Source organism: Diabrotica undecimpunctata, chromosome 7 (genome assembly GCF_040954645.1).
Source record: "Diabrotica undecimpunctata isolate CICGRU chromosome 7, icDiaUnde3, whole genome shotgun sequence".
NCBI classification, from domain to species: Eukaryota; Metazoa; Arthropoda; class Insecta; order Coleoptera; family Chrysomelidae; genus Diabrotica; species Diabrotica undecimpunctata.
In genome coordinates, this window is record NC_092809.1 from 33,966,235 (window position 1) to 34,110,079 (window position 143,845).

A 143,845-nucleotide genomic window follows, 5' to 3' on the forward strand; every position below is an offset into this window, starting at 1 on the left:
GCGTAAAGATTCACCCAAAGAAGAAGACTAAATACTTCTTCTAGGTCATCATTATCATCTGTCATTTTATTCAAGTATGCGCTTCTTTTCTGTTATTGCCATTGCCATCTTCTTTGTCTGCCGTGTTTGTTTTCAAGCGTTGGCTATCGTCGTATAAACAAGCGTATGACATGTTTCTCAATCGGCAGCTAGATGAAACAATTCCTCGACTGTTCGACCTGTCCATTGTCTAATGTTACGCAGGTAGGACAGTTGTTTTCTTCGGACCCACCAACATAGTTTTCTTTCATTCAGTTATAACTCCACTAGTTCTTTATTAAATTAATTTATATTGTTTTGTAGCTCCTTTTTTCGTTGACGTAACAATTAGAATATCATCGGCAAAGATACATTAATATACATAGCCCTTGTAAACGCCTATGCTTTACATATAGTTTTTAATCCCTTTGTTACACTTCTTTATTTTATCCAGAAATATTATGTATAATGTGGGATGTAGAGGTTTTTGCCGAAGTCTTTTTTCTTTAGCTTAGAAAACTTCTTATTTCAGTAGGTAAAAAACAAAGAAACGATTTCGGGCTCTACAATTTCAACATATCTTCGGATCCCCGCTAAAAGTTAATTAACCAATAACGATAAAAGAAGAAAGGTTTAAAGTGCACGCTATGTGCGTGATTCTGCTAGGACAGTGCTCGTGAAGGAATTAAATGACTGCACATAGACGCAATAGAGTATCTTTAGAAAATATATAAAAAACATTTGTATATTGTATGTGACTATTATTTATATTACTTATATCCAGATTTAGCCATACGGCTCACACTCCCTCTAAGGGGAAAATTCACTCATCCCAGATACCTACGGTATCAAAAGGATTGAGCTCTGGTGGGACTCTTTCCGTGTTATCGAGCCCTAGGTGACTTGGTTTGCTGAAGTATCTCCCAAAAATTTTCGTACACACCTGGACGTCTCGAGGATATTTATATATTATATAAGTTTTTTTATTTTTAAAACAATAAACACTCAAAACAGGAAGAAACAACACAAATCCTCCAAAGAGACCATAACACATACTCATCAACAAGGGGAAGTGGAATCGTAATTTTTCGGTGTCCAAATTATGCAACATTTTTATGCAAGATCATAAAAGGTATGAAGATGATCTGAAATTGTAAAGCCAGAAACAGGTCGTTTAGGCTATAATAAAACCATTTATAAGTATTTTGGTATTGAATATAAGTATATAAAATGACTCCAAAGTATTTTTTAGTTTTCTGTTGTTTTTTTTTTCTATAATTTAATTAATATGATTTGCCAAAAGTAATACAAAAATATTTTCATGTTTAATGAACATCACATGGTGAACAACTTTTAAATTTATCGTCGTAGAATCAACTTAATTAATAGAAAAAAAGGTTCAGCGCTTCTGAAAATATATAAGTGTTAAGTAAAAAAGGAAAAATCGTAAAATTCTTGTAAATATTCATAAGCATAAAATATTAAAAGAGCTTATAGCAAGTTGTAGACTTCAAACGAAGCTAAGTGGCTAAGGGAAGGTCTTTTCAAAAGCTTTTCAAATTAGATCCAGATAAAATTTGCACTTTGCGCAAATTAGCAACACCTCGCTTCACGGGACACCCAAACTACTTAAGCTCCAAGCTCCGCTCCATAGCCCTGGATGCTGTGCGACTGACTCGGCTCTCTTCCCTTCTCACTGCTTATGTATTTATTTTAAAGTTAGTAGTTAGGTATTTTAATATTCATGGTGTTGGTAAAGCGAGTTTTAGGTTGAATTTTTTAATGTAGCTGTTTTGTGGGACTGCGATGGTTTTGAAATGGATTCGAAAGGATAGACTTATAAAAGTCAAACTTTTGTGTTTTATGGCCTAAAATTTTTATTTGGTTAATTATAATTTTAATAAATTTATTTAACATATTTTCGCATAATTTTGATTATAATTTAATTTAGAAAAAAGATTACATTGATACAAAGATTACAAAGATACATTAGAGATTTTTGCGGAAGCAAATCAATTGGTAATAATGAACACCTGGTTTAAGCTACACCCAAGGAAACTGTACACCTGGAAATCTCCACAGGATTCTGTGGGAAGGATTGTAAGAAATTAGATTGATTACATGCTAGTAAATAAGAGATATAGGAACAGTTGTACATCTGTCAAAACATACCAGGGGGCAGACATAAATTCTGATCATGTACCAGTTGCAGGTAATTTTAAAGTCAGAATGAAGAAGGTTACAAGTAAGTTGATGAAGAAGTATAATGTTAGAAAACTGAAAGATATCAATGTTCGACTGAAGGTGAGTGAAAACCTCAATACAAAGGTGCTAAAATGCAAAAATGCAGGAACTATAGAGGAAAGTCTGACCACCATACAAAAAACAGTCAGAGAAATAAAAGAACAACACCTAAATAAAGCTACAGAGAAACGAAAATCGCGGATGACCGATGAAATACTTGAACTTATGAATCAGAGAAAAAAAAACAAAGAAAATCTCTAAGAATATAAGAGAATACATACCATCGTCAGAAGAAAAATAAGAGAACCAAAGAGAAACAAAAAACAGAACGATGTCAAGAAATAGAGGAGTATCAGAGTCGATATGATAACTTCAATGTTCATCGAAAGGTAAAGGAACGCAACACCGAAAAAATAACAGATGATGAAGGCAATCTTGCCATAACCAAAGAAGATAAAAAGAAAGTATGGAAAGAATACTTGGAGAAACTTTTTTCTGACCTTATAACAATACAAGACCTACCATTGAAGAAAATTCAGGTCCTGAAATTCTGACCAGAAGAAATAACGGCAGACAAATGTCAGGATGGAAGGGCACCGGGACTTGATGAAATTCCTGCAGAACTGCTGAAGCTATTAGATGTAGAACAAATAAAAATAATAACTGAAATATTTAATGAAATATACAAGGCAGGAAAAATACCAGTAGAGTGGCTCAAATCGGAGTTCGTACCATTGCCCAAAAAACCAGGAGCAAAATTTTGTGAAGACTATAGGACCATAAGCCTAATAAGCCATCTGCTGAAGCTGTTTTTAAAAGTCATCCATTGGATTTGTGAACTCCGTTGGTACGAGGGAAGCTTTATTTAGCGTACAGGTATTGTTTCAGAAATGTAGAGATGTCAGCTCTAATTTTTTTGCATGCCTGATTGACTACAAGAAGGCATTCGATGAAGTCAGGCATTAACAAATGATGGAAGTGCTAAACAGAACAGAGATTGACGGAAGAGACTTAAAAATAATAGCTAACCTGTATTGGAATCAATCAGCGGTACTCCGAATAGATGCAGAATATACAGATCAGGTCAAAATCTTAAGGGGAGTGAGACAGGGATGCACAATTTTACCACTTATATTCAATCTGTACTCAAAGCACATTTCTGAAGAGGCCCTAAAAGATTCTGATGAAGGCATTTCAATAAATGGAGTCAAGCTCAATAACCTGCGGTATGCAGATGATACAATAGCGTTTTCCAATACCATAGAAGGGCTGTGGACGCGTGCAAACATTTTAATGAAAGTGCTGAACTCAGATGATTTCGAGGAAGACTAAATCTGGGTATATAAAACTGGGTATGGGAACATAGAATATTAAGAAGAATTTATGGCGGGACGATAAGACATGAGGAGATGTTTTAGAAAGAAGAACAAACGATTAATAACACAAGTTTAGTCTGGCTAAATCTGAATAATTAGAAAGAATAAAATGATAAAAAAGTTTTGGACGAAAGAATATTACGCAATAGTAGAAGTAGAGGACCAAGAATTAACATTACATGAATTTCTCATGCAAATTTTGTGACATCTACGTTCTTTAAATATTTCTTTTATATCTACTACAATAAAATACACATTAGATTCAATGTAGTTGATAACTGGGTACTGTCTTGATAATTTTTGTCTTTATTCTGGCTAATTTAATTAAATCACGAACTTTAAATCCTCTCCCCAAAAGAAATCTTCCAAAAGCATCTACGACTATATTTCAAATGGCATTACTCAGTTTCTTAAAGTTTTAAATCAAATTCCTTAGATCTGCCTAAGGAATACGTTTCGTTTGTTAATAACCATTATCAGGAACTTCGATAACTCTCACCTTGATTGGTTTCGCTGAAACTTCATTAATTACCATTGAAGGTAACGCTGCTCGAGGCTTTAAATCAATTAAAATTAGAGGAACGCGTTTCGATTTCGGTCCTTTGAGCATAATCAGGTTTGTGCAGTAAGCCCTTTGAGACATGAATTAGGGACGTAAAGACAATTAATGAAAATAAAAGAGAAACTAATGTCTGCGAACGTGGATTGTAATTTACACCGAAATTAATAACAAATAAACTGCAGATGCTTTTTAGCATTTATTGTTTAAATTTTCCCACATTAACAATGTAACAAAATAACTACCTCCGAAAGTTGGGAGCCAGTGTAGAACAATTAAACTCACAACTGTAATTGGGAGCCAAGTGTTAGGTCTCGTTTAGCTCAGTCTCTTAGGTTTGAGAACTTCTTATCTTAGAAGTAAATCTGAAAAATGAGTTTGGCTGGGACAAATAAACCAAGATATTAACTAATCATATTTATTGTACTTTTTCTTCTTCTTCTAGTGCCGACTCCACTAATGAAGGTTGGCTATAACCATTGCAAATTCGTCTCTATTTTCTGCTTTTTGTAAACGCGTCTGTGTATTTAAACCGATCCAGTGGCAAATGTTTTTCAGCCAGGACATTTTTCGTCTACCAGGACCCCTTTTTCCTTCGGTTTTACCCTTTCTAATTAGCTGCAACAACTCGTACCTCTCATTTCTAAGTATGTATCCCAAATATGCTGTCTTTATTCTTTTAATGGTGGTTGTTTAAGGCTGGCCTAGATATTAACCTTGCGAAAACAGAGTGCCTATCTACAAGTAAAGAACACATTGAAGATCTACAGATTGACGACAAAGTAACAATCAAAGGAAAGGATAAATTCAAATACTTGGTGTTTATAATCACGAAAAAGGCAACAACAGAGGAAGAAATTAAGCAAAGATTGGGACAAACAAGAACAGCAATCCGACAACTTAACTCAGTATGGTGGAATAGACAACCAAATATAAAGTGCGAAGTATTATGACATATGGGGCTGAAAATTGAACTATAAACAAGAAATACAGCAGTAAGATAGTAGCAACAAAGAGCATGTAAGACGAACTAGCGACAGCAGATGGATCAAGAGAATAACCGAATGGAGCCCCATATGAAGAAGGAAAAGATGACGACCCCGAACATCCTGGAGGAACGAAGTAGACGACGCCATGAGTAAGAGAGGCCTAAACGATGGATAATGTGACAACATAGAAAGATGGAAACGGTTGAGCGAGGGAAGGCAGTGAATACTGTAGAATCCCTGAATATATATATAATATAAAGTTTTATTTTGGGGTTGCAGTCATTAATAGGGCAGGAAAGTGAAACTCTTTGTTCTTTATCAAGCTTTCGCAAAATTCATTTGCTTCTTCAGGATATGCTAAAATATGGTATCAGTAAATACAATGAAATTAGAATTAAATAGCATTGTATAAAACTAGTATAAAAACTTACAACGTGAGGTTAATCCATTAAATTTTCAAATTTACAAAACAATAATTTTAACATTAACCCCCAAACTAACTAAAGTCTTTGCTAACTATTCTGATATTAAAATTGCAACTAAAAATGTTAAAACATTGGCATCATTGTATACAAAAACTAAATCACCTATTAGCATTATGGAAAGCTCAAATGTAGTTTATATAATACCATGCGAAAATTGTGATAAGTCATACATCGGACACACATCTAGAAATCTAATAGGCAGACTAACATCACATAAAAGTGACCTTAGAAATAATAAAAATACGTGTGCATTAATAGATCATGCAATTAATAAAAATCATTCATTTAATTTCAATGAAACTAGTATATTAAGACGTGAAAACCAATTAAATAAAAGAGAATTCTTAGAAATGGTATGCATAAATAAATATCAATGCGTTAATAAAAAAACTGATATTGATAAACTAAGCAATATCTATAATTACATTCTGTCTTACGAAAATTAATACTATAATTTTCAAATTTTCAGACTATAAATACTATAATTTCAAAAAATTTAAATATTCATATTTGGCGCCACTTTGTACGTAACCATAATAACAATCAAGAGCTAGTTATCAACAACAAAAAATATAATAAACAGAAACGAGTGTCTTTCTGACATAAATCAAACATCAACATAATCAATGTCATAATGAATTTGTACAAAATTAAATAAAATTAAAATATTGTACTTAGATAACTATATAATTTTAATAAGTTAAGTTTTAATGTTTTGTAAATTTGAAAATTTAATGGATTTACCTCACGTTGTAAGTTTTTATACAATGCTATTTAATTCTAATTTCATTGTATTTACTGATACCATATTTTAGCATATCCTGAAGAAGCAAATAAATTTTGCGAAAGCTTGATAAAGAACAAAGAGTTTCACTTTCCTGTCCTATTAATGACTGCAACCCCAAAATAAAACTTTATTTTACATAACGTGTCAGTCAATAATACATAACTACTTTATATATATATATATATATATATATATATATATATATAAGCTTATATATATATATATATATATATATATATATATATATATATATATATATAAGCATCGAGAAAAGGAGTATGACCGTCAATCCAATATAAATTAAGGAACACTCGAAGAGTGGTGGGTTTTTCGGTCAAAGTGGAGAAATAAAAGACAAGGAAGGTGGCTACTTCATCTATTTATTGAAGACGTTTCGCTTTCTAATCAGAAAGCATCATTAGTTCATCTAAAAAGAACAATATGAGAAACCAAACATCCATGGAAAAGTTGTTATAAGTGTGTTACCTTAAAAAGATATGTAGCAGTCAAAGATATTAAATGTGTAAAGAAGCTTATGATAATGGACATTATAATATTGTGTTGTATAGACAATTAATTGGAACTGAATACAGTTTACAAATTAACTCAACTTAGCACAGCAACTTACCACATGTCTTTTGTTTGACCAACAATAATAACTCAACGCACAGCCTGAAAGGTTACACTGGATTTTGTAGTAACCGACCCAATCAGAACTATGTTAGTGGAGAAGTAGCTCTATATATAAAGTTAAATATACCTGGCCAAAATATAAACCTCATAACTATTATCGAAGCAGTCGCTGTAACAGTACTGGATCTATTAAAGTTCAATATTTGTAGCATTTATGCTTCACCAGACGAAACTCTAACTAAACCCAAATTACTTAATCTTCTCCAACAAATTCCTTCACCTCGAATAATTACGGGAGATTTTATTTACCATAATATTACGTGGAGATCAAATAAAAGACAGAGAGGAAATATGTTAGAAAACGTTTTTAACACTATAAACATATCCCTACTTAAAGACAAATCCCCAACAAGATTCAATATGGCTACGGGAACATCTTCTGCTATTGATCTCTCCATGTGCGAACAGGCATTGCTCACCCAACTCGATTGGACAGCGCTAAAAGATTTATATAGTAGTGACCACTTTCCAATCTTAATAAAACATACAGTTAATTTAAATACAAATACAATACCAACTCAAAAATGGAAACAAAAAAAGGCAATTTGATTGAATTTGAAAAAATTTTATCAGAGAGAATAAATCAGATTAAAATTTCAGAGTCGATTGACGACACACTCACGAGCTTTATTCAGCTTGTACTGGATGCTGCTAATATAGCCATAGGAAAATCTCAACTTTTAAAGAAACACAAACCAGTTCCGCTAATTCCGCTTAAGACCGCTATTCAATTAAATGAAACAATTTGAAACCGATACAAAAAGTACAAAAATATTGATCTATTAACGGAGTACAAAAAATGTAAAACTGAAGCAAGGAGAATAATAAAAAAAGCAAACAAGAATCCTGGCAGAAATACATATCTAGCATTAACAGCAATACAAATATATCATCGGTTTGGAAAAAAGTTTAAAAAATAACAGGACAGCATACTTACCAACAAATCGTAAGTCTAGAAAAAGAAGGGACGTTACTAACTGACCCACAGGATATAGTAAATGAACTAGCTGATACCTATCAAAAATTTTCTTTCTTAACTTACGAACAACAGGAAGAGGCAGTACATATTACAATTTCCGACAAATTTAACCCTATCAATACACCTCTTAGTTATGGGGAGTTTCAAGAAGCACTTAATAGCATGAAAGATACTTCACCAGGTCCAGACGACATGCCAATACAATTTATTAACTATTAAAACTTCCCATAGAATCAAAAGAGTTTTTACTCCAAATTTTTAATACTGTTTGGTCTCAAAAATCATTTCCAAAAATCTGGAAAAATGCCATTGTTATACATCCAGAATAATATCGTCCTATATCATTAACATGTTCTTCATGTAAACTTATGAAAAAAATAGTCAACAAAAGATTAATGTGGAACCTAGAACATAATGATCAACTTACCATCGAACAAGCTGGCTTTAGACCAGGCAGGTGTACAAAGGACAACACTATAGATCTAGAAAACGCTATTCACGAAGCTTTTAAAAATAACCAAAAATGTATGGCAATATACTTTGACATAACTAAAGCATTTGACACAGTATGGAAACACCGTATATTAAATATTCTAAAAAAAATGGGATATCAAGGAAATATGTTGGCCTACATAAACAATTTTTTAACTCAAAGAACATTTCAAGTCCGAGCGAATGGTGCTATATCCTATCTTAGAGAACAAGAAAGCGGAATTTCACAAGGATCGATTATCAGTCCTACTCTATTTTTATTAGCAATAAACGATATAATAAAAATCATTGCGAAACCGGTTTAGGCAAGACTATATTATGCTGAAGATCTAATTATTTACATCAAAGACAGGAACGTTAATCGTATGGCGTCAATATTACAAGAACACTTAAATAAACTAATAAATTGGTCAGGTAAGTACCGGTTTCAGGTTTTGCTGTAATAAAACAAAATGTATATTTTCAAAAGATATATCGAGGATAAACCGAACCTAATGCTTAAAAACCAAAATCTTTTCTATACAAACGAAATGAAATTTCTAGTGATATTTGATCAACAGTTAAATTGGAAAAGTCATATCCTGCACTTAATTCTTTTATGTCGAAATGACCTTAACTTATTAAAGTACCTAGCTCACAAAACTTGGTGTGTCGATGGTAAAACCCTAGTCATACAGATCCTTAATTCGTTCCAAAACTAATTACGAATGTGTGGCATATGTATCTGCCAGCACAACAACGTTAAAACCTTTGGACACGTTACATAACACCTCCCTAAGGATTATACTTGAAGCGTACAGAAAAACTCCGATAAATAGCATACAAACTGAAATAGGTAAACCCACGCTAGAGCTTCGTAGGCAGCTATTAACCCTTAATTACACTTCTAGCATAACTCTAAATAAAAGAATTCCAATAAATAATAACATTTTAGATATATCCTCGGCTAACGACTCTTCCAAGTTCAATCTCCCATATTTTCGGAGAATTTATCATGCAATGAACCTACTTAACTGGAAGTTATTTTAACTCTTATATCAATACCAAAACATATCTTCATCTTGGATTATAAAAATTCTAACAGTCAATTGCAGTCTATTACAATTCCAACAAAATAGCACCAACCCTAATCATATCATATAACTCTTCAGAGATCTAATTAACTCCCATTCCGATTACACACTATGCTATACAGACGCGTCTAAAACTGAAAATGGAGTCGGGGTGGCAATAATTAACAGCACAAAGATTCTCAAACATAGAATTCCAGATACTATAACTATATGAACAGAAAAACTCTATGCAATTTACCAAGCGATACTACACAACTACAGATACTACAAATGCAAATAAAATGAACAAAATATTAATCGTGAGAGATTCTTTGTTATCACTACAAATAATCAGGAAAATATACACGCAGCTTCCATTAGCTTAACTAATAAAAGAAGAACTAAATAAATTGCATACTAAAGATACAAGCATCAAGTTTCTTTGGGTCTTATCACATGTTGAAATATTAGGTAACGAAGCAGCAGACAAAAATGCCAAAGAAGCATCTGTTCGAGAACTGGAACAATAAATGGTCACGCCATCAAAGCTTCAGGAGATAAAAAATATGATTGGACCATGGCAATGACCGAGGTATCCAGACGAAAGCAAATAATGATTTCCCGTTTACGACTTGGACTTACCCAGTTTTCTCATGACCATTTGTTCAAGAAAGAAAAACGCCCAATTTGTGATGAGTGCAGTTAACCCCTTACGGCAAAATATGTGCTACTGGAAAAGTGTGAAAAGTTAAATCGTCACAGAATTAAATACCATTTACCAAACAATCTTAAAGACATTTTAAATTCAGAAAACACTATAGATAACTTACTTTTGTTTTTAAAAGACTTTAATTTAACAAGCAAAGTGTAATTAACTGTTACTGTTCCGTTAATAACTTTATTAGGTTGAAGCGGGATTTTTGTTTAAAGATTTCTGACAATTTCATCTATTATTTATTTGCCTATAATTTTCAAACTGATTTTAGTATCTTTTGTGTATTCGTATATAAATTTTATGTGACGAAATAGTTCTTTTGGCCTTATAATTTGCATATTACGTTAATCTCTTTTATTTTTGTACATATGTACTAAGATTGTGTTTCCAAAACAACAAGAAACATGAAACACAACCCTTAAAATAATGGAATTGAACAAAAAGTAAAATGAAATAATAAACAAAATAAGAAATTTTTAAAGAATTATTAGTTATATCCTGATATTAACTTATGCATAAGTATAATATATGAGCATTCAATAATTGATCAATTAAATTGCAACCGCAGCACTTAAAGTCTCAAATTACAACAAGCCGCTCTGGAGCTCGAATTCTGCTTGTAAATTATGCATCCCGTATTCAAAAGTGAAAGAGTCCTGGACAGAGATTATGTAGAGATAAGTGAGAGGGAGCCCCTAACACTCCCTTTTAGTTATCTGGTTCCCTGTGGATACAACACCTTCACCAAAGCGTTCCCGTGACGACATTAGCGACGCTCTAGCGCCTCGGATTCGCCGCACAATGTTTTATTCATTTTTTACTTTGTTTAAAGTTTGCTTTTCTCGAAAAAGGAAGAATTCTGCGGAATTTCAATCATTTTTCTTAAAAATAAGGTGATGTTATTTTAGATTAAGAGATTATAAAGGCCTATATATTAATCAATAAACAAATAGTTTTCTGGTTCATAGTTGAATTAGTGATCATATAATAACTTCATGGAATTACCTATACGTAAGTTGATTAACTGGCTAGTACTTTTTCTGAGCAATCCCATTTCGCTAGCTTGTATGCTAGGGTTATTTATTTATCTCTTTGCGTTATTTCTCAGCTTTCAGAACAACAGAGTAGGTGTGGCCATAGTCACATTAAGACATCGATGACGTTAAACATGATAAAGTAAAAAATAATGTCAAGTCTCTACTACTATCAGCGGACAGCCAGTAAAAGTGATGAGTGAAAATATTGAGGGAATTCAGATAAGGATGTATATTCTCACCTTTATTATTTAACTTTTACTGAGAAAATATTACGGGAAGCTATTGAATCTAAAACGAAAGTTAAAAAAGTAAATGGGTTTTTAATTAACAATATTAGGTGTGCTGATGATATCGTAATAATAGCTGATAATGTAGAAAATTTAGAAAAAATCAGATCATCCTCAGTGCCTTCTTTTGTAATTGAAGCTAACACTAAAATTGTAGCTGTGACAGCAATATATGATTTTACATTGTTCCAAATTTAAATACTTAAAGAGCAACATGTTTCTTTGCTCGACTTGAACACTTGGTTCTTGTCAGTTAAAACGACACAGACCAACTGGCTGAGGTTTGTAATAATACCTAATATCTTATTAATGAAAACCTTTAGTTAGAATTAAATTTATTTAAATGATAATATTTATTGTCTTAAATCTGCAAATCTCTATTATTGAAAAAACCAGTAAGTAATTAAATTAGTGGAAAAAATGTTTGACGTTGAATCTATGACATCATAAGTAGTATGAAAATTGATTAAGGTAGAAAATGAAAGGAAGTGATGTGGTACTGTAAACATAATAGTGTAAGAAATGGTATAGAAAGTAGTATATACTAAAAGATTAAGCTAAAATCCAATGAAATTGAAGTTAAAAAATTTTGATTGGGTAATGGTGGTTACCTAATGACGGTAAGAGACCTGGTGTGTAAATATCTGAAAGTTTAGAAAGTTAAATAGTAAAATGAATAAGCCTATTAAGAAAATGTATGTGATGATATGATAACAGAATATGATATTCTAACTATTATTATACTGTAGTTTTTTTAGTATGAATATTACCCCAGAGTGAAGTATTTTTAAAAGAATATAAATGAAGCTGAGAAAAATGGATGAAATTATTAATAAAAGAAAGAGGAAATGTAAAATGTTGGTTGAATAACATAAGACAGACAGAAGAAATTGAATACTATGTTGTTGTGAACGGCATGAACAAAGTTAGATAATTAAAATATGTAAATGGAAAACCAGACAAAATGATATGTATGTGAATATGTATTAGAGAAATAATGAAATAATAGAGACTATGTGTTGAGTTAACTGTGAGGAGATTAGATTGACTGCTTATCTGAGTTGGTTAAGTGAAATGTGTAGTATAGGTGGTAATGGAGTCAACAGACTGAAAGTATCGAATGAATGGGTGAAGATAAATGATCAAGTTTAATTTTAATGATGAAGTTTAAGTTTAAAGATTAATGTGAAGAATAATGGTGAAGAACAGTTCAAGCAAGACAAGTAAGGTGACCCAAGAAGTAAGAGACATGAGGAAAGAATATGTGATAAAGTGAATAAAAAGAATGGTTTGATGAATAAAAAGAAAGAAAATGAGGAGTATTGTATGTGTAATGGGTGATTAGTGAGGAAGTTATAAAATGTTAGATGCTAGTGGGGTGGTTGGGAAAGAAGGAAAACAGAAACAAAATGAAAAAGATGAAATTTAAAGGCAATTATTGAAATGTTGATTTGAATTAAGGGAATCAGTTGTCAGTGTATGGGAGTAAAAGGTCGATTTAGGTTAGTTTGGCGGTTAACACAATTGGGGCTAGTCCTCATGTCTCTGTAAATCTCAAGGTCCTCATACAAGTCCAACCGTAAAGTGTTTCTATCTTGGATGTTGTGAATTAATTTGACCCCATCGGGGATGTTAAAATGATGATTGTTAACTTTAAGGTGATGAGAAAAAGCTGATGTATTATCTCTTTTAGAGTGTTTTGCAGATCTAGTTGAAAGTGACCTATAAGTCCTGCCAATGTAGGAGGCATCGCAATCAGAACAAGTCAGTCTGTAAACTCCACTACGGTTCATATAGTGTATTGTATCCTTAGTTTTCTGAAGAATTAATTATAATACGATATTTGATATTTGATGTTTTCAGATAATTTGGGAGTGTGATATGGTAAAGACCTATAAATTGGGGTAGAAGAAGAAGATCGATTAAAAGCAGAATTTTGAAGTAGTTTAGATTCTCTTTTATGGATCTTTAATAGATAAACTCACTGGAATCCTGGAAAAAAATCGTTAACAGCATAACTTCACATACCCCTCCCGCCCACGTGTGGACAAAAATTAAACAAATGAGCAAAAATATCCGCAATAACAGATGGAGATAATGTCATTACAAATGATAACCAAATAACCGAAACGATAACCAAATACTTTCAAAACAAAACTAAGTCTGAACTCTCCACCTTGTACCCCACAAACTACTCATCAACTAACCCTATCCAAACCAATCCAACAAACCTAGCCTTTGCAGAAGTGGAGTTAAATTTGGCAATCTCATCAATGAAAAACTCATCTGCAGCTCTTGATGACATCCCGTCTATCTTTCTCAAACATCTACAGGCAGGAACCCTCTTGAAGCAACTTGTGCTCTACTATAAGATATGTTTCAGCCAAAGCTTTCCGAGTCTTTGGCGACAGTCGCTTATCATACCAATCAGGAAAAATGGCTTATCTTCTAAAGCTGCCAGTGCCTACATGAAAATCTTTGCACATGCACGATGTGCAAACTACTAGAAAAGATTATAAATAAACGTTTTCTTCGGTTTCTTGAAGAAAAAAATCTGATAAATGGAGCACAGGCGGGATTCAGACCCAATCGAAGTACGATGGACAACCTGGTACTTCTCCAAACAGAAATAACCCAAGCTATATCAAATAAGAATGACGTCATCACAGTTGCCTTAGACTTAGAAAGTGCCTTCGACACAATAAACAGAGCTGCTATTATTAGAAAACTTGAGCAATTGAATTTAACGGGTAATATTCTCACCTTTATAACCAATTTCCTACAAAAGAGATCATTTAAAGTAGTTGCAAACGGGAAAACATATCCATCACATATCTCCAAAATGGAGTCCCCCAAGGCTCAGTTCTCAGCCCCACGCTATTCCTTCTTAGCATTAACGATATAAACTCTCTTGTTCTCCCTCCAATAAAATACTCAATATACGCAGATAATCTTGTTCTTTATTGCCAAGGTAAAGTTACAAGGAGCACATGCTCTTTACTCCAAAACACTCTTAACAATCTTCATATCTACTCACAATAGGAAGGACCTATTTTAAATCATATAATTAGTTTTTTTTTTTAACTACGAAACACTTGATACTCACTTTCCAGATTACTTTTTAGTTAAGAAAAATGTATGTACCAAAACTACTCCCAAATTAAAATTCAGCTTAAGTATTATTAAAAATGTTGGAAAATTACCAACATATTAACAAATTGTTATAACAAAGTGCAAACGTAATAACTAAGTAGGTCCACGAGATGTTAAAAAAATCAGCTGCACTTATTGCAAAAGAAATTATGAACTCCCTGGAGACCGAAGGTTTCATGCGTCCAATTTTTGCAAATGAAACATGTCAGTCACTCAATTTTACTTGAGGCATAATCGCCTTCACAGACTGTGCAATTTTCTTGTTTATAGTTACAATTTGTTATTATTTTTCTTTTCTTTTCCTTCGTATTTATGTTTTTTATATATAGATAATAGAGCTTCATCGTCACTTGAATCGTGTAACGATATTCTGTCTTGGATTCTTCTGTTGAAGTCTCTTGTTTCGTAGCACTATTTATCCTTTTTTTTTTCCTTTTTTGTGCAAGGCTGCATTTTTTTCTTCTAGTAGTTGGTCCCTATCTGGTGTGTCAGTTATGATTTTTATTTTTTCTTTACAATATTGACGATCACTGATTTGTTTCGGAGAAGTAGATTCACACTGTGTCTTTATATAGGGCTCACAATATGGTTCGAAATTAATACCACTGTCAGCAATTTGTAAAACAGAATCATGCGGACGGTCCGTTACAGAGCAAGACATAAAGTCATTGGAAGCTAAAAGGATACTAAAAAAATACCAGCTCAAACAAAAACTCTATAGAGTAGTTGGTTCGAAAGTTGATTGTTCACATGTAGGTACATGAACTCTTAGTTATATAAGGGCCCGAAGAATAAAGAGACTTGATAGCCACCCAGTATGTGAAATCGTTTTCATTCTTAAATACTGTTTACTTGACATTGTGTTTTTAATCGTAGTATCAGCAAAAACGTTACGCACTCTGCGTATGAATGAGTATTTTCACCATAACACTGCTGATTGTTTCCTTTTTCTATTATGTGTTATTAAAAATGCTGTTAATAGTACCTTTAGTTGCTTTTATATAATTCCTTGAAGCAAATACAGGATAATTTGTGTTGAAAAAAAACGTGTTATTTAAAACAATAATAGAATGTTTGTTGGATGGTTGCTAATATGCGTTTTGCCGATAAAAAGCTGGTTATTAGAGGTTATTAAGTTTTTAATTGATCTCTCCGCTCGTTATTAGCGTTGATTTCCTGTAAAAAACGTTCATTTTTTATTGTCTTGTGCATCGCTGACATGTTATTAGGACAATTATTTTTTTAATATCACGTACGATTTGCATATATGCGACTTTTGTTTAATAAATGAATTGCTTGCTGCTTTGTCATTCAAGTAAAATCGGAAAATGAAACTAAATAATTATACCATATTCATTCATTGTTTGTTTTCTCGTTACAGTTTAATAAATGTTCAATGAGATATTATTAAAAGAAACGCAAATCAATTTTCAATGTTGTCTTTAAGCTTCAATATGAACTACCTACCTAGACTAAGTCTACTGCCCACTTAAAAACTATATTCCATACACTGATGAAACCGTTGCTGATATCTACCCATGCTAATTATATCGTGGCAAAAGTAGAGACCATGAATCAAAATTTAAATTGACTAACTTTTTAATAATAAAAAATAATAATATAAGAATTAAAACAAGTATTTAACACATGCCTATTTGATGGAAAAACATCGAAGAAATGGAAAATGGGCTACTTAAGCTCTAAAATAAAAATGGAAATAAAAAAGACCCCGATAATTATATGGGAATATGTGTAACACCTTCTGTGGGTAGGTTGTATGGGAAAATCATTAAAGAAAGGATGGAAAGTATGAAATTACACGTTGTATTCGTAAATCTCCTTTGAAAGGTCTATGATAGTATCCCAGTCAACAACCTGTGGAAAGAGATGGAAAATCACGGAGTAGATAACACTTACATAAATGCCGTAAAATATCTCTACAAAGACAATAAACATCGAATACAAGTCTGACTAAACTACTCAGAACTGTTTAAAGTCCATAAAGGACTTTGACAAGGATGCGGCTTGTCACTAACCTTATTTAAACTTTAATTGAAACCCTAAATAACTGAAAAAAAAAATGTGGAGAGATAGAAGTAAAAATTGACGACAACTATATACACGTTGTAATCAGACGTTGTATAATATCTGCTCATTTTGACTTCTTGCTTGATTCTCAGTAAAGAGCACTTGATTTTGTTGAACAAGTAATGCCTCATTTGATGTTGTCAAGTTGGGAAAACATATTGTCTTTTTCTATATTTCAGTACACCCATCTCAAGCTATGGTCCAAGAGTGCCTGGACTATTTAAAAATTTAACAGTTTAATTATTTATTTTTGAATATAAAACTTTTATACCTTTTCACAATAGGATTTTAGTTTTGCAAGTAAAAACTTTCAAATTACCATAATTATTGCTTAATTCATTTGCTATCGATACGATGTTTACTTTTATTCTTGGTAAAAAGAGTACCACCAGTTTAGGGATACCACCACTTTAGGGATTTACAATTTATATCCCATCATCAAGCAATATATCAAGATATATTGATATCTTATATTGTTTTTACTTCTGTAGTATATATCTACTTATCTAATTACATTAAGCAATTTCTTATTTAATCTTATTTTATATGTTTTATAAACAGCTGGTCTGAATGTAAATGATTGAAATATTTTGGAGATAAAATAGAGCTCTATATAGTCAATTTTTACGTTAGCGCAGCATTTCTCAACCTGTGAGGCCCCTCTCACAATAACCATCTGGTCTCACAATAAAAAAGCAGAATTGAATGTTCTGCACCCATATCATTTCAAAGGCATTAAAGATTTCCTGATTTTGGAGTTCTTATTTTTGTCAAACAAAAAATTAAATCGTCAAACAAGCTAGTGCTGTTGCTTTGAGTTCTATAGGTTAGCGGAAAAGTAGTTCTGTTATTGCCGATATCATCATGATCAATCAGCCAATCGCGTCCACTGCTGGACATAGACCTCCCTCAGTTCTTTCCAGTGTTCTCTACACTAGGCCGCTTGTAGCTGATATTGCCGATATACCATCACAAAATTAAACACAGGCAATTAAATGAGCGTCTTTATTGCTACTTGTTGCCTCGTCAAGCTCAATCGAAAAGAATTTGTGATGTAACTTGTCAAGAAGCTGATGTTCTATATCTTCGGCTACATCAACAGTTCGACGGGCAACAGTAGCATTTGAAAGGAGTATCGATTTCAATTGTTTGACAAAATTATCTCCAAAATAGTTTCTACAATCTTCAGAGACAGAGGACGGTCTTCACCAGTGATATAAGCCTTTTTACATATGACTATTTTACATATGGCTACTTTACATATTGCTATTTTATATGATTTTATATATTGATATGATTTTTACTTATGGCTTTTTATATGATACTTTGTAAGAAGCAAGTAAAGCTTTTTTGTTCACCAAGTTTTATTTTAAGAATGATGTTTGCAATCTATATGACTTTAATTTCGATTCAAAGAATTCTCGTGCTTTGTTAACGTTTTCATTATGAGGTATTTTCAAATGGCGTTTGAAATTTATAATCAAATGATACACGTCATTCTTCTTCATTTGTTGTCTTAGTTGAAAATCCAAAAATTAGATATTCTTACAAATATTTTACAGATACACACTTCTCTGGTTTTGAATGCATTTGTAAACCAAATTGTGTTTGTTCAAGATTTTATTTGTACTTCTGTCGGAATCTACTGTGAAGTATCCTTAAGAAAATCCATTGGGAGTTGCTCTATATTGTAAACAATCGATATTTTCAGCATTTTTTTACTTTGTGTTATTAAGGGAATGCGATAAATGTAGATATAAGCTGGTTTGGGTGAAACATCCCAATGTTGTATCTTCTTCTTTAGGTAGGACTTTTGTATTTTCTTCGCCTACCAGTTTTATGCATTTAGTCAGTGTTTCATTAGGGCCAACAGCTTTTCTGGTTTTCACATTTTTTAATTTTCTGTATACTCTGTATAATAACCGTACTTGTATATAAATATAACATTTGTTCAGTTTACTGAATGACGAGTACTCTATAACCCGAATTTCCGTTTGCTCTTCATCGCTCCCTTTTTTCGACGACTGACAATACTTTTAATTAAAGAGAACTGTCGAAAAAATCAACAATAAACGATGACTCGACGAAAGTTGGTGAATGCGAAAACATTTACAACACAAAGTCACTTTTTGAAGCACAATTAATTATTTTTCATGGTGTTTGGTGATTCTCAATGAATGGGGTACACTTCCTTTCCCATTTTTCTTGCTCACTTATAATTTCGGTTTATTATTTCGTATTAGTCCAGTAGTGGCTACGAGCCTAAGAGGGGTGTAAATATAATTGGTATCTTGACACACATTTCAGACAACACAACAAATTGTGCAACACATTGTTATATTTCGTCAAGTTTCTATCTTGGGTGATAAATACCAATATTAATCCCCTTGCCGACGTTTACTGCTTAGGCGTCTTTTCCCAGATCTACCTTGGTCATCATCTCATACTTCTTTCAATAACTTACAAATCAGCAAGTGTTCCTACTGGGCAATTGGCACCTAAGCGTTTAACATGCCCGACCCATCTTGATTTATGTTCTTTTATGTTTGACATTGTAACGATTTAATTTGCCTACCGCATTGGGTATCACTTATAGGGGGTTGAAAGTGGGGACTTAGCAATTACTGGAATTGTAGTGGAGATAGGGTAAGCGAATAAACCGAAACGATTGCGAACGGTCACTCTTGTTTTGGTTGGAGAGCTGGGTCGTAAGTAAGTGAATAAGAGAGGGACTGAATAGGGTAACTACAAAAAAGAAATCAAAAAAATACTTACAGAGATTTTCTGGGCAACACACGCAAGAAGGTTCCTAAACTATTTGAATTGGACGCCATTTAAAAGAATCCTCTTACTGTATAGAAAGAAAGGCTTTTCTTTTAAAAATCTTAAAAGGTAAAAATCTTTTTAAAGGAAACAATTTTAAAGTCCTCGTTTAAAGAGAAACATTACATATTTATTATTACTTCACATCAACAGTAGTGATGAGAAGGTCACGAACGATCCGTTCACAAAGATCTGATCTTTTCGAAGACCCGTGATTGATACAATCACATTCTGTGACCCTATCGTTCGAATGACCTTATGAATCATGCCTATGAATGACGCTGTCTAGTGTTTACGAAATGAACTGTGTGATCGCGACACGTTGCTCGGTCAAATTAATGCATGAACCGCGAACCGCAAAGTATCGTTCAAACGCTGATTTCAGTTTCCCAGAACGGCGAAACCCTTACGCTGCAAAACTGTAAAATTATATAAATTCGAACTGTCGAGTCAATAGTCCCGTAGTCTGTTCTGTTTATAAATTTGAAGGAAATAAAATCCATTTTAATTGTTTCATTATCATTCATTCATGAACATAACAATATGGAATTTATAATTTTATTTAACTTTTTCAAGTATTTTTTTTTATATTTTAATGATTTCTGAAGATGATTTGAGAAATACAAATCTTAATGTCAGCCTTAAACTATATTTCATTCTTCAATTTATAAAAAGAAAATCGAATTCTACACATAAACAACAATATAATTAAAGTCGTTCTAATGAACGAATCTCTATGAACGGGTATTAATTCATATACTCTTAGAAAGACTCATAAACATATCAATATTAAACTCTACACACTTGACCTTTACACAACAAATTTAATTAGTCGTTCATATGAACGGATCTTTATGAACGAATCATTTTAATGAATGACCTGGAAGACCCGGGTCACCGAAACGAACCAGGTCTTCTCATCACTAATCAACAGTTATTACAAATAATATTAACAAAATTTATCAACGAACCTTACAGTGGCAATATTTGTCCAATTTAAACAATTATTTTAAATCAAAATATCATAATTTTGATCAAGATTACTTACATTGAGGTTAACCTTTAAACAAAACAGAATTCCAAATTATGGATATGTACCAAATGTCAGAAAAAGATAATACTGACTGTCATATGTCGAAATGAAATATTAAACCTTTTTGAAATATTAATTAAATATTAAAGTTAACTTTATTTAAAAAAAGACTAATATAACAATTAGCTAATCTATAAAACTTATAATTTTATTTATTTATAATTTTTTAGTTTGTCATGAAAGCAAAATTTTTTTTATTAATGAAAAATGTCTATTTTTACTTAGAAAAACTTTAACAAAAAGTACCTTATATCACTCTGGCTGGTATTTCCTTTAAGAAAGTTTTTGGGATTGGAATTGAATCAAAAAACACTGTTCCATACAAACTGCAAATGGTCTGGGACGACCATGGAACACAACAAAATGGACAAGTCCTGGGGAGGTAGGACACTGATTCGGGCTTCGGATTATCCTGGATGACAACAAACTGCACTCTTCAAAACTCGGCCATTCAATTCTTGTTTAAAACCATGTGGAACTCTTAAATTGTTGGAAACACCGTTTTACACATTTCTGTCATAGGACACAGCACGAAAAATCGGTGATTAACTCAACAAAGACTGCCAAATAGCATCTTGAACTCAAATTCACCTCTCCACAAAAAAAATTGCCAGCTTTGAAGAACTACACGCCCTAAGCTATTTCTTCCGAATCCAAATCTTTACTCTAACTGCTATTACACTTCACTACCCTTCGATGACAAAAAAAAAACAAAAATGAAAAAAACTAAAATAACGAATTTAAATTAAATCCGGGCTAAACAATCAACCCTCCTATCGTGGTCCATAGTAGACTGATTTCATCATTCTCAAAAATTGTTCACCTCCCCGCATACTTTTCCCATCAACCTAAGTTAATATTTATTTGACGCGAAATATTAAGCGGAATCAAGATCAAAGAAATACCAATCTGTAATATATAAACAATGTAAAAATGTTTATATTATCAATCTCAGTGGCGCAAAAAGATTGAGAATATTTTTCGGTGTTTTAACATATACAAGGGAAAATCGAAATGCTACAAAATCAACTAACAACGATAAAAATATTTACAAAGGAAAAATAAACAAACCATTTGACAGCTAATATTGAGTCTCAATAAGAGACACGTAAATAAAATAAATTATCGTTAGAACATACAGAAAAACTTGATGAAGTCATAAAAATTAAGAAGATGCCAAAAACAAACGGAGAGTAAAAAACATAGATTTAGACCTAAGGAACATAGCTGTCAATAAGAAAAACAAAATTAAGAAAAAATCAAATGTTCGAAATAATCAATTCGTACAATGAAAGTCTTGGGATAAGGGGAGAGGAAGACCACAAATGTGGTCGACGCGAAATTAACAAATGTATAAAGAAACAAAGAAAAACAACAAGAAAGACCTCTAGCTATTTAAAATACGGACGCCGCTTCGAGGTGTCGAAGGAATTATTAGAAATGCAAAATATATCTTTTTAAATGAAACTCAATAAATAAATAAATCTAAATCTTTTAAATAAATAAAAAAAATAGTTTAGAGAAATAAATCAAACATTTATTGTTGTCTCACCACAAACAGTTACAAAAATAAATGGCACAAATTACTATATAGATAGTTACAGAGATAAATACCAAAATAACAAAAAAACACTTACTTTGTCCTATCTGTTTACAAACTCTGTTTACAAGTGAGAGGTGATACAAGACAAACAAATTGTTACAAATAAAGAAATATCTTTAAACGAAACTATTTATAAAGAGGTTAACCTTCTTTAAAAAACCAAAACAAATTATTATCAAAAATAGTAAAACGAGCTGTCATATGTTAACATTAAATTTAAAACAGAACAATTAAAATGACAGCTAACCACGCCCTAAGACATATAATTTTAATTATTACAAATTCTTAAATTTTAATGAAAGAAATTATTAATATTAAAAAACGTCTATTTTTACTTTGAAATTTAAACACAAAAAAAGTTACCTTGATTGCACTAAATTACACTTTAAAAGATTTCTGGGGTTACCTTCTCTGCCACACGGTCAAATCCATCTCCAAATTGTGGAAGATGCTCTGAGACGGCTTCTTAGGACAAATACAAACTTGAGGTTGAAAGTTTGGAACACAAACTTTGGACTGGGCTTCTTAAACAATAGCAACAGGTAGAATTAGACTGCAACTAGACATAGAACTTTACAATTAACTGCCACTACACACTAGATTTCCATGAAAAGGGGTGAAGAACGAGAAAAGAAATACAAATTCGACATAGAATTTGGACTAAACGCTGGAAGCAGTTCTGACAACGCCTCAGCGTATAATGAAAAAAATTTTTTTCCAAAACATATTTTATTTTGTTCTCCATTAGAAACCAATACTACCACAAGTTGCTTATGTGAAATTTTTTCCAAAGTACTTATAAATACCATATTGACTGAAGGAAATACATTGCGATATGCACTGAAAAAGTCAAAAGTTAAATTGCTAGAAGTAATGCCAAATGTTAAATGGTTAAACTGTTTTTTACATGAAAAAGCTCTCCTTAAACTCTTTAGTGTCATTAAAAACTCGCATAGTATTATTACAAACTTACATTTTCACAAAAAATGGTGAAAACATGGGCTCTTTATATGTAAATCATCTTTACCACACCGAAGTAAGATAGCTTTTAAGGGGTAACGTCGTGAAAAGAACTTTTCAGTTAATAACAAACTCTTGATGTATTTGAAAGATGATAATTTGGAATAATAAAAGATCTATTTTCAAATTCCCTTTGGATTTTCAGGCTAGCTTTCTTTGCCGATTTCTTCGAACACATAACAATTCTGAATAGTGACTTGCAAGCGTTATGTTATTGTAATCATCGTTACGGATCAAGTAAAAGGATTTAAAAAAACTTGAATTATAGCAGATTTCAATTAAAAATAAGAATTTTGATTTATTTTATTCATAATAGGATAAATTTGTTAGTAAGTTTTTACAGGTTTACTGGAATACTACTTTGGAAAATATAAAACAACAGCTCTGTGAATATTTTCCCAAAGAAATGCAAACCAGGTACAAATAGGTACTGATTCCTTTTTTTTTCAACAAGCTAATTTTTCAATAAAAATGAAAAAAACCTATTAAAATATCAAGCGATGGAATGTTAAAACTAGACTTTTTCCGAAAGAGTCCGGATCAGTTATCGACCAGATGCAAGGATGCTATAGGAATTGGATGATAACTGGTTCCGCTGGATATTATTATAGTTTTGATGTTTTGTAGTTTTGATATTTGTGGAAAAAGCCAAATAATACTAAAGTATTAAAGCAGTAATTGATCTTTTGAAATACATGCCCGAACCATCTAGAACTGAAATTTTTTTGATAATTATTTTACTACACATCAACTAATCATATATCTTAAACAAAAAAAACATAAAGGCGACAGGAACTGTAAGAGAAAACGTGAGCAAAAATGTCTTAGCTAATGAAGAAAATGGCGAGGGGTATATATGATTATAGATTCGACAAATCTAACATGATGACAATAGTGTTTGTTCTATTTTATCCAATTATGATACTATTTAACCACTAGGTCACATAAAACGTTGGTACCGAGCATCAAAATTAAAAGAAAATGTAGTACAGCCAAAATTGTGTACTTCCGACAATTCTGTCCGAATATATCATTATATCGAATAAGTTTAAAAGGTAAAATGGTGATTATTTACGTACTTTCTTGACATGAAAAAGGATGTTTTGAAAAATACCATACAAATACTAACGTTCTCATTTGAGGACACCCTTATCTTTCAAAATATTTAAAAAAAAATTTTTTTTTAGATAAATGTAATAAATGTAACCAAACATTACAAATTTGTATCGTTTACCATTTTTTCCAAGCTAGTGTCTTTTCAGGCGTTAATGGTTTAATAAAGAAATATTAAAAAGATAACTCAAATAAACCTAAAAAAACATTACCATAACATAATGATAAATGAAAAGGCTAAACTTCCTAAATTATCTGACTTTTTCGATAAGTAATTTGTTTTATACAGAAAACGTGTTCGTTGGCATACCTGCCAATGTGAAAACCGTGTCGTTTTCTTATAATTGCTTCTGAAATATTTTTATATCTATTGTTAATAAGTTTGAAGTGCATTCAATAATTTGACATTTTGTAACAGTAAAGTTACATATCGCTTTTGCCACGTTTGGGATATTTTAGATTCCAATTAACATTGTTTTATTAGATTCATTCAGCAACATTCTTAAAAATGTAACAAGAGACACAATGTAACAGATATGTTGAAGCGTTGGTTTGGTAGGTACTTATTCATAAAACTAGCTTTTAGCCACACTCTAACAATATACAACAAACTGATTGATAACAAAAATCAAGTCCAACTGAAAACCTTAATTTTTTTTTAAACCAACAAGTAGACACTCCCACTATATTTTTTATCACGGCGTGCTGATGGGGATATTATGAACCCTTCAAACTTATGAACTTTCAGTTGAAAATGACTCGGCACTATTAGAAACGGTAAACGCTTTTTGATGTCCGTATAGGCACTTCTGATTTATACGTTTTAGCTAGATGATCCAGCAAATATTCTAGTCAATATTTTAAAGTCCTTTGTACAGTATTGGAATATATGTTATATCTAGATATACGTATCTATAAACAAACTATTCTACTCACTGTTAGATAAATAATTTATGGATATATCATTTTAAAAAAGATACTTTTTACTTTCTGTTCGATGTTATTGGCTTATTTGTTATGTATTGTTGTTCATATCATTCACTCTTCTAGAATTATTTTTTCTTTCATACGAATTCTTATATCGTTTTGTCTAGTTTCTTATTTCTTTGGTATCTTCGTGTATTTGTTTACATCTCGTTTTTTCATTTTTTGAGTATAACTATATTTTTGTTAACTGTTCTGTTTTTGTATTTCTTTTCTTTTATGTGCGAAATTTTATCTTAGGGTTGTTTTTTTGTGTAGCAATTTTTGGTACCTTTCTTAGGCGTATTTCTTAAAAAAACATACTTTTGTAAACTCTGAAAAGAATATCTGAATAACTCGGAAGAACTAGTTAAAGAGAATCAAATAATTAAAAAAAAACAGATATTAATCCATGAAATTAAATTAATAAATAAAATATTAGAAAATAGAGATAAGACAAACAACATAGTACTACATGGGCTACCAATTAACACAGAGGAATGTAATACTCTGAAAGAAGAAATCCCTTTAAAGAAAGATAACTAGATGTACAGGTGAATGTAAGATCCCCCAAGAGATTAGGAAGTAAAACATGCCTGATAAAATTAAGTATTGAAACGGAAAAAGTAATGAAAAACAAAAGCATATTAAAAGGAAATAAAAGGAGAAAAATATACACCAATGATGATCCAAAAAAGAAAGAAATATACAGGAAAAATTAAGAAGAAAGACCCAGGGAAAAGGAGAAAATTTAACGAAAGTAAAAGTAGTGTCCCAGAAAATTTTAATAGACACTACGAAATAGAGATGGAACATAGAAGGGGACGAATTAACTCGTATCGGCGTACTTGCGAAGGGAGCGTTTGCGAACAAGACAAATTTGGCGTCACTTGCAGAGAAAATGAAATATTAGATTCTCGGGTAAATAAATTCTTATGAAGTGGAAGCATGTCCGTACAATGTTTTATTCTCTTTTATTGGCTTTGGATTGCTTGATACATTCAGCCATGGTATATAATAAATACTGTTTGCTACAATATTAAATATACGGATACTATATACATACATAGGTATGCGCACATATACACACTTATGCACGCACATACATATACAGTGTGGAAACCACTTATGGAATAAAATTGTTTTTTTTTCTTATTATAGAAAATAATACAAAACTCTGGGACACGTTAACTTTTAAATTTAAATGTGCATTTTTAAACATAAATTTAAATGTACAGGGTGATCCATGCAAGTCTGGCATAGTCCATAATCCTTATTTTTAAAGAAACACCCTGTATATTTTTATGTTTTTAAAAGATTGTTAACAACCTGATTTCAACGAACTATATCATGTAGAGTCTGTAATGAATAAAATAAGGTGAAATTTTGAAATTAATAATTTATCACGTGTTATGGTATTATTCTAAATTAGCTAAATACAGACAATACACTTCAACTCTAAGTGTCAGTATATTGGGGAAAATTTCTCTTTAGTAACTGTGTTAACATTTTTGTCATGAATAGGTAAAAACTGTCTAGATAGTTTGCTAATTAAACTAAATCGGTAAATAATGCGGATTGTTATCAATCAGTTGTTGGTGTGTTGACATTTTACATTAAAATAATAAATTCCTAATTAAAAGCTAATTTCTTGCAGAAATAAAAATGAAATATTTAACTGAGACCCACCGAATTGAGATTTTAATGATGATCGGTTACGGGGAGAATTGTAAAAGTCAAGTTGAAGTAGCAAACTTATTTAATCAGAGGTATCCTCAGTTGCCTAATATTGCACAAGGTACTGTGTCTAAAATTTATGCACAATTCAGAGAACTTGGACAATTCATCCAGTAACTTCTGTTGTTGTTAAAAAAAGTTTTTCGATTTATAAACATTTATACACAGGTAGAAGCCATAATCTTTTAATTGTAAATTGTGATAAACAAATTATTGTCAATTGCTTTGATAATGATAACACTAGTTTGTGCAGTTGCCTATCTACTATAGGTATGTACATTTACTGTATTTCTTAAAATGTTGTTATTTTCTATAAACTAACATAAACAAATATTTAAATTGTATTTTAATCTTACTGTCATTTTAATCTATATAAAAAATATAACACTTCAAATACTAGCAGGAAGGTACAGTGGGTGATCAAATTATTATGATCAATCACAAAAGTTTAGGTTTTTCAAATTTATTCAAAAATTTTATAATAAAATCATATGCTGCTATACGATTAAGGTATGCCAATATATTTTGTCACTAATAACCTTACTTTTTTGACGTTTACAGCTCTAGAACTGTCATTTGTGTCAAATTACGTGACAACATACACATTGTGGTGAATTTGCGCTTGGAGTTTACAACTGAATTTGTATGTTTTTGTATTGTTTTTGAAAGATTAGTATCGTTTTATCTTTGTAGTATATTTTATTAATATATTAGTGGTGATTGTGAGTGAAAAAAAAAACTATCAGTTTTAATTTTAAAGACATTCATTTTCAAAACATTTCGATTTTTGAGAAGAAAATCATAATGGGTAAGGCTAAAGACGTCCCTGTGTGTAAAATGGTGGAGATAAAGACACTTTTATTGAATAAAAAGCTTTCCCAACGTCAGACAGCTCAACAATGCCAAGTAGCGCAAGCAACAGTGAGCAATATCAAGAAAAAAAATGGATACCAACAAACCCCTGACTCACCAGCGTGCCCAAAAATGTGGTCGAAAGCGTGTCACTACACCTAAAGACGAAAGAAAAATGTGGGGTATCTTCGTAAACCATAGAAAGAAGCCAAGAAGAATCCTCACGAGACTTATTCGTGAAGCTGGGATGCCAGTTTCTAACATGACAGTCCGCAGAAGGCTTGCCGAGCAAGGTTTCAAATCATGTCCCCCTGCCAAAAAAAAAACAAAGTTGACCATCGCAATGATGAAAAAGAGACTGAAATGGGCCAAAGAACACCAAAATTGGACAATTGAGGATTGGAATAAGGTAAATTATGTCACTACTAAAGTTTAAATCCCTATAACCACTGTTTTTATCCTAAAAAAATATCTTATAGTTTTTTATATTCAAAGGTTTGTTTCTCCGATGAGTCTACAGTGGAGATACTCATGGATAACTCGGCCTTCGTCCGAAGGCGAGTGGGTGAAAAATATCACAAGGATTGCATAGTGGAGCGAGTAAAGCATCCTCTCAAGATCATGGTATGGTCTGTGATCAACAGTAAGGGTACAGGTAGGCTGTACATTGTGAATGGAATGATGAATCAACATCAGTATATTGAAGTTCTGGAAAGAAAGCTCATGCTACAAATCAAAGACTGGTTTGGCGAATCGGAGGATTTTACCTTTATGCACGATTCAGCACCGTGCCATAAGGCAAAAACAGTAACATCGTACCTGGAAAAAAAGAAAATTAAAGTACTGATGTGGCCAGGTAATTCCCCAGACCTCAATCCGATCGAAAATCTATGGGAGCTTATGAAGAGGGAGATTGCCCAGGAAACTGTCCGGTAAAATAAAAGAAAACTGCCTGAGAAACATTCAAACCAAGCCAAGGAGGATCAAAGCTGTCATCGAAGCTAAAGGAGGTCACACAAAATATTAAAAAAAATTGTTATTTAAGGTCAAAGAAAAAAATATTTTAAAATTTTGTAAAAGAACATGTTTATGATCTATTTTTATATTATATTCACATTATTAGACGCTTATATGCAGTTTTATTCTTTATTAAACAGCAAAATACAAAGTTTTTTGAAGTGATCATAATAATTTAATCACCCACTGTATATTAAATTATTAATATTATATGAATTGGTTTTTAAATGCAAAATTTATGAACAATACGATAATTAACTTGTGCATAATTGCATATATTCTTTAAAAATTGTTGCATAGTTGCGCCAATTTTGTGCATATATATGCGCATATTTGCTCTGTTTTTTTGTTGCATATATTCCTGTCTCTAATCATATCCCAACGCTACCCTTTGTATTCCCTTTACTTTTTAAATTTCTAATGGAATTATGTAACTAATATATGACAGTAACGATTACATCTCTAACTTCTCAATAGTTTTATTCCTCTACTATCGAACATGGGGCATTTTCTCCAAACGTCACTTTTTTTCATTAAATTTATGAATATCAGCCCGCTCAGATGATAAATCGTTTCCAACTTCTCGAAATTCAAATTCAGATGTAAAATATTTATCTAAAGAGCAACAACAATGGATTTAATGGTTTTCTAAAGTCGTTTTAAATAGCTCGGAAACATGTTATGACTGGCGAACTTTTTCTTTTGAAAGATTAATTTCGATCAAAGTAGATCACTTTTATGCTTTTCCGTTACGCATCAATAATTCGCCGTTCTTTGTTATGGAGTTATTTTAGAAATACTGTTTGACTTCTGACCCACAGTATAAGCTGAAATATAAAGGGGTTTTTCTATTTTAACTTTTAAATGTATCCTTTATAGGCGAAGATCCCACTCTTGAGTATTTGAGTGTTCACACACAAAACATTTTTGAAGTCACCAGTTGCCAACAACAAGGCTTTCTTTGTGTTTTCCATAACCTGAAAAGTGTCTTTTGTAGTAATCACTAATTCACTATTTTTGAAGCCAAGCTTCTATACTGGCGTTGTATTACTTTTTTCTCTGTAGTAAAATGCTGAGGCAAGCTTCACACCATTATTCACATAGATTTACTACTCTCAATCAATTCGTTTCTAGTATATATTTATATTTATTTATTTAAATATATATTTATTTTAATCAAGTTTAAATTAAAACCTGAATGAAAAATAACTAACAAAATACAGGCATTAAATGGTTCAAAATTAAAAGAATATCTGTCAATAAAAGATTCGATTCGTAACGATTGTCAAAATTTAAAAAAAGTCATAAATGTGATCCAATTACTAACAATATTAAATCTTTATTTTATTTTAATAACACTTCTTTTAATAACACCACTAATTTTCATAAGTAATAATTTTAAACACCTTATTTAATTTATTAATTATCTTAGAACGATATTGGCACGAAACGGCAACAATTGGAATAGAGCACACAACATCTGAAGATATACGAATCCGACGAGAAGTGCGACAAGGTAGCATCTTATCACCACTCTTATTTAATCTGTATTCGGAATCTATATTTAAAAAAGCGTTAGAAAAGGTTCAAGGTGGAATCAATATTAACAGAACCAGCACAGAGAACATCAGGTACGCTGATGATACCGTAGTACGAAATGCGGCAATGATCAGATGTTACGTTTTCTTTGTTTTGCTATATAGCTGTGAAAGTTGGGCAAAGGACTATCAAACAGAAAAAATAACAGATGCCTTTGAAATGTATATGTACACACGGATGCTGAGAATTCAATGTTTACAAAAATTACCAACAGTGAGGTACTTCGGAGCATAAGTAAACAAAAAGAATTAATCAGCATATTTAAGGAGAGAAAAATACAATACTTGGATCATGTGGTGAGAGATGAAAGATATGAATTACTCCAAATCATATTGGAAGGTAAAATGCAGGGCAAAAGATCAGTTGGAAGACGCCAGAACTCGTGGCTGAAAGACCTGAGGAGACGGTTTGTCCGCTCTTCCACAGAAATCTTTCAGGCAGCAGTTTCCAAAGCTATAACTGCTATTTGGATGGCAAACCTTCGAAAGGAGACGGCGCAATAAGAAGATTTAATTTTTATGATAATTTTTCGACTGTTCTAACAACCATTCAAATTTCGTCATTTTGTGTCATGTGGAACAATTTCACCCAATCATGTCAACATTAGACTGATAATTGCATTCAGTGCAATTTTCAATCCCTATGACAACACGTTCGAGTTTGACAACTTCATCCAAATAAATTTAGCGAATTAGCAAAAAGTGGTGTAGAAGAACAACAATTGCTAAAAATTACTGGTCATGGCAATCAGAATTCTATAAAACCATACTTGAATCTCGATCAAGAACACCACAACAAGATTATAAATATTATGCGTGGTAATAGATCTTCTATAGTAGAGACAGCAACGAATCTAATGTTAACTTAAATTTTAATAATTGTACTTTCACTAACTGTACTTTTAATAAATAAATGTTTCGTTATGTTGAGTTATGATTTTTTTTTTCGAAAAATTATCCGCCGAATATCCCTCGGACATTGATGAATGCCTCATAATTTCATGACAAATTTCTCAAGCTCGTTGCTTGGTAACAGCACTCAGCCTTCGGCTTCGTGCTGTTACCAAGGAACGAGCTTTCAATTGTCATGAAATTATCTCGTCTGTTATCAATGTCCTAGGGATATTACTACTGATAATTAAATTTACTATCAAATATTTATTTATATTTAACCAGAAAATTTTCCCGTCGCATGCGACGGGGAATCCAATCAATTGTCATCTACAGTCAATCATTAAATTTTTAAAATAATAAACTTTTTGCATATAATCCAAGTAAGTAAATATAAAGTATGATCTAGCACTTCTGAGCGGACATCATGGTTTTTTTACTAGGGTAAAGGGAGGAGAGATGGACCACCTTTTAGAAAACTGAAGCCTGTTTCTTTATTAAATAAACATCAGAATAGAAAAAAATTGTATGACATTGCTATTTGTTTTGGTATAAATAAAAACTAGAAATTATAATTCTTAAACCTAAAAAAAAAAATATAATGCACTGGCACGTCATCGGTCCATCTCTCCTGAACTGTGGAGGTGAGATGGGCCACTAGGAGTAGGAGAGATGGACCAAGCTAAACCTTTTTCTTTTTAATAGCAAGAGACTTTCCGCACTTGTTACAGAGATTAACGAAGCCAGTACAAGTTTCATGTAACCAGCGCTTACAAAAAATACATTGTAACCAGTCATCTTTTTTACATGTTTGGCGATAGTCCTCGTTGCACCCAACACACTCATTTTCAATATCACTCGTTATCATCGCCAATAGTGTCGTTTAGAGTAATATCTTCAGATAGTGACGATTCGCTTGGTTTTCTCTTACGTTTTTGTTTTTTTTTTTTTTATAGGTTTTGTGCTTTTTTTAATCAAGGCTTCCTTCATTTTAAAAAAGCCTTGAGCAATAATCTCTCCAGTTATTTTTTTACGAACTCTCTTTACTGTTGCTGCCAATACATGCACGGGCGTTACCTCATCAACAGCCTTTCCGGGAGTTATATCTTTATCAGTAATTGATGACTTGTTTGGGCTACCGTGCAAGGATATTTTACCACTGATACCAGAAGGACCTGATTGAGGAGATTCTGATCTAACTGGAAAATTCATTGTTTCTGTTTCTGATGGAATGTATGTCAAAAATGCATATTCTGGGATTATTAATGGATTAAACGGATAAATTCCCGTAGATTTAAATGCAGAAGCCGCATTTTGGACAGATGCTGAGTTTCCTCATGCTCGACCTAAGAGTTTACCAAACTAAAGGCGTTTTAGAACCCTGTTTGTGTTATTCTGTGCCATAAAACGGCATTCAGCATAAAAGTGACCTAAAAATAGCACGATCCAGAGGCTGTAGATAATGTGTTGTGTGGGATGGCAAAGAAAATAAAATTATTTCGTTTTGGTCTGCAAATTCTAGTAGATCCAGGTTGGTCGTATGAGATGTGTGGCCATCTAATATTAATAAGGTTTTACCTGGAGGTTTTCTAGGCAAAAAGTGTGTTTGTAACCATTCTAAGAAAATGTCACTGTTAACGTATGCTGATTTTTCCGACATCCTAATCTTGGAACCCGGTGGCATACCATATTGCCACTCGTCTTTTTTATTTTTCCCCTTAAAAATGCAATATGGAGGCAAAAAAATCCCTTTTGCACTACAGCAAGCTATTACACTGATCGTTTCACCTTTTTCCCCAGGGCTTACGCTAACATTTTGAACCTTTTTCTGCTAGAACTTGATCGGCTCTAGTATTCAGTTGCAATCCTGTTTCGTCAGTATTAAATATGTGTCCGGGTTTATCATAAAAATTATAATCGGTCATAATTCTCTCGAGATAAGAAAACTAGTTATCGACTGTTTCTTTGGACATTCCCAAAGCTCGTGCTTCTCGTGCTCCTCGTGCTAATAAACGAAACCAACGTCGAACAAGTGGACAAATATGCATACCTGGGAACAATTATTAACTGATTACAATCAGGAGATAAAAATAAGAATAGAAAAGGCTAGAGCAAATTTCAACAAAATGAGAAGAGTTCTATGTACCAGCGATTTAAAACTGGAACTAAGAGTTAGGTTGGCGAGGTGCTATGTTTTTTCGACTTTATTTTATGGAATGGAATCTTGGACCTTGAATGCGACATCAATGAAAAAACTGGAATCATTTGAGCTGTGGGTGTACAGAAGAATTCTGAAAATATTATGGACAGAACACGTCACAAACAAAGAGGTTCTGGGAAGGATGAACAAAGAAATGGAAATTTTAAATTCAATAAAAACAAGAAAATTAGAATATCTCGGACATATTACACGTGGAGAGAAATACACCTTCCTCCAACTGATTATGCAGGGAAAGATCCAAGGAAAGAGAAGCATAGGGAGGCGTAGAATGTCATGGTTGCGCAACCTGAGAGAGTGGTACGGATGTACATCAAATGAACTTTTCAGAGCAGCCGTCTCAAAAGTCCGAATAGCTATGATGATTGCCGACCTCCGCCGCGGAAATGGCACTTGAAGAAGAAGAAAGCTCGTGCAATTAAGGTGTTCTCAGCTTTTCTTATTGAAATTTCAGGTCTTCGTTTTAAAAAGAATTTTAACCATTTTTTACCAGCTTTACCTAAAATTAGACAATAAGTAACTCTTGTATCAGATTTATGAATTTAAAAATTTACCTTCTACATTAAATTTATTTGGAATTCCTAATCGCTGAGCTAAATTAAAGGCCATGATTCTTACTTCAGTTCTGGTTGGTGGAAAGCCTGAATTTTGTAGTTTTTTATATGGCTAACGATTTTAGCTTCAACAGCAGTTCCTTAAGAACAATCTGGACCCAATTGGTTCATCTTATCCATATTATTTGTTTTTATTCGACGTTTAAAAGTCGTTTTGGGTATTTCAAATGCTTTGACGGCTTCATTATTACCCATATCACCATTCTTTAGAGCATCTACGGCATCACTTAGCTCCCTAGATGTCAAGTTACCTCCCTTAGGTGTATTTTTTGCGAATATATTTATTGGACATAATCCTAAAACAAAACATACTGGTCCAACTCTCCTCGTAAGTGGTCCATCTATCCTCAAATAGGAGGACAGATGGACTAGCCCGTATTGTTGCTGAACTACTGTTATATAACACTGTTATATAACAGTAGTTCTTACTCTATAATACAGATTTTAAATATAGTTCAATAATAAACTAATAAATAATCGGTCAAACTCACCTGTTTTTACAAAAAATGAAATTTGAAAAACTCAAATAAAATTATCACACGTGGCAGTTTCAATTATCGTAAATAACACTCCTACAAGTACGCACTGATGCGTTACAACTGTCGTCTCTTAAGCAACTAACGTTAAACGACACAACAGAGTAAAATAGACCTGTTGCCAAGCTTGGTCAGATATACCTAGCGGACCCACTATCCTCCTAGTCCATCTCTCCTCCCTTTACCATATACCTTGTATATCTATTATTGATGGCACACGATATACAATATATGTACTCTACATCTCACGTCGTTTGATTTGATATGTCATATGCTAGTATTAGGGTAGTTGTTTATTTTGTAATCATTTAGAGGAGCTTTTCAGGCCAATAAAGCGAATTTACCTTTTATTTACCTTATGTTTTATATATATAAAGCAAATATATTTATTATCATCCATAGTGTCATGTGGTATGTCGTATGTCGCTATACGTTCAATAATAATGAAGATACTGTGTAGTGCCCTTTTGGTAGCCGCCTTGTTTGTTTTTTGTATCTGAATATATTCGTTATATCATCGTCCTTCATTTGCTATGTCGCATTCGATCAGTCGTTTATTTTGTATTCAGCCAGAGGCTTTCTTTAAGTCAATAAATCAAAATTTGTCTTATGATAAAACTATTTTTAGTACCCTATGATACCTCGTGGCTGTACCACTAACGAATTATTCAAAACAGCAGTAAATAAAATTAGAATCGCCCTAATGATATCCAATCTCCGATAGGAGAGGCAATCAATATTTCAAAATATTTCTCACTGTTTTTGCATTCAAATCAACTTCATCGGCAATTTGTTTACTTGAACACCGCGTCGCTTCAGCCACTGCACAAACTTGAATTTCTCTAATTTCTCGTTCTTGAGAAATTTTCTTTTTACGAGGTTGATCTGATGGGCAGCATTTTTTACATCTGCCATTAGTACAGCCAAATCTTTTCAAATTGATGAATAATGGCCAATACAGTTTTTTCTATAGGTATTGGCCCATTTTGAGAAGCCATAATAAATATATTAATAGTTTATTGTACTGAATTGCCCAAAGTATATACCATTATACCATTATACCATTTTATTATTTGTACCCGTTCTTCTGTTGTATAAACAGTCGGCATATCAAATTTTTATCTTCACACTAACGCGGTTACCCCCAAAAAGAAATACATAGCATAGCGTTCGGCCTGTCTCGTATGAAGTTTACCATTGAAGAAAACGGACGAATGGCGATGTTGCCAAAATTATCTTGTTTTATTGGAAATTAGGTTACAATTTCGTCAAATAAAAATGCGAATCTGTAAATTTCTCATGGATTTAAGAAATTTTGTACCAGTATTTGTGTCAATTAGTGTTTCATTTTTATTATCATTATCCAGTTTTGAAGGGCAATATAATCGCGCTACTTATCGCCAATTTTTTGAATCAACTCAATAATTTAATTCAAATATGTAATAAGGCAACCCTGCCGCTGTTTCTTACGTATAAGCTGGATCGGAAATAATAACTCAAGGAGGGGAAAATATACCCACAAACACAAGATATAATGGAATGGAACCAAAACACGTAGACAACATGCAAATTAAATAATAAAAATCAAAGAGAAAGGATTGGAGTTGAATCAATGATTCTCTAGTATCCATAATTTGGTATAAATAGAAAAATGAATCTTTGTATAGCAGAAAGACGAAGGAATGCAACAAATATGTACTATGAATTAAATAAAACGATATTAGAAAAGAAAAAATAGAGTTTTTAATACAATAGCCCTATTGCCTTTGCGAATGAAGTATGGACATTACAGACAAAAACATGAGCGGAAATCCCAACTATAAAAATGAAATATCTTAGAAGCATTAATGGAAATGGCAGATTAAATATGCGAAAATAATTGGCAAAAAAAGTGACCGAAGAAGACAAAGAGGAATTAATATTATGAAGAAAAAGAAGCTACTTAGAATTCTCTTGCGTTTTCTACTTCAGAAAAAAGTATATATAAATACTGATTTGACATAGCATTTTGATAGCCATTTAAAATTAAGTTTTAGCGGAAGGAAATTCTCGTCTTGCGGTAAAGGCCCAGCTTCGCATTATAAAGATAAATCGATTATCCCGGGTCCGAGTGTTACACTTGAATAGGATTGCGGGAATTAGTAGCACATTAGCTTTCCATTAAAGTGCCCTCGTGTCGGCGGGGAATGGCATCGAAGTAAAGGACGACGTGATCCCTTGACCCTAACGCCACTAAAAGTGATTGATATCCCTAAATCCGTCCTTTTACAGCCTTATTGTCAGCGGCTTTACCGACGCAAATTCATAAATCGGGAGAGTTTTCAAACGCGAACAGAAACATGAACGTATTTAATCTATTTATGTACTCTTCGGAAGTTTATCAGTGCTTTTATCGCGTTTAAATTGAAACTATCAGTCCCTTGAGCAGATTGTATATCAAAGGGGGAGAGGAATTTATAAATAACTAACTACTGTATTCAGTTTGATAAATCTAGGAAGAGGGTTATTACTCTATACATGTCAAAGCTTAAAATTTTGGCTAAAAAGTGCAAAATATCAAATGTTTTTTTTTCTAGTATTAAACCAAGATATTGGTTAATTGACGAATTCTGCACCAAACTTTTATATCTCGATGCAACGAGTTTGTTATTTATAGTTTATCCAAGTCTTATAGTACATCCTTGCCAGTAAGTGATCTGCTATTAACTGGCTAGTATTGGCATATTCTTATCGTTAACTTCTGCTTTCGTATTGGTAATCAGATCTTGCTACATTCTATTGATGTGTTCGCTACACATTTTTCTTGATTTCTCGTTTTTCTGTCCGTTTCTTTCATCAATATTGATGCATCTTTCAATTGGACTCTGTGCATATTCTGAGATCTGTCAAAGTCTCAAAAATTTTTATTAAAACAATTATTTATAAAAGGTATATGTACCTATTTAAAAAAAAAACATTACTTATACATTTACTACTCTCGGTTTATATAAAAAGAGATAAGACATTTTATACGATGATTAATGTCATCTTCAGTTATGTTTTCAAAACTATTTTCTTACCAGATAATTGTAGTATGGTAAAACTTATTTTAACACAACTTTGAATTTCTAATACGAATATGGAAATAAAGAGCATTCCAATGAGTTTCATTTTCTTTCTTTAGCATTGGATTTTTTATTTTCAATGCACTCATTGCTTTCATTTCCCTATCCTCTTTCCTCTAATTTTTTTATCCAATTTCGTTTATTATATCTATTCATTTTCATTTGGTCTGCCTTTTTTTCCTTTGATCTCTTTACTTTTATTATCCTCTTAGATAATTTTTTTTTCTTGTTTTTTCTTATTAGATCAGTCCAGCCCAACCATTTTCCCACAATTTTTTCTAGTATTGGTTCTTAATTTATGTGTTATTAATTTTCTTTATTGCTCTATCTATCCATTTTGGTCTTTCCAGTAATATTTTTTTGCAAATGAAAACAGAATTATCAACGAATGTCGGTACAACATACAAAACTTGATTTCAGAGGAAATAAGAGAGTCTTTGAAAACACCTCAAATATTGGCCAAAAATAAGTGGATAACAGGAAGTCCTGGACCTGATAGAAGTTTAACGAAAATATAGAAATATAAATATTAACAAATACCGCGAAATCAACAAACTCATAAAAAGAAAAATTAAGCAAGCCAAATAATCTTGGCTCGAGAATTTATGTACAGAAATAGATCTCAAAAAAAAAGCACGACAATTTCAACCTCAACAAGAAACTTGAATATACCTCCGTATTAGGAAACTGAAAAATGCTCACGTACTTAAAAACGCAGACGGAAAAATTTGTGATCACGAACAAGTGTGTAAAGAATGAGATAGGTACATCGATGATCTTTTTGACGATGCTTCTCGAAAAAATGATACACATACACATACTACCTGTGACAGCCAGTTAGACAGAGGTCTCAGCATACTGAAATCAGAAGTCAGAAAAGCATACAGCAAGCCAAAAATAATAAACCGCCTGGACCCGGTCAAATCCCTGCTAAGCTACTTAAACTTTGACGAATAAAGAAGATAAAAATGTTACTCTATAATTACAATACTGACTTTGGTTTCCCTTTTTATGTAAATGGGTGATCAGGCTGTTTTCTTTTAGGTCACTTATATATTTTCAGGTTTTTTAGTTATATCTTTTCAGGTCTTCTTTTTTAATTTTTTCTTCTGGTTCAATTTCGTCTGTTTCCATAAAATTTATTTGTCCAGTAATATATCCATTTTTTTAAGGTATTATTCGTTTTGTTTATAATTCATTGTTGATATCCATGAGTGCCTTCATTCCCGTTGTACATCGGGATTTATATTATACCGACTTATGTACATATAGAATTTTTCACACAAAAACAATGTTACTTTACTATTTATACAAACTGACGTCACTTGTATTTAAAATTTCAGTAATATGACACCATTACGGAGCTGCTCGATCGTTTATAGGTGTCAACATAATATTATGACAAGAGTAATGTAATCATAATTACATTGAAAATTTTAGAATTATATTGATTAAGTAACCAAAAACGTTTTTTATTATTATTAATATAAATTTTATGAAACAATTGTTTAAGTTTAGTACTCAAAAAAATAATAATTTTAAATAAACAGATTAGAAAATCGTACGTTGCTTATACAAGTATTGGGCTTATATACAAGTATATAAATACCTTATAAGGGCCTTGGGTTGGTACCACTGACGCCGGCCTGTCGACACTTTGCGTCTGTGTGCGGTTTCGATACGCTAACGATCTCTTACTCTCAAACATGCAGTGAAAAAGTGCATTTAAATTTCGCTATATTCGCGCGCCCCAAAAACACTATGTAAATATTCTGTATATTTTGTAAATATTCTCTAGTTATTAAATCTGTAGTATCGATTGATTACGCTTTATTTCTTGCTAAGTACAACCCGATCATACAAAACACATAAGGAATCATCGCCGTGAAGTCTGCTTACATAAATCGAAGGAATCTCTTTAACAGTCAATGGTACCCGCTGAGGAAAGGAATTCAATAACCTTTTATCAACAATTGGTGGAGATCAGACAAAGTTCGATCAAGTAAATTTCAAATGTCAATAACATTTTAGAAATTGGCATTAATGCTTACAGTAATGTCGATAATTTATAATCTTAAAGTTAAGAATTTTGTTTGTTTGTTGATTATTGTTATGTATTATGTGAAAAAAACTCACCAAGGCGTGGACTCATAGAACTTCCTGATATTGCAATAAAGAGAACTTTATTTTTAAGAAATTATATTGCAGAGAAGGAAGCATCTTTGTATAATTTTGTTTTCATTGAAGGAACATGGATCTTCCAAAAGGGATCAATAGGTCGTTCATGGCAAAATGAAGACAAGAGAAGTATCAGAACCAAAAACATAGGTTAGTCACATTAGTCAATTCGTTAATTATATATATTATTTTTATAAGTATTAAGTTTATAGAACTTTTTATTTGTTTTACAGATATGTTATAATCAATGTTGGTAGTGAGGATGGATTTATTGACGGTGCAAAAGCGATATATTCTTTAAAAACCAAACTATCTCATCATTATGGAGAAAAACAATAAAGATGACTTCTACACTGGTTTGAAGACTAGTTATTAAAGTACATTTGATAATTATTGTGGATAATACTTTCAAATTTGACAGTCAAGTTTCATAGGTGTAATTTTGTTAATCATTTATTTAGTAATATTTTATGTATAATTGTGTGGTACCCATCAATAAATAAATAATTGTACTTTTTTTATATTTGTATATTATGTCTGGATTTTTTATCTTATGGATGTATCTGGATAATGCGAATAGTGAAGAACATAAATACAAGATAATAATGAAAATGTAAATGTAAATTTTAAATTTAGAAAATTACTAAAATCATCAAGAATTTTTTATATTTAAAAGAACTTTAATGTGTGGTGTTCTTATAAAAAAATATTAAGAATTCAGTAATAAGTAGACATGAAATTTCATTAACCCACAAATAGTGGGTTACTATAACGCGAAATAAGAAGTATTCACTTCTGTCGTCACTGCCCAAGTACCACGAGCCGTTTTTTTGTATTGTTATATTTTTTACAAGTTATTGCTGCATTATTCGGTTTTTCCCTAGTGTTTGTTTATGTTTAAACAAACCACATTTTTTAGTGCGATTGCATTTGTTTTTCTTATATTTTCATCTCTCATTTTGTTTATTGCTTTATTATAATATTGTTACTAAAGCTCTGTTCTTCTAAATATATATTTCTATGGCCATTTCTGCTATTCTGCTCCTAGCTCCGCTTTTTTCTGAGTTTGTATGTATTTCTGGTTTTTGTATTCATATCTTGTGTATAGAAAATATAATCTATCATCATCATCATCATTGGTGCTACAGCCCTATAAGAGAGCCTCGACCTTCCCAAGTCTATTACGCCAGTCAGTTCTATCTATTGCCAACTGTTGCCAGTTTGCTGCGCCTATTTGTCTACCATCCTCATCTATACCATCCCTCCATCTGAGTTTTGGCCTACCCCTACTTCTACTTCTCACAGGTTGTGACATAAGGATTCTTCTATGAGGGTTGTTCTGCTGTGATCCTGCCAGATGTCCTACCCATCCTAGTCTTCCTATTTTTATAAAGTATACTACGTCTTTACCACCAAATATATGTTTATATCTGTGATATATCTCGTAGTTGTACCTCCTTCTCCAAACACCATTTTCACAGATGCCACCGAATATTCTTCTCAGGATCCTTCGTTCAAATATAAGCAGGAGATTTTCATCTGCCTTGGAAATGGTCCATGTCTCCGACCTATATGTCAACACTGGTTGTATAAGGGTTTTGTATATGGTTATTTTTATTTTTTTGGCTTAAGTTTCTGCTTCTCATATGTCTACTCAGTCCAAAATCTGTCATTCTTTCATATTTTTTTCTTCTACCACTTATGTATACATCTATATGTCTTCCAAAAAAGGTGTTTTTACCAGTAGGTCGTTGTTAATACAGCATTCTAGCATTTTTCTCCAAATTTTTTGACATTCCCTCCGAATTTCTGTTTCGGCTGCTGTTTGAACCTGTTTCTATTGTTTAATTTCAATCTGTTATTATTATCATTTACTTCATCTGAAGTTAATTGCAGTTCTTCATAAAATTCTGTGATGCTTCTTTCTTCTGTTCCCTCAATTGGTGCATAAATTTGTATTATATTGATGCTGTCTTCCAATTGTAATTCTAAGTTTATTATTCTTGATTTATGGGTTCAAATTTTATTACTTTGTTATTTAATTCTTCTGTTTACATTACTTCCATATTTATTTTCTTTTGCTCTATATAGTGCTTTTTACCAGAATAATATAGTAACATTCACATGAGCGTCTTTAGTAAATTAAATTTTTAACATATAGTGCTTAAAATGTTTCCAGCTTTATCAAGTTTTATTCCGTATCAATGTCGCATCCTTCCTGAAACTCACATCGGTTTTCCTTTCCTGTCGAACAGGAGCACCCCTCTCCTTCCCTGGATTCCCTCGTTGTCGACAACGTCGAATCTGAGAGGATGGAATCCACTAAAAGTTTCCAACAGTACGTATTTTCCATTTGGACTAAATCCAATTTTTAGCCGTCCATTATTCAAATACGTAGATTTATGCGCGCCAGCGTCGGGATATAAATCCACTGAAAATACGAGAAAATGGGTTCGACTCGATCCTAATTTATTGGCCGAAACGCTCGGGTGCCAACCAAATTGTTACAAAACTCAACGACGTCGAGTTTAGAATAGACTCGACTTCGAAACAGGGACGGGTCCTGTGCTAAATTAGAGAACACTTTGCTGGAGATCAACATGTAAACTAACTGAAAAGGAGTTTGGTAAATTCGATGAATATTCGATTTTTTTATTATCCCTCCATCTGTTTTACAATCGGACAGTTATAGACACCAATAAATTAAATTATGTTTTATAAATAGAATGAAATAATAATCATATTACAAATAAAAGCCACCCGATAAATATAAATATGATTTAAGTTTATGCTCCAACATCTATCGATATCGAAAATGACAGAGGAATTTTATTAAGGATTAAATTATTTGATAAAAATCTTAAAAAAAAAACATTAAGTCAACGTAATAATGGTCGATTTCAACGCCAAAACGGATGAAGGAAAAGTGAAAGATCTAGCAGGAGACTACGGTCTAGGAATAAGAAAGAAGAGAGGACATCTTAGTAAAATACTATCAAGAAAAGGAACTAATCGTTACAAACACCTTTTACCAATTACCATATAAAGTATATGACACGAATTTGCGACTAATTTGGATTAGAAATAAAAACTTTGGCTTAAATGATCCACTATGCTGAGAAAGTGAATAGCGAGTTCTCCAAATATTTGAAGCACTCTCAAAGAAAAGCAAAATACGGATTTAGAAAAATATACAATTCTTAGTGCAAAAATAGAAAAAAATTAAAAATTCTATTGTTTCTAAATTCTAGTGGTAAGTATCTATCAATATAAAACACACTGTTTGTCCGGTAGGGTAACTACGCCACCTAGACGTAGGCCCTCAATTATATTTTGTTCTTAAGACTATACGGTTGATTTATTGCTAACAATTTTAATTAATGACGTATAATATATATTATAGCTTATACGTCACTTGTTTGTAAATTTATGAATAAATATTTATTAAATAAATATATTTACTTAATAAAGAAATAATACTTCGTTGTTCGTTTTTTGTACAGGTATCAAATTGATTTGCTAATTTAGACACTTTCTTATTTATTTTGTAACATTTACATTTACCTACCACGTTAGGTGCCAGTTGTAACAATATATAATTGCTTATAGGGGGTTGAAAGAGGCAACTGAACAATTACTGGGCTGGAGATAGGGTAAGCATATAAATTGAATCGTTTGCGAACGGCTACTCGTGTTTTGGTTAGAGAGCTTTGAAGTCGTGGATAAGGGTTCCTTTATTTGAGGGACTGGAGAAACTAACTACAAAAAAAAAGAAATCAAAAAAATACTTACAGAGATTTCCTGGGTAACAATACACAAGAAGATTCCTAAGCTATTTAAAATGGACGCCATTTAAAAAGAATCCTCTTGCTGATTAGAAATAAAGGCTTTTCTTTCCTAAAAAATTTTAACGGTGAAAATCTTTAAAAAAAAATAATTTTAAACTCCTGGTTTAAAGAGAAACATTGCATATTTATTATTATTTCACACAAACAGTTATTACAAATAAAATTATCCAAATTTATCAACAAACCTTACATTGAGTTTAACCTTTTACAAAACAGAATTTAACATTTTGATTATGTACCAAATCACAGACAAAGCATAATACTGACTGTCATATGTCGAAATGAAATATCAGACATTTCTGAATTATTAATTAATTATCAAGGTCCCCTTTATTTAAAAAAAAAAACTAAAATATGACAATTAGCTGATCCATAAAATTTATATTTATTTATAACTTTTTAATTTATCATGAAATCAAATCTTAGTATATCAACGAAGAATGTTTATTTTAGTTAGAAAAATTTAACAAAATTTACTTTGCTCACTGGCTGTGTATTTCTCTTTAGTTATTCAATAAGTTTATTACCTTGGAATTGGATACAAAAATAACTCACTGTTCCACACAAACTTCATACGATCTGGATTCGACCCGTGGGAATACAAAATGGACAAATCCTCGGCAGGTCAAATATCGAATTGGGCTTCAGGTTATCTTGGATGATAACGAAATGTATTCTTCAAAACTCGGCTGCTTAATTTTCACTTGAAACCATCCCCCCGAAACGCTGTTTTCAAATCCCGTCACATGGAATACACCATCCAACACACCGCTGATTAACTAACTCACTAAACAAAGAATGTCAAATAGCATTTTAAGATTAGATTCACATCCTTTTAACTCATGGAATGAAACGAAAATTTTGCCGGTTTTTCTACTATCCCGGAAAAAGATCTTTCCTGTTCAGAACCCAATCCGCTCCTGCTACTACTACACGTTACAGACTTTACACTATTTAATTTCCGATGTTACCAAATTCTTTATGACTTCAACAATAAAACCAACTGCTATCTACACTAGTCCATCGAAGAGTGATATCATTGTATCATTCTCCCAAAATCATTTTCTTGTCAGCATACATTTTCCCACCAACCTAAGTGGAAATATTCATATTTATTTGACACGCAAATATCTAGGCGGAATCAAGATACAGAAACATGTTCTTTCTATTCTCGCATTTTATATATAAAATCTCGAATTTACAACTTACAACCCTCAGGAAAATCTTTGGCATTAAGATGTGGTCTAGGTTTATATTGTGCGACCTATAATTCACTATTTAAACTTTTTTTGTTTTTTAAAACTGACTTAGTTTTGTCTCAATAATACACAATGCATAACAGACACGTTTACGTACAGATTGAACGGGTCGAAAAAGGCCATCGTTTGCTTTTAGCTGCTTGCTGTTAAAATTTTGATTTACTTTAGTTTTGACTTTAACTTTTGTTTGTATTGTGTGTTCATTGTTTGTTTCATGTTCTTTTTAGCTTTTGGTTTTTATTAACCAAGACCTTTGTACTGTGGCCTAATGATGGGGCATATATTGTAATCCTCGAAATCGGTAGCCTACAATTTTATTACAATAAAAACTATCTAGAATTTTGAGAATTCCTATTCGCTCCGTGCGTGAATGACGCGACATCTACCGCCTTTATCTGACAGTTTAGGATCTCCCAATTTGAGGTTAAACATATGTTAAATAGATACGAAATTGACAACTATTAATAATTAGTTTTTTAATTAGGTATATTTTTTCAGTTTATGTACAAAATAAATTTAGTATTAAAAACTGGGTTTCTAAAAATTCATCAACTTTATCTTTTCAACCCCAAACGGAAAAGAAAGGGAAAAATCTAGTACTGGCAAATCAATTTTTTGCATGTAGAAGAGCATGTAATTATGTAAAAACAATAATAGTAAAAATTATGATATAAAAGCTAAAGTCATCTGGCAGACTGCAGTTAGCTTGAAGCCTTATGAAATATCATTTAAGGTACCTAAATTATTTAAATTTTTCCTATTTCAATTGCATAAAAATAAAATTATGTGATATTTACTTTTTTATATTAATAGCACGAATTCATCTTTTTCTTTTCTATAATTTATATGTAATCTTTGGAAACCTATAAAAGCTACACTCACTATTTTTGCTATTAATAGCACAATTAAATACGCAACCCAATTTATTTGCACCCATTTTTGGGTAGGTAAAAAGATCCAAAAGGTCCAATTTTGTCATATTTCGCCGCTACGCACGATGGCATCGTTTCAAGGTACACCTACCATGGTCACGCACGGAGCGAATACACCAAAATTTTGTACGTCAAGCAAATGTGAAAAGATATTTAAGATACACCAAAACATCCAATCGTTAGGCAAGTTCATTGATGAAGATGGCGAATTGTTAGAATAGCATAACAACTGTCAGTTTCTATGTCTCACTGAAACTAACAAACGCAAACAAAGGTGAACAAGTAATAGAGGTACCTATAGAAAGAGTATTCATTACATTGCAAGGGCAGAAATTACCTGAAAGTGTGCAAGAATATCAGAGAGAAAATATTTCATACTTTGAGAATAGAAGATGGTATCTTAAGGAGCATAAGCTAAGCATAAAATAGAAACAAAAGAACTGAATAGAAGACAACCGAAAGATTTCCCAAGGCGGGTCAAAGAGAACAATTACAACAACAAAATGGCAGTAGTCAGAGAAGGAGAGTAGTAAAAATCAAAACACAACATTTTGACACCACAGTAAAGAATGTGAAGAGAACAAAAAAGCAAAATACATCAAGGGAGCTAGCATAAGGGATAAGCATAATATCCCGCTTGGAAAATGCCAAAACTAATTCAGAACAGAACAAACTGTAACCAGAGTAGTAACTAAAAATAGAACTGATACATTAGCAGAGTACCTACCAAAAAGCAGATTCACACAAGAGCAATAACTTATATTACAAGAACTAAAACTAACAATAGCAAATATATCGCAAATAAAAACAGATTATCAATAAATTGACATCAGCAATGACGCAAAAAAAACAAATCATATAAGGAAAAACAAATATTAGACAAATACAATGCATAAGATAAAGGACAAAATAAAAAAAATGTTCAAAATATTACAATGGATTATAAGAACATATTACACAAACCTAGACAAATTGAGAATAATAATAAATGAACAATATCCCGATATTATATTGCTTATTCTCAGTAAAATAGTAAATTATATTAAGCGAAAAAACAACATAACGATACGAAATAGGAAAAAGAAATGCAAGGGGAGATAGATTAATCGAATTCTGTCCAAATGAAGATTTAGTTGTAACAAACACATTTTTAAGATCACCGAAACTAACATTATGTACCTGTTCATCTCCTGCTGATGGAGCTAATAATAAGAAAGTTAGAAGTCAAATACATTTCATTTCAAAAACGTACCCAGCAACTGATATATCGTCGGATCATATCGTCTGAGAATGCTGAGATGGATGAGTGGGATGAAAATTTATTTATATATTGTCATTGTCAAAGTTTAATCAGTTGACAGTTTGACTGGCAAGATGCGTTAATAACACTATATGGCGAAACCTTAGACAATGAAAGAGAGAGGACAGGTAAAGTTCATTTAATAAACCTTCGAAAAATGAAGCCAGTTTCGATGTGACCGCATGTTTTGGTGCCCTTACCTTCCCCATTACTACCTCTCGCAGGGTTACCAGGTCTACTGATTTTTCAGTAGATCTATTGATTTTAACTTAAATTTACTGATTTACTGAAACACTATATATTATCTACTAAAAAATATGTAATGATAAAATCATGTTCAAAAAGTGATCATTATGTCAGTGTTCAATTATGAATTAAAAAAAAAATCTATTGATACATATCCATTATTCTCAATCTACTGAAGAAATAAAGTATGACCTGGCAACTTTTCTGGTGCTAACGGCAGAGATAAGAGTACTGAGAAGAATTGCAGGAAATAAGCTAAGAGTTCGAAAGAGAAAATAACCACATAGGCAGAATAGGGGAGACCCGTATCGTCAAAACACCAATCGGCAGAAGAAGTATCGGACGACTGCACAAAAGATGGAGTAACAACCTTCCATAGAGGTATTTATCCTCCAATGAACAAGCAGAATTGCTTATAAAAAGGAAGAACAAGTAGAAGAAAGTTTTGTCAATTGGTTTCTTTTTTTTAATATTTCTTTAAACACGTAATTTAATATTTGCCACAAAAAGTCGGTGAAACAATCCAATATTTGCCTCCGAAAATAAGTCTCTACTCGCAAAATTCCTAAAACTTCTGCTTGGAAGTGTATTTTTTATTTGATTTCTTGAAAACTGTAGGTTTTTGCTATTATCAAATGGGGCCTTTCAAGAAGAAATATAAAAGCACTTTTAGGTCTTCTTTAGACAAATTTTATTAGTCCTAGTACATATATTACGATGTTTGAGTTTTTTTATCAGTGTAAAAGAATTATTTAGATTTTTTAATAATTCACTAGACTTCATTTGTTACAAATGCACCTTCTCAAGTATTACTCAATTTATGTATTTTAACTTCCTCCTCATAGTTTTGAATTCATATTTAAAATGTTTTAACAAATATTTAAGTCAATATAATTGTCAACGCTGTGTATTCGAAACCATTTCCATAACCATATAAAATTGGCAAATTGGGGGAGTTTAATACCAACATTATTTCCTTTTATACTAAAAAAACGTTACTTCACCCATGGCTAACATCATTTCTTAAATAACTGTTTGGACACGTGCGCCCACTCTAGCGGATCATGACCACGAAAATATGAAATTCTAATGGCCAATAGAAATCCGTGATAAATTTTTGGTAGTTCAGAACGAATGACCGTAATCGTGATATATTATCTGTCACATTGCGAATCCATATAGGCAGCTCTGGCTAATAGACGCGGGACTAAAAGGATTAGAAGTTGTGCGTAAATGGTCTAAAGTTTTGTACGTACTCAACTCGTTTGTAGTGGAAGAAAATTTAAAAGCTGGTATAACAAAAGATAAAATAATTAGAGGTTGCACAGAAACGCACTTTATACGTTATAGACTAGGCAATTTATGTTATCGTATTGTTCAGTTTGTACTTCTGTAGCTCACGATTAGTAGGATATTTTTTACAGACTTTTATTTCATGTTTTAAAAAATTTTTAAGTAATCATTATCCTCATCAAAACTCTACAATTGCCATTTGGATTATTACCCAAGACTAGGTATTTTAAAACCCTATTTTTGAGTGGATTTTCCCTTTTGTTCGTCATAGTTTGCAATGTGCTTTTCAGTCCTTTCCTTTCCTTTTTCTACGGTGTCTAAGATATTTTTTTAAGTTTTCCTCTGCATCCTGGACTAGCGGAGACCAATTCATTCTAGACGTAATAAATATATTTTTGGCAATATTTTCTCTGTTTCCTTCATTTTCAATTTCAGTGCTTCTTTTCATTGTTCTTTCCCTTTCATTTGTTTTATGTGAACACGATAATATTTCTCATAATCTTTCTCTCAAATTTAAGAAAGCTATTTTTGTCTTTCTTATTATTTTCCAGAAATATTACAATTTGATCAACAATTATTATATCAATGAGTAATATTGGTCTAATCTTTAGCATATTTCCGCGTGATGCTCTGCTTTACACTGACACTTACATTTCTGCAATTCAAAAGGATTTGTCATTTTGAGCCTTCTCACTACATCCATGTTCTCCATATAGCTCGATGAGCTTAATGTTGACATGTTAAAGTAGCCGTTGTTCTTGATTACTTGCAATTTTATATGTTGTTTGGTTAACAGTATTCATTTGAAGGTCCCGATGAATATTAATGTTTCTGCAATACTATGGCTTAACGATATTGTTCCTTAGTACCTTGTTTTTGAAGCACTGTATAATTTCTATGTTGGTCAACTCAAAAGTTCTTCTTCTTATTCCTCTTTATAAGCAATTCTGTTTGTTCATTGGCGTACCTCTATGGAAGGTTGTCACTCGATCTTTTGCGCGGTGTTCCGATACTTCTTCTGCCGATTGGTGACTTATCTCTTGCTATTTTAACGACACGGACCTCCTCCATTCTGCTTAAGTAGTTATTCCATTATTTTTTTCTATTTTGTGTCTATTCATATATACACTATACGTTACATTTTCTTCTAATGTCTTCACTTCTCTTTCGATCTTTTAGCGTATTTCCTGTAATTCTTCTCAGTACTCTCATCTCTGCCGTTTCCAGTAGCCTTTGCATTGTGGCTGTGTTGGGTATTGTTTCTGAGGCATATGTCATTATTGGTCTTACACTGGCTTTATAAATTCTTGATTTTATCTCAGTGTTAATGTGTCTGTTTCGCCTTATAGTGTTATTAAGGCATTCTGCCAGTCTATTTGCTTTTTATACTTGATCTCTCACTTCTTTATCCCGGTCTCCATAGCTAGACAGTGTAATTCCCAGGTATTTTATTTCCATTACTTGATCAATACTGATGACATCAATTTATATTTTACAATTGGTTGGTTCTTAACTGACTACTATTGTTTTAGTTTTCTGAGATGAGATTGTCATATTAAATTCTTTTGCTCTTATGTTAAATCTGTGGACCAGTTTTTACAGACTATCTTCATCTTGGGCTATCAATCATCTCCAGCTTCAACTCCAAAGGTGTATACCATAAAATACACATTTCTATGTTTAATTCGTTTAATCCGTAATAATTTTTTATGTTGCAACTTTTCAGCAGCTTCTTCATAATTATCTTCTACTGCCATAACCTTCGCTTCGTCAGTGAAGATAGTCATTGCATAAAGGACTAGAAATCCAAACTTTAATAAGAAAAGCACAGGATAGAGATGAATTTGCAGAAATAATCGCCAACATCCAATGGAACCGGCGACTGAAGAAGAATCTACATCTAATATCTTTTGGCATAAAATAAAATGATTAAGATATATATATATATATATATATATATATATATATATATATATATATATATATATATATATGTATATGTATATAATGTATTTCCAGAATATCATAAAAACCTTTATTTGACTTACTATGCCATTAAAATATAAAAATACCCAAATGTACCTCTTTATGTGAACGTATTCGCCATGCATTATGTTCAATGAATCAAAATCCGAAAGAAAATATGCGCCCAGTTTCTGGTATAAATCGTCAACATAAAAGTTTGAAAAGTTTGAATGTAAACATATTAAGTTCCCTTTTCCGTCTTGATATATTCAAATGGACTGCTTTTAAAGGTCCATAACATCAAATTCGCCGTTGGTTTTCTTGAAAGCTATAAAATCGAAGAGGATGAATATTCTATGTCTCATACTTATACAGCGGCGGGGAAATAAAGAAAAATGCACAATGCAAGAGACATAAATTTGACAGATTCGAATTGTTGTCGAAATACATGTTTTATTTATATTAGGTATCTCAGATGTGTTATTTCCCGTTTCATAATATCTATTCTTTACAAATTTCCAATCATTTTTTTTTCAACACATCGTTCCTCAGCACTTAAAGATTATTCTTTCTTAAAGCAACATATTCTTCATATTAAATTAGTTATTCTCCAAAGATAATATCTACCATACAGTGATCTTAAATCAAATCTGGACTCGTCTGAGAAGAGAATCTTCTTCCATTGACATTATTAAATTAAGTCACATCGTGCAAGTTCTATATATCATATTTTGTATGTAGGTCTACCCTTGTCTCATGTCACTTGCTGCTTATTACATCTCTCCTCATTTTGTCTTGTTCTTAAAGTATCCTACAACAAAAACTCAGTACAAGGAAGGAGAAATATTAGACCAAATACTTCTAATGACACACTCTCTAACGACAAAAACAATTAACATCAAATCGAAAATAAAACAGATAAAGAAAAACAAGGAGAATTCGCAAAAGAATTAAATAAATTAACAAAGAAAATAGAAGAGGTGCGCCAAACAGATAACGAAACACAACTAGGAGTCAGAAACCAATTAAATACATAGAGGAGCCCATAAAATAAACAAACCAGCAACTAATAAAAGAAAAAGAAGCCATACTTAGCCAGGAAATTCTTCGTCTTCCTGTCGATCTTTTACCCTTGATTTTATCTTGCATTATGAGCCTTAACATATTTCGCACCTCCGGTAATGTGGCCTAAATATTCCAGCTTTCTTGTTTTGATGTGCTTTATGACCTCGCAATCCTTTTGTAGCCTTCTTAACACTTCTGCATTTGTAACTCGTTGGTTCCATGGTATTTTCAAAATCCTTCTATAGCACCACATCTCTAATCATTCTCGAATGATAAATGAAACTTCTTTATATTATCCACTTTTAGTGTCCAGCTTTCCACTCCATACAACAAAGTCGAAAACATGTAGCATCTGAAGGCTCTTATCCTCAGCTCCAGAGGAAGGTCTCGATTAACACACATTGTTTTCATTTTTATAAATGCGTGTCTTGCAATTTCAATGCGTGTCCTTATTTCTCTACCTTGGTCATTGTTTTCATTTACCCAGGTTCCCAGATATTTGCAGTTATTCACTCTTTCTACTTATAAATATAGTATACTTCACGAATTTGCGACTGTTTTGGAATATCTCTAAACACTCGATTGTCAGAGGTATTGTACAGCACCAGAGGTACAAAAGTAAACTGCTCTAGTAAGGAAAATAGGAAAAAGTAATAAGTAAGTTTAATAGGAAAAAAATTAGGATTTTATAATCTTTTATAATTAAATTTAAAGTTTTAATTAGAAGTTATTTACAGTAAAGCCTTTCGATATAATTCATGTGCACTGCACATTTAACGAGGAAATGTTTGTTTGCCTAGCGGTTTTACTTTTTTTGCTCAACATTAAACACAGTTCCATGTTAACAAGGTTATGAAAAGATTTAGATTTTTGAAACATATTTTTATTTTATATTTACCTGCAAAATATTTCTTATAACGAGATTAGTTATTACCTAGAACTTACTGTAGTTCTAACCAGTAAGCTCTGAGAGATTATCATAAGCGTAGATATTTAAAATCCCTCATAGCCTGTACTTGGGTTGTACCTTACTTTAGCGATACTCCCAAACTGGTTACAAGTCATATATATATATATATATATATATATATATATATATATATCTATGTATATTTTAATTTGTTAATAATTTAGTTTGTATACACCACTGTCTCAGTGCTTTTGGCTCTTGTTGTTCTTAATATATTTGCTTAAGTTGTTGTTTGTTCTGAGAGCTGGCGTTAATCTTTTCTTTTTTATGTGTTTGGCTATTTTTGAAACACAGAACTTTCTGTTCGATTACATATACAGGCAAGATATCATCAAAAATAGCCAAACACCAAAAAAGAAAGAATTACGCCAGCTTTCAGAATAAACAACAACTTAAGCAAATATATTCAGCACAACATGAGCCAAAAGAAAAACCACTTACACAGTGGTAAGTACAAACATGTAAGTACAAACTTACATGTAACGACTGCCCAAAAACTTACATGGGTCAAGCTGGTAGAAACTTTAACAAACGGATAGCAGAACACAAAAGGGCTTTCAATATTGTAACTTGAGACAAACAGTTCTCCCCTCCACAACTTATTTATTTAAAAACTATAAAGTGTTAGAAGCATAAAAAATAGATTACTTGAGAAAGGCACTCTGCCGAAACAGCTGTAGTGATAGTAAAATATAATAAAATTTGTGGAAGCGTTGAAAGCAAAAGTTTTCAGTGTTTTATTGCAAGTAATTTGAATTTGCACGATTATTTTACTACTCAAAAATCCAGTGGAAACCCTCTTTGCGACCAGTTCAATCCGTACATAAAAGTGTTTTAGATGCATTGTGTATTAGTGATACAAAACTCAAGTTAACTTTTGGGAAAAAGAAAAAGTGTAAATACATAAAACACACCGATACTGAGGGAAAGAGACATATTATGTATATTGCATGCGGGTGGAAAACATGGTTTTATTGATGAAGCGGATATTGTGTTTTCGTCCAACTCAAAATCAGCTGATTATAACGATAATATGAATAAGGAGATGTTTGTGAAATGGTTGAAAGAAAAACTGCTTCCAAGTTGACACGAACCACCTGTTATAGTTTTGGATAATGCCCCATTGCATTAGGAAATCTTAAATAAGCAATCAACAAATTCCTGGACAGTACATAAAATAAAAGAATGGTTAATGAATGAAAATATTTCATTTCCTCAGGATTCTTTCTAACTGGAATTACTACAGTTGTCCAAAAGGAAACGAAAAGAGATTGTATACATAGTTTTATGTGTGATTATAATAGATTATAATAATAGAATTTGTAATTTTCTTCTATTTTTACACTAATAATTGTATATTTCTCTAAATGAATGTAAATCAATTATAACCGTATTTTTGCTTTTCTGAGACAGTGCTTCAAATATCGATAATGTACTATTATTAACTTGCTCAGCACAACGGGCTATTCGTGAATTTTCGAATTCGTTAAATACACTATAACATAAAAAAAGAGTAATGATAACATCTAGTTAGTTTTCTAAGCTCATTGTGACGTTCCTGCAAAAAATTTCTCTAAAGATGTTAGAAAAAAAAAGTCGATCAGACACAAAATAATCTTTTGTTTTACTACTAATTACTTGGCTAAAGGTTTATGATCAAAGCTAAAGCCAAAAAAGTTGTCCAGTCCTCTTTTGGAATATTGGAATTTTTAGATAGGTATTGTTAAAAATCTTGTTAATAAAGCAATTTTTAAACCTTAAATAAAATACAGAGCTACACCTTTCAAAATCTAAAAAAAAACTTTCGAAGCATCCCAACTCCTCACTTAAAAAAATCTCGCCGCCGAATCCAAGTTTTTTATTCTTGCCAATTAGATTACATTTTAACTCATCTGATGGCTTGACGACAAATTTAAAAACTCGTAACTAGTGTTTTAAAAGTTAGTAAAAGCCATTTGAACAAATTACACTTTTCGTTTCTTTTCATTTCTTTCGGAAAGGGGAGAGAGTGCCTCCGCTCTCTCACAGAAAATTTTAAAGCTTTTCCAAAACCTAATTTGATAAAGTGGATTAAGTGGCTGGCGATTCTTTTTTTGAAGGAGATTACCCGTTTCCCAGGAGATGGCTTTGTAAATCGAAAGGTTTTCTAGTTTTTATGCATTTAAAAATTACATTTACTGTTTCAGAAAGACCGTCATATCTCAAAAAAACCCAATGTTAACAAAGAAATGTTATGATGGCAGACCAATATAAAGATTCCCAATTTTGTTAAATTTCTTTATGATTTTTTTTCCAATTTGTGATATGATAGTCTTCTTCCAAGACTGTTAACCTACAAAAATATTTTCTAGTCAGAACTGCAGAATAGAAAATATTCTCAATTCTGATACTGAGTTGATGGAAAAGGCAAAAAAAGATCAAAAAAAGACAAAAGAAGCTTAAATAAATATTTGGGACAAGAGTATACGAAACCAGATATAAATTATGCAAGGAAGAATTTAAAAAATATATTAAAAAAAGCAGAAAATAAGAATAAAAAAAATCACGACAATGTAATCAACAAGTTAAAAACAAAATTATTGAAACGAAAAGATTTTATCACAACTCGACTTCGAAAATAATAGGGCAAAATAAAAAGAGCAGCTCGGAATAAAGCAAAAGTAATTCAAGGCCAATACAAAAAAGCGGTATAAAAATTATATTTAACGTATAAGAATTTAAATGTGCCAACAACAAGTTGGCAAAATCTATAAGTAACTCAGTCTATATGCGAAAAAATCATTGATTTCGCGTAAAAATTTTTACAGCTATTTGAAAGTTTTTTATGAGCGATAGGTGACAAATCCTTAAAGAAGTACAACTGATTTTGCTTTGTTTTTTTTAAGTATGATAAAAAGTTAAAAACCATTTGTTTACTATAAAACGTTTCTTACATGTTAGAAAATAAATGGTTCAGATAAAAGTCGTATATTTTAAAAAGTTCTTTGATTTACGAGTCCCTAAATTAAATACTTAAGCAATTGACCGAGATAATTGCCAAAAACACTTATTTTTGCAGTAATTTATAAATGTTATTAACTTTGGTTTTTGCATAATGGCACGCTCCTTAAAACACACGCCATTGACATTCCCCGCTCCATAGATTCACCTTAGTAATTTCGTCTACCCAAAAAAGCCAATGCAAAGGAGTGCAATGAACATCGCACCATAGCCTTAATGAGTCATGTCTTGAAATTGTTTTTAAAAGTAATTCACAATAGAATACACAAGAAATTAGATGAAGGCATAAGTAATACACCAATGGGATTTATTAAAGGACTGGGAACATGAGATGCACTGTTTGCAGTAAGTGTTGTTTCGCAGAGATGCTTAGATATAAATCAGGAAGTTTCATTGATTTTGAGAAGGCATTTGACAGAGTGCAGCATAATCGGCTTAAAGAAATTTTATTAAATAAAAACATAGACAGTAGAGACATTAGAATCGTATGTAACCTCTATTGGAAACAAACAGCAAAAGTGAAAGTTGAAAATGAACTGACCGAGGATATCCAGATTTACCGTGGGGTACGCCAAGGGTGTATTTTATCACCCTTGTTATTCAATTTATACAGTGAAGCCATCTCAGAATTAGCGCTTGCCGAGGTCAGTGAGGGCCTTATAATAAACGGTGAGCCACTTAATAACATAAGATATGCTGACGATACCGTCCTTCTGACAGGAACACTAGAAGAACTGCAACACCTTGCTGAACAACTAAATATATATTGCAACGATTATGGACTAAAAATAAATTTGAAGAAAACCAAGTTCATAGTATTTACAAAAGCACAAAACATCAAAGTTAAGCTAGTACTAGATAATACAGAAATTAAACAAATATCTTCGTACAAATACCTTGGAGCATGGATCACAGAAGATACTGATCAGACAAAAGAAATAAGATACCGCATTGAAATTGCACGGTCAACTTTTAATAGAATGAGAAAACTTTTTTGTAATCACGATATCAATATATCGCTCCGAATAAGAATGCTTCGATGTTATATTTTCTCTACCCTTTTGTATGGGGTTGGAATTGGAATTGGAATACTTAGGGCACTTCATGAGAGGTGAAAAATACGAACTACTAAGGAATATAATGCAGGAAAAATCAAAGGCAGAAGAAGCGTAGGAAGACGTAAAATCTCGTGGCTACGCAATCTCCGTGAATGGTTTGGATGCAGTTCAATTGAACTATTCAGGCGCGTAACCAACAAAATTATAACTGCCAGAATGATTTCCAATCTCCGATAGGAGCGAAACTTGAAGAAGAAGAATTTCCTTAAGAAACATCCTTCCAATGTGTTCATTACTTTTAGTTAAAGTTCAGGTCTCTAAACCATGTTAGGACTGGGCGTATTATTGTTTTGGAGTATTGCATCTTGTATTTCTCCATATAATTGAATATTTAAGAAGGAGATTGAGTCCAAAATAAAATCTGTTGGTCATGCAAATTCTGCCGTTTATCTCTACGGTGATATTATTTTCAGTGTTAACGAGTGCTCCCAGGTATATAAATTCGTTAACTGTTTCGACGACGTCGTTTTCTATAGCAAGTGGTCATATTATTTGTAGTTGCGTGAAAGGTTAATGAGCACTTCTATTTTAACCTAAATTATCATAGTTGTCATTTTAAGAGCTTTTTGCAGCTTTTTCATGGTCTTCTCCAATTGATCGGATAGCTTGATCGTCATCGAAAGTGCCTATCACATCTTCTTCAATTTCTGGAATATCAATAGTGTATAGTAAGTAGAAAAGAGGTTTTAGTATACTATCTTGCGGTACTTCCGCTTTAATTTCTTTTGGTCTAAAATAGGCCCCCTCCTGCTTGACTTGATTTAAAATGTAAGATTCTACATTCAAGATTCATGATTTTAGATTTAAGAGAGAGTTGCATCAAAACACTGGTGATATATTCCTTCTTCATTAAATAGTGTGGATCACGGATCCCGTGGACTTTTCTTTAACGATTTCTTAAATACTCTGGGTGTAAATACACTGCTAGGTGGGTGGGTCCGGAGTATCTTCACACTACTGAAGATAACTGGTAGTTCTCATTGCCCGATTCTATCGAACGTAACGTGGAATTGAAACGAAGAGTTGTTTTTTATCTTTTCCATCTAATGAATTTGTCGATAATCTCTGTAATCGATTTTCTTTCTTTTTTAAATTGAAACACATATTTTTATATGTTCTTATATTTGTTGGTAACCTAAAATCAGCCAATCGACGAACAGTTGAGAGGGTTTCTATTCAGGAGCAAAGTAATGCCACTAATCAACTAATTAGATTGGTGCAGAAAAGATATCTGAAGGAGGAGATAGAAAAGTTGAAGGTAATACTTTCAAATTTAAATATCTGAAAAATTAAACCCCTTGTTTGATTCACATTATCTCCTAAGAGTGGGCGGAAGACTTAGCCAGTCAGAATTAGCGTGCGACAAGCGCTGTTTTCTTCATTTACTGTCTTGACCCACGATTAGTTTACCGTGAGATATATTTGCTATAAAATATTATTTTATTAAATTAAAATAATATAAGACGACAATTTTCATACAACTATTTATTGCTTACTATAAATGTTTACACAACTGAGTTTCGTTCGATACTACTAAAAATAAATTACAAAATGCCTAACAGAAACCTCTAGTACTAAGGGGTGGGAGTTACTAAAAACTATATAATTTTACCTTGGGGAAAAACGTAAATTACAAAGTCATTCATATTGTCCTTATCAGAACCATCTATAGACGCAGCGGCTGCGATAACAATAGCAGACGGATTTGCCAGGTACATACTTTCTAAAGGTAGGGATTATAATGGACAATTTTTTCCCAGAAATATGTAAAACTAATAAATATTTGAATCTCTTAATAGATTTCTGGAAACTAAAATTTACCCAAAACTTTTACAACTGTGAATCTAAATAAAATAAAATCGTATTTATTTATAACAATAAGATGAACTAAATTATAATGAGACAGAACATTTACCTTCCAAAGGTAATTTTATCAAGTTGCTTACTTCGGAAGTTCATATTGTACATCTACATGCAGGCATTCAAGGTACACACTTCGCCTTGTCACAAAACTTTTGGATAATTTCATCCAAAGGTGTTATTCGTAGTGTTCTTTTAAAATGTCTTCTTCTCTTCTCGTTGTGTATAATAACACACCGTAATTACCGTTTAAATTTTATGACATTAATTATTGTATTTTATCTTACGCAGGCATTAAACTGGATCAGCGCCGTCGATGTCGTCGTTGCCAGGATTGACGTATTAATTTTTATTGTACATAATTACCTAGGATCTAATTTTATTTTGTTATTTATATATTTCGAATATATTTTTATTTAAATTAAACCTGTGTTTTACTAGGTCTGTGTTTTAAAAGATCTACCCGTCACAGCGTTGACTTTGGCGGTCTTTTTTTCATTCGAGCCAAGAAGTTTAAAAATTCTAAACGAACCAAAGCCTATATTTGTCTGTATGTATGCTTTGCCACGAAGGCTTTGCACTTAGAATTGGTATCTGAACTTAGTATATATGTAGGCATTTTTAGCCGCGTTCAGACGTTTTATAGTACATCGAGGACATTGCTCTGTTTTCTATTCTGATTTCGGAACGAATTTTGTAGGCGCAAAATCCTATTTAGAAAACATTAAGTCACACTTTGATAAAAACGACGTCCTTAGATAGCATTTAAATCCTTCTGCTGCTTCCCATTTTGATGGATTGTTTGCAGTGGGTATAAAAGGCGTAAAAACACATTTATCTAGAGTCATAAGCAAAAAGGTTTTAACCTTTAAAGAATTTAATGCATTACTTATACAAGTAGAGGCTGACTTAAATTATCATCCTTTATGTCCTGTCACTAATGATCCAAATGATTTTTCAGTGTTAACACCTGGGCATATTCTGACACTAGAACCTTTAAAGATAATTTCCGATCTGGATTACAGTGATGTTCATTTAAATAGACTAAGTCGTTGGCAATTGCTGCAACAATTACATGTAAACTTTTGACGAAGATGGAGCAGAGAATAATTACATACTCTCTTCATCAACGCACGAAGTGGCATAAAAATGAGGGTAACCCTAATATAGGTACACTAGTACGAATTCGTATTGAGACCAAGCATCTCTTAGAATGGAAAAAGGGTCGAATTAAAACTTCAATTCTCGGTCAAAATGATATTGCTCGCGTAGCTGTTGTACAAACTGCGAAAGGTGAACTTAGGCGACCTTTGGTGAAGCTATGCTCTCTGCCATATATTGACTAAAAATGCAAGTATGCATTATGTTACGTCCCTCCACATATCATCATCATCATCACTGGCTCGACAACCCTTTTTGGGTCTTGGCCTGTTCTAGGATTCTTCTCCATTCCGATCTGTTTCGTGCTTTTTTTCTCCAGTTTTTTATTTTTAAGGTTGTTATATCATTTTCTATTTGTTCTAAGTATCTCAGTTTCGGTCTTCCTCTTGTTCTTTTTCCTACTGGCATCTGTTTGAATATTTTGTTTGGTATTTCGCCTTCTTCCATTCTTTCTACATGTCCTATCCAACGCAGCCGTCCTATTTTGATGAATGTTATAATATCCGGATCCTGGTATATTTTGTATAGTTCAGAGTTGTATCGTCTTCGCCATATTCCGTTTTCTTTTGTGCCCTTATATATGTGTCGCAAGATTTTTCTTTCGAAGGTGGCTAACAACGTTTCCTCTCTTTTAGTAAGTGTCCAGGTTTCTGAGCCATATGTGAGTACCGGTCTTATTAGGGTTTTATATATTTGGCATTTTGTCTTTCTTGCGACGTTATCTGATCTTAGGTGTCTAATTAAGCCATGGTAACATTTATTTGCAATAAATATTCGCCTCTTCACTTCCTCCGTAACGTTATTATCAGACGTGACTAGGGATCCCAAGTATATAAAGTTTTTTACCTCCTCTATGTTGTATTCTCCTATTGTTATATTTTGTGGCTGCCTTATTTCTGCGTTTTTTCTTACCTGCATATATTTTGTTTTGGTCTGATTGATTTTAAGACCACTATTTTGTGCAGCTCGTTCTATTTGGTTGTATGCCTCTATCATTTCTCTTCTTGATCTTGCGATTATGTCAACATCATCTGCAAATGCTAGTATTTGCACGCTTTTATTAATGATTGTTCCCCCTCCACATATACTTTTAGTTTTGTAATTCTTAAATTAAAGTATTCTTTTATTATTTTTATTTTATATTTTAATTCTTTAATTAATGTGTGTGTATGTTTTACGTACGTAAACTAATACGGTCCTGTAGACTCCTTCCCTCATTAAGGGAGGTCAAGCTCATTTAGCGGACACACATATAACTTCAATATTGTGTAAACGAACGCTAAAAACACTATAGTTATGTGTAAAATCCACCACCCAAGCTTAAAGAAACGCTTCCTGTAGCCCAGTGCACTATGGAAGAAGAAGAAACGTTAATTAAACATCACAGGTATCGTAATTTGATTTGCATACACACACAATATTGAAATTAATTGATAAATTTTACATTTAATATATTTTGACATGAAAAATATTACCAGCACCTATATATAAACGTTTGGAAAATTGTTATTTCTCATATTATTCAATTTGTTACATATATGTTACTGTAGAGTCCCTCTATTTGTTCGTCAGTAACATAACTGAAACATTAAATAACAATAAAAGTCACTTTAAGAATTTAATTGACGACTAATGCCAAAATGGGAAGAAGAAACGACAAGGAACAAGTAATGGGAAAGTAGGGAGTCCCAGAGGGAAATGAAAGGGAAGAAAGGCTGGTTCAGTTTACACACTACCAAAATATGCCTATTGCAAATACATACATACATACATATTTCGAACAGAAAATGGACTTAGCAAGCGCCAAATGAAACCACTAAGAACGAAATTGACTTTATTAAAACCAACAAGATTGCTACAATCAAAGATGTCAGTGTAATCAATGAATTTTAAACAGGCAGCGATCAAAGACTAATCAGATCAAAAATTGTTCTAGATCTAAAACTAGAAAGAATACAATTTATCACAAAACCAACAGTAACCGGTTTAAATATCAACAATCTAAAAGAAAACTCAGATCACTGCAAAATGACAATCAATGAAAGATTACCTAACCAAATCGACAATTCTCAATTACTGAAAATCATCATTGATAGTGCCAAAGAAATCGGCCCGCGGCAACAAAATAAACATAGGAAACTGTCTGATTAGACCAAAATAATGCTAAAACTAAGAAATGAAAGTCAGTAGCAACATACAGAGAATACAATACACAGAACTTTGTAACACAATAACGAAAAATATTAATAAAGGCATAAGAAACTACAATGGAAGACTGGTAGAAAATGGAATCGAAAACAGGAAAAACTATAGAAAAAGAAAGAACAACAATAATTATTGGGAAGAAGCAAGTCCTGACTCTAACAAACGAAAACACCAAAGATACAGACAGAAATGAAATTAGACAACTCGTGACTAAATTTTTTTTGTACAAAGCCGCAGAATCAACTAGTAACCAAGAAGATGTACCAGAAGTTCTTCTGGTAAGAATTGATGGCATAACAGTGGAACTGCTTAAATATGCTGGCAAAAAAACCTGGAAAATCTTCGCAGGTATATTTACGAACTGTCTAAGATCAAGATGCATACCAGAATACTAGAATACAGTAAACATGGAAACATAATAGGCCCTATATTATTTCATTTATAAATTATATGGAAAATGTATAGTAAGTTTAAACTGTTTAATTATTAATTATACAGATGATACTATAATACTAAATATGAGAGAGTTCACGAATATTGCCATTTGTGAATTCAGTCTTTTGAGAGAATGGTTTTTAACATTCGTTCAAAACATGTTACTTGAATGGAGCCTACAGAAAGACACAAAAGAGGAAGACCAAAAAACCTCTTTATTTTATCCTTTGGCACTTTTATAATTTTCTGTAATAAACTAAAATATCCTCTTTAATCTTGAACCTTCTTTTCTTTTATTTCTTTCTGTACTCTTTATTACTTTTTGATGTAATTATTGTTTGTATTTTTATTTTGTTTTTAGAGTCAAGTTTTAGTTCTATTTTTGTGGTTTAACCTAACCTCAGAGTCTCAGAGAAATTAGGTATGCTTCTAAATGCCGCGTATATAATATTATACTATGCTACTGCTACTGTATTCCAACATAATATACAGAATTAATAAGTAGGAAAATAACTGATTATAGTAGGTTCGTAGACTAGTAGAAATAGGCTGATTTCAGATGTGGTAAAAATACTTTATTGACTGAGAATTGACAACCATGAAACAAATATACACAGGTAAAAATTATGCCAATTCACTGTTCAACATAGATACATTAACAGACTATTCGTCAGCAACATTGTATAAAGTTATAACAATTTAAGGATATAAAAACATTAATAAAAATTCAAATTTATCTCCCGTACTATGAAAGTAACTTTTAACTCTCATGTAGATGTCAAATGTCATTGTCATTTTTGCTGCACGTGCACATGTGTAGTGTACAAAAACATAACCTGTAAAATGTGAAATTATTGTGAACAATATTTATTTTAGTTAATTTGTGTATGAATAAAAGTTTAAATTGGTTTAACGTTAGAAAGTAAGGAAGTGTTTTAAATACAGTGCAATATTTCATCAATAGAAAATCAACAAATTCACCGAAAGACATATTGCACCATTATAGAACAGTTTGTGTATACTAATATAAGTCTTAAAACAATGACAACTTTTAACTTTACATGGGAAAAGAACAAGAAACCACCAAAAGGTGTGTTGATTGCTAAAAAGAGGAAAGCTGCATCTGAGGACACTATTATTCCAAAGAAATTAGTTAAAAATAAGGTATTAAATGAATCTGACAATACAAAGATTAAAAAGAGAGCAGAAAAACCACCCAAAGTAGTAAGTTCCTTAGAAACTAACACTGCAAATACACAACAAGAAGCAGGAAATAAAAACCTTGATATTAGGCAAACAGCAAATATTTTAAATAATGAAAAAAGTAATGATTTTAGTTCTAATACTGGTCCGAAATTTATAAAACGTAAATGGAAGAAAGACAAATTAGCAGCCAAGAAATCTGCAGCTGAAGGTAACACTCCAGTCCCTATTGATACATCGAAAAAACACCAGCAATATTCTTTATTTAATATAGGACATAAAGATGTTTATGTCAAAGGTAATGCAAAAGGTAAATCAGTGGTAGAAAAGGTTTTTAGTGCAGATAAAAAGTTTAGTGACTTAGATATTCACAAATACATAGTTTCTAATTTGGAAAAACATAATTTTACTACTCTGACAAATGTACAAGAAAAATCTATACCTGCAATACTACAGGGACAGAATGTTTTGGTAAGTTTCTTTGTTTAAATAATAATTAGCAAGATATTGTAATACTGCGGGTTTTAGGTTAGATCTCAGACTGGTTCTGGTAAAACACTAGCATATGCTGTTCCAGTATTGCAAGCTCTACAAAATATTAATCCTAGGATACAAAGGACTGATGGAGTGCAAGTCATAATTGTGGTTCCTACTAGAGAATTGGCCTTACAGTCCTACGAACTATTTAAAAAGATCAATGTAGGTTTTTATTTATATATTTAGTTAGTTGTAACACTAAAGTAACACAAGAAAATAGTATCAGACGTAAAAATGATCATATAGAGACTACTATAGAGAAAACTAAATTAAATTCAATAAATACATTACAGTTCATTTAGAATAAAAGAAGAGTAAAAGATAAAAGAAGACACGAAAAAGTTCTGAACCTGTTTTCTTGTGGCATCTTAATGCAATATAGGGCCACCTAGGGTTAGTGTGAAGTAAAAATATGCAAATTTGATTTTAAAATAAAAAAAAATATATATTTGTCTTTACTTGAACAGTTTCAGGTTTTTAATGAAGACTTTCTGGTCAATTGTCACAATCCTTGCACCGTGAATAGGCATTTTGCATTTTTAAAATTCATTTTACATTATGTTTCATTTAAGACAGTAAGGTGTCACACTATCCCTTCATTATGGTGTTACTGTGACTAGGATTAAGGATAGTGTGACAACTAGCTTTTTTGCCTTTCAAAAGCACCTAGGATTAAGTGTGCCTTGAAGTGACAAAGAAAGACATTACAAAAATATTGTAATAATTTTTGGCATTTAAAAATTTGAGAATTTTAGAAAAAAAAACATGAAATTTCTTATTTAAAACACCATTTTTTATTAAATGTAGGTATTTTATTTAGAACCTTTTCTTATTCTACAAATTCAGTAACATCTAACATTCAAAAACATCAACTTTTCCATTAAAAGTATACCGAATTCTTTCACAATTAGGGGATAATATCGGATCCATCAATATTCCTATAATCTGAGACATACTAATAAATGAACTGCCTTTTTCATTAACAACAAAACTCTTTTTATCCTTATCAACACTTCTTAATCCTACCACGTCTATTTCATCTTTAGTGTCATCAAAGTTTTCAGTTACACACACATACCTAAAAGCACTTGTACCACACTTCCCACCTATAAAAGTTGCAACTATAAGAGAACCTTATTTAATATCTTCCTCGTTTACAGGTTTTAATATCGCAGTTTCCTCTAAGAATTCCTCTTCTGCTTCGTCACTTTCCTCTAAAGACATACTCCTCATCACTATCTGATTCATCTTTCTTTGACTTTTTCTTGATTGTTTTTGGACAGGTGTCCTGTTTTCCTTTATAATGCACTCAGCGTTTTTTGTCTGTAAAGAACTGATGTATTCTTCTTTTGTTATTATTTCTGCAGTATCAATTCTTCGTTTAACTTTATTTTTTACGCTAGTTTGAACTATCTTTTCCAGAAGTCTATGCTCAAACACTTTCCCTGCTGTTTCTTGGCACACAGAAAGTTCAGTGAATTTGACACCCTTATAATTTACTGCTTGGCCAGTAATTTGATGCTCTTTTAATAGAGTGATAGATGATGAACCAGCAATCCCTTGCTCTTCTGATGGACTGGAGGTTGGATGAGTAACAGCATCCTCTGTTATCTTCTCGGCTATGGGGTTGACGATTATTGGATGCTTTTGGACTTTGCACTTGATAGACTCTTTAAATCTCTTTAGTTTATTAGGATGATAATTTTCTTCTTTAATGGCTAATCTGTTAACTTGTGATAAGACATCTGGATCATAAATGCCCGTTTTCTTAGAACCACTTACAAGCCATGATGAGTCCTACTGCTTTCCATGCCAGTCCTAAAACATTTGAAAATTCACTTTTAGATAACTTCTGCCCAATATGATACCGAACCCAATTGGTTAGATGTTGATCCCACATAATTTTTAATCCTCTGTAGACACCAACATCTAATGGTTGTAAAATATGGGAAGTATGGGAAGGTAGTTTCAAAATGGTCACATTATTTTCTAGTGCTATTTCTAATAGTTTAATGCTAATATGAGACATATGACCATTGTAAATTAAAATAACTGGTCATTGTGTAACATGACCTAAAAAACACTTCTTAAACCTTTTCAGTTGTGTAATATAATGTCCCTGGAAATGAGTCCTGACCACCAAACATGCTATCCCAAATTATCTTCCCCATATGAATCATTTTGGGGGGTAGAATTTCCCCTTTAGCATTTCCACATGCCAAGACTGTAACTCCCGTCCGCTACCACCAGTTGATCTTTTCGCAGGCTGACCTTTCTTGCATACAATTTTGGTTGAGCTAGAATCACTATTAAACACAGTTTCATCGCGGTTCCAAAGAGTTTCAGGCTGTCACAAAAACCCCACAGTGTGAAAATCTGTGGGGTTTAATGTTGTCACACTAACACTACTTTCACACTAACCCTAGGTGACCCTACTATTTTTGTTGAGAATAAGCCATAATTTTACTTTAAAATAAGTTTATTTGATGTTACAATTTCTACTTCAGAGATTACTGATCAAAGATGAATGATTGGGAAGCTAAAGTAGAATAGCAAAAACGCTCAGCAATTTAAAAAAAATGACTTAAAATAGGCTTATAGAGATAAAATAATATATATTTTCATATGAAAATCTTTCTAGGAATTCCCAGGCTTTTACAATTTGTTTGAACAACTCAATAGGGATGATATTATTTTTATTTGTTATCTTCCACAACCAAAGGCTTCTCCAACCTGTTAACTATACCCTTATTAAAAATATTATACAAGATAATTAGTAAATAAAAACCAAAGAAGAAAAATATGTTTTACATTTACTTACCTATAATTTGTATGAAATGTATCTTTTTGTGATGCTCTTATATATTTAAATAGCTTTGGTACCAAGTTCTAATCGCATGATACTGTTTGAATTTAGGTAAATGTCCAGTCATTGCCACTATAGTAAAGGTAAAGCTAAACCATACCATACTAATACCAATTACTTATTGCCACCCAGTCACTGCCATAAATAAATAATGACATTTTACTGAAAAATCTTGTTTATTAATAAAAATCTAAACCAAAATAATTAATAAAGTAATGAAGCTTTCCCATGTAAAATACATGTTGATATAAAAATAAGAAAAAATAAATTGAACTGTATATCTAGTGTTTTCCACAGGTTTTAGGCCTCAAATACATCCACTAGCAAAGAAAATTCATAACATATCCATTCACCCGTGGATAAAATAATAGGTGTTGGCAGTATGCCTAAAATACGATTTCATTAACAAAAGAGATGTCTTTTTCATCACAAATAAAAATATTCTTTTCAGCACTACTACTAATAGATTTCATAGACATTATTATTACATCATTATTGTCCATAAGGCCTTGAATAACACAAACATATCTTTATGATATGGATTTTCTTTTACCGCCTAGGAATTTTACAAGTACATAGTTTCTCACACTAAGTTTTCTGTGTTTGTTGCTATTATTCTCGACTTACTCTTCATCCTCTCCATCATCATCATAAATATCCTGTTTTGGCTTCTCTTTCAAAAGAAGTTTTTGCTCTCTTGCAATTTTTCTCTGGTTTTTTACTTCTTCTTTCTTTTTCTTTTCATTTTCTTTCTTTAATTGATATTCACACCAAGCTTCCGATGTTACCACTGATGGAATCTTTTCCGTTAGTTTTCTCTTTTTTGCCTAAGATTTTGGGTCTAGCCAAAACAGTGCTTTCTTAAATGGAGTAGGAACTTTGCATGGACTCTCCAAGTGTGCATGTAGTGTACTTGGTTCAGGAGTATTAATAAATCTCTTCTCAGTACCAGACAATATAATATCTGAGCTATGAGTACCATAGATATTTGGTTGGAAAATTTTTATCAGTGTGCAGTGAGTGGGATGTTGTTTTGGATGGTATTACATTTAATTTGGATTGGTAGGGTTTCCATTGTCCATTCTTTACATATGTTAGTTAAAAAGGGATTTATCCTCAATAGAACCATTCCAATCCTGATTTTCGATATTGTTACCTTGAACCTATTTACAGTTTCTTCACCCAACTTTCCTTCAAAATACTGAAGTTATTGTAAAGATTGTTTACATGTACTATTAACAGACTCAGATGAGTCAGAAATTGTGGAACTGGCACTAACATTTTTTACACTAATTTTTTCAAAGTAAACATTTTCAACATTAAATGGGCATAATCCTTAAGATTTAAATCCGTTCTGAATAATTTTCTCATTTATTCGATTTAGTGCCTTTTCTAAAATATACCCAAAATGAAATTTTATATTCTATCAGTAAGTTGTATAACAGCGAATATGACACATTGTCAATACCTGGAGAAATATTATTTCTTTGTTCAAGGGCTCGATGCAATTCCCATAAATGACAATTTTCGTCAAAATTGTGGTTTTGTCTGGGTACTGTTTGGATATGTTCTTGTACAGTGTCGTCATTTGGAACCCATGCCGGGGCAATTTTTCTGTGGAATTCCTGCAACCATATATTTTCTGGATCAATAGGTACTTTGTTTGCTTGTTTGGGGTTTTTAAAAGAATTAACTTTTCGCCAGTCATCTTTTATTGGTGTTCTTGAGTTTAGGCTTTCGCAAAAATCAATCCAATTCTTCTTTTTCTTCTGTTTGAAGATTTTCTCTACAATAGCATCTAGTCGTTCATACTCCATTAGGTTTTGGAGCGTTGGATTCTGTTTATAATTAATAAACGCATGTTTTCTATTTTCAGCTGCTAACTGACAATGACTTTTTGACCTTTGTTTTTTCTTTAATGGAAGAATGTTTTGGGATAGCGACGTTGGCTGCCTGGTTTATATTTGTCAACAATTCTTCGTAGATTAATGGTATTTTCATTTTTTCCAAAGAACTGGTATACATCAACCAATTGGCTCTGCTAAGGTTCCATATTCTATGTTTTCTACTGGATGTGGCTTCTGCTGCGGAGAAACTTTGTGATGAAAAAATAATTCGCACATGATTAGATCCATAAGGTTCTTGTAGAGTATTTCAACGAAAATGAGAGGCAATATCTCGGGAACAAATGGTTAACTCTACAGCAGAAGGTTTATTTTAAATAGCAAGAGTGGGAGATCCGTCGTTTAAATATTCTAAATTACAGTATTCTATAGCATCTAGAAGATCTTTACCTAATCTATCATCAATTTCGCAGCCCCATGCCAAATTGTGTGCGTTAAAATCGCCTCCAGTTATAAATAGTTTTAGTATATTTTCTAAAAAATTGATCCATTGTTGAATTAAAACTTTGTTCCTGGGTTCATTATATAGAGAAATTATGTAAAGGTTTCTTGAAATGTGAAATTTTTATTGAAATACACTTATATGTAAAAGAATACGTATTTTGAAAATTTATTTCTTCATATATTATGTTGGGTTTCAAAAGGATGGCACAACCGCCATATCCATCAGGCGGTCAGCTCGAACACAATTAAATTCTTTAAAATTATAATATTTTCCCGGTTTGAACCAGGTTTCAGATAATAGAGCTATAGTGATGTCATTCTGATGAAGTAAATATTCTAAATTCTCTTTATTAGCAACTGCTGAACGACAGTTCCACTGTAATATGTTTATTTTTTTAAGTCTGCGAATTTGATGCTAGATTTTGGTTAAAATGGTTACTAATTATCTGAATTACATTTTTTTGGTAAAATTGACTTTTAACTATTCCCTCAGGCTGTTTCGGAGGAGAAACTATAGATACTATTTCTTTTCTAGCTATATCAGTTGGGTCTGAATTATTTGGTTTCTGCCTTTTATTCAGCCTACTGGGGTTAGTGTGAGGATTAAATATAAATTTAGCAAAATTGTTTCCCTGGGTGGAAGTAGAAGGTTGTGAATTTTGTGGAAAATTTGTATCATTGTTGGCTGTATTGGTCCTAAGAATACTAGCATATGAATTCTTAGGCACTTGTTTATTTGCATCGTAAAAATTAATGTTTGTTAAACCCATCGTCTCTTTTATTACCTTTTGTCGTGTGAATTCTGGGCACGCGCTTAAATTTGTGGTCAAGTGATTCCCGTTATAACTGAAACATACTTGTGTAAACTTAACTTTTGTACAATCCTTTGAATTATGAGTTTCTTGGCATCTGTTACATCTTGGCTGACTCCTACATTGACTTCCTAAGTGGCCGTATCTAAGACAGTTAAAGCATAACGAAACTTTCTGTTTATATATTTCAACTTCTTTAATAACCTTATTGATGACTATATATTTTGGTAAAGTTTGCGTTTTAAAGGTCACAATACAAGACTTAGTAGGGACATATTCGAATTTTGTCTTCATTTTTTTTACAACAATTTTTTCTACTTTACGCGTAATTCTTTTAACGTTTGCAATTTCAAATATGCAATGACTATCATACTGTTTAATTCTATTTATAATATACTCTTCCAATAAATCTGTGTCTATATCCCTAATAACTCCTTGTCTGTGTAAAATAAATTTAGGAATATACAGATCTAAATTATTTAAACGAAATATTTCTAGAGTTTTGTTTTTAATGAGGTTATTAGCAGTTTTATAATCTTTGCATTTGACTCTAATTCTATTTCGGCCAATGGCGTCTATACTTGAAATCATATTGTTTGCTTCAGGAAAGTTAGACAAAATAATTTCACCAATCTTTAAAGAATTTAGTTTACTATTAGATCATTACTATTGAATAAAAATGCTTGCCTTACCTATTTTGTTACTTTTTGTTGTGTTTCATTGTAAATATTCAGATTGGGTGGATTTGGTTTATTCATCAAATTTATTGGAATTGTAGTACTTACAGAAAGATCCATTTTGGCATCACTTTCCAGACATAGCTGGTTTTGCGGGTTTTTTGCGGTCAGGGGGTTTCCCCCGCTATTGACATTCGTGTTATAGGTGGTTCAATAAACAATATTGCTGTTAGAGCGCCACAAATTTCAGAATTTAAGGCACATTATTGATTGTATTAAATTCAAACAATGGGCGGTTTACTGGATTCTTGATTATTGCTGTAGCGAAGGCACGTCTAATTTCTATGAATACTACTACGGAACTGTATTTAATACTGTTTATATCTCTAAAAATTTGTAAGGAACTTCAACGCGTTTCAACTTTGACATATCTATATTTAGAAGCTGAGAAAATACAAACATCAAAAAATTACAAAACAAATTTGACTCCTTTGGTTTCTATCTTTATTGATACTTTTTATTGTCTGACTTTTGGCTTTCATATATACTCGTCATATACTGTGTTTATCATGGTCCACTGTTTTGTTAGTCTTAAAATTGTTATAAACTCAATAATGTATAGCTATATTGGTAAAATGAGTTTGGTAAACTTCCTGGTACTTATATAAATCCGGGGTACCCGTGAAGTAAGAGGTAGGACTATTACGAATCTAAAATTTATATCATTGGGTTCTGCTTTAGTTAGTGATTAATATTCAAAGCTGGATAATTATGAAAACTATCTTACTGTCAATCTTTTGGACAGTACCAGGAAAAAGATCATCTAAAGCCACTTAATTACTGGACATACCTTTTAGAAACAATTAATTATGTAAAAAAACAAACGTAAGTATTGTTGTTTATAACTAATATTATTTAGCCACTTACATTTTGTATTGCAGTTAGATTTTTTAAAAATTGCAAAGCCAAAGCAGTATTAAACAAAATTGAAATCAACTATTTTTGTTACTCAAAATCAAAAGTTACAAAATTTATAGCTACAAGCCAGTTGTAATAAATACATTAAGAATGTACAGCTAGGTCTACACAGAAGAAAATGAAAATGGTCTGAAACTAACGGTAGTTGAAAACCCAAAAATTAACTTCGAAAAAGATCAAATTGATTGAACATGACTAAAACTACAATTGAGAAAATTTAAAAACCAAATAAATTTATTTGATTCATACTTTAAATTTTGTGCATGTATCCAAGGACAATTGGAAAATCACTGATTTATGACAAGGCACATGCTTTTAACAGACGAGGCAACATTTACTTCTAATGGTAGTGTAAGTTCTTAAAATTGTCAATGGGTCTAAGTTGTATTGTTTAGACATCAGTAAATAATCTTACATTAGAAACTAAAAATCTTTATTTTTATAAAAATATACCTATAGGTATATAAATAAATTTTAAAAAAACGCAAAGCTTTGCAGTTCAGTTGGGTATTAGTTCCATTGGAGACATTGCTAAAACATATACCAATAAATTGTTCAAAAAACAATCATATACGTTTTCAAAAATATCCTATAAGATAATTTACAAGTCTCCCTCGGTTTCTCTATCAGCGTTATTTAGCGATGACGCCACCTTTTAGCATGTCTACAAAGTTTTCCCATTTTTGGTTATTACATTGTTAATTTAATTTCAGTCAAACTGTTATTTGTAGTATATTCAAATAATCCAGTTATTATATTTAATAGCCTCCTATTAACAGATCTACGAAGTTTTGTCTTGTAACTCTTTCTACGTTGTTGCCACGTTTACTCTTCTTTCCTGTTTATAGCTCGGTACGCAATAAGTTTTGTTAACCAATTAATTTCAGGTAAAAGTTAATTCTTATTGAGTTTTTCTGTTTTCTGATTGAATTTTTTAATTTAATCAAACGTACCGAATGGAATTTTCGTCGTTCCAAGTTTACAAGTTTTTTGGAATCAACATTTTTGTTTCAGACTTTCCAATGGATCGTCGTCGGAAATTTATGCGGGGGAGAAAATAGAAATACAGAAAAAACTCGCCTAAGAAAAGGCGTACATATCCTAATTGCCACACCCGGAAGACTTTTGGACCACATGCTGCATACGAATGCGTTCAAAACGAACAACGTTAGGTGTTTAATCTTAGATGAAGCCGATCGTTTGCTCGATATGGGATTTAAAAAGGATATTGTGAGGTAAGTTAGTTATTATTTGATATTTCGTTTACAATATACGAGAATAAGACGAAACTTTTTTGACGTTGTCGACAAAGGCTCTGCAAACATGAAAATATGACACATGGTCGTCCTCTTTCAGCCTCGCAAGTTTTACAGCCTTGTGAAAAGGATTACATTTAATTAAAAGTAATTATTTCTTTTTCAATATGTCAAGTTTTTATAAACCTAATTATCTCCACCTAAGAATCTACTTTCTGTCAGATCTGCCACCTTCTTCAAAGTTTTCAGGTGCTGTCTCAGTAGTGTTCCTGTTAAATTTGTGTACTCTTTTTTGTAAACTAATTTAAATCTTCTATAGTTATAGTTCCCTAGTAGTATGTTTTATTATCTTATTCGTTATAAATCTTAGTAACGTATGGATCTTTTGCGATTGATATTTTTTTTGTCTATTTTTCCAGCGTTAAATTATTACTATTTGAAAAATGATTCCCATAAATATTGTTTTGGGCCCCTTTTGATAAATGTCGATAATTGTCTTTCCCTCCACTCTGGTATGTTCAAAAATCCATAGGCTGTAACTATAGTTTCCTTGCTTAGTTCGTTTAATTTCCCTAAGTATTCTCATACCGCTTAGGAGTTGATCATTTGTCTCTGAGCACAACAAAAGAATGTACCGAGAACATTAACAGACTGAATGATAAAAGGGTAGTGAAAATACAGCTTTATTTAATAACGACTTGTTGTGTTATTAATTTATTTTCCAGAATAGTTGAAGAATTGGACAACGCAAAAGCAAACGCTGAATACAACCCGCTAGCTTTACTAAAGAAAAAAACTTTTACCGATAATGGCGACGATGATGTTATAGAAACTACAGAAAGTGAAAACGTCTCCCAAAAAATGTCCCTAGGAGATCCTGGTAGTAAAATCAGACAGACAGTACTCTTATCTGCTACGCTTAATAAAGGCATAGCAGAATTGGCGGATTTTACGATGAAGGAACATGTATATATTGATGCTTTGGACGAATTTACAACTCAGAATCCGGAGATGATGGTTATACCTAACACTGTGCAACAAAAATTTATAGTAACGCATGTCAAACATCGACTATTTACATTGTCGGCTCTGATTTTGTCGCAATCGAAAACGAATTCAAAGGTATGTATGTATATCTTTTACTAAATCGCTCCTTCAAAAAAAATATAAGCAATTTGTAAAAATTAATAGTAAATTAATGGAAAGTGCAGAAAGCTATAAGATGTGATTTCATTTTTAAAAGAGATATTTTTTAATTCGAACAATTAGATAATAGTGCATTTTGACTTAATAAATTATGTATTGAAACATATTTTTTTATTTTATAATGGATGAAAAGTGAATATAAAATAATCCATTTGTATTTAGGTACATTAATATTATTATATTTATTTTATGTTTAGTGTAATTGCAGATGTTTTCAACGTATGCATATTTTTTCGACGATTCGACTGTATACTTATCATTTTATTTGATAGTTAAATATATTATACTTGAATTTTCTAGGTATTTGTTTTTATGGGCACGAGTAGTATGGTTGATTACCACTACGAACTTTTCACCAGGTATTTGATAAAAATGCCAAGACAAAGAGGACAATTGGCAAATAATCAAGTAATTGTACTCGAAGAAGATGAAGATAGCGACGATGAGGAAATAGTTGCAGACGTAGAAATCTTCAAACTTCACGGCAACATGGACCAAAGTGCCAGAAAGCAGGTGTTTACCAGTTTTAGAGCTGCTAAAAAGGGTATTCTGCTATGTACAGTAAGTAATATTGACAATATTTTATAACTTAAGTATACAATTATCGAATTATATTTGAATCCTCGTCAACTTAAGTATAAATATGTACAATGAGTTATTCTGATGTCCCATTTTTTATAGCCGCACCCTTATTTAGATTCCACGATAAACTTAAATCAAATTACGAAGCCATTTTACTGCTCTGCTAAAGACAATAAATTTTTAACGTTACAGTCCACTTTGCTTCGTCGTATTTTACAGTTTGTTCGTTTTTATAAAGTGTCTGTTGAGAATTTGGTATTCCTATTTACAGAATGTCTACCGAGTTTGATGCCCGTTGGCGAAAAAGTTTATGATAGATACCTTCTCCTACCTTATGATACTTTGAGTATCGCGTCATTAGGCTGAGTCTGACACGGTTTTCCTCTGCGACTTTTTTTGATCCTGGGGCGTTTTCCTTGAATTTTCCCTAAACATTTCACCCGTCAGACAGGAAAATTGGAAAACAAGTTTCGCCAGAAAATATGAAAAGCTTCTTTTTTGTTGCTGTTAATAAGAGTATCCTGAAAAAATTTGCTGGTTATCTATGAATTTCGTCACAGTAGTTTTTCCGACATGTTGATGATCAGACAATTTAATTTTCGTGTTTTTCTTATAATTTTTAAGCTATTTAATTAAAAGAATAGCAGTAGGTATACCATTTTTCAAACTAAAAATGTTGCACGTCACAATTTATATAAAGTAACGTCACTTATATTTAAAATTTCCAGAACGTCAACCTTAGAGTTCAAATTTTCCTAACACAGCTAATAATACGAAACCCATACGGAACTGGTCGATCTTTCATAGGCGTTAACCTGGTATAATAATCAGAAAAATGTAATCATCATTATATTGAGAATTTTAGATTTATTTTGATTAAATAACCAAAAACATTTGTTATTAATAATATAAATTTTATGAAATAACTCTTTAAGTCTAATATTCCACAAAATAATAATTTTAATTAAATAGATTAGACAATTTTACGCAACTGATAAGGGAATACTTCAAATTTTAATGACAGTTCAGCGTGTGGCAAAATTGTCCAAAAAAGTGTTGCCGCTTTTTTGGAGTAAGAATTTTGTTTATATTTTGATTGCTTACACAATTTGATCATAATATATTACTTACTAATAAATTGTATTTATAAATACATATTATTGTTGTGTATTGTGATTGTGCTATGCCAAAACAACTAAATAGTCGGTAGAAACCTGATAAACTTTCATATAAGATAGACTATTTTGAACAAAAAATAAGGGCAGGACGTTTTTACTATTAATGTTCTAAAAGAGGTAAGTTTAAAATTTAGAATATATAATTTTGTATTAAAGTATTTTCTTATATATTTTAGTGTGTTGCAGTAGTCTTAAAACTAAGTGTATTTACTGTTAATATAACAGTTTGACAAATAGTTGAAATTTTAAAAATTCCTCACTTACTAACTATTCTGATGTTTTGACAACGCTGTGGGGTTCTGACGTCGTAAATCTTGAATGACGTGCAATCATTTTTATATGAAAAATTCTATATCTATGAATTTTCGGTATGTCGTAAAATCGAGAAAATTAAAAAATTGTCTGCAAAAATTAGAGGAAAAACGTCCCAGAACCAAAAAAATTTGTGGGCTTTGTGTTGGGCTTTACAACCCCACGCAGGGTTTTAGCATTAATGGAAGAGTGGAGAAAAGCCAAAGGGAGAAATGAGCCAAAATATCAAGAACTACAAAGTAGAATTAAAATAGAGATAAAAAGGCCAAGGAAAAGTGGTTAACAGATCAATGCATAGAAATAGAAGAGTATGACAGAAAATACGACAGCTTTAATATGCATAAAAAAAAAAATAAAAGAATTAACAAATACCAAAAAGCGAGCACACTATGGGATACTCAGAGATAATAATGGTAGACTCCTTGCAAACATCAAAGATAAACTAAGATTTTGGCAAGAATACATAATGAAACTATTCAACGATGCTAGAGTGATACAAGAAGAACCACATGAACAAATAGGACCGAAAATAATAATGCGCGAATGAGAACAGGCAATTAGAAATGCAAAAACCGCAAAATCAGGTTTAATTAATAATTCAGAGGTAATTAAATGCATTGACGAAGAAACACTGCATATACTTTTAGATATATTCAACAAAATATATATACAACAGTAAATTAAACTAATTTTGTTTTTTATATAATTTTATACAACAGTAGTAATACCCGAAGATCGGTTGCTGTCCACATTTGTAACACTACCAAAGTCAGTACATACATGGAAGACTATACAAAAAAATTGAAGAAGATATAGATGACACCCAGTTTGGATTCAGAGGAGGACTAGGAACGAGAGAGGCTCTTGTTCGCTTTTAACGTTCTCGCGCAAAGACGATTAGATATGAACCAGGATCTCTATATCTGCTAGATATATATTGCTATATATGCTATTATAGATTATCAAAAGGCTTTTGATAGAGTACGACATCAGAAACTCGTAAAACTGTTAAAAGAAAAGAATGTGGATAGTCGAGATATACGGGTTATTTTCAATCTGTACTGGAATCAAAAAGCAAAGGTTAGAATCGAAAATGTCGATACAGAAACTATAGAAATCAAAAGAGGTGTTAGATAGGGTTGCGTGCTGTCCCCATTGTTATTCAATCTGTACGCAAAATACAACGCTTAGTAAATAGATTACATCAAGTCAGTATAAAATATGGACTACAAATGAACGTTAAGAGAACCAAGTGCATGATTATTTCTAAGCAACATACAGTAGGAAGGCTAGATATCGAGTGAAAACAAGTAGAAAGAGTGAATAACTACAAATATCTGGGAACGTGGGTAAATCAAAAATTAAAATAAGGACACGCATTGAAATTGCAAGTCAATATTTTTCTACGGCAGTTGGTCGCAGGTCATTATTTTTGTATTACCTATCTAAGTTATAAATGCCGTACAAAAATGTTTGACCATAATACCCCCCCTCCTTGAGTGGTAAGTTTACCATACCTGTGTAGCCACTTGTATTCTCGGTTCGCTATTCCCAGTCCGAACTGTCTAGTGAATTTAGTAATTATTTTTTGCGAAGTTACTTTTTGACATACTAAAAGTGGCTGGAAATATTTATTTATCTGCCCCATACAATAATAGTTATGTTAAATTATAACAACTAAAATATATTTTTAACATATCTACTACCCAAAATTTTATGGGTTTAGTATACACTTCCACTATTTAGAATAATTCTTTTTTTAAAGAAAGATGTCTGCAATAGATGTTGTGTTGTAGGTTTCCGACAATGAATCTGTCAAAATATGCCCGAGCTAAGCGAATGGAGTTTACCGATAAAAATTGACGGCATAGTTTCTAAAGTTGTTATTACATATAGTATTGATTTATTTGTGATTCATGCTGAGTCAAATGACCCCTTAAAAATGTCCCATGAGCTTGTAGTCTATAAATTTTATTGATCTCATGAGAATCGTAAAAAATGGCAAAAATCGCGGAACGTTTATTTATTTATTTAACAGATTATAGAAACTGACTTTATTTGCGGCAAAATATTCATGCGCAAGGTGCAGTCTTTACCTTTAAAACGCATTTTGATTTTTGTCGATAGAATACTCCGATCAAAAGATATCGAAGTGACATTCAAAATCGCCTGTCGCTTCAAGCGTTTTTTCTGTGAGGACGGTTCATCATTCTATAGAAAAAGTGCTAATAAACATTTTTGTTCAAAATTATCTCAGCTACATTTCTTGTTTGAAACATATTTTTCTACGCCGGACAGATTCTTAGTAAATCGATGTTTTCTGTTTTTCCCTTACTAGGGCGAGTTTTAGGGGGAAGTCCGGGGGTAAAAGTGGTAAACTTTTTTGCATTTTTTCTGGGGTTCAAAAATTGATATTCTCAGCAAAATTCAGCTTGTTCGTATGATTTTTAGAGATCAAATCTCTGACGACTGGACTAACACTACAGAAAAAATTTTGGTCTTGTTTTGAGGAAGAAACAAATAGGTAAACATAGAAAGAGACGTTCGGTTAAAGCCTAGAACAGTGAAAACAGCCTAGAAACATGATAAAATACTCAAAAGTAGGGGCAAATCATGACAGGAATCCAAACAAATGGCACAGAAACTAAAAAAACGGAGACCATTTATCAAAAGTTAGATGCACTATAATTGGTTTCAAATGAGTGTAGAGTAATAAATCATGAAGTGTCATAAAATTTGCCTGAATTTCGGTGTCGTCATGGGCGTAGGCAAATGGACGGATGTCAACTTCGTCGTCAAAAATTGATGTACCTCAAAATATCATATTTTGGATATTTTGTGATAACCAATTTTATTTAATTTTTCGATTAACTTATTCTTCAAACTCGTATTCCATTATATGGTCATTAAAGCTAATTACATTTTTATTTATAAAAACAAATTCACTTCCTTACTGAACGAATAAAAGCATTAGAAGAAACTGATAAGGGTATGACGCACCTCCTAATATTACTAAGAACTAAAATAAATCAACATGAAGACTAATAACGCGTAATGAGGTTTTACTTACACTTTCATTATAATCCCTCTTTTATTTTATTATTATCATTCGACATTCGAGTTAGTAATTGTTACTACACCAATTAAACGTACAGTAATATTGTGATATAGAAATAGTGAAAAAGTTATAAAATGGCGACATTTACTCCAAAGAAAAGAGGTGTAAAAAATTCTCCGCTATCTGTTAGTGAAAAAGTTATAATTTTAAATGTATATGATTGCATAAAACACGATCACCCTAGTTTGTCTGTGCAAGAAAGTGTTGAGCGATGTGCCCGAATGACTGGAATTGGACAGTCCACGATTTTTAAATTATTGCGAGAAAGAAAGATATCAGGCCAGTTAAGTCCATGCAAGAGAAAATCAGGAAGACCAATAAAAATCTTAGGTGAAGACACCAAACGTGACATTCGAAGAAAAGTTCATTCGTTTTATTTTAAAAAGGAAATACCCACCCTTGACAAAATACTAATGGAGATAAGCCAAGATAACGATATTCCTTTGATATCCAGAAAACTTTTATGGAAAACTTTAAAAAGTATGAATTTTTCCTGGGAAAAGCACAATCGAAAGGCACTATTACTGGAAAGTGATGAAATCATTTGCTGGAGACGAAAATATTTGAGAACTATAAAACAGTACCGCAGAGAGCACAAGAAAATTTTTTATCTTGATGAGACGTGGATAAACGAAGGTTATTTAGTCCAAAAAATGTGGCAAGATAAAAATGTAACAAGTGCTCGCCAAGCTTTCATAGAAGGCCTTTCGACGGGTATTAAAGTGCCTTCGGGAAATGGGAAGAGGCTTATAATTGCTCACATTGGAAGCGAAGAAGGATTTTTAAAAGAAGGTTTGTTAAGCTTTGAGTCGTGTCGGACGGGAGATTATCATGAGGACATGAATTCGGATGTCTTCGAAGACTACTTCGGGGAAATGTTAAAATTTCTTCCAGCTGATTCGGTCGTGGTTATGGATAATGCAAGCTACCATTCAAGGCGCATAGAGAAGGTACCAACTTCAACTTGGAGAAAGCAAGAAATTATTAACTGGCTGTCAAATAAAGGTATTCAGTTTGAGACGAATTCAATAAAGAAGGAACTACTAGCCGTAGTAAAACAACATAAATCTCGCTTCATAAAATATGCCGTAGAAGATGTAGCAGAAAAGTATAAAGTAACTGTGCTACGCCTACCGCCATATCATTGCGAATTAAATCCCATAGAACTTATATGGGCACAAGTTAAAGGATATGTTGCAAGGCACAATACCACATTTAAAATGAAAGATGTCAAGGTATTGTTTGATCAAGCCATTATGGAAATCACATCAGAAAACTGGCAAAAAGCAATCCAGCATGTTTTAAAAGAGGAAGATAAAATGTGGGAACTGGACAACTTGGTCGATCAGGTGGTTGACCCTATAATTATAACACCAGGGGATGATGACAGTTCTTCGGATGAAGACTATAGTGATGTAGAATTGTAATAACGTATCCAGTAAAGTTTTTGTAGTTTTTGTGAATAAATTGATTTAAACTCCCCACAAGTGTTTCAATATGTAAAGTTCATTCGTGTGTGTTTGTGAGTATTTCCCGATTTCGGTTCGTATATATTTTATTGTTACATTTTATATTTTTTTAATAACACTGTTCTGCTGTATTACATTTTTATTTCCTTTAATATGATTTTTAAGAATGCATATTCTTTTGTCAATTAACCCACTAGCGCGCCTCTGGCTCAGTGTTTATCTGTCGATAACAATGGACTAATCCCTTAAAACAGGGTGATACCTACCTGCTCTTTATGAAACGACAGAATTTTGCAATGCGGACGGAATTTATTGACGGATTATTTACGGATTACCCTGTAGCGCTTTTGAATACTTCATGAGATTTTATTACTCTACACTCATTAGAAATAGATTATAACCCCCGACACCTAACGGTATGAGAAGAACAAGTATGTTGTTGTTATACTATCTCATACATTTTCTATCTTATATAATTATATTTTTCATACAATGTGCTAGAGCGAGAATGTGTCGCCTCTTTTGGCCGCTAGCTTTTGTCGCATTCCATACAAAAACAAGTTTAATTGTAAAAAAATCTCATTTCCAAAACGGTAAGTGTAGTCTTTCAGCCTTCCACTTCATTAACCATCGAATTCGTGTATCAGAAAAGTCCCGCTTTATTGTGAATCTGGTCGAATTCGAAATTACAAAAGGCAGCGAGAAGCATGTGCTTCATTCAGTAGGTATGTTCACCTGCGGCGATCAAAATGGATCTGTTTTGTCGACGAAAGCAAGAAAGAAAAAAAAACGTTAAGTGCGTTCTTTGATCGAGGAATGATACACATTTGATCAGTCGGAATTAAATTCGGTTGTTGAATGGAATAAATGACTAAACGAGTGTGATTGTCTCTCTGCGGGAGATAACTAAGGTGTGTAGAAAGTATGGATTAAATAATAAGATGGCGATTTAATTACACTAGATACAAATATGTATATATATATATATATATATATATATATATATATATATATATATATATATATATTAAAGTGATATTATAAGTCAGAGGTGAGCCAAGCAATTAATTAGCCAATTAATTAATTAATTAAACTTATTTAAATGATGCAATTATGATTTTATCACACTATTTAATTCTCTTATCTCAGAGTTATATTCGTGCTTCAATATCTATGCTTTACATATGATAGGTAAGGTCTGAGGGATACCGGAATAATAAACATATATGATACAAAATTATATATTGAAATAAAATTCACACTCAAATATCTTAAACAAAAAAAATACCTCATATAAGGATTATCAAAATTTTGTTCTACGTACGTGAACCTTCAAAAATTAATGTTATCTACTATATAAATTAAAATTTCAAATCAAAATTGTTGTTCTATATCTCCTGATAAATGTTTCTATCTTTTCTGAAGCAATTAAAAAAAACTTTGTTGATAAAGGAAAAACTGACGAATGGTAAAAAAAACTATCTCTCTGATGATGAGTTGTCCAAATCCTTGTTCCTTGTAGCCGACACTATCTATTCTTAGCAGTTCCCTAGGTAATCAGCAATCTTACAACAAATTATTGCGAACCTCTCGTCTTCAATGATCTCCTTCAGATGCACATATCGTTCAAAAGATGCTAGCCTCTTCTCCTCTCGATAAACTGAATCTCTCGTTCCCGCCTGAACAGTGACTCTTGGAATATATAAGTAGAAAAGTATGACTTACAATATTTTACTGGATCAGCTTCCGTCAGGATACACTTAGTCCACGAAAACTCACAAACATTCACTTCTAATGCTTACTATCACTTGGGAACCGCCAAAGAACAATGACTGTTCGCCTTGTACCCTTGGAAAAAACTCTCTATCTTTTCTCCCTCAAAAATCTAGCTAAACTCTCATCCGTACATAGCTATCCCACCTTTTTTTATCTCCTCTAATCACAGTTCGTCATACGTATCGCCATCAACCATTTAGATCACAAACAAACAATTTACCTACAATTATAAATTTCCTAAATACTATTAACATGCTAATTAAATAAACATAGTACGATTTATGTTGCCTTGCAATTCGTAATAATTCCGTTTTAAGCATAGTCTGATCATTGTTGTGCGTTGGAGCCAGTGAATTATATCAACTTTTTCCATGAAACCGTCGGTAACTTTTTTAATAATTTTTAAAGTATATGTAACTAGTCGGTCCTGCACTGACAACAGTAGCTTCGTTGATTTTCGCTTCGTAATAAACTTCAAATAATTGGGGAATTACAAGTTAGAAAATTCAACAGAGTTTCAAAAATAAGTGTTAAAAGTTAAGTGCATACAGGTGATAGTAGTGAATAACGAAAATACCATCAGACAAGTAAGATAGAACTATTTTAATAATTTTAACAAGATTTGAGTAAATAAATAATTGTGTGAAAGATTAAAAAACTGGTTTTGGCGAATGTTTTAAGTCCGAGGGGTCGACCCGCTTAGGCATTCCTACGCGTTTGTTTTTGTTTTTTGGCAGATAAGAAAGTATTTAGTGCCGGCAAGAAATTAAATATCAAAATAAAAGCCACATAATTTTATTACAAAAATCCAGATCCGGCCTTAGAATAAATTAGATTAGAATTAAACTGAATTAAAATAATAAATAATAATTGTTATTGTATAGAATAGAAGTGGCAAAGGAACAATAAGTGAAATAGATACAGATGAAGAAACGAAACGTAAGAGAAGAGACCAATATTTTAGAAGAAGTAAAATGACAAAGCGTACACCTTCTAAAAGTGACACGGAGAGAAAAGAAGAGAAAGAGGATGTCATGATTAAAATGATGAAACAACTAATGGAAAGAAATGATGAATGAAATAAAGCAAATAAGAAAAGAACAAATGGAAAATAATAAACAACTACAAGACATAAAGGAGGAAAACAGAAAATTAAAAAACGACGTGAAACAATTACAAGACAGAATGGAAAACTGGAGAAGGCGCAAATAAAACTAAGAAACGCAACAAAAATAGGAGAAACAGTCTATGCCACAGAAACAGAAACTTTCACGGATTAAATTGAAATACTAAATAGGAAAAGTATTTTGAAGTATCATAAAGATCGCGTCTACAAAATAATGATCTGACAGCAAAAAAAAAAAGAAATAGTTAAAATAGCAAAGGAAGAAAAAAGTAAAGGAAAACAGACAAAAAAAGGTTATAAGAAGTTGTTCGTGAATGGGAAAGAATGGATATGGAATGAAGAAAAACAACAACTAAAAGAAAAATTGTCAAAAAACTAGTAGAAGAAAAACAACTGGGGAGATATGATATCGAAACGGCAAGGCAAAGGAATACGACCATGGAAAATGGAAACATAAATACAAAAGAAAGGCAACAATCCAAGGATATAATAAAAATTGGGACTTGGAATGTGAGAGGTACTTAAGAGCAGGGAGCTTTAAGAAACAGAACAAATTATGGAAAAGTATACAATAGATATCCTTTCCCTGCAAGAAACGAAACTAATGAAAATAGGAAAGAGCACACTGTTCAAGAGTGGGGGACCAAGAGATATGGTGTAGGAGAAAGTAAACAAAGCAGTTGTAAATTTTCAACCAATATCAGACAGAATATGTTACTTGAGATTAAGAGGAAAGTATAGGAAGATAAGTATCATTAATGTACATGCGCCCACTGAAGATAAAGGCTTAGAAACCAAAACAGAGTTCTACGAAAAGCTAAGCACCCTAATAGGGAATATACACAAATGCGACATAAAGATAATCATTGGTGACATTAATGCGAAAGTCGGAAAAGAGGAAATATATAGAAGAATAACAGGGGGACGAAGTTTACATAAGGAATCAAATGAAAACGGGAAAAAGTTAATAGAATTTTCTACAGAGAACAAAATGAAGATAGTTAGCACAAGGTTTGATCACAAAGACATTCATAAGGTAACATGGACTTCTCCCGATGGAAAAATAAAAAATCAGATAGATCATGTCCTAATTGAAAGCAAACATGATAAGGCAATAATCGATTGCAGGAGTTACAGAGGTGGCAGATACCAACAGTGACCATACACTAATAATAGCAAAACCAAAACAAGAATTACCAACAATACCAAAACCTGTTAGAGATAAATTAAATTACCAATTAAAGCGCCTTCAAGAGAAGCAGGTTGTAAATAGACTAGAGGAACAAATAAATACAAAACTAGAGAATGCAGTCAAACAGGATATAGATGATGAATGGCAGACCATACAGACAGCCGTGTCAGAAGCAGCGGAAAAGTGTATAGTAAGAGAGCATATAAAAAGACGGCGAGACTGGTTCGATGAAGGATCTATGAATGTTTTGGCAAGAGGAAACATGGCAAAACTACAAAGAGATAAAGAAAATACCCAAAATGCGATCGAAAACTATGTGGCAAGAAGAAGGGAAGTGAAAAGAATTTGCAGAAAACAGAAAAAATGAACAGCTAGAAAGCAATTGAAAAACATAGAAGAAGCCTACATAAACAAACAGGTAAAGAATTTCTATCAAGAAGTTAAGAAATCCCGAGAGACTACAACGAATAATCCACAGTATTGCAGAAACAAAAAAGGCTTACTTGTAGGCGAAACAACGAAAAATTAAACTACTGGGCGGAATATTTCGAAGATGTATTAAACTAAACTGCAGACCAGCAAGAGGAACTTAGATAAATAGAGGTTTAAAACAAGGGGATCCGCTATCAACGAATTTATTTAACCTAGTATTAGAACAAATGAAGATGAAATATGAGCGCAAACAGGACTATTTTCAATAGCAGGGAACAGTGCATAGCATACGCGGATGATGTGGTGATACTAGCGAGAACAAAAAAACCATTTAGAAAAAGTTCTCCAGAAATTGAAAGAAGAAGCGAAAAAAAAGGATTAATGATAAACCAAACAAAAACGGAATATATGGAAATGAGAGGAGACATAACAAATAATAACAAATATATCAAAATGAAAGGACCAGAGACTGTATATATTTTTGAAAAAGTGTCAGAATTTGAATACTTGAGTAACCATAATGAACACGAGAAAAGAAGAAAAATAGATAGACAAAAGATTATTGAAGAAAAGAAGAAAAATAGATAGACACAGAGTTAGATGGCTTGGTCACATTATACGAATGCCAGAAAATCGAAATGTTAAAACAATACTGAAGGAGGGAGAAATGGAAAAAAAAAGAAGAAGACCTCCAAAGAAGAAATGGTTGGAAGCAGTAAAGCAAGTCAGAAATAGGTGAGAAATTGGAGAGAGAAAGCAAGGGACCGAAAAAAATGGAGGGAAATAACCAAGTTTATATATATATATATATATATATATATATATATATATATATATATATATATATATATATATATATATATATATATTACTAAACAAATTAATACAAAACTCGTAATTCTTCAAATAAAACCTTATTGGTTTCAACTACATTCATACGCAACGCTTTATGCCCTTGACAGTAAAGTTTAACCTATATTTGAAGATTTCCCTTTGTAATGAGCCGCGAGTTGCAAACAAATTAACTTTAGAATATTTAGAACCTTGTTAAAGACCATACGCATGCTACCAAAAAACTATTGACTTACCTTTAATCGTCAATATATTTTCTCCACCAATGTAGAATACTTTGACATATTGACTACATACCTGTAAAAAAGTATTTTAATTATTACTTCAGTAAATAATTTTATTATAATATTTAAAAGTAAATTTTTATTAGGATTACGTCAAATTGTTGGTGAACGATGTTAAAAATATCGAAAAATGTAAGCCGAATCCACTTAGTTGCTACTCCTTGGTCTTTTCTTCTGGCGAAGGAATAAGAATCAGCAGGACATCGGCATCTTCAGCGGCCACTTATGAAATCCAATAAGCCTAATCGTCACCAACGTAATTAACTCCGTGGAAGTGAATAGAAACCACTCGCGGCGAAATACGCGTTCCTACCATTTATAGATGTATATTCCGAGATTATTGCCGCTGTTATGAATTCTGTGATATCATTGCTTATAATTCAACACTTTACTACCGTTTGATTCTCTAATGCTTTATTTTCGTTCAAGTTTTGTCCAAAAATAGTTGTCCCAGTTGGATTTTTTTTTCAAAAATTAAGAAAAAGTCTTAAAGGTAATTTCAAAGATAATAAATGTTATATGTAAAACCCGTAAAACACATTTTGATAACAAACTTAAAGGTCCATTTTCCACGTAGTTAAATATATCGGCGAAGAAGCGATAAAAGGTCAAATGAGATGGGCAGACTAAGCGATTTAGAAAAATTAAACGTAACGAAAATTGCAAATCTGAGAAAAAATCATTTGTTTTTTGTAGATTAATTTACCCTTTTTTGTAGATTGGGCAAATAATCCCCGTTTCCCAGTCACTAGCAATTGTCTCTGTTCCAGGTTTTAGTTATGAGTGTGTGCGTCTGTATTAGTAGCCGTTCGCCACCTAATTTGAACATGTGTATCACTCAGTGAACCGTGCTACTAGGAAGTAGGCTTAGAACACTGATAAACTTTGTGTCTCAAAGGCACCGTTGCTCAGTCGTTGAAGATGATGGCCGGAGTCGTTTAAGGAATTTGTAAACACGTGAAATATACAGAACAACAAAGGAAAAAACGACGGTAAGAGAACAATTGTTGACAAAAACGGGCGTCACTGCTTGAATTAACGGTTGTGCTCCTCTCTAACCGTCCTCAATAAAGTGCTTTAACCGTTAAGTAAAATTATTATCGGAGAATATCAAAATGGTTTTCATCAAGGAATAAATCTTGGGAACACGATAATAATGCTCATAATATATTCTTTGATTTCAAACAAGCCTATGACTAAATAAAGATAAGCCAGTTATATGACATCTTATAAAAATTCAACGTCCCCTCAAAATATATCCGATTAGTAAAAGTAACGGTGGACCCAACAACAGCAACTGTCCGCATACCTAATAAATTTACTGAAAGCTTTGAAATAGTCCAAGATCTAGAAGACTGACTCCAAACTGTTCAGTCTGGTTCTTGAATATGCCGTAAATAGAGATACAACAAGCAAATTTTACAGATTTTAATATATGGCGTAAAAAGATGATTTGGGATTGGGTCAGTAAAACTGTTTAATAATAATTGCAGAAAAAAAAGACTTCCCACAACTGGTTTTATTACAACCAACACGACTGGTTTCGGGTGTCGTCTCGGGAAACTTAGGGGTCGAACAACCTTAGCATCCTCGTACGCTCTGCAGAGGGCTTTGACCGTCGCAGGTGAAGAATCCTCTGCTAAATCTATCTTTGGCTATGAACTATTCGATTTATTGGTTTGGTGTAACTTGTCTTGAAAAAGACACTATAGCACTCGATGACACGGGCTCTACAATTTCAGCCCATCATCAGGTCCACAATAAAAGGTTATTTTTCTTTTTCATTTGAAGTTTCGCAAAAGAAATTGTATGTTTGCTAATAGGTAACATTAAGAGTAATAATTTACTTAAAATTGTCATAATGATAATCGTATTCATATGTTAACTAATTTTGATAACATACAAAACCTATTTTGAAAACCAGTACTTTTTCATTTAAGGACGTAGTTGCGAGAGGGATAGACGTACCAGCCGCAGATTGTATTGTACAGTACAACGGTCCTCAAAGCATCGAAGACTATCTTCACAGAGTTGGCAGAACAGGACGAGCTGGAAAATCAGGCACGTCTTATATATTCCTAACGCACGAAGAACAGGATTTCGTTACCGAAATGGAAAAGCACAGAGTTTAGTAAGTGAATTTTGTTTCTTTTTTTTTACTTTTTATGTAAAGTTTTCCTTACCTTATTTTATTTTCTTTGTATTATTTCTTCTGCTACTTATTTTTCTTTCCCTTTATTCTTATGCTTCCCTTCCTTCTTCTTTAATACTATTTTAATTAGCGCTAGTCATGCTATATCTGCTATTATATCATATATAAATCTATATCTATAAAATTTTGATCGTGTAAAGCATCCTAAAGTGTCTTATCAAAGCTTAAATCTTAAAATCTTATCAAAGCGATATTTTGGAATTAAACGAATAAGAATAATCCCGACACAGTGTTATCGAGGTTTTCGAGACTGCGTTTACTACTACACGTAGTGTGTGGTCGCGCGATCGTTACAATCGTTTCAGTCATTTTTTTATCATATCTCAGCACGATTCACCTTTCCGTCCGTAGCTCGCAATAAGAAAGTTATGCTTCCAAAAACCAAAAAAAAAGTTCAAAGATGACTTGTCAAATACTAAAAAGAAGCTAAAGCTACAGAGAAGAGTCTGACAACGAAGAAAATTTTAAAAGTAGGGTAAACAATTCTACTGCTCAAACGACGCACGGAAAAAAAGAGAATATGAACAATATATCAATACTTGTCGTCTTATGTACTAAATACTTGTCATTTTAGTTTACAGAAACAAGACACAGACAGGTTTTTAGAAAGTCTAAGTATCATAATGGACGAATCCGACTTCGAGAAAGCTGCCACCGCTCTTCAAAAGCGGTATGAAAGCGCTTTAGAAAAAGATAAAGAGCTGCATCGAGCAGCATGTAGTGGTAAGTAGAATTGTATATCTTCATGTTAGATGGAAAATTATCTGAATTTTAATTTGTCTTTTATTTTATATACAATTTTTCAAACACTATTTAAAATTTTTACTGTTAAATTTGGAACTAGATTTTATTATTCACTTTAAATCAAATCAACGTTTTGGCAGGTAATCCTTGACTTTGTCAATATTCAGTACGTAAAGCGAGACACTAACATTGTTGTCATAAATTATTTCTTTAACACACACTTAAAAATATAATTTATAATTTCCAGAAAATATTATACAAGAAATTTTGTTGGATAAATAAATATTTACCACTAATGGTAAATGGTAATGGTGTAATTAATTTGCGCCAGACATTACTTTTTGTTTTTGTTTATTTTATAATTATTGCAGTTAATAAAATTATTGTATATTGTTGATTAATTGGCAAAACCACATAGTATCAAATAAGCTTAATCGAAAAGGTTTAATTTATAATAGATAAATTCTAATTCAGAAAAATAAAATTGTGTTGCATATTGGTTTTAGCCCAATCCATATGCGACTGGGCTCGTATCTTTATTTTAATAGATTTTCTCCAATGTTTCCCCAATTGCCGATGTGTTTTTTTAGATTAGCGATCATTATATATCTGTTTTTGGGCTATATGTACGAGGGTGTTTCTCTTGGTGTTTGTCCAGTCCCTTATATTGCTTACTACGATTTCTTTTTCCGACCATAGCTTGGTATATAGTTGTCCAATGTTTTGTACTTGTTCTCCAGCAAAGACAAATATTTTTATTTGTGTGTGGTTTAGCTTTTGGCAAGAGATCCGTGTGTATCAGCAGGTGCTCTTTTACGCAACTTTTATGCGACCCTGTATAATTTATTCTGACTTTAAAAAAATGTGTTTTGGTCATTTAAATTGTTTTGACCGTCGATTCTTACGAAATGACGCAAGCCGTATTCTAGAACTGTTTGTTCATTATTCTAATTCAATCGAATTATAAACAAATGCCTTCTTCAAGTTCCGCTTCTATCGGAGATTGGAAATCATTCTGGCAATTACAATTTTGTTGGTTGCGCGCCTGAATAGTTCAATTGAATTTCATTCAAACTATTCACGGAGATTGCGTAGCCACGAGATTATGTCTTCCTACGCTTCTTTTGCCTTTGATTTTGCCCTGTATTATAGTCCTTTATAGTTCCTATTTTTCACCACCCATGATGTGCCCCAAGTATTTTAACTTCCTGATTTTTATGGACATGTCCTTTTTGTGTTTTTTCCAATGAAAAATAAATAGAACCAGCTTGATAAGAAATTTTTTTTTGTAATTGTAGATGAAATCTCTGAAGATGGATTTGTAAACCGAAAGCGCTCAGCTAGGAATTAAATTGTTTACACACTTCAAAAACACTTTCCTTTTTCCATTTTTTGATTTGTCATAAGTGTGTACAAAAACATATCAGTCTTTTCACTTGATTACAGAAAAGTTTCCTCATTATTTTAAATGTTGACCGTGCAATTTCAATGCGGCATCTTATTTTTTTTACTGAGTATCTTTTGTGATCCATGCTCCAAGTTATTTGTATGAAGATATTTGTTCAATTTCTGTGTAGTCTAGTACTAGCTTAACATTGATGTTTTGTGCTTTTGTAATTAAAATGATCTTGGTTTTCTTAAGATTTATTTTTAGTCAATAATCGTTGCAATGTATATATAGTTGTTAAGCAAGGTGTTGCAGTTCTTCTAATCTTCCCGTCAGAAGAACGATATCGTCAGCATATCTTATGTTATTCTTAGTCTTAAGTGGCCCACTGTTTATTATTAGGCACTCATTGACTTCGGCCAACGCTAATTCTAAGATGGCTTCACTGTATTAATTAAACAACAAGGGTGATAAAATACCCCCTGGTGCACCCCACGGCGAATTTGGATATCCTCAGTCAGTTCATTTTCAACTTTCACGTTCGCTGTTTGATTCCAATACAGGTTACATATAATTCTAATGTCTCTTTTGCCTATGTTTTTATTTAACAAAATTTCTTTGAGCCGACTATGCTGCATTCTATCAAATGCCTTCTCAAAATCAATGAATCAGTCATATACTCCCCGATTCATATCTAGGCATCTCTGAGAAAGAACACGCATTGCAAACAGTGCCAGACCTTTCCTAAATCCCATTTGTGTATTACGCCTTATTATGCCTTCATCTAATTTCTTATGTATTCTATTGTGAATTACTTTTAAAAACAGTTTCGAGGCATGACTCATAAGGCTATGATGCGATGTTCATTGCTTTCCTTTGCATTGGCTTTTTTGAGAATAAATGTCGATTGGAGCCATTCTTTAGGTATTATACCTGTTCTATAAATGGTATTAAATAGATCCAAAAGAAGGTCAATACATTCAGTATCCGCAATTTTGAGTAATTCGATGGGCACTTCATCAGGCCCGGGAGATTTACCACTTTTAGCTTGCTTCGTTGCATATTCGATTTCTTCTCGTATAATTTCACGCCCAGTATCATCTTTAAATTATTTTGGTTCTTCTGATCTCGCTTTTTCTTCAAAAAGCTGTGCTTCATATTGTGTCATCTTTGCATTTTTGAAGTGTTTTCTCATTCCTGTAGTTCTCTAATTCTTTTATGCATTTTAAAAAAGTCATATTTTTCTCAATTTCTTCTAGTTCTTGACATTGCTCATGTCACATTCTCTCTTTAGTATCTTTTATTTTCTTTTTAATTAATCAATTATTTTCAATATATTTAATTGGATTTTTTGTTTTAAATGATTTTGTTTTTCATTCATTAATAGTAGTGTCACTCCAGTCATCCAGTCATTGTTTTCTTTTCTTTGGTTTTAAGTTTTCATTTGCTGTTTTAAGTATTGTCTGTTTTATATTCTCCCATTTCTGATCAATGTTATAGTTGTAACAATAAAACACTGAAAACTTTGTTTTCAAAAATTTCCACAAAATTTATTATAAAAACTTATCACTACAGCTGTTTCTTCAGAGTGCCTTTTCAAGTGATCTATTTTTGGCATGCGTTTACACTTTATAGTCTTTAATGAAATAGGTTGAGGAAGGGAGAACTGTTTGTCTCAAGTTAGTCATTCAGAAGCGTGTCTGTGTTTTTTAATTTGTGAATTTTTATAGATTCTAACAAAGATAGCTTAAGGCCTTTATTTTGAATGTGAAGAATTTGAAATTCGTCATTAAAAGAATGATTATGATCTAAAAGGTGAAGTGCGTATGTAGAATCTGTTTTTCTATTATTAAAAGCCCTTTTATGTTCTGCTATTCGTTTATTAAAATTTCTACCAGTTTGGCCGATGTAAGTTATTGGGCAGTCGCCAGATTTAAGTTTGTATACACCACTGTGTAAGTTCTTTTTATTTTGGCTCTTGTTGTTTTTAATATATGGTGACAATGTTAGTTATTTTTATTCAGTTTTTTCACGTTCACGTTTCACGTTGATTTCTATTTCCTAGACCATATTCACCCACATATCGATCCACTGTTCCCTGGGCTACTTTGGGCGCATATTACTATTGTAGTGTGACGTTTCTTCATTTACTTTAAGACTAGTTCCAAATTATGGTAAAATAGTTCGATTTCGTCTTCATCTTTATCTGTCTTCGGAGCATCAACTTGAATAAAATTTACTATACCTTTCTTAGATTGAAGTTGTAATGTTAATATCCTATCAAAATAAGGAGTAAAACTTATTACAGAATAGTGACCTGGTTGTTATCTGAATAATACATGGTTCCGTTATTTGTAATTTGTTTGCCTGAATCTGGCCACTGTACGTACCTAGAACATCAAGTTAGAGGTTTTCCATTTCGAGGAAATGGAAAAACATAGAAGCCGTATGGGTCGCTTTTGCTGCGTTCTCCTGATAAGGTCCAATGAGTAAACTATTACAATTTTTCTGTAGGCTATACAATTTCGGTTTTTAGTGCTAACGAGGCACTAACAGTTTTCCTTTTTCACTTCTTTTGTGTACTAGTACTTAGTTTGTGTACTAGTGGAATTGTCGTAAAGAACCACTACCACATCTTTTCCGACTCTGAGCAACGTGGTCTCGTTCATTTTGTGTGCCCCAAATTCTCTCCATCGTTAGTTGTGTTACAAGATACACCCTGTATAAAAAGTTTTTATTGAAAAAATGCATAACAAAATCTCCAAGGGTATTTTACAACATGCCCCCATTTATTTGTAATCGAATTTATTTCATTTTTGTCTGATACACACTGTATATAATTTGTACAATTTTGAGCGTTATCGTCAAATCAAACTACTATAAAAATGATTTAGTTATATTTAAATTGCGTTAATTAAAAATTCGTCCGTTTTAGCTTACTCATCGTGGTCGCGATTTTACAACACCTATTCCAATAAAATGCGACCAATATTCGACTTTAAAAAGGCCAATTTGGGACACTACGTAACTAGTTTCGGATTAAAGGAAACCCCCACGGCGGTAGCCAGAATCGTGAAAGGACAGTTCGCTAAAAAGGAAGCGCCGAGACTGAATAAGAAGCTTGCAAATCATGAAGAGTAAGTATTTCATTGATTTTATATTTTTTATCCCACGTTTTAATACAATAATTATCGTTTTAACAACTCTACTTTATGGATCTAATATTATTTCATATTTTTGTGACAATATAAACATTTAACTAATCGTGTGATGCAGGAAAATATATGTCAAACACAAATTTATCACACGCAAATTTATCGTCACAGGAAAATTCTTTGATATTTACAAAAATAATGATCTTCGTTCAACATTTTGCAGTGTTATTGATCCCATACATTTATTATTTCGAAGTTTTCAAACTATTTGGCAAATATCCGCATAAATACATGACCAAATTAAAGTTTTTTCTCCTTTATTTCCTTGCGTCATTATCTCGAGCATCCCAAACGGTTCATAAAATGTATAAAATGGGCCTTAACACCACCATCACTGGCTTTAATCAAAATTGATAAGAACCGTGACAAATCAGTCGCCTAGCACAGACAAAGCCAACACAATTACCTTCGACGGATATTACAAATTGTCCATGAAAAATAGGCTCAAAATAAAAGAGTCTCCGCGTGTTATATAACGCGAAATAATAGTAAACAAGAAAACGAATTATTATGCGTTTAGAGCAGTTCTTTTGTGAGCCCAGCGTGTGTCGACTCGAAAAAGTCGCGCTATAACGCGATAATTAGAGCCGCATCGATCAACGGCCGAGCGACGCAGCTTTTATCAAAAGGTTACTCTGTTTTTCCCCGATTCAAATTCTTTTATCTATGCGTTCATTAATCAGGTATCGCGTTTTTTGTGTAAGAGATCTATATCTAATTTTTTGCACCTGTGTTTGATTAAGAACGGTGTAACTGGAATATTTTAAATGGCCATATATAGGAAGGCTTAGTTTTTATTTGGAGTGAATATGAATACTCTTTGAGATTGCAGAATCTGCTGGTACTTATTCTTAATTAGTCAATCATAATTGTGCAACAAAACAAATTATTATATAAAACATAATAACTAAGTAACAGAATGCCGGACGAATGAATCAGTGCAATATAGATACTTACAAACCTTAGTCAGCGATGGATATTAGAGACTGGAGCCGAATTATTGGGACGTTTATATGGGTCAAGTATACAATTTGGACTATATTTTCGTGATATACTACGAATACTTAAGAATTAATGCGCAGTATTGTATTATTCAAAGTAGAAATATCTTTAATGCAGCTCTTAGACTGATAAAATTTTCTCCCACGCTTCTCAATCACCGATTACCAACCTCTTGAACATGTTGCTATGCCAGTCAGCTCGCCACTTTCATTCAGCTTTTAAGTGAGCTAGGTAGCCACAGCAGAGAACTTTATTTAAACATGAGGTACGTTGTTCACAAGTCCAGCCTATATGGAGCGCGAGACGAGACTTTCCCAGTCATCTTTGTGCAGTCGATAAATCGCAATGTTCTCCTTATGTGGGCGTGCATTGTGATTCAAAATCAATGACTTCAAAGTGATTAAACCAGGTCGTTTTTTATGTATGGTCCTGGTCATCTTTTGCAAGAAAGTAAGATAATACGTAACTGTTCAGCATAGAACTTGATACCATAAGGATCGAAAGCAAAGATCACTTCTGTCGTCACAAGCTACGGCGTCTGTAATAGTCATCTATCACGTCATATATTAAATATCCTCTTTTTTCAACTGGTCACCAAGCCTTTTTTCAAGAATTGAAAATTTTGACTCAGAGAAAACAGAAGAGGATTTGACAGATAGAAAAAGAATATAATTAACATCTGACGCGAAAGATGGCAGCTGACGTCAGAGAGTGCGGCTTGAGGTGTCAAGATTGAAGTAGGCGGGTGTCATGAGTTCCTGCCTTAATCCTTACTGTTTTTACTTTTATTTTTTCACATTTCATCGATTTAAAAAATTCAAAAAGATATTTTGAATGCTTGCTTCGATAATGTTACAATGCCCAGACGTTTTTTCTTCTGTTTATTAGTCAGTAACACACTAAGCCGAAATTTTTGTTTTTCGAAATAAGTAACGATGATTCGCTTATCAGTTAACGTTTTGGGCCTTCTGGTCATCCGTTATAATTGAACGATCTTACTACTTCTCTTATCACATTAGTCTCTAGTTGTATGTTTATACGAATTCGATAGAAAGGCTCTATCCCGGTTATATCCCGGTAGGTAGGACATTATACACCCCCATAAAACACACTAAGGATACAATAACAGAGGACTACCAGACAAAACTAAAGCTAGACAAAATCTAAAAACTATGACAGTAGCCTTCTCTCACTTTTGAGTGACAGCTTGAGTGGTGAGGTAGTTGAGTGCTTGGGGTTGGGAATAACTATTATGTAGTATGAGATCGTGGTTCGCGGCATCTCTTTAAAGAGCTGCAGTCCATGTCTCTACGAAGCTCGCTGTAAATCGTCTGTTGTAAGTCGTTTAACTTGAAGTCGAGCATAAGAAAGCTTTCCGTTGCTGCAGCGTATTGTCCCGTTGGTTTCCAGAAATGCTACATCGCGTACTCAATATTGTCCTGCTCGTGTATGGAACGCCCACATCATATATCCCGATTTAACGTGCTTTCGATAGTGGTAAAAACATGGATCATTAAATTCCATCTATATCGCCGATTTAGATAGTTTTGTACGAGAACAGGTTATAGTACCTTAGAGCTTATTCCAGTTTCTAGAATTTGATAGTTTTCGTAAAGTATATATGATGTATGGTGGTGGGCCCTCACCTCCCTCAACTCTCCCCCACCCCCACCTGGCTAGCCCAAACGATTTTCCATGTTGCACCTCAAAAAATATGATTGTACTTTTTCCTTCTTTATTGATAACTAACTCAACATTACAATCGTGACCCAAGACAGTTCGACAACGTAAACTAGAGACAGTGTCTGAACTCTACTTCTAACAATAATATATCGTGAAACCAATAGTTTTTAAATACTAAATCTATGACACACATGATTCTTTTCGAGTGTTAACTCACATATTGTTTATTTGGCATTGACGTGAATCATCCAATGTTTTTGGCTAATACGATGTTATTTTCAAGCTTATATTTTAATAAATAAATATTAAATCTTAATATTAAAAAAACGTGTGGGATATTCCACAGATGCTTCTTTAGCTTCAACTCGTCCTCTGGGCACTTCTGGTAAACGAATCGAAGATAGCATACACAAATGCTTCATTACCGTTAAGTGTTGAGTATAATCAACTCCTATAATTTTCATGTTAATGAAAACAGATCAAATAGCAAGTGAAAGAGTCTACAAATAGTATGTTTACTTTTTGATACGACAATTGGATGATTTTGCATCAGTGTTAGAATTGCTCAGAACGTATGTACATTGTACTAAGCACAGAAAAGTAATTAATATAATTATTGACAAGCTTATTTTGCATTAATAGAGTTGCAATAACGTTGAATAGACCAGAAGAAAAATAGTTAATAATCGACTTCCTACAGTGAATAAATTTAGATTTTTTTCGAAAAAAGCGGTAGCTACAGCATGTAATAGTAGTCGTGGCGGCGCATTTAATGTTTTGATCTAGTTAAATGGCGGTACTCCTCTCCTTTCTGCCATCAACTTCTGACCGACAGTACGTCCACCGTATACGAGAACGGTAATTAATGAATCCTCATGATTAATCGTTAGTTTTCACTCCACAAAAAAAGCGGCTGCTTCATTAGATTTATTACTTTTTTCATTTTTATACTTTATTAAGTTCATATCCAATTTATACCTCCGAAAACAATGAATTATAAATTAATGTGTACCGGCTTCTTCGTTACCGTCCGAGCCGGGAGCTTATGAAAAGCCGCCAGATGCGTGTTAATTTTTCCTTTTTTCTTTTTTCGTTCAATTCCTATTTTTCACGTTGATGACGACGAATAATGAGTTTGGATGCGATGAAAATATTTACCCGCGTACTTGAAGTGTAAATAAATACAGAAGAATTTTCAAATATACCACTAGGAAAGTTGTTTACGTTATGAAAATATATTATTACATTAGGTAATATCGAAAATGAATAAATGAAAACTGTACTTTTGATAAAACTTTGTTGTATTTACTTCATGATAAATTTAGCCAGGCAGTGCCTTCTATTTATAAAATTCTATATGGTATTTACATTAATCGCCATCGATGATGAGAAGTCTTTTGATTTCATGTTTCTTCGTATAGAGGTCGCTACAAGCATACAGTCCATCTAATTTACAAACCGTTGCACGTCATCGGCGTCATAGCCCGTGACGTCACATGATACCAACACGAAATATTTAGGCGGTAGGTATGTTCTTTTTTAGAATCACTTTGCCGAGTACACTGACATTACAGCCACTAGACATATTTTATTATATACGCATAGAACTAATATTTAAAGATTTCTATTAATGTGAACTTAAAGAAATAGACAACAATATGTTTCATTTAATTTGTATAAATGCATTATAAAACGTTTTTATGAAGAACATTTGTTTGGACCACACTGTAACTGTAATCGAACGAAGGTGATATTTTGGCATAAATTGGTAACACTTATTTGACAGTTGCGGTGTTAACACTTTTGTACTTTATTATTTTAAATTTTAAAGTGAATTCCTCTTGTTTTATATTTTTACCTATTTAATCAAATCTGTTCTTTTTAGAACAAAATTAGTGTGTTTTATTTCAAAAATGTCACGTAAGTATTTAAATAGTCGTTATAAAGAGTATAATAATAATTATGTGACCTATTTGATTTAAAATGGATTCAGGATTTTTTTATACTTTGGCAACTATGTCAACTTCGATCTCTGACGTAGATAATGACGTGCAACGGTTTGTAAATTAGATGGACTGTATACTAGTAAATTGTATGGTATCATTTACCATCAGGTGGACGATTCGTTTCTTCTCAATTCAAGTCCCACAACTTGTTTCTGATTATTAGGAAACCATGAATTACCTATAGACTAATGGTGAAACTTGAAACAGAAAGAAATATCTATATACAAGAAATTCCGAATTCTACATGGTGATTAATAACCACGTGATAAAGCAAACATGCAATTTTTTAAATAGGAAAACTGTATATTTTTCATATTTGGATTCCTTTCATAATCTCTGTTCTTACTACATGAAGTTCTACAAGGTTTCACGCTACTGTTGAGGGTGTTTAATGAGTTATGACTATTTTTATTTGGAAAACGCTATGAAATGAACGCCCTGTATATAAAGAAGGAATAAATAAATAAGTATTCATTTCACAGAATACGGTAAACAATATGTTTTAGTTGTCAAATTAAGTTTAATAGAAATAACTGACAAATATTCGAATACAGGGTGAACTGCAAAAGAAAATGCTTTTCTCGTATTTTTTAAATGTACAACCCTGTATTTTAATTTTTCAAAAGATTGCATCTATGATAATCTTTTATTTTTATGAAGCATTTTATATACATCTAAACTCATTACTTTCCGAGATATTTTGTTTCTCTTCAAATTTCGGGAGTGGATTTAAAGTGTTCTAAACAAAATTTGGCATGGGTGCCGCCATTATTATTTTCAGAGCTATTCATCTGATTTGTCAAGTAAGCTATGTACTTTCTTTCCGGACAGAGGGATGCAAGTGCACCTCCTTGCACCCCGCTGCCGGCGCCTACGAGATTTAATATTGTTCAATAAATCTGATATAAAACAAATCAAAACAATATGCAATAAATGTAACAGTTTTTGGATTAATTGTATAGCAGCTGTATTCTAAGCCAGTAAGTTTTTAGTAAAATATTCATAACTGTCGGTAATGACAAACAACTATTAATATTACTTAACTAAAAGGTCACTTGTAATCAGTTAACAACGGTAAGACAGTAGACTTAAAAAAAATTATAGTTTTCATATTATTACCTTTTTAATCCATCTGTGTGGCTTGTCTTTAAGTCGAAAAATTCCCTACGTGCATCCAGAATATATCAACAGCGATATCCTAAACGAAGGAAGGCAAATATAAGAGCTTTTGAAAAATAATTGAATCGTTTTGTTCGCACTGGGTCAGTTACATTGAAAAAAATGGGAGAACTAAAACTGTTAAAATGAAAAAATTAATATAATGTATTGTTAACTACTACTGAGGATCCCCACATCAGCACTCGTGAAATTTCACGTTAGCATGACATTAGTTAAACTTCGGTGGCAAAAATTCTCCGAAAACCTAAAATATAGTATTTTTCATATAAAAATGCGTGCCACGTCACAATTTATATAAAGTGACGTCACTTATATTTAACATTTCCAGAACGTCAACCTTAGAGTTAAACTGATACGAAACGTACGCAACTGATACGGGAATACTTCAAATTTTAATGACAGTTCAGCGTGTGGCAAAATTGTTTAAAGAGTTGCCGGTTTTTTAGAGTAAGAATTTTGTTTATGTTTTGATTTCTTACACAATTTGATCATAATATATTATATACTAATAAATTTTATTTATAAATACATATTAAATTTAGATTAATAGCGTTAAAAACTAATTATTGGTGTGTATTGTGATTGTGCTATGCCAAAATAACTAAATAGTTTGTAGAAAGCTCATAAGCTTTCATATAAGATGGATTATTTTGAACAAGAAATAATGGCGGGACGTTTTTATTATTAATGCTCTAAAAGTGGTAAGCTTAAAATTTAGAATATATAATTTTGTATTAAAATGTTTTCTTATGTATTTTAGTGTGTTGCAGTAATCTTAAAACTAAGTGTATTTACTGTTAATATAATAGTTTGACAAATAGTTGACATTTTAAAAATTCCTCACTTACTAACTATTCTGATGTTTTGGCAACGCTGTGGGGTTCTGACGTCGTAAATCTTGAATAACGTGGACGCATTTTTATATGAAAAATACTATACATCCCTATCGCATATAGTTACATCAAGAATTAACAGTCGACGATTATCGATAACATGCTTTTTGGATATGAGGCTACATTTCACAAAAATGGAACAGTGAATCGGCATAATTTTCATTACACATCAAGCAATCCTTACTTTTTTAACAGTGATACGCAAACTATGTGGTCTTTGACGTCTTTTTACGATAAGAAAATCGTAATTTTCTTTTGTAGTTCACCCTGTATACGAATTTTCGTTAATGGTTTCTGTTAAACTTAATTTGAAAACTAGAACATTTTGTTTACGGTATCATGTAAAATGAATAATTATTTATGTATTCCTTCTTTATATACAGGGTGTTTATTTCATAGCGATATGAAAATAAAAATGGTCATAACTGGTTATTAAACACGCTGTATAGTAGTGTAGAACTTCATGAAGTAAGAACAGGTATTATGAGAGGAATCTAAACATGAGAAAATATACAGGGTGTCCTACTTAAAAAATTTTATGTTTGCTTTACCACGTAGTTATTAATCCCTTTAGAATTCGACGTATTATCCAAGCCTGGATATTCTGTACCATAATGGAATTATCGACCAATGTCATACTAAAAACTCACCCTAATAATTAATATTACCACTTCGAATTTTGCTACGTCAATCTTTCGAATCTTTTTCTATAGTCTTCATCAGGACTTACGGGGTTTTAGTCTCTTGAGTTTCCACATCGCTCCACTGTTACATATTTTACTATCCGCGACGTAAAAAAAAATATTTATTTAAAAATTTCTTTATAAAAGGTATATTTTAAAACACCCTATCGGGCTACATCACAGAACGTTTTCGGAATTATTATTCCATCATCAGTGCTATCTGGATGTGCATGTTTCTTCTTCTTCTTCTACTTCTTCGGCTTTTCCTATTATGAGTTCGCCGTTTTCGTCCTCCACAGCACTCTATTCTCCCAGTCACCTTCTCTGAGGTCTCTATCTATCATAGCATTTCCGACGTATGTTTTCCATCTTGTAGCAGGTCTTCCTCTCCGTCTTCTTCCCGGCGGGTCCCAGTTTAATATTCTTTTCGGCCACCTATGCTCTGGCATTCTTTGTACATGCCCGTACCACTGCAGGTCTCTGTTTTCCAACTTTTTTGTAATTGAGCATTTTACTTCCATTCTGTTCCATATTTCCTCCGTTCTTATTCTATCCGCTCTTGTGATTTGTAGACATCTTCTCATAAAGTCCAGTTCAACTGTTCTTATTTTATTTCGTATTGTTGTTGTCATTGGCCATACTTCCGCTCCATATAGGGTAATATTCATCACTATGCTTTGAAAAATCCTCTTTTTGTTTTCTTTGGTTAGAGTGTTGTTCCATATCACTCCATGAAGTGCTCTTGTGGCTTGTTTTCCCCGTGCTATTTTCATTTCTATATCTTTCATACAAGTACCATCTCGGCTAATCATTGACCCTAAATACTTAAAATCCTTACAACTCTGTTGTGGATGTGCATGTTTTAAGCCACTAAATACTTGGGTACAAACCCTTTAAATGTTGTTAAATTAAATTTGAGTTACATTATTTGATTTTGATGTTTAGTTTGAAGTTACAACAGGAATAGATAACATGGCAATGTAAGACTCCAGAAAAAAATATTATTCCGTAATTATTCTTCATGTTTAGAACATGTGATATGTTAATTTCGTTCTAATTGTTTAATATCGATTATTTGTTTATTTTTAGTGATGCTCCACCACCAAGAGCGCCCAAAAAGAAAAAGATAAAATCGCTCAGTCTGACGACGTCGGAGTTTTCGAGCGGTTTGGAGCCTGTTAAAAAGAAGAAAAAGAAAACATTTGACGATGAATGAACCGTTTTCCTGAATGCATAATAGAGTTCTAATAAAATATTGTTTATTTTTTTTAATAAACTTTATAAATTTTAAATTGTTTTATTCAGTACTCTCGTAGTCTTAAACCATTTTCCAGCACTATGATTGAATTTTTTATGGCATTTCTCTGTTAACATTAACATGAGTGTTTATTTGAGTGGTACTTCAATCACACGACTACGAAAAACCCATGTATATAGTTTAAGGTGTGCTATAACTACAAAAGCATTAACATATTATGCTCCAATGAGATGGCTAATAATAAAACTACTATGAGACAATAAAACGAATATTTCTGAATGGATGTAGCAAACTTGGTGCCCACTTTAAAGCTTACTGGCTTAACGAATAATTACAGAAACGGCAGAGCTAGTAGAATTAAATTTTCTTCAGATCCAAAGTCACATTACCCTTAGTGCTAGGGTACAAATTCATACCGAGAGCCAAAGAAGAAGACACTCGTGTGTTATAGTCCGAAGAATACATGCTTACTGCGTACTGAACTGAGTAGGTACACTGCGACTGACTGATAATAACCTAGAGGGAGGTGGGGACTGTTATTGTAAGAGATGTAAATGAGAGAAAGAGTCTAGTCTCGATATAAAGTGTATAAGAGGAAGTTTACTTTATATCAATAAGACCTTCAAAATATCAAATGATCATGGATTGTGGAACTTTGTCCGGAACATGATCTAGTGTGTTTGAATGGTAGGCTTCCATGAGATTGAGGAGAGTTTACTTTTCTATGGACTATATCGGTAAACTGCATAGACATTTTTAAAATAAAGGTACTGAGATGAACATTAGGCTCTAGAAATGAGAACAACAGGTGGCGAATCAGATACAATTATGAAATATATATAAAGAACCACCTTTATCTCAGTATGTCCGCCTACAGAGCCTTCAATGGGCGGGCTATGTATATAGGATGGAAGAAAACGGGCTTCCCAATAACCTGTTAAATACAGGGGAAGAGATCTATTGGAAGACCGAGAAAGCGACGAGACGGGGGGATGATGTGGATGAGGACGCCAAAAATCTCCTTGGTAGTCGGTCGTGGAGGAGAATGGCTACAGACCGTAACGGATGAATAGGTGTGATGAGATAAGCTCGAATTGAGCTGTAGAGCTATAGGATGGGTGGATGGACTATATCGGGAGGCTCAGTCCGAGATTGAAGAATTTCTTTGTGGGTTGTAATAACTTCTTAGATTATTAGTTAATAATCCTGGAGCTTAAGATAGTGAGGGATGACAGTTGTAAGATGAGAACTTGTTATCGTTACTACCTTAAATTAAGCGGACAAAACAAGTTAGAAGTAGTAAGAAAAGAAGATAGATACTGGAGCTAAACATGATGAAGTCTGAAAGCTTTGTAGAGCAACTGTAAAGAATTATCAGAAAGATCGTCGAGAAGGTGAGACTAAATGAACACCGTGTTATAGAAAAGGGCTGACAAGTGTGATTTGATAGGTAATGTGTTCCAGAGATCAAGTGATGAGCTTCGTCAAAATATTTAGGGCAATATATATTCGTAGATAAAGCGAGAGTTTAGACAGACTTGTGAAACAAAAAAGGTGGTATTTCGTGACAGTAGCAATCTCCTTAAAACATTTCGTATACATTTTTTAAGTCTTATAAATCCAGTACTGCGCCACTAAGCTATGCTGAACCTTACGTTGATAAAGAAATTAAGGATAGGTGTTTTGATTTGACGGATATAGATCTAGCGCTCAAAAGCCTTAAAAATAATAAAACTTCAGGTACCGATGCGATTACCAAAGAAAAAAATATTTGTTGCTTTAACACAATGTTTAGCCAGATATCAGTTCCGGAACGGTATCATTTTTCCTCTGTAGAATAAAACTCACTAAATAATGTAATGAACTACGGGGGGAGAAGTTACATGAACGCTGTGACCAAACTGTTTTGGCCTTTGGTAATAGGTAAAATCAAGGGTTTTATTAGAATACCAGGTAGATTATATTAAGAAAAATTTCACAGTGTATCAACTGTTCAATTATAATTAATCTAAAAGCAAAACTTGCGCCTGTTTGTTGACTTTGGTAAAGCGTTCAATACAACTGAACAAAAAACGCTCTACTACAAACTTAAATGTATAGATCTGTCCTCTAAAATGTTGTAAATTATTAACTAAGTCTTTAAAGAAACACGATGTGCAGTTTAACGAAGGAATGGTACCTCGCAGGTGTCTGACTGTGAAATGGGGAGTAGGCCAAACTCTTTACGCTATTTCTTAATTACGTACATGATTTTCTAGGAGATGTCGTTAATTTGAATGGATTATTAACATAAATCTGCAACCAAAAAGCTATTTGAATAATTTCAAATAATTCTGATGTAATTTAATGTGCTTAAAATGAAAGCTACGTCTAAGATATGAGATCTTGCACTTGGCGTTCTGAAGCACACGGTATTGTATATGAATAAGTATATTTACTTTAAATGATAATATTTTCTGCTATTCAGTAAAATCTCATTGTAAACTGGCTTAAACACATGTCTGTTTTTAAGTTCAGGGAATTTGACTTTCTTTTGTTATTTCTGGAAATTATGTCGGTAGCACACAAACCGCGGTAAAGTATCATATTTCAGTGACCATTAAGTTAGATAATCGCCATTCAAAAGCGCCATACAATAGCGCTGATTTATGGGGGAGCACTTGTCCCATAGACCACCTGGAACGGCAAGAGGGTTTTTCTGGCCATCTCAAGACACACATAGGTAGGAATACCGAGACAGCAAACGAAATGCACCTAGTTTATCGGGACGTCCCTTTTTTGTGCCTCGGATGGCGCCGCGACGGACAACGCTACTATTCTACTCCTGCTATGATTATTACACCAATATTTCAAAGGTGAGTCCTATTCTTTTTACAGATAACAGCAATGAGTAAAAGCCAGCTAATTTTCGTAATTAATTCACAAATTAATATTTGCTATTCTCGATAATTTATTTACAGGCAAAATATTGCATTTTTCTTCGATTATTATTTTAAATTCATTTAAGCAGTGACCTCTAGTTTTACACAAAACTAGAGGTTGATTATCAGCATACTTTCTTTCCGGACAGAGGGATGCAAGTGCACCTCCTTGCACCCCGCTGCCGGCGCCTATGAAATTTAATATTGTTCAATAAATCTGATAAAAAACAAATCAAAACAATATGCAATAAATGTAACAGTTTTTGGATTAATTTTATAGCAGCTGTATTCTAAGCCAGTAAGTTTTTAGTAAAATATTCATAACTGTCGGTAATGACAAACAACTATTAATATTACGTAACTAAAAGGTCACTTGTAATCAGTTAACAACGGTAAGACAGTAGACTTAAAAAAAATTATAGTTTTCATATTATTACCTTTTTAATCCATCTGTGTGGCTTGTCTTTAAGTCGAAAAATTCCCTACGTGCATCCAGAATATATCAACAGCGATATCCTAAACGAAGAAAGGCAAATATAAGAGCTTTTGAAAAATAATTGAATCGTTTTGCTCGCACTGGGTCAGTTACATTGAAAAAAATGTGAGAACTAAAACTGTTAAAAATGAAAAAATTAATATAATGTATTGTTAACTACTACTGAGGATCCCCACATCAGCACTCGTGAAATTTCACGTTAGCATGACATTAGTTAAACTTCGGTGGCAAAAATTCTCCGAAAACCTAAAATATAGTATTTTTCATATAAAAATGCGTGCCACGTCACAATTTATATAAAGTGACGTCACTTATATTTAACATTTCCAGAACGTCAACCTTAGAGTTAAAATTTTCCTAACACAGCTAATAATACGAAACCCATACGGAACTGCTCGATCTTTCATAATCGTCAACATGGTATAATAATCAGAAAAATGTAATCATCATTGTATTGGGAATTTTAGAATTATATTGATTAAATAACCAAAAACATATGTTATTATTAATAATATAAATTTTATGAAATAACTCTTGAAGTCTAATAGTCCACAAAATAATAATTTTAATTAAATATATTAGACAATTGTACGCAACTGATACGGGAATACTTCAAATTTTAATGACAGTTCAGCGTGTGGCAAAATTGTTTAAAGTGTTGCCGGTTTTTTAGAGTAAGAATTTTGTTTATGTTTTGATTTCTTACACAATTTGATCATAATATATTATATACTAATAAATTTTATTTATAAATACATATTAAATTTAGATTAATAGCGTTAAAAACTAATTATTGGTGTGTATTGTGATTGTGCTATGCCAAAATAACTAAATAGTTTGTAGAAAGCTCATAAGCTTTCATATAAGATGGATTATTTTGAACAAGAAATAATGGCGGGACGTTTTTATTATTAATGCTCTAAAAGTGGTAAGCTTAAAATTTAGAATATATAATTTTGTATTAAAATGTTTTCTTATGTATTTTAGTGTGTTGCAGTAATCTTAAAACTAAGTGTATTTACTGTTAATATAATAGTTTGACAAATATTTGACATTTTAAAAATTCCTCACTAACTATTCTGATGTTTTGGCAACGCTGTGGGGTTCTGACGTCGTAAATCTTGAATAACGTGGACGCATTTTTATATGAAAAATACTATACATCCCTATCGCATATAGTTACATCAAGAATTAACAGTCGACGATTATCGATAACATGCTTTTTGGATATGAGGCTACATTTCACAAAAATGGAACAGTGAATCGGCATAATTTTCATTACACATCAAGCAATCCTTACTTTTTTAACAGTGATACGCAAACTATGTGGTCTTTGACGTCCTTTTACGATAAGAAAATCGTAATTTTCTTTTGTAGTTCACCCTGTATACGAATTTTCGTTAATGGTTTCTGTTAAACTTAATTTGAAAACTAGAACATTTTGTTTACGGTATCATGTAAAATGAATAATTATTTATGTATTCCTTCTTTATATACAGGGTGTTTATTTCATAGCGATATGAAAATAAAAATGGTCATAACTGGTTATTAAACACGCTGTATAGTAGTGTAGAACTTCATGAAGTAAGAACAGGTATTATGAGAGGAATCTAAACATGAGAAAATATACAGGGTGTCCTACTTAAAAAATTGTATGTTTGCTTTACCACGTAGTTATTAATCCCTTTAGAATTCGACGTATTATCCAAGCCTGGATATTCTGTACCATAATGGAATTATCGACCAATGTCATACTAAAAACTCACCCTAATAATTAATATTACCACTTCGAATTTTGCTACGTCAATCTTTCGAAACTTTTTCTATAGTCTTCATCAGGACTTACGGGGTTTTAGTCTCTTGAGTTTCCACATCGCTCCACTGTTACATATTTTACTATCCGCGACGTAAAAAAAAATATTTATTTAAAAATTTCTTTATAAAAGGTATATTTTAAAACACCCTATCGGGCTACATCACAGAACGTTTTCGGAATTATTATTCCATCATCAGTGCTATCTGGATGTGCATGTTTCTTCTTCTTCTTCTTCTTCTTCGGCTTTTCCTATTATGAGTTCGCCGTTTTCGTCCTCCACAGCACTCTATTCTCCCAGTCACCTTCTCTGAGGTCTCTATCTATCATAGCATTTCCGACGTATGTTTTCCATCTTGTAGCAGGTCTTCCTCTCCGTCTTCTTCCCGGCGGGTCTCAGTTTAATATTCTTTTCGGCCACCTATGCTCTGGCATTCTTTGTACATGCCCGTACCACTGCAGGTCTCTGTTTTCCAACTTTTTTGTAATTGAGCATTTTACTTCCATTCTGTTCCATATTTCCTCCGTTCTTATTCTATCCGCTCTTGTGATTTGTAGACATCTTCTGATAAAGTCTAGTTCAACTGTTCTTATTTTATTTCGTATTGTTGTTGTCATTGGCCATACTTCCGCTCCATATAGGTAATATTCATCACTATGCTTTGAAAGATCCTCTTTTTGTTTTCTTTGGTTAGAGTGTTGTTCCATATCACTCCATGAAGTGCTCTTGTGGCTTGTTTTCCCAGTGCTATTTTCATTTCTATATCTTTCATACAAGTACCATCTCGGCTAATCATTGACCCTAAATACTTAAAAGCCTTACAACTCTGTTGTGGATGTGCATGTTTTAAGCCACTAAATACTTGAGTACAAACCCTTTAAATGTTGTTAAATTAAATTTGAGTTACATTATTTGATTTTGATGTTTAGTTTGAAGTTACAACAGGAATAGATAACATGGCAACGTAAGACTCCAGAAAAAAATATTATTCCGTAATTATTCTTCATGTTTAGAACATGTGATATGTTAATTTCGTTCTAATTGTTTAATATCGATTATTTGTTTATTTTTAGTGATGCTCCACCACCAAGAGCGCCCAAAAAGAAAAAGATAAAATCGCTCAGTCTGACGACGTCGGAGTTTTCGAGCGGTTTGGAGCCTGTTAAAAAGAAGAAAAAGAAAACATTTGACGATGAATGAACCGTTTTCCTGAATGCATAATAGAGTTCTAATAAAATATTGTTTATTTTTTTTAATAAACTTTATAAATTTTAAATTGTTTTATTCAGTACTCTCGTAGTCTTAAACCATTTTCCAGCACTATGATTGAATTTTTTATGGCATTTCTCTGTTAACATTAACATGAGTGTTTATTTGAGTGGTACTTCAATCACACGACTACGAAAAACCCATGTATATAGTTTAAGGTGTGCTATAACTACAAAAGCAATAACATATTATGCTCCAATGAGATGGCTAATAATAAAACTACTATGAGACAATAAAACGAATATTTCTGAATGGATGTAGCAAACTTGGTGCCTACTTTAAAGCTTACTGGCTTAACGAATAATTACAGAAACGGCAGAGCTAGTAGAATTAAATTTTCTTCAGATCCAAAGTCACATTACCCTTAGTGCTAGGGTACAAATTCATACCGAGAGCCAAAGAAGAAGACACTCGTGTGTTGTAGTCCGAAGAATACATGCTTACTGCGTACTGAACTGAGTAGGTACACTGCGACTGACTGATAATAACCTAGAGGGAGGTGGGGACTGTTATTGTAAGAGATGTAAATGAGAGAAAGAGTCTAGTCTCGATATAAAGTGTATAAGAGGAAGTTTACTTTATATCAATAAGACCTTCAAAATATCAAATGATCATGGATTGTGGAACTTTGTCCGGAACATGATCCAGTGTGTTTGAATGGTAGGCTTCCATGAGATTGAGGAGAGTTTACTTTTCTATGGACTATATCGGTAAACTGCATAGACATCTTTAAAATAAAGGTACTGAGATGAACATTAGGCTCTAGAAATGAGAACAACAGGTGGCGAATCAGATACAATTATGAAATATATATAAAGAACCACCTTTATCTCAGTATGTCCGCCTACAGAGCCTTCAATGGGCGGGCTATGTATATAGGATGGAAAAAAACGGGCTTCCCAATAACCTGTTAAATACAGGGGAAGAGATCTATTGGAAGACCGAGAAAGCGACGAGACGGGGGGATGATGTGGATGAGGACGCCAAAAATCTCCTTGGTAGTCGGTCGTGGAGGAGAATGGCTACAGACCGTAACGGATGAATAGGTTTGATGAGCTTCGTCAAAATATTTAGGGCAATATATATTCGTAGATAAAGCGAGAGTTTAGACAGACTTGTGAAACAAAAAAGGTGGTATTTCGTGACAGTAGCAATCTCCTTAAAACATTTCGTATACATTTTTTAAGTCTTATAAATCCAGTACTGCGCCACTAAGCTATGCTGAACCTTACGTTGATAAAGAAATTAAGGATAGGTGTTTTGATTTGACGGATATAGATCTAGCGCTCAAAAGCCTTAAAAATAATAAAACTTCAGGTACCGATGCGATTACCAAAGAAAAAAATATTTGTTGCTTTAACACAATGTTTAGCCAGATATCAGTTCCGGAACGGTACCATTTTTCCTCTGTAGAATAAAACTCACTAAATAATGTAATGAACTACGGGGGGAGAAGTTACATGAACGCTGTGACCAAACTGTTTTGGCCTTTGGTAATAGGTAAAATCAAGGGTTTTATTAGAATACCAGGTGGATTATATTAAGGAAAATTTCACAGTGTATCAACTGTTCAATTATAATTAATCTAAAAGCAAAACTTGCGCCTGTTTGTTGACTTTGGTAAAGCGTTCAATACAACTGAACAAAAAACGCTCTACTACAAACTTAAATGTATAGATCTGTCCTCTAAAATGTTGTAAATTATTAACTGAGTCTTTAAAGAAACACGATCTGCAGTTTAACGAAGGAATGGTACCTCGCAGGTGTCTGACTGTGAAATGGGGAGTAGGCCAAACTCTTTACGCTATTTCTTAATTACGTACATGATTTTCTAGGAGATGTCGTTAATTTGAATGGATTATTAACATAAATCTGCAACCAAAAAGCTATTTGAATAATTTCAAATAATTCTGATGTAATTTAATGTGCTTAAAATGAAAGCTGTTAATTAAAACTGTTCCTGAAAATAATCCATAATAGGATCTATAGGAAATTAGACGTAGACATCAGTAACACTCAGATGGGATTCAGAAAAGGGCTGGGTACAAGGGAGGCTCTGTTTGCAATGAACGTTCTCTCACAGAGATGCTTAGACATGAACCAAGAAATTTACACCTGCTTTATTGATTTCGAAAAGGCCTTTGACAAAGTACAACATGAACCACTAAGACAAATTCTAATAAAGAAAAATATAGACAGCCGAGATATTCGAATAATATGCAACCTATATTGGAATCAAACAGCAAATGTGAAGGTTGAGGGTAGGCTAACAGAAGAAATTCAAATCCGTCGAGGAGTCCGGCAGGGATGCATCTTGTCGCCACTTTTATTTAATCTGTATAGTGAAGCTATTTGTGAACAAGCACTCGAGGAAGAAGATCTTGGTCTGATAATAAATGGTGAGACGATCAACAATATAAGGTATGCTGACGATACGGTTCTCCTAACGGGAACGCTAGTAGAACTACAACATCTCGTTCAAAGTCTCAATATATACTGTAACAGTTACGGCTTGAAAATTAATTTGAAAAAAACTAAATTTATGGTAATCACGAAATCAAAGAACATCAGAGCTAATCTTGTAATAGACAATACAACGATTGAGCGTGTGTCCTGTTATAAATATCTAGGTGCTTGGATCACAGACGATACTGATCAAACAAAAGAGATTAGATGTAGAATAGAAATTGCTAGATCAGTCTTTAATAGAATGCGCAAACTCTTTTGCAATCGTGATATCAATATAAAGTTACGAATACGAATGCTGCGGTGTTATGTCTTTTCTACCCTGTTGTATGGAGTAGAGGCTTGGACACTAAAACAGTTGACCACAAAAAACATCGAAGCTTTCGAGATGTGGTGCTATAGGCGCATTCTCAGAATATCATGGATGGACCGCGTCACTAACACGCAAGTACTCCAAACTTTAGACAAAAGATGCGAAATTCTAAATGAGATAAAAACTAGAAAGATGGAATACTTGGGGCACATTGTGAGAGGTGAAAAGTACGAACTTTTAAGAAATATCATGCAGGGCAAAATTAAGGGCAAAAGAAGTGTGGGAAGAAGAAAAATATCGTGGCTTCGTAATCTACGTGAATAGTTCGGGTGTAGTTCGATTGAACTTTTTAGGCGCGCTGCTAACAAAGTCGCAGTGGCCATGATGATTTCCAATCTCCGCTAGTAGTGGCACGAGAAGAAGAAGAAGAAGAAGAAAATGAAAGCTACGTCTAAGATATGAGATCTTGCACTTGGCGTTCTGAAGCACACGGTATTGTATATGAATAAGTATATTTACTTTAAAAGATAATATTTTCTGCTATTCAGTAAAATCTCATTGTAAACTGGCTTAAACACATGTCTGTTTTTAAGTTCAGGGAATTTGACTTTCTTTTGTTATTTTTGGAAATTATGTCGGTAGCACACAAACCGCTGTAAAGTATCATATTTCAGTGACCATTAAGTTAGATAATCGCCATTCAAAAGCGCCATACAATAGCGCTGATTTATGGGGGAGCACTTGTCCCATAGACCACCTGGAACGGCAAGAGGGTTTTTCTGGCCATCTCAAGACACACATAGGAAGGAATACCGAGACAGCAAACGAAATGCACCTAGTTTATCGGGACGTCCCTTTTTTGTGCCTCGGATGGCGCCGCGACGGACAACGCTACTATTCTACTCCTGCTATGATTATTACACCAATATTTCAAAGGTGAGTCCTATTCTTTGTACAGATAACAGCAATGAGTAAAAGCCAGCTAATTTTCGTAATTAATTCACAAATTAATATTTGCTATTCTCGCTAATTTATTTACAGGCAAAATATTGCATTTTTCTTCGATTATTATTTTAAATTCATTTAAGCAGTGACCTCTAGTTTTACACAAAACTAGAGGTTGATTATCAGCATACCCAATATGATAAAGACTGCCAAGAAATTAAATACCTGTACGTCAATAAGCTTTCTTCATATACATGAATAATGAATTCCGTTGATTTTCGTGGATAAATAAATAAATACGTACATACAATTTTTTGTCGCTATCTAATACACGTACTAGAATAGGGCACTGAAAAAGTCAGTAGAAGTTACGGGCGCACCAGCTGCAAAAATTATTGATAGAGAGAAAGAATGCCACTATACCTTATAAGAGGCACACTGGATCAACATCCTAAAAGACATAGCCGATACATGACGACTACCTAATTTGCTCACCACACAATGAGTGGATACCAAGAAACCTACCAAAAAATCAACTTTCAATACAAAGTAAAACGAGAAGAACATATTTTATTGCTATCAGCAAGTAAATTTGCTTCAGTCGAATCAATCTTTATTTCAATTAAATTGTTTTTGTTTTATAATTACACATCTTCAGGAACTATTAATATACAACTCGTCTTATAAGATTTAATCATCATAAATTCTACTATATTTATATAAATAATAGTTGCCCATTCATAAGTCAATTCGACTGCATCCCACCACTTCTTAATTCACCTTCAATCAAAGTCAATTTCTTTTTTCTCACGTTATAAAATATCACAAGAAAACAGATTAGATATACCTGGTCAGCAGCAGGCACTTTGGCTTTGCTTCACTAAAATTAATGATCTTTTGTTTTAGAATTAGTCACGGGTTAATAAAATACATTAGAGTGTTTGCTTCCAAGATCCGGAGGGTCATCGTTACTAATTATCAAAATTCAAACAAAAAACTCTCGCGGCAATTAAAAACACCTGTTTTTCCAACAGAAAAAATTGTACGCGTTATTTGGTACATTTTAATATTAGTGCTGAATTGAAAGATGCTTTAAAGGCTAAAATATTAGGTTTTATTTTTAAAACAAGCGGATTAACTCCATGTAAATATCTTTGTTACCTTTGCTAAGATTATGATAACGCATTTCTCTTTTTTTCTGTGTTGCAATGCTGTAGTCAAATTAATATTAAAAAACTTACAAGTAAGTGAAAAACTTCTTGTGTAATTAAAAATATATTTAATGTTTACTAAAAATGTATAAATGGATTAACAACCTTTTAAAACATTTCCGACTTTATCAGACCATCATCAATGACACTTAAACATTTGCAAAAAAACCACTTAAGAACGCTTTATTAACCTTTGGATTACATTATAAAATATTAGTTTAACATGTAATTTAATGATATAATGTTATTAAATTATGGATTTTACCAATAAAAGGCCACTATTAAGCCCCTTCATGAAAATGGTGACCACGTCTAGGTTCTGCCAGAATTACCAGCCAACTGATACCCAAGTTACCTTACAACTTCCATGTATCTTTTTAACCATTGTATACAGTCGATCACTAAAAATGTTCTCTTTATAAATTAATATTAACATTAATCGACACTAAATGACAAACCTTCGCTTGCTGGTGATAAGTTTCTCTAGATTCTCCATTTGTCAATAAGTTTCTATCTTATTTCATACCAAAAATAATTACCTTTACCAACATGCCCTGCCTAAGGCCTTCTCCGAGTTTTCTTCGGCCTTCTTCTCCTACGCCTTTTCGTTTGAGAAACTTACATTGATTCATCCAATGGCACTATTGGTCTCCTTCAGTAAGCTTCCCCAGAGATCTCAATCTTCTACTGTTCTTCTCCATAAACGTGTTTTTAAACGCGTTTGAGAAACTTGCAACGCATAAAGTCTTAGTATCTCAACCTTGAACAACGTCATGTTCAAGGTCGAGATACGAAGCCTAACCATCCCAACCAACCAAGATCATCAAGATGGTTACATGCTAATAATCTTGATGAAATAGTTGGTCCTCGATTTTCAACTGCCCAAGATTTAGTTTCATACATTACATCATATGACAGTGAGAGAGAAACGAAGAATTCTAGGAACAAATATGTTCACCTTCCAAACTGGCGCCCAGATGTTTTGAAGGACAACCGCGAGCTTTCTGACGTGGGTCTATAGATCTAGTATGAAATATATTTGGATAAAGATAAATTGATTGAAACGTACCAATGGAAATAGACAAAATTTGGTGTAAAAAGAAAAGGTAAAATTAAGGGCGCACCAATTTAAGAAAGATTAAAAAAATGACAACCGATATGCATATATGGTCAAAAAACAAACACAATTACCTTATACGTCGCTCTACATTCCTGTTATTATCCTGAATTGTCTTATTACTTTCCAAAAGAAGAGAAGATTATAACAGAGTAATAAATAAATAATTGCTACTAATTAACAACTTTTATTTCCAATAGGGTAGAATATTCAGCCAAGTAAAAGTAAGTATTAAAATATCAAAACATTAACAAAATAGACATAAACCATACATGTAAATAGCCAAATCAAAAATGTAAATTAAAACAAAACAGGTTTTAAATATATATTTTTAGAACTACATGAAATCCTTTATAACTGAGTAAAGCAAAAGTTTTAATTTTGTTTTAAATAAAATGATACTCAAATTAAATAATGAAAATACAACATGTCTAGACATTACCTCAGTTAAGAGCATATCATAATATTTAGGTATGATAACTGAATATCTAGTAAAATAACCCTACAAAAATAGCGGAACATACAAAATTTAAACATTTAATCAAATTGGTTAAAATTATTTTTAACACTGACAAGACTTTTATTTTTCTTTTATAATGGAGCAGGTATAGCATCTATCTCTACAATTCATTGTAGCATTGAATCATCGAAAAATTCAGCATACCGTGAATAACTTACTTCATCCAAAAAATATAATAAAAAATAAGATAACTTTAACGGTTTGAAGTTCTTGTCGTTATCTGCTTATCATCTTCTTCTTCTTCTAGTGCCGACTTCACTAGTGCCGACGTTGGCTATAACCATTGCAAATTCGTCTCTATCTGCTGCTTTTCTTAAAAACGTCTGTGTGTTCAACCCGGTCCAGTCTCTAATGTTTTTCAGCCAGGATATTTATCGTCTACTATGACTCTTTTTCCTTCGATTTTACCCTTCATGATCAGCTGCGACAGCTCGTACTTCTCATTTCTAAGTATGTGCCCCAAATATGCTGTCTGTCTCCTGTTAATGCTGGTCAAACGTTTTCTGTCTTTTCTCATTCTGTGCAAAATCATTTCGTTCGTAATATGATTGGTCCATGATATTTTCAAAAATCTTCTAAAAATCCACATATCAAAAGCTTCCAGCTTTTCCATTAAGTCAATATTAACAGTCCAAGCTTCGGCACCATAAAGAAGAATGGAGTGTATATAACATTTTACCATCCGATATCGAATTTGCAGATTGAGTCTTTGGTTACTTAGAAATTTCCTCATCGTTAAAAAAGCTGCTCTTGATTGCTCTATTCTTGATCGAATTTCTGATTTTGGATTTAAATCTTCAGTAATCCGGACTCCTAATTAGTTCATTTTATCCACTTGTTCAATATTCCCATTTTTTATCTGGATCCTTGTTACGACTTTACTTTTCTTACTGATAACTATGGTTTTTGTTTTCTTTATGTTTATTATTAAACTAAACCATTCTTCAAAATTACAAATTGTATTTAGTAGCATCTGCAGGTCTTTTTCACCTTCAGCGATAATGACTCTGTCGGATTAACGAATATTATTTATATTTTCACCATATATCTTGATCCCTTCTATACAGTTTTTAAGTGCTTATGTAAATAACTCTTCGGAGTATATATTAACTAGTACTGGTGAAAGTACACAACCTTGTCTCACACCTCTACTTATCTGTTGCATATGCGTCCTATTTCTATCGAATATTACCAGTGTCTGTTGATTCCAATAGAGATTTCTCACTATCTTAATATCATTTTTGTTGAGTCCTTTTCGCTTTAGGCATTCCATGAGAATGTTATGTTTAACTTTGTCGAAAGCTTTCTCATAGTCTATAAATGTGAAGAAAAAATCTTTTTGTTGGTCTCGACATTTTTAAGCAGGAGTTGTGAAACTATACAGAGCTTGGATTGTCCTGAGGCCATTACGAAAGCCAAACCTTCTATCTGCTTCGCACTTTCTGAATATTCTTGCATGTAAAATCTTTAAAAATGTTTTTAATAATTGTGACATTAAGCTGATTAATCTATAGTCATTACAGTGTTTGGGATTCTTGGGTTTTGGTAGCGGAACAAAGGTCGATAGTAGCTATTCTGTAGGCATCTTACCAGATTTGTATATGTTGTTAAAGAGGATAGTTATTGCGCTTAAATTGGCGTCATCTATAAGTTTAATCAGCTCGATGTGAGTTGAGTTGTTTATTACATGTTTATAGCATGTTGGACTTCAGATTTTAATATTTTTGGAGCTTCCTCGCTATTAATTTGTGTTGGTTCCGTTCTTATGTCCATGAAAAGATCTTCAATACATTTAGCCCATACTTGTTTTTTTGTGATTGTGATTTTTGTGTGTACATTCTTATGCCATTGACCACATATAGGTTCATCCACCTTTGGGGCCAATTTCTCAACCCCAAGACAAATAAGTGTCCTACCACTTACTAACTCATCCGCCTGAAGCCGTTGGTCAGTTAGTGGGGGATTTCTTATAACGGCAATCACTCGATGAATAAGTATGCAGTAGAAAGAAACATAGTGACCACTCTGCCCTCGGAAACCTAATAGCCATTCGGGGTCGGAAGAAACAAGAGTTAGCCGCAAGAGGCCAATAGGAAAAATTAAAGACATTTTAATTAAGACAAGTTGAAAAAGATTAAAATTTGAAGACCCTTATGATGCGCCAGGTGCGTTGAATACACTTTGTGTTCCCGCTCATACCTCGAATGTTGACTACAGACTGTATGGCTCGTCCAGCATGCCATAGCATGAAGGGTAGAGCACACGTAATCTACTGTTTTTTTTTTAGAATGTAGACATCCCAACTCTATGGCCTGACCATCAACGTATGCAAATAGACTGCTTTCTCTGCTTACCACCAACTTATGCAAAATATACTGCAGCTGATTTTTATCAAAAAAATATTCTATAACGGTATTACATATTTTTATTCAATCTATAAAGACCAATAAAAAAGATAATATTGAGAATCTAGAACTAAATCTTACTTTTTTATTTTATGAGGACACTGATAATTCACCGGTATTATCTTTTGTTGTAGTCCTGGGGCCTCCGGCCACTGCAAAGCGAGAAGTGACTTAGTTCACAAATTCCCTATCACAGCGATAAATAAACTCGGGGTCGTCAAGTGTTCTGCTTTTCTAATGCCTAGTTCAAAACAAAACAATGTTCAATCATTCAAAAGCTCAGGTAATATTCTTAAAATCTCTGAAAGCGGAACAAGGAAAAACCAGACAGTAAATAGTTCTCTCTTTCGAAAACAACTTTTTGCTAAAGTAAACAAAACCTAGTAGTTGTTTAGACCGCTAGTTTAAAACATAAAAAGATATAAACTATATCGATTTTTGTGACCTACTTTGTGAACAAAGGAAACGCTACAATAGCAGTGAACAGAAGAACAGATCATGATGAATAGTAGAATAATCATAAAGATCACCAAACTTCGCAAGAAAACAGCACCTTGCGAAGAAGAAGAATGCTTAATGTTACTATACCATAGCTGCAAGTAAAGAAAAACAATCGAATGGAAAATCTGATTTGTGATACTGTTTGATCAGTTATTAGACCTTTATATTCTATCTTAAACAGAAATTTGGCAGCCATCAGTGATCTTAGTATTGATTCTGAGAATACGCATTTATACACAAGTCCCTTCAAATAATTTTTTATTTTAGAGAGTAGTAATCTGAGATTATTATACCTATAATGTTCTCATAAATAATAATAAACCATTTCGCTTGCTATTTTTTGGACCAATCAACCCACCCGCCTCCCTCGTGTCGCCGCCGCAGTACGAAATATACACGCAGAACACACACGGTGCAACGGGCGGTCTAAGAAGCTGCCTAACAAACCGCGATATCACATCAAAGCTGTAACATGTCTACCGCTTCAACGAAAAGCCCCTCAACCTCCAAAGACAACGAAATCTGCCTTTGTAACCCCTAACTGAGTTAATGTGCTCATCCATTAGCTTCGAATAAGCAGCCACTTTATCGATGCCGCCGCCACTATCGTTTCGGATGCTTCATTCCATAAAGAGACAACGGGGGATGAATGACGTATGCCTATCCGGGAAGAATATTGACGAGCTTTATTGCATTGATTATGGAATGAACGTCTTAATATCATTGGCTTAAGGTGATGATTAGAATTTGTCACAGAAAACTTGTATCTGCTGTTTGAATACGCAAAAAAAGAAAAATTATTTAATGAAACTATCATAGAATTTTTTTGTGAAATATTTGCCATAAACGTCGAAAAATATTGTTTAGGAAAAATCTGAAAAAATTTAAGTGAAGTCAATAAGATAGTTACTAAAAAAAAGTATTGGACAGAGACATGAGGAGAGGTTAAGAATAATTAGCGTAAAACCAAATGATTTAAACTCATTATACAGGGTGGTCCTTAAGTAATTGTACAAAAAGAAACAGTAGATTCTACACATTAAAATATTACGATTTAAGCCAAATTGCTTTAATAAAATGTTGATATTAAGAAAGATACAGGGTGTTAAAGTGCAAAATTAAAATTTTATTTTTCGCTACAACTTTCATGTTTGTGAATATTTATGTATAAAAATTTACAACTGGGTACTACTAAATATGAGAAATTATAATTTGATGCACACTTTGATGTAACTGATAGAGGGCGATACTTATGCCATATAAGTGGTATAAATTTAGACTTAACTTTTTTGCTCTTTAAGTTACCTGTATTTGGGATAAAAAATATTAAAGATACATTATTTTAACAAGAAAAAGGTATACTTATTAATAACTTCAAAACTCAACAGTTTTCGAGATAATCGCATTTTCAAAATCAGCTGCATAATTCTGATGTTAAGGCAATTACTCCAGGCAACGAAGAACAGACAGTCAAAAACATTAATACTTCTTAATTTTGGTATAAAACACCTTTAACTAAAGTTAATAGTTAACGAAATATTAAATAAAATAAATATATCAGCAGGATAATTAATAATAGGATTTGACAATAGCATTTTACATCAAACATTTTACGTTTTATGTTAAATTAAAGTCATAATCAAAACATTTTGTTTACAAAGCAAATTAAGAAATAGTTAAACTAAATAACATAACTTTTTGTCAAAGTAAGTGTTCGATATGTCCACCATTTTCTTTAATTCATTTGTCAATATATTCCATAAAAGATCGTCTCATATTAAATATCATCATTGGTTCTAAAGAAATTGCTGCAGTATTTATTTCTTCCCATAGTTGTTTGTGAATGTTTATGGGATTCTTATGGACACGTTGTTTTAATGCGCCCAATACACCAAAATCAAGCGGATTAAATTCGGGGCTACGTGGTGGCTATAATGTATAATGGATGAATATATTATTTTGGATACCTATCCAAATCTTATGGTATATTATGGAACTACATCTTATTTGTCGCAGAAGTTAAATAATTTATTAAACTGTGATGTATCTCGTTCATTGGTTACTTATATACACACGGAATAACCTATCGATGACAGTACTTATTTATATGATTACGTTACAGCTTACGAGTAACTATAATTACATCTCGAACAAATGGAATATTATGATTTACTAACGAACTAATATTATGCTGAACTAAATTGCGTAATAAAAATGGGTAAACAATTTACGTAATGAACAATAAGTATTCTTTTCGGATTTTTTATGAATTAAATAATTATATCAATATCTCACCACATTGCCAATGAATATGACTACCACGACCAATCCAACGTTCAGAAAAGTTGTATTGAAGTATATTCTAACTGCCTTTTCACTAGAATGTGGTGGTGTACTATCTTGCATAAACCACATATTTTTGGTTTTTAGCATTTTACAATAGAGAAAAAGTAATACAACGACATTATAGAACGTCACGGCACGAATACGGACACGGCACCTAAAGAAGAAGATGAAATATCTTTTCTCCAATAAGACATTAAGCACCCATAACAAAGCATTTTGTGATGTTACATTATCATCTTTGAGTTGTTTTAATAAGAATAAACTATGAATTATGCTTATCTACAGGTATTCAGTGCTTTACCGCACAAATTTTAAACTAAGAATTATTGTGCAGCTGACTTATAAAATGCATTTATCTCGAAAACGGTTGAATTTTCAGGTTGCTAACAAGTATACCTTTTCTTTGTAAAAATAATGTTTCTTTAATATTTTTTAACACAAATAGAGCTAGCTTAAAGGGCAAAAAAGTTAAGCGCAAATTTATGCCATACACGTAGCATATGTGGCACCCTCTATTAGTTACATTAAATTAAGTATAAAATTATAATTTATCCTACTCAAAAGCATCCAACTGTAAATTTTTGTCCAAAAATATTAACAAACGTAAAAGTTATAGCGAAAAATAAAATTTTAAATTTCCACTTTAACACCCTGTATCTTTCTTAATATCAACATTTTATTAAAGCAATTTGGCTTAAATCGTAATATTTTAAAGTGCAGAATCTACGGTTTCTGTTTGTACAATTACTTAAGGACCACCCTGTAGAAAAAAATATGGCATACGCAGAGGAAGCAAACTCTTACGTCAGGAACGCAAGTCATTTTATCGGGTGTGTAAAGTACGTTACACACCCGATAAAATGACACTGGACACTTCTTAGTTAGCTTTCTTATAGTCTAATTATTCAGAAATATTCCAACAGAAGAATCATTGGAAATTAAAGGCAAAAATATCCAATACTACAGGATCCACTGAACCTGAAGAGGCATTGCTTGAATCACATATTATATTTCGAAGAATACAGATTAGACGAGAACTCAAAAATAAACTTAAATGAAACAACGATGATTGTTTACATTGAAAACAGGACAAAACGTGTAATCAGGGAAGCGATTGAAATTGAAAAACATCAAAAATATTTAAATACAAGAGATGAAGATGCCCAAAGACTCTCAACTGCATGGAAACCAATTCTACAGAAATTGTTAATACCGCTACCTTTGTTTCAGTTTTGTGCAACATTATAAAAATAATATGGCCACTCCGACAATCTGCGCTATCAATATTTTTTAAACGAAATATAACGTATTATTTTTAAATATATATATATATATATATATATATATATATATATATATATATATATATATATATATATATATATATATATATATAAATTTACAATAAACTCGATTAAATTTAAAGTTAAAGATGTATAAATAAACAAATTTTCAACAATTGTAACTGAGTCTCTGTAATTTCACATATCTACCCTTTTCAAGCGACGATTGTATCGGAGGACCAAATAGTAGGTATCCGAAGAGGGTCCTTGTTCACTCAGTCGTCAATCGTATGTTTACTAACGAACTAAAGGACTATAAAGGACTATTCAATTCGGTTAAATTCAACTTATACAGAATACTAACCTAATTTGAGGGTAGTATGCTTACCCTATTAGAAATCTAGGGTTTATATGTCGGTTTAATGTTATTTTCAGATTTAGACTTTCAGTCATTAGCGTAACAATGAGGAGTTAAAATAAATCAAAATAAAACAGCTATACAATATTACAATTACTGGAATGTGGCCCAAATCTAATGCATCGAGATTCTAGAACGTACGATGTTCTACTAAAATGCTTTTGTTTTGTCACACCAAAAATATTCTATGGAGATTTATTTTGTTATTGTGAATGAATATGAAAAATGCAAAATAAAACATTTTAAGACGCACAAAAGTTTTATGAAATCGTAGGCTTCCACGGCCAGAGTCAGAATTATAGTTTATTCGTCTTCCGGGTTTGGACCGTGTCATTTGTGAGTGACCCAAAAGTGGGTTCATCTCGACGTTTCGCTACAATTGTATGTAGCTTCTTCAGGAGAACAAAAAGAAAAAGAAACAAAAGACAGGAAGATGGGTAGTTAGCAACGGTAACTCAGTTACTCAACGTAACCAGAGGCGAATACTAACTACCAAGATGGGCGTTTGGTCACAGTAACTCAACTACTCAACGCAGCCAGAGGTGAAAACCAAATGCCAGGACAGGGATTCACGTCCAACAGCTCAGAACACTAACGCGTCGAGAGGCAGGGAGTGAATCCGACGATTACTCCGCTACCGCTCTATTTATAGTCGCGGTGACCTGTCGTGTCGGGACGTATCGGCACACTCCGTGGCGCGAACGTCAAGAAGCGCGCGCTGGCCAATCATGTGGCTGCATCGTAGTAGCGGGACCGGACGGCGGTTCTAGACTGGGATTCCAGATGGGAGACAAGTAGTATCCTTCCTCTCGATTGATATTATGTGGATTTTTTCGGATCTCTAGAGATTCGCGGATTTTCCTGGAATAAAAGAAGGGGCTCTTAGAAATAATATGAGTTTTTTCGAACAATATGGAATGACCGGTTTCTTGGCAGTGTTCTGCAACTGCAGAATGGGAGAAAAGACCTGATCGAATGCATCTTTGATGCTCTTGAATCCGAGTTTTGACGGAACGACCAGTTTCGCCAATATACACTTGTCCACATGAACAAGGAATAGAATAGACACCACAGGAAGATAGGGGCGGTAATGGGTCCTTAGGAGAGGGTAGATATTGTGAGATTTTCTTGGGTGGTCGAAAAGTAGTCCTGATACCTTCCTTGCGAAGAATTTTGCCAATCCTATCAGTGACACTTCGAATATACGGAAGAAAAGCCACAGGAGTATTACCTGAAGATTCTGAATTTGTCGTCCTAGGGTGTAAAGGGGGATGTAGATGTCGGTGTGTAATATTTTGAATTGTGGACTTGGAGTAACCGTTGGCGACAAGGTTAGAGAAGAACTTGGCCATCTGCAAAAAACCCTTGTCGCCAACGGTTACTCCAAGTCCACAATTCAAAATATTACACACCGACATCTACATCCCCCTTTACACCCTAGGACGACAAATTCAGAATCTTCAGGTAATACTCCTGTGGCTTTTCTTCCGTATATTCGAAGTGTCACTGATAGGATTGGCAAAATTCTTCGCAAGGAAGGTATCAGGACTACTTTTCGACCACCCAAGAAAATCTCACAATATCTACCCTCTCCTAAGGACCCATTACCGCCCCTATCTTCCTGTGGTGTCTATTCTATTCCTTGTTCATGTGGACAAGTGTATATTGGCGAAACTGGTCGTTCCGTCAAAACTCGGATTCAAGAGCATCAAAGATGCATTCGATCAGGTCTTTTCTCCCATTCTGCAGTTGCAGAACACTGCCAAGAAACCGGTCATTCCATATTGTTCGAAAAAACTCATATTATTTCTAAGAGCCCCTTCTTTTATTCCAGGAAAATCCGCGAATCTCTAGAGATCCGAAAAAATCCACATAATATCAATCGAGAGGAAGGATACTACTTGTCTCCCATCTGGAATCCCAGTCTAGAACCGCCGTCCGGTCCCGCTACCACGATGCAGCCACATGATTGGCCAGCGCGCGCTTCTTGACGTTCGCGCCACGGAGTGTGCCGATACGTCCCGACACGACAGGTCACCGCGACTATAAATAGAGCGGTAGCGGAGTAATCGTCGGATTCACTCCCTGCCTCTCGACGCGTTAGTGTTCTGAGCTGTTGGACGTGAATCCCTGTCCTGGCATTTGGTTTTCACCTCTGGCTGCGTTGAGTAGTTGAGTTACTGTGACCAAACGCCCATCTTGGTAGTTAGTATTCGCCTCTGGTTACGTTGAGTAACTGAGTTACCGTTGCTAACTACCCATCTTCCTGTCTTTTGTTTCTTTTTCTTTTTGTTCTCCTGAAGAAGCTACATACAATTGTAGCGAAACGTCGAGATGAACCCACTTTTGGGTCACTCACAAATGACACGGTCCAAACCCGGAAGACGAATAAACTATAACAAAAGTTTTAGTTTATTTAGACGCACAAATTTATTGAAACATCTGTGTACTACTTATTAGAACATTGTAGACAACAGAATTAATGTTAATATGATACAAACATACATAATATAACTGTTTGTGCAATAAGAAAATTTGTATTTTTTAAAATAACCAAAAGCAATAAAAATAAATTACAAAAATAATACAACTGTTAATCGACAACGAAAATTTATCCCAACTCGTTGCAGAGATCACCACCTGCTACAGAGTTAGTAGTAGTATTTGTGGATAGATTGCGTTGAGGTTTTCGTTACGGGCAGATAGACAGACAGAATAAGCAAGTTATACATATATATATATATATATATATATATATATATATATATATATATATATATATATATATATATATATATATAGTTCTGGTTTATTATAAGATCTACGAATGGAGGTAGGAAGAAAGAAAAGGCAATTATGTCAATTTAATTAGGAGGAGAAGCAACGAAAACAAAGAAAAGAAAAAAGCAATTTAAGGAAAAATCGGTTGATAGTGTAAATGAAATTGGATAAAAAAAAAAGAAAAAAAGAACAGACCGAAAAAATTAGAAAACATGGATAAGTAACACAATACTGAAATTGATTAAAATTGGCGCAAAAAAATAGGTCCGTATGGGATAAAGAATAACAGAAAGGTCAAAAAGGAGATTGAGAGTCGGTGAAAAATAAAAAGCCAGATGTAAAATATGTAGAAATAAAAGTTTGGAAAGAAATTACTATAGCAACTGGAACAGATCTTTAAAGGGGTAGTCCTCCCCATGCAATAGATAAAAAACCAATACAGTTTTTTACTGCTATAATCATGTAGGATTAATGGGTAATGATAATGATAATTATGGCGATAGATAAAAATTTAAACAGTGATAAAATAAAAGACATTGTAGAGTGAGTGGTAAAACTTTATAAATGTTTGCATGGGGTTTTTCATTAAAGGATCATGATAATTGAGGAGGTTATAAGACAACGTTATGGAGTAAAATACACGAAGTAAAACAAGAATACCATAAGATTTTGTAGTTAAAAAAATAGATAACCATTAAGTGAGTCTTTATCGAACAGGTGTTGCAAATTTCTATCGGTCTTCTTTTAAAAATTAATGACTGCCTATCAAATCTTATAAAATAAAGGAGGAATCCAAAAACGAGCAATATAATTTAAAATTTATCGGCAAAAAATCCCACAAATATGTAGTAACTTTCAACACTATCACGGTTTAAAAGCCAATAATTACTTGGCTTTTAGAATTTTCCTGACACATAACGAATGATGGTATATCTGGCTCCGCAGGAGTCACGGCCGTTTCATTCGGCTCGGCAGCCACCCCAATTACGATTCATTAGCGGCCCACTACCTGTTTTTCATTGTGTTCATTACAATAGCACTTTTATTGTTGGACCTAATTGCATATCAGAAAATCTCTCGCCCTGCGCACGTCTACATAGCGATCCAATGTTTAATTGACACCTTGATTATTAGGTTATGTTCACCGTATTTGTTATTCAACAGGACTGGACTAATACAGTGATTTTGTGGCAAAACCATAGTCAAAAGAATGAAAACCGCAGTAGACACTTTATGCACATTAAGAACAGTTCTTAAACTATTATCTATCGAACTCTACCTTGTCCCAGCACATTGTTTTTTCCATTGGCCTCTGTTTAGTGCTGTTATTATCTATCTTCTTTCAGAATTATTCTTAAGATCTCGTGCGAACACGTTCCCTTCTTGTTATTACTACGATTACCAATATTTGTTTATTTGTTTTTATTTATTTTTGTTTATAATTAGCATAACGAGGACATAGACTTAAAAATGGTTAACAGTAACTTGTACATTACATGTTTTACATATTGGTGGATCACTTTTAGACAACAAATATTAATGACCCTACAATAAGTCTGCTGCGTCCAATTTGTAATCTGGTTATCATCAATGGTTCTCTTCTGTCCCTAGTTGAGGGTTCCCAAGCTGTAACGTCATTTTTAATTTGCTTCATTGATGTTTGAGAAAATTGCCATTCGTATTTTCACTTGCACAAAACTCGATTCTTAATAAAAACTTTTATATCACTCGCGGTATTTAGATACTCGGTTTTTTCTATATCGGCACATACAGCAATTTCACTCGCGCACTGGTCCGCTCTTTCGTTGCCTGCAATGCCAATGTGGGATGGTATCCAAGTAACACTGATACTTCTAGAAATTTCTTGGGCCTGCATGAGTTCGGGTTTTATCAGTTTTTCAAGAGGAACTTTGGGATAGATCTGTTTAAGGGTTTGAAAGGTGCTTAGTGAGTCACTTAAGATAACTGAGTTGTGAATGTCATTATAATTGATATGCACGATAGCTTTGAGCACTGCATAGAGCTCAGTGGAGAAAATAGTAAAGTAAGTTGGGAGACGAAATTGATGTGTATCGCTTGGGTTAACGAATACAGCGCCTACTCCTATGTCACACTTGGATGCATCTGTAAAGATTTTATAACAATGCTCGCAATGCTGACAGAGAATTAAATTAAGATTATACTTGATCTTTGCGTGATTATTAATATGGTTGTCAAATTGGGTTAGGCCAGTATTTATATCTGGAGTAATAATTATCCAAGGTTGGAGGTTTTTAATATTAACCAAAAAAGTATTTGGGAATTCGATATCGAGATATCTCAGGCAACACCGTACTCGCTCATAATGAGGTTTGTGTTTGATACTATTAGTAAAGAGATTTATATGTTTATTAGTGAACGCGTTATTAAATTTTAAAATTTTTAAAATTTAAAGTTTCCTGGGTGGAGAAGATTCGAAACTCCACAATACTAAAACGTCTCAGCAAGACTACTGAGATCATAAAAAGCATCAAGCAGAGAAAGCTGGAGTATTTCGGACATGTAATCTGTCCTAAATATAGGTTGCTACAAAATATCATGCAAGGAAAAATAGCAGGCAAACGCAGTCCAGGACGAAGAAGAACCTCATGGTTGAAGAACTTGCGAGATTGGTATGGTGTTGATACAAGCATGCTATTTAGGATGGCAGTGAATAAAATTAAGATAGCTATGATAGTAACCAACGTTCTGAAAGGACATGGTACATGAAGAAGAAGAAGCTGTAGAAATTTTCATGAAAAATGAAAATTTACACTTTTTTCAAAATCGCTCAGGAATTGTACGTATTTTTAAGTTCTGCACATAGGTGAAATGTATTACAAAAATTTTGTAAGGGCAAACAGTTGAGTATTAAACTTATTTGTGACACCAGGTGGTCTGATTGTTCTGATGCTGTGAAATTTTTAAAGGAAAATTAAAAATAAATTAAACATTGTTTACGTCATTTTTCCTCAAACAAAGATGAAAAACCGTTAAGAAGGTCTCAAGCTGCCAAATCATATAAAACACTTGATACATTTGAATACTTATGTAATGTTACTGTTTGGTACTTTGTTACTTAGTAAAAAGACGAATACCTAAATACAGCAGTATTCATTGAGGAAGATTCACTCAAAAGAACCAGAAAAAGAAATTGCATATCTTCTTCTCTTCTGCTAGTGCCTATCCTCTATAGATGTTGGCTACCATAATGGCCCATCGTATTTTATTAGCAGCTGTTCGAAATAGGTCTGTGGTGGTCATACCGGTCCACTGTCTCAAATTATTAAGCCAGGATATTCGGCGGCGTCCTGGTCCTCTATTTCCTTCTATTTTCCCTTCTAATATCAATAGTAGGATTTTGTATTTATTTTCGTTTCTCACTATATGTCCGAAGTATGCTAACTTTCTTTCTTTAATGGATTTCCAGACTTCAGGTTCTTTTTGTAAACGTTGCATTACTGCGTCGTTAGTTATATGATGTACATATGATATTCTGAGCATGCAACGATAGCACCACATCTCGAAAGACTGCAACCGTCTGCAAGACGCATCAGTGAGTGTCCATGCCTCTGCTCCATACATAAGAACAGAAAACACATAACAATTAAGGATTTTGAGTCAGAGATGTAAGTTCAAGGTTAAATTGCAGAGAACTTTCTTCATCTGTTGGAAGGCACTCCTTGCTTTTTCGATCCTACATTTAATCTCGTATAAGTTATCCCAGCTGTCTGTGATGTTGCATCCTAGGTATGTTATTTTTTCTGTTCTATCCAATACCTCATTGTCTGCCATAAACTTTGCATCTGTATCTTGGTTTTTGCTTATGATCATAATTTTCGTCTTCTTATTATTAAGTTTCATTCCATATTTTCTACCGATGTTAACTACTTGATCTATTAGTCTTTGTAATCCTTTAGCATTATCCGCAACAAGGACAGTGTCGTCTGCATATCTTAGATTATTTATTACTTCACCGTTAACAATCACGCCATCAGTCGTTTCTCCCAACGCTTCTCGGGATAGATGTTTAGAGTACGGATTAAACAGCAAAGGCGAGAGTATGCAACCTTGTCGTACTCCTGTTTGTATTGGGACTTCATCGGATAATTAATTGTCTACTCGAATCTTGGCTACTTGTTTCCTATAGAGATTGGCTATTATTCTTATATCCTTGTTATCGATGTTTGCGATTCGCAAAGTTTCAGTAAGCCTCTCATGCTGTCTTTGTCAAATGCCTTTTCGAAGTTAATGAAACAGGCAAAGACATCTGTATTCACATCTCTTGCTCGTTGTATCAATACTTTGTATTAATACGTTGTATGCTAAAAAGTGCTTCTCTTGTGCCAAGACCGCTGCGAAATCCAAATTGTACATCAGCAATACCCTCCTTCAATTTCTTGTATATGCGAGCATGGATGATGTTTAAGAATATTTTGAGTGAGTGGTTCATGAGGCTACTGATTCGGTGTTCTTCACATTTCTTAGTATTTGCTTTTTTTTTTGGCAGTGGTATAAATATGGACATGTACCAATTTTTGGTAAAGTTCCTGTTTCATATATCTTCTTCTTCTTCTTCTTAAAGTGCCTATCCGTTCCGGACGTTGGCGATCATCACGGTTCGTGATGATCGTGTTTCATATATACAGTTAAATAATTCTATCATAATGTCAAGTTGATTATCTTCTATCAATTTCAATACCTCAGCATATATTCCATTAGGTCCTGGCGCTTTGTTGTTTTTTAGACGACTTATAGCAGATCTTACTTCTGATTTTGTTATTGTTGATCCATTCTCGACGTTGTCATATACTTCAATGTGTTGGTTGTCACTGAACAGTTCTGCTATATATTCCTGCCATCTATCCAGTTTTTCTTGCGTATTGAATAGTATCTTCTCATCTTTATCAAACAGTGCAGTGGGCATTGTTGTTCTATATATTCCTGCCATTTCTTTGATCTTCGTGTGCATATTGAATATATCATGTTTTTTTTGTAGGATCTCTATTTCTAAGCATTTCTCTAATAGCCAGGATTATTTTGTTAATTTTATTTCTTTAAGTACCTTTTTGTGGTGGTCCTTGTACTTTTCTGCGTCTTTATTCTTAAACTCTCTTCTTTGCTCCATAAGCTCTAACATCTGATGTTTCATCCATGGCTGTTTTATTTGTTTTTCCTGTTTGATGTTTCTCTATTACTCTAATAATGTTGTTTCTTTCCTACTAATACATCTTTGATCTCGTTCCACATTGTATCTTTCCTATTATGTGTTGCAATGTCGTTAAATTTGTGTTTATTCCTTCTTGCATTTGTTGTTTTACGTTGCTTTATTTCAGTTTTTATATGTCCACCGTTCTTATAACGCCCAACTTTCGAGTTTTTTTTTTTCATCCTTACTCTTAGTTCAGCAAGTAATAAGTTATGGTCGGAGTTGATATCTGCTCCAGGATAGGTTTTTATTGAAGTAACCGCATTACGAAACCTTTTATTTATTAGAAAATAATCTATTTGATTTCTAATTATTTGTTGCGGGGTATCGGCGGGAGACATCCAGGTATATAGTCTTCTAGCTACTTAAGGGTTGTCACTCCCGAAGGTACTTTTTAAAAAGGCCCTTTTAAAGGTACAACTGACAGAGTAACAGCACTTTATTTAATATAATTACAACTGACTTTAAAATGAAAATTTACAGTATTTATATGAAATTAATTGATGACAACTTGTCTGCAATATGTGTCGAAACTGCTGATCGGCTGGACTATTGAACTGCAATACTGCTGACAATCGGGGTTAATGTATCGTAATTTCTCCATCCCCTGGGGAAGTTTTGTGAGGGATGAACAAAACTCTGTGAACTGTTTCTGAGGACTCTGGGCTTTGGTCAGGGATGTCTTCTGCTGTGGTTGGATTCTGCTCATCTTTTTCTTTTTTCAGTTTGCGTAGCTTGAGAAAACCAAAAATTAAAAGGATTGCTACCAGTATATATATCGGTGGTGTCCATATGTAGCTGTGGTCCATTTGTGTTGGAAGGATGGATTGGAACCTTTCTTCTTCCTGTGATAACTTGTGTAGTTCGTCTAAAGGAATTCTGTCCAATTTTAGGGGTTTGACTATTGGGTGGTTCTTCAGAATACTGGTGGTCTTGACTTTTGGTAATGTTAGTGGTTCTTCTTTAATTGTTGTTTTGGAATTTATGTAAACTTCATTATTGGTTCGTAGTTCACATCCTGGCGGTAACTCAATTAGATAGGTCCCTTCGAGTACTTCTATTTCAGTGGTGGTGCAATGGGTAGATACTTTCGTAGCCTTTGGAAAAACGGCAATGTAGTGTGCATCGGATACTTTTTGAATGATCGTTGTAGTGACAGTGACGGGAACACTTTGGCATTGGGCAGCATCATTGATTAACTGGAGAATTTGGATGATGCAGTCATTAGTCTGGTCATTCTCTTGTGGAAATTTCTCAGGACAGATGAATGATTTGGATTCGCTTCTTTTGCATGGTACATCCATATATTGAAAAAGGTCTGAGTTGTGGACTAGGTATGGACCAGGTGGAATGATTATTGTGTGATTATTAGTTGGAAGGGAGTATAAATGGAAGTATGTGAACGACTTGGAATGAAGAATAGGAAAATGTAAAATAAAAACAAGGGTGTGATTCGTGTAGTAACCATCAATGTCTATGATTTCATAGTATTTGGTTAAGTCTTCTTCCTGAATATAGGGAATCTGTGATGCAGGATGGTGTTCAAGCATCTTTTGCACGGTCCATTTCTTCAGGTTTAATGAGACCGTTGTGTAAAGTTTTGATTCTTGCAAATGTAATTGCTGTTTGTAGATCATCCAGTATTTGTATAATTGTTTGTAAATTTAGATTTATCTGGTCAAGGATATTTCGAACTTGCATATAATCATTAAAATCGAAAACGAATTGGTTCATCTCTAAGCTAATTTTGCTTGTCTCTTCAGCTATGATTTCTTGGTTGTGTGTAAGTAATGAAATTGTTTGGTTAAAATTTGTCATTATTCTTTTATTGAGACTGAGTTGGCTATTGATGTTAGTAATAATGTTCTGTTGGTTATTTTCAAGTGATTTAATGGCAGCGTTGTATCTTTCAGCATCTTCTTGATCTAGATTACCAGAAATAGATTTTATTACACTTCCCAATCCGTTTATAAGTCCTCTTTTGCTTCTGGATTTTGGATATATTGTGTCTAGTTTCTCTTTTGCTGTTTGGAGGAGGTACTGTACAGTTTTATCAAAGTTTTGTAGGCTGTCAAAATATGGTTGACTAAGTCCATTTTCTATTGCTCTGTTGGTGGTGATATACTGAGATTCTATGGATTCAATCTCTTCTGCGATGGGTTCTAGATGGAAATAGTGGATGAAGTCATGAGTGCTGGTCTGTATCCTCGCTTGTCCAAGTTTAACTGGAAGGATTCCTGGATTGTCCTTCAGGTTTTGAATTTGAACTTGTTGGGCTGCTACTAAGGTACATCTGTAAAGCAGTTTTAGCATTAGTCTTTGGCTGGTGTTTGAGGTTCTTTTTGTGTATTGACGTATCTTGAGTGTCTATTGTTACGGGATTATTATTTTTCACAATGCGGGAAGAAAATCTCGGAAGAAGTTTATTTCTTTTTACTGTTTTTCTAGTGTAAACTTTTGTGCTGGGTTTATAAGTTATTGGTGTTTGTCTTTTTTGATTTATTTTTTCAATATTTTTCTGTTTGGTTTCTTGTAGCTTTTTGTTTATTTCACTGTAGATTTCTTTTGTCTTTAATCTGTGGCTCTGTGTATAGTTATTTATTAGAGTTCTGTTAATATCGATGTCAAATGGATCCTGGGGATCGATATGGCCATTTAGAATTTCGATTGGCTTTTGTTTAGTTGATGAATGAATGGAATTGTTGTATCCTAAAATAGCATACAACATATGTTCTTTAATACCCAGAGTCTTCCTTTTTTCTCTAAGTATTCTTAGGTGTTCCAAAATTGTAGAGTGAAAACGTTCTATCATTCCGTTCGATTGTGGATTATCTGGTGTTGTGTAGTGAATCGAAATTTTGTGTGTATCGACAAATTCCTGAACAAGGCCGTTTTTGAATTCGGTTCCACTATCTGCGATTATCATGTGTGGGAGTCCATGGTGGGTTATAAATAGCATGAAGGCATTAAGGAAATTTATTGCGTTGGATCCTTCTATGGGATATGCTTGGCCATATTTCGAGAATGCATCAATTATTGTAAGGAATTTTTGTCCGTTAGCTTGGAATGTGTCCATATGAATGATTTCTAACGGTTTTGTTGGAGTTGGTGTTACCATAAATTTCGGCTTAATTGGATTTCTGTCATACTTGTTAGCTTGGCATGTATCACAAAGGTTGATAACTTCTTCGATGTCTTTCTTTAGCGTAGGCCAGTAGTAGCGTTTTCTTATTTGAGCTTCGGTTTCGTTAATTCCTCTGTGGTTAATCTTCCCTTGATGGTAGTTCTCTATAATTTCTTTCTGTCTCTCTGTGCTGTTTATATCTTCTAGGAGGCTGTTGCATTTGACAAGATCGAATGCGGAATTTTTAAAAGTTTCTCGTAGAATATTGCATAGGGATTTGTAGAGTTCATCATTCTCAAACAGAATGGCGTACTTCTTTTTCGGATCTATATAGTTCTTGAAAAACTGGAAAATGTCGTTGTGAAGATCATTTTTTCCCAATTGGACATACATTCTTTTCTTTGTTGCAAAACACTGCTCTATGATTGGTTTAGCCGGGCTATAGTTTACTATCTTGAGAATTATTTGATTATTGTAACAATTTAGTGGTTTCTCGCTAATTGGAATTCCCATTATTGGATTTTCTGCCGTGGAATGTTTGGTTACATCTGTATCGTTATCTTCTTGTAAGTATTGGGAGTTTCATGGCTGAGCTTTAGATTTTTGCTGGTTGCTGTCTTCATGTAGGATTTCGTCTATTATCTTTATTTCTTCGGGAGTTAACGTTGCAGTTTGATTTTTTTGGATGATTTTATCTAAGTCACCTAAAGGGGTTGACGGATTCAAAGTTTTTTGAGACTCTTCGGCTGGGTCGGTTAGAAATTCTTCCAGATCGGATAAGGAACTGGGATGGTTAATCATGGAGATATCATCGTCATCTTTTGAGAGGAGTTTCATTATTTCTTCCATATTCTCGTCTACACTGTTTAATTCTTTCGTGTGAATTTCGACACGGGATAAAGCATCTGCATTGGTGCTGGATTTGCCTTTTTTATATATTACTTCGTAATCAAATTCCTCCAGCTTTAATCTCCATCTGACAAGCTTTGAGTTTGGATCTTTAAGTGAAAATAGCCATTGTAGAGGTCGATGGTCAGATAAAATTTTGAATTTTCGTCCGAAAAGGTATGGGCGGAAGTATTTAGTAGCCCACACAATTGCTAACATCTCCTTTTCGATAGTCGAATATTTCAGTTCTGTTTCATTTAAAGTTCTGGATGCATAGGATTGGACCTTGTGATAGTATGGCTCCTATAGCGAAGTTGCTTGCATCAGTCGTGAGGTTAAAGGGTTTAGTGAAGTCTGGATATTGCAGAAGTGGTTCATTAATCAATAAGCTTTTACAGGTTTTGATACAGTTTAAGAATTCTTCGGTGTGTTCAATTTTTGCATCCTTTTTAAGACATATGGTAAGTGGTTTTGTAATTTTGGCAAAGTCCTTTATGAATTTTCTATAGTAACCAAGTAATCCTAAAAATCCTCGAATTTCTTTTGTTGTTTTTGGTACAGGATAGTCTATGATGGCTTTAATCTTAGTCGGGTTTGGTTTAATTCCCTCGCAGGTTACGACGTGACCTAGAAAATCGACTTCTTTCTTAAGGAATTCACATTTGTCAACTTGTATCTTAAATCTTGTTTCTCTTAATCTTTCAAAAATTTTCTTAAGATTTACCATATGTTCTTGAAGAGAGGTTGAAAATACAATAATGTCGTCCATGTAGACCAGACATATTTCTCCTATTAGTCCTTTTAGTACGTTCTCCATTACTCTCTGGAATGTTGAGGGTGCATTTTTGAGTCCGAACGGCATTCTCATGTATTCATAGTGGCCATTTTCAACGTTAAATGCAGTCTTCTGGATATCTTCTTCGGCCATTTCAATTTGATGGAATCCGCTGGCTAGATCTAGGGTTGAGAAGTATTGGCAGCGTCCTAGTTTGTCCAGAATGTCTGTTATATTTGGAATTGGATATCGGTCATCGATGGTTTTCTCGTTCACCTTCCGGTAGTCGACAACTATTCTCCATTTAATTTTTCCTGAAGCATCTGGTTTCTTTGGAACTACCCAGATTGGAGATGACCAGGGTGATTGACTCGGTCTGATAATTCCTTGATCAAGCATCGAAGTGATCTGCTTACGTACTTCTTCTTTATGTATGTGTGGATACCGATATGACTTGGTATAAACTGGAACTTCGTCTTTGGTTCGTATATGGTGCTTTATTTGGTTAGTAAATGTTAAAGGATCGTCTGGATGATGAAATATCTCTGCAAACTTCCTGCACAGTCGTCTTAGGTGAGATTCTTCTTCGGTATTAAGATGATCGGTTCTAAGGAGAGGATCGACATCTTTTAGATTACTGTCTTCGGTAGGTATGATATCTTACGTATATATATGATATTCCTCAAGATTTATGGGTTGACTTTTGATGGGATCAGTTAATGCTACTTGGATGTATTCATCGGTGTTATTGACTAGCTCGGTCCAGGCGAGTTGATTACAGGCAATGGTGAGAGTTTCTCTTAGAATGGCACCTTCGACTTCTTGTCTTGGGATGACGATTGTACCTGATGTTTCCTTTACTGGCAAGCGGACTTGGGTAATTGATTGGGGCTCTAGCTGGACTGTATAGAATTGGGCTTTGTTTGTGACGTAGTAATTAATAGGAAGGATAGAATGCTCTGTAGTAAGAGTAGCTTGGGTAAAATCGAGATTTGCTTTTAGAAGTTTAAGATTATCGAGGCCGATAAGACCGTCAAATGTCTTGTGAAATTTGAAAAGATAAAATTTTAGGTTAATATCGGAGTTAAATTCGGGAAAAATTGGGATTTCTACACAATAATCCTGTGAATGATTTTGAAAAATTGATGTAACGATAAATGGTTCATATTTAATATTATTCTTGTAGAATTTATTGGCTATATCAGGATTAAGGAAAGATTTAGTGGCTCCTGTATCAATAAGAAGTTTAAGAGGGGGATTTTGAATTTTAATGTAAGGAAGCTCTCTTTTGTCGGCATAGGAATGCAATTCTACTACGTTTCTTCTTTTTCGTCTTGAAACGTTTGAAAATTTACATCTTCCTCATATTCTTGGCTTTCTTGCTCATAATAAGTGTAATCTGGGTATGTGTCATTGTCTATACCTTCATCGTAATTATTTTGCTCTTGTTCGATATTAAAGAGTTCTTCTACGGTGAATCGGGGGCTGGCTGTTTGTTGAAAGCGGAAGTTTCTTTGAGATTGGGGTCTATTAAAGCCGGTTTGGCGTGTAGATACGCTCATAGGTGTTGGCTTATATGATTGAGATGGAACTGGTTTATGAAAATTGGGTTGATTAGCCCTAGAATTTTGTGCATATGGAGTGAGTTGATGATTTTGTTGGAATCTAGGGGGTTGAAATGTCCCTCTTGGACTATTATTGAATGATTGTTGTTGCACAGGAATTTGATTTGGTCTAAAGAATGGCTGTGGCCATTGGGGCTTAGGCACCTCAGGCTGCCATCGTGTAGGAGCAGGTGTATGAGTTAAATTGGATCTCTGTGTTTGTGAAGTCGCAGATGGTTTATTAGAAGATGGCAAGGAATAATTATGAGTTTTTTGGAGATATCTAATGTTATTTTCTTCCTGAATATATTGGATAGCAAGAGCGAGATTGGGTGGTCTCATGGATTGAATTGTTGATCCTAGGGGTTCTCTTAGGCCTGCCAAAAATGTGGTTAGAGCTTGTTGTTGGAAAAATTCTTTTTTACTTCTTTTAACTTCCTCGTTTTCCGTGTGTAATTCAATGTGATTTGAAATGGTATTTAAAAGACTCATAACTTTTTCATGAAATTGATGGGGGTTTTCGTTTGGAGCTTGCCGAAGGTTGACTAAATCTCTAGTTAATGAGTTTTCGTTACGTTGGTCTGCAAAATTTTGGACAATAATTGATTTTATTGACGGCCAGTCTTTACAGCCGTATACAGAAATAATTTCTCTGGCTCTTCCTTTAATTTTGTTCATAATTCCCCGGGTAAGCATATGATTTTGAAAATTTTCGGGATTTGTATGATCCCAGAAATGGTTTAAAAGCATGGAAATAACATCAATAAAATTGTGGAGTTCATTTGGATTGCCGTCGTACTCTGGTACGATAGAAAGGTCTTTGTTAACATCAAAAATGGGTGCCATATTAGAATTATTTAAAATGGATGCTGGTGTAATAATTATAGAAGGTATTTCAAACAAATTTGTGGACTTAAAAATATGATTATTATCAACTAAATGTAAATTTGGTTTAATATTTTCACTAGATTCTATATTAGATTCAAAAATTGTTGAAAGAGAATCGCTTATTCTAAAGGATGATACTTGTGAATTGATATTAGAATTAGAAATAAGATGAAATTTGCTTACAGTAATAGGATGATGCTTGGATGCATTCCTTTTAGGTACAAGTTTCTTTTCTTCTTTAAGTTTCTTTTCAGCTTTCTTCATAAATATGTTTCTGTGCCAATTTGCCTGGAATCCGTGGGTTAAATAGCTGCAGTTTTCCCTGGATTTGGGTTCGGTAGCGGGTAAACGTTTAAAAACGACGAGGATCTTCTGGAGACTCTCCCACTAATCTACTGAATGCGCCACTTAAGGGTTGTCACTCCCGAAGGTACTTTTTAAAAAGGCCCTTTTAAAGGTACAACTGACAGAGTAACAGCACTTTATTTAATATAATTACAACTGACTTTAAAATGAAAATTTACAGTATTTATATGAAATTAATTGATGACAACTTGTCTGCAATATGTGTCGAAACTGCTGATCGGCTGGACTATTGAACTGCAATACTGCTGACAATCGGAGTTAATGTATCGTAATTAGCTGGTAGTTTGGATTGGCTGTTCATGATTACATTATCTGTTTCTTGACAAAATTGTATCAGTCGTTCTCCTCTTGCATTCCGTATACCCCATCCATACTCTCCTATTATGCCTTCCACTGCACCATTCCAATGCAATGTTGGCATTAAAGTCTCCCATGATTATACTGACTTTTTCATATTTTTCGATGCATTCCTTAATTCTTCATAGAAATGTTCAATCTCCTGCTCTGAGCTATCCGATGTCGGTGCATAAATTTGTAAGATATTAAGGATTTTTAATTTGTTTGGTCTTGCATCTATTTTCAATAAAGCTACTCTATCCGAGTTTGGGAGAAATCCTACAACCGCATCATTCCATTCTTTCCTAATAATAATTGCAACGCCATTTCTGTTATTTGTTGTGTTATCACCTGAATAGTATATGTGATGCTCGTCTGATTCGATTTTGCCGTTGTTCGGCCATCTAACTTCGCTGCACCCTAATACATCTATATTAAGTCGTCTCATTTCTTTTATGATGTTGGCCGTTTTTCCTGGCCTTAACATACTTTGGACGTTCCAGGTTCCAATTATTTTTGTTGCATTTGCTAATATTTTTTTCCTCCTATATTGCATATACTAATGATAAAAAACGACAGAAAATACGAAAACCATTTCATGATGAAATTCCAGAATATGAAATAAGATTCAGTTTCAAACAACATTTTAAAGCTAATATTTTTGTTGTTGTGTGCGATTCTTTACTAATCGCATAAATATCTGAGCGATATAAAACTATTAAAAATAAATTAAAAACAATTGTTCATGATAGTGATGTTAGAGACTATTGAAGTTTAAATGATGTTAGAGAAATTAAAATAATATGAACAAGATTTCAACCTAGCAGAAGTGAAAAATGAATTATTATTCATAAGACTTTTAAAAGCAAAGAAAATATTATTTAGCCTGTATCCATGTAGTCATTTATTCAGGAAAATAAAATTATGGCAACCTTCCCAAATTTAAGCACAATTCTTATTCATTTATTTAACCCTTTCAATAAGCAATGCAAGCAGTGAAAGATCATTATCAGTAATAGCCAGAATAAAAAAAATTAAGATCACATTAGGCCAACAAAAATTAAATAGTTTATCATTACTTACATTATTAAATAACTTCATTAATTATGGCAAACTTATTGATGGGTTTGCAGAATTAAAAGTGAGAAAAAACGCAATATAACTAATCAATCTGGGTATATTTGTTTAAGTATGATTGTTTCTTTTAATAAACTACGTTTATTTAATTTTTGTACATGTATATTACTTTTTTCCTTTTTTTTTGGAATCTGATAAATTAAACGGAACTACATACTATGTAAGCTTTGAAACTAAACTTCCCACAAAGTATGTGTCATGACTGAAAAATAGGCCCGGAATTACAATGTTGCCTAGAGCCCGCTTTAGTCTTAGTCCGCCACTGTTTGCCTACCAATAGTATTATTCTGGAATTCTAGATGGAAACATTCTCTGAACATTGCCCACCCATTTAAGTCTTTGCGCCATAATTACTTCTAATATTTTAGGTTTTTGATAGAGTTCAGTTACTCAGTACTCGATATTTTATAAAGATTTTATGCACTATTTTTCGCTCTCAAACCAATAGCCACTCTTTGTGTTTTTTTATTGTGACCCATGATTTAGAAGCATACGTCATTTTTATTCGCTTTTCTGCTGTCTAGTCATTATTTTAATTTGGGATTAGACCTTGTATTTGCCTTTCGTCCTTTGTTGATCATCTTTTGGGTACATTTATTGTATTTTATCTTTGGGGTTGATTAACTTTATTCTAAATAGCGCAAACACAAAAATGCTATTTTACTATGTTTAAATCATAATATCTAACTTGAATTTTTATTTTTTATTTAACCAGATGTATCTCATCGTATTGCATAATATAATAATATATAAATTGTAAATTTTCATTTATGTAAATAATTGTAATAAATAGTTTATTAAGATTCGTTTTGCTGTATCTCCTTTCAGTTTCACTTCACAGGGTACTTAGTTTAAGAAAAATAAAAAGAAAACGTTAATTAAATAATAGAAAATTTAATTGAGTTAACCCACAGATTTTGTTAATTTTATGAAAATTAAATTAACTGGAGCTCATTTTTGTTTGTACAGAACATCTATTTGGTTCCTTTTATTTTTTCCAGTTCTCATTCTTTCATATCCAAATTATTTCCGGAAGAAATCTGTTGTAATTTTATTCCTTTTTTCTGGCTCTCGAATCCCACCTTTCTTTTGCCTTTTGTCTCTCGGTCCTCCTTATTCGATACTCTATTCTATTCTTCTTTCCTTCTTCTCTTTTGTTTTATACTTTATTTACCTTCTTCCCAATTTCATACTAACTTCGACCATCTTTTCTTTCAAAACCCTACGTAGCAGTATGTTATTATTTTCCCTTAATTCTGCCATTTCTTTCGGTTGATTTCTTATACATCTTCGTATTTGTTTTTGTCCACCGTAGAAGATTCCATTTTGTAAACTGCTCCCAATTTTCATTCTTTGTTTTGTTGTATCAGCTTCTTTGCTTAATTTCTTATTCTTCTATATTTTTTTCTGAATTCTAAAGTATTTGATATTTTTTACTTCAAGTAGCTCTCTCTTTTTCTTTACATTTCTTCTTTAATTTTTTTTAAACTATGGTCCTTTTTTGTTAGCTTTTGCTGCAGCAAATTCCGCTTATTTTGTAGCAGTCCTGCAAATATGCGGTAATTTTATTGCTATTCTTTATATACTTTTCTCTTACTTTTTCTTGTGACTAATTTATTCCGTCAATAATATGATTGTCATCTTCGACTTTTTCTGTAATCATAAAACACCGTCCGATTCCTAGTGGTGACGTCACAGCCTTTTTATAATTAATAAGGTTTACTTCAACCGCTGATAGCTTTTTAAATATCAAAGCATCGAGTTGAAAAAGTAATCATGTTTCATTGAACCGGAAAAAAATTTAAATTAAGTTTAATTTGTATTGCGCTTAAACTCCCCTGTGTCACAATAATACGCTGTAGCCGTATAATTTAAAAATTCCTTTTTAACTTACTGATATCGGTTTAACTTTGTTTTTATGGAAAGAGGATGTATGGAAATTTTGAAATTAAATGCACCTGGAGCGATCAAGGGGATAACTAGAAATTTCGAATAAAATTTGCGACGATGATGTTTCGATAATAATTTCGTGCGCAAAAATTTAGGAATTGAACAAAGTAATAATGATATCGAATACGTAGAAAAACTATCAACAAATAACCGAAGAGTGTTATTCCAAAGTCCAAATTATAAAAAATGAGATAAAAGCATTGCGCTACATAACCTCAACAAACATTTTTAACATAACCTCGAAATTACCAAAAAAAAAAACTAAAAACTAGTCTTTTATTCGATATTCGATATTTTAGTTTTTTTTATTTCTGTAAAAGTTATATAATATTAACAAATCTTTGTGAAAATCTTTATTACATCAAAATTTTCAAAAAAAAAAGATAAAAAATCCAAAAGTTTCCGAGATATTTTGTATTTTTTAGAAATAATCGATGGTGACTTAAAATAAACTAATTTGTTTAACAATTCTTTTTTATATATATTAACATTATTTAAAAGAATTGCTATTAGATATCAGTAAAAATTATGTTAAAAAAAATTATATATATATATATATATATATATATATATATATATATATATATATATATATATATATATATATATATATATATTAAATGGCCAAATATATGGCCTAGGAGGACAATTTCCGTTGTTAGTACAATTAAACCTAAAGCTAAGATTAATACTAATACAAGAATTATTATTTAATCTTAACAGGCTTCCGGGTTGAACAGCGTCGATTATCACTGCGCCGAGCTTTCGAGAGCATCTCCAGTTTACCTTCCGAACATGCTGAAATTACTAGACAAGACATTGCTAGAGTTATTAGGAACTCAAAGCCGCTTACTCCGAACAGTAGTCAATCCGAGAAAAAAGTCATATTCAAATCTAGTCATTCTTCCCACCTATAAAGGCAATTCTATCATCATCCTAAACATTTTTTCTTACATTATTAAACTCTTAAATCTCACTAAAACTCCAGACTACAGACCAATTCCTAATAATCCAACAACCTATTTAAAGAAATCAACAAATACCATCATCAATAAAACCTCTCTTCCTGTTAACATAAAACAATATCTAATTCCTCATGAAAAGTCTTCCAGAAGACCTCGAATATTATGGGTTACCCAAAATTCACAAACCAGATATTCCCCTAGGTCCCATTGTCAGTGCATACAACAGACCTTTAAAACTATTATTGACCAAGCACTAGCAATATCTATAATAGCATTGCCAAAAGCACTGTTACAAATTGAAGCGAAATATGGCCACTGAAAGAGAAAGCCATAAATATTCTG

The 143,845-nt window shown here is 32.8% G+C and overlaps 1 protein-coding gene across 1 annotated transcript; it reads left to right on the forward strand.

Annotated features, from left to right (window-relative positions):
• Positions 1-63,759: 63,759 nt before the first annotated feature.
• On the forward strand, positions 63,760-103,471 carry LOC140445163 (uncharacterized). The gene is made up of 9 exons (XM_072537022.1): positions 63,760-64,645; positions 64,703-64,873; positions 73,407-73,627; positions 74,374-74,770; positions 75,155-75,415; positions 89,116-89,306; positions 89,962-90,110; positions 94,454-94,655; positions 103,269-103,471. Exons 1-9 carry the CDS (start codon positions 64,013-64,015, stop codon positions 103,393-103,395), a joined length of 2,352 nt encoding a protein of 783 aa, XP_072393123.1. The 5' UTR covers positions 63,760-64,012; the 3' UTR covers positions 103,396-103,471.
• Positions 103,472-143,845: the final 40,374 nt, after the last annotated feature.

Bases quoted from the DNA above. Each gene is read 5' to 3' on its own strand.
- LOC140445163 (XM_072537022.1), top strand. From the start codon at position 64,013: ATGACAACTTTTAACTTTACATGGGAAAAGAACAAGAAACCACCAAAA. The intron at 73,628-74,373 runs GTAAGTTAGTTA...TTTATTTTCCAG, and splicing joins TTTAAAAAGGATATTGTGAG to AATAGTTGAAGAATTGGACA. The intron at 90,111-94,453 runs GTAAGTAGAATT...CGTCCGTTTTAG, and splicing joins GCATCGAGCAGCATGTAGTG to CTTACTCATCGTGGTCGCGA.